The sequence below is a fragment of the Cryptomeria japonica genome, chromosome 10, assembly GCF_030272615.1.
Source record: "Cryptomeria japonica chromosome 10, Sugi_1.0, whole genome shotgun sequence".
NCBI classification, from domain to species: domain Eukaryota; kingdom Viridiplantae; phylum Streptophyta; class Pinopsida; order Cupressales; family Cupressaceae; genus Cryptomeria; species Cryptomeria japonica.
In genome coordinates this window covers 1,472,333-1,616,511 of record NC_081414.1, presented here as the reverse complement: position 1 = coordinate 1,616,511, position 144,179 = coordinate 1,472,333, and the positions used below count along the sequence as shown (strand labels likewise).

General features: G+C 38.9%; 2 protein-coding genes across 4 annotated transcripts; both read right to left on the bottom strand.

Moving 5' to 3' along the window:
- Window positions 1–10,882: 10,882 nt before the first annotated feature.
- Window positions 10,883–25,569, bottom strand: LOC131859662 (uncharacterized). The gene is made up of 2 exons (XM_059213690.1): window positions 25,332–25,569; window positions 10,883–11,313 (listed from the first exon to the last, which is right to left on the bottom strand). The coding sequence occupies exons 1-2, from the start codon at window positions 25,567–25,569 to the stop codon at window positions 10,883–10,885; spliced, it is 669 nt and encodes a 222-aa protein (XP_059069673.1).
- A 10,548-nt stretch (window positions 25,570–36,117) lies between these two features.
- On the bottom strand, window positions 36,118–108,764 carry LOC131069423 (histone-lysine N-methyltransferase, H3 lysine-9 specific SUVH6). Of its 3 annotated transcripts, none has more exons than XR_009112129.2 (3): window positions 105,364–108,764; window positions 36,730–36,811; window positions 36,118–36,428 (listed from the first exon to the last, which is right to left on the bottom strand). XR_009112129.2 is itself a non-coding variant. In XM_058004841.2 (3 exons), exons 1-2 carry the CDS (start codon window positions 108,590–108,592, stop codon window positions 105,413–105,415), a joined length of 3,087 nt encoding a protein of 1,028 aa, XP_057860824.1. In that variant the 5' UTR covers window positions 108,593–108,761; the 3' UTR covers window positions 36,118–36,428; window positions 105,364–105,412. The 3 variants fall into 3 exon arrangements, 2 of the variants coding, with proteins under 2 accessions (XP_057860824.1, XP_057860823.1); XM_058004841.2 differs by lacking the exon at window positions 36,730–36,811 and having other exon boundaries at window positions 105,364–108,435; window positions 108,529–108,761; XM_058004840.2 differs by lacking the exon at window positions 36,730–36,811 and having other exon boundaries at window positions 105,364–108,763.
- Between the last annotated feature and the right edge of the window lie 35,415 nt (window positions 108,765–144,179).

Genomic DNA, 144,179 nt, shown 5'->3' with positions numbered 1-144,179 from the left:
CATTGCTGCAAATTCCAGATAAACATAGTCGTTACGAGTTCCTAGTAGAGCAATTGGTTTCCCCAGCCTATGACAATTCCGCATCCCAAGTCATCTATGCCCTAACTGGTTCAGATTCACCTCTATATGGGACAATCTATGATTATCTTAAAAAAAATACTCTTCCACCCGACCTATCTCGCAACCAAAAATGCAGCTTCATTAGGCAAGTCGTCCGCTATACTTTAATTGCTGACACACTTTACCGTCAAGGTCTAGATGGTACTCTTCTTCGATGCCTCGATCATAACGAATCTGACTCAGCCTTGCACGAGCTTCACGGGGGTATCTGTGGTATGCATTCAAGTGGTCCTACTCTCGCCAAGAAACTTCTGAGAATGTGATATTACTGGTCGACAGTGGAGAAGGGGTCCAATCAATTCACAAAGAAATGTCCTAAATGCCAAATTCACGGCAATCTTATCCATGCACCAGCACAGGAGCTGCAGTCATTCACCACATTTTGGCCTTTCTGTCAATGGGGACTTGATTTAGTAGGGAAAATTCATCCTTCTTCAAATGCACATAAGTTCATTATCACTGCAACAGAGTATTTCACCAAGTGGATTGAAGCAATCTTGGTGACCACTCTAACTAGAAAATAGATCTCCTCATTCATTCTCAATTATCTCATTTACAGTTATGGCATTCCTAATTCTATCATCACAGACATTGGACGTCCTTTCAAGAATCAAGATGTGCGAGAGCTATGTGAATGATTCCAAATCCAACATCGCTTCTCCACATCATACTACCCACAGAGGAATGGTCAAGTGGAAGCATCGAATAAAACAATCCTGAAAAATCCTCAAGAAAGCAGTAAATGATGCAGGCAAAGATTGGCATGTGCAATTCAATCCGACACTTTAGGCATACAAGACTAGTATTTCGACACTTATAGGGGCTACACCATATTCATTGGTGTATGGTTCAGAAGCAATTCTACCTCTTGAGGTAGAAATCCCAACTCTTTGAGTATCTTTGAAGGGCCTCATACCAGATGAGGAATATCAAGTAAACAGGTTGCATGAACTAGAGCTTCTTGATGAAAAACCACAACATGCCTATGACCATCTCAAGGCATATCGGCAGCGAATGTGCAGAAGCTATAATTACAAAGTCATCCCAAGGGCTTTTAAATTCGGTGATCTCGTGCTAAAGGAAAATTTGAGAAATCAACAGAATCGAGAAAATAAGGGGAAGTTTGAACCTAACTAGTTGGGTCCTTTTGTCATCATCTCAGCCTACGAATAAGGCACATATTAGTTAACAACTTCAGAAAGGGATGTGCTCGAAGAACCAACCAACAGTATCCATCTAAAGAAATTATACACTTGAGTCATCCAATACACGGAAAAAGCAAAAAATACAAAAAAAATACAAAAAAATCAAGAACAATTCAAAAAAAGTGCAATAAAACAAGTAGTGAAAACCTGGCAATGGGCGCTATTTGTGAGAAAATGGCTCCTCTATCTATCAATACTCATATCTTTGATCCATCTAGTCTCAGCTAATAGCCATCGCCAGCACACTTGTTCATGCAGCATTATCCTAGGCATACTTAGCGTAGTCATTGTCCTTGATTATCTAAAAACAGTTATTCATTCATATCCCACCATGGCTTGGTGATCAACGTGTATATCCACATCAATACATCTATGACTAGGGGCAACATTCCTCTCACTTTCATCATTCCGACAACAAACAAGAATCACAGCATACTAGAGAATCAATGTCAAAAACTGCTCATCGGGCTAGAAAAACAAGACCATTATCCAACTACAACTTTGCACACATGATGGATGATTTTCTGAATTATGATTTGTTTACATATGGCATGAAGTTTTGACTATTTTTTATCTTAATTTTGAATCATTAGATCTTCTGAGCTACTCAAGGATGCATTGAGCTAGAGAAGCAACGAAGGAATCTGATTTTTTTGGTTTTTTGTCTGTGAGGCGATCATTCGTACGATGCAAATTTGTCTCAAGACATGATTGGAAACATATCATTGAAGAAATTTTCCACTTTGCACATACAAATGGTTAACTCTTGTTTTTTTTACGCAAGCCACACTCAGGTCGTCTTGGTTCAATTATACCTCGACGCTTGTGTCATCTTGCAATACCAAACATCCATGTAAGTCATACTCAGGTCGTTATGGTTCAATTATACCATGATGCTTGTATTAACTTCCAGCATATCAAAATCTCAATGATGACAAACAAAAAAAAGCACAAACAAGTGACTAAACAAGAATGACAATGACATACTTAAAGTGATCATTTAGTTACATATCATTTTAAATCTTGCATTTAGTTACATATCATTTTAAATATTGCATTTAGTTGCATATCATTTTTGCATTTAGTTGCATATCATTCTATAAACTTTCATTTAGTTGCATTTTCTTAAATCTTGCATTAGTCTCACATCATTATCATTATCATACATCTCATTTTCAAGATACCTCTCATACATCAAAGTAATCAATCTAATGCATCACCACATTCTCACTCATCTCATCATGAATCATACATTCACATCATCATCAAAATCAAGAGCATTATTATCTAAGTATCAATCTCATATCAAAAACATAATGCATATCATCAATCATCATCAATAACAAATCACATGTGGAGAGACAGGTCTCTCAAGTATGACTATCTCCTGAGGCTGACGGTCTAACAATAGATGTCCCATCGTCTGGATCTCCACCAGGTGGATCACGTCGGGCAGGCACACCTCTGCTCTCTATCCTCATATGACTATGGTCGGATAGACTGGATGCCACTGCGGTATAGCTAGGAGCTTTGTAACCTCGCGGGACCACCTCCTCGTATAGACGCCTATAATACTCAACCTCCTTGTCCGAGTACTGTATCTCTCTCAGCGTGTCCCGAACTGATAGTTCTGATACTTAATGTAAGTACAGATCCAATAGCCAACAAGATGAGAGGGGGCGTGAATCATACAAACTTAATCTTCCATAAAAACATCAGATTCAACCTCGGTAACATATACTTCAGTAATATAACCAAAACTGCTAAACATACAAACTAAAAAGCATATAAAAATCATAAACCTCATAACACCAGATTTAACATGAAAACCCAAATAGGGAAAAACCACTGTGGGATTTCGGACCAACTAAGAAATATACTCTTCTAGAGTATGCTCGGTTAAAAGCAAATCCTCTTAAAGATTACAAACACATTGCTAGATGTGACTCGGTTAAGGGATTTCCCTCAGATCTGTTAGGATCTTCACCTTGTTAGAAGTGACCTTGTTAAAGGATTTCAAACACTCAATCAGAATGTCACCTTGCCAGAGGGTTTTACAACTAAGACTGTTAATTCCACTCAGTTAAGAGATTTTCTGTCACTTTCACAAAATAACAGTAATAAAAATCTATCTGCAACTTCACATCTAAAATGCTGAAGCAGATTCTTATTTGCTCAATACAATCTAAACATAGAACTAATCTTGTCCATCTGCTTGGCTTCTATACTCTGGGATTCAAACAGGTCTTCAAGCTTCTGTGCTCAGTAATCACTATGTAGCATCCATGTGCATACACTTGCATGTATACATTGTTTATCAACAGTTCCCTATTTATAAACAATTAGCTAACCGCTTAATCTCCTTCATCACATTTCCCATGATCAATCATAGCCATCAGATCTTCAAACTTTGACCAGGTTCAATATATCCTTCGATCTGAAAAACGTTTTACCCCGCCTAGGAACTTTCATACATTTTTTGGAACTTGTGCTAGGGTATTGCGGTTCAATCTGAATTGTACATTTTCCTGTCGATCTTCCATTGCCATAGATTCATTAGCAAACTTTATTTATGGCATACCAATCATTTAATCAGTTCTAGCTCATCAGCTTCCTTCATTAAATAACGCATGTAACCATTTAATGTATTCTGTTATAGCTCGGTTACAACTCAGTAAATACTAAACTTCACTCGGTAGACATTCTGCCTTCATTAACCGATAGCGATAACCTTAGGGTTTACTGACTAGGTTCCTTAGGGTTTATCGACTAGGTTCTTTGCTCGATAACATAGTATAGTATTAACCTTACAATTTACAACATATGTATGATGTCAAAACAATCTAAACATCATGACCTCATCATTATCTGACTCGGTAATAGTTACCCATTGAATACCTTATCCGTCCTCTTATTCATCATATTCTTTCTGTCTTTTACCGACATCTTTATATTCTTCAAATCATACTTCTCAAGATATGGCAACATCATACTGAATTAGAAAATCAATTTCTTGACATCAATGACAAAATAATAATATCAAGACAGTAAACATCCTTAATCAGTTATATCCATAATCATCAACAACCTTCTCAATATCCTTATTGAAATGCCAACAATCTTCCATTGTTTGTTATAATTCCAAATGCTAACAATCTCCCCATTTGGCATTGATGGCAAAACCAATTGATTTGACCTTAAAAGATTTGGATTGCTGTGATTCTGAAATGCTGAAATGCTCTCTTGTTGTCATCAGACTTCTCCCCCATACATTAGACTTCTCCTCTTTTTTGCAGTCTTTTCAATCACTCTTCTCCCCCTTTGACAACAATGCCAAAAAGTAAAGAACTAAAACATAATTTCTTCATGTATGAAGTGAATTCCTGCTGTAATGTGTAAATTCAGTCTCGGTCAGAGCATTTTGTCTTCAATTCCTGTTCCCTGTATGGTATCTTGTATTGTTTCCTGTAATATTTCCTATACACCTTTAGAAAACATCCTAAAGTGTGTAAGTCAGCATCAACTCCTAAAAGATATTCGATAGAGTCATCGGATTGATGCTTTCACCAAACTCGGTCAATGAGTAGAAGATAGGGGTAGGACCCCTAACTTAGTTCTGAGATATTCAAAAGCGTCCCTTGGTAGTGGCTTGGTGAAGATATCTGTTATTTGTTCCTTTGTGCTAACATACTCCAACACCACTTTCTTCTCTTGAGCTTCTTCTCTAAGATAATGATATTTGATAGAGATGTGCTTTGTCTTAGAGTGCATAATAGGATTTTTTGAAATGTTAATGGCACTAGTATTGTCACAGAATATAGTTACTGGCTCGATAACTTTCTCATTTATACCTTCCAACAATTGTTTGATCCATGCAATATTGGTACAATTCAATGTTGCAGCAACGTATTCAGCTTCTGCTATTGACTGTGAAACACATCCTTGTTTCTTGCTAAGCCAACTCACTAGTCTTTCTCCTAAAAAGAAAGCTCCTCCACTTGTGCTTTTTATGTCATCAATGTTGCCTGCCCAATCAGCATCATTATAAACTTTTAAATCAAAATAATTTCCTTTCTAATATACTAAGCCATAATCCTTTGTGTCTTTCAAGTATCTAAAAATTCTATTGATTGATGTCATGTGTGTTTCCTTAGGATCTGCAGAGAATCTTGCAACTATACCTACTGCATGTACTATGTCTAGTCTGTTGTGAACAACATATTGTAGCTTTCCAATCATGGATCGGTAAAGTGTCTCATCAAGAGATGCAGATTCATCATTCTTTGATAATTTACAGTTGGTAGTCATAGGAGTAGTTACTGGTTTTGAATCCTCCATTCCAAATTTCTTCAAGATTTCCTTTATGTACTTGGATTGAGTAATGAAAATCTCATTTTTCATTTGCAGTATCTGTAAACCTATAAAATACTTTACCTCACTGATTAATGACATCTCAAATTCTTTGCTCATTTCATTTCCAAAGTTCTTACATAGAGAGTCATTTCCACAAAATATAATATCATCAACAAATATGGCTGAGATCAGTATTCCATTTTCATCATTCTTCATGTACATATTGATGTTCTCACTTGTCCTTATAAAACCAATCTTAATCAAATAAGAGTGCAATATTTCATACCATGCTCTAGGTGCTTGTTTCAAACCATATAAAGCTTTGTTCAATTTACATACTTGATCTTTATTCTTGTCTTCAACAAATCCTTCAGGTTGTTCGATAAAAACTTCTTCTTCTAATATTCCATTCAAAAATGTAGATTTGACATCCATTTGATATACCTTGAAGTTTTTGAAAGCAGCATATGCCAACAATGTTCTTACTCCTTCAAGTCTAGCAACAAGTGCAAAAGTTTCACCATAATCAATTCCTTCTTCTTGAGAATAACCTTTGCAAACTAGTCTTGCTTTCTTTCGAATGACCTCTCCTTTTTCATTTAGCTTGTTTCTGAAAATCCACTTTATACCGATTACATTTTTGTCCTTCGGTCTTGGGATTAGTGTCCATGTGTCATTCTTCTTGATTTGATCAATCTCCTCTATCATAGCATTTATCCAATCTTCACTATTAAATGCCTCTTTCACTATTCTCGGTTCAAATTCAGATATCAGACATGTGTTTTGTCTTAGTTTGTTCCTTGTCATCACTGGATCATCCTTATCTCCTATAATCTGACTTGGTGCATGATGTCTTCTGACATACTTGGCTAATACAGGCTCGGTAGGCTTTGTATGATCTTCTTCATCACTCGGTAACTGGATATTCTCTTCATCTTCTTCAACAGTCTTCTCGGTGCGACTTGTCGGTTGAACATAGACAAATTCATCAGTCTTCTGGTTCCTTGAAATTTCCTTCATCATTTCTTTCTGCACATTCATCAATTTTCACATTTGCACTTTCTACTATTTTGTTAGATGATTTGATCAGACATTTAAATGCTTTGCTTCTAGAAAAATAACCTAGAAATGTTCCTTCTTCACTCTTCTAATCAAACTTGTCATTTCTATCATCTTTGTGAACATAGCATCTACTTCCAAAGATTTTAAAATAACTTACATTAGGTTTCTTATCATAGCAGATTTCATATGGTGTCTTCAAAGTACTTTTCTTCAATTGTACTCGGTTCAGGGTGTAAATTGTTGTGCTTATTGCTTCTCTCTAAAATGTTTGTGGCACTTTCTTTTCAATCATCAGGGTTTTAGCACAATCCACAATAGATCTGTTTCTTCTCTCAGCTATTCCATTTTGTTGTGGAGTTCTCGGTGCAGAGTCTTGTCTTTTAATACCATGATCATTGCAGAATAAGTTGAATTCATTAGATGTGAACTCTCCTCCTCTATCTGATCTAAGTCATTTCAGTTGTCTTCCTATTTCATTTTCAACTCTTGCCTTGTACCATTTAAACATTTGAAAAGCTTCTGATTTATCTTTTAAAAACATTACCGACATCATCCTTGAATAGTCATCCACAAATAATATGAAATATTTATCACCATAATAACTTTGAACTTTCATAGGACCACAAAGATCAGTGTGCACAAGATCTAAAATTCCCTTACAAGTGTAAGACTTACTTGTAAAGCTTGATCTTGTCATTTTACCCATCTGGCATCCTCGGCACATAGCATTCTCGGGTTTTTCAAGACTTGGTAGACCTCTTACTCGGTGCTTCTTGCTTATTTTGATCAGATTATCAAAATTTACATGACAAAACATTTTATGCCATAACCAGGTATCATTTATCTTTGCATACAAACACTTGTTACGAGTTGAGTCAAGGTGAAATGTGTTACCTTCTCTTTGTGTCCCGATAGCAGCTAACTTTCCATTCTTGTCATGAACTTTGACAATTCCTTTCTGAAATTCTATTCGGTAACATATGTTGTTTAGTTGTGCTACACTCAACAAATTGTATTTCAAACCTTCAACCCAACAAACATCATTGCATCTTGCATTGTCAAGAAGTGTTATAGATCCTTTACCTTTCACCAAACATGGTGCATCATTACCAAATCTAACATAGCCTCAATCATAATCTTCTAATATAACAAACTTGTGTTTATCTCCTGTCATATGATGTGAGCATCCACTATCTATGATCCAAGAATCATTAGTATTTGTGTGAGATATTACGGCTTTTTCTTCATACCTTTCTTCATCTGATCTATCTTTGATAGCCACATAAACTACTTCCTCTGTATCACTTTCATCTAATTTATCATCGTTGGATTCCTCATCAACTATTAAGCATGTCTTTCTATCTCTTCTTCTAAAGTCTCGGTGTCCTTTGTAATGATTGTCTTTCTGTCTATCATCTCGGTAATCTCTCTTTTCAGTAGAATCTTTGTCAGGACAGGTAGAAGCCATATGTCCTATTTTATCACAATTGAAACATTTCAAAGGTAGTTTTCCTTTATACTTACCTTTGCCTCTCGGTAACTTTCTGGCTAATAGTGCTTCAAACTCTTCTTGCTTTCTGATTTCCTCATATAGTTTGTGTACTTCTTCCATGTTCTTACGAAATCTTTCACTTGCTCCACTGTGATCTCCTTCCGAGTATTTATACTTTCTTTCATTGTAATCATTAGATTCATCAAGATGAAAAGAACTAAATGCAAATTCAACTTTATTTACCGAACATCCACTGTTATCAAAGTTACTTAACTCAAATGCATGTAGCTTACCAATAGTAGAATCTAAAGAAACTAGCATATTAGGTACAGACCTCAATTCATTGATTGCAGAGACTCGGATTGCATAAGCCAGTAGAAGGGTTCTTAACAACTTACTTGTTATATCCTTTTCTTCAATAGTTCCACCTACTCCTTTGATTTGATTGACAATCTCCTTTAGTCTTGTACAGTACTGAGTTATGTTCTCACCTTCATTCATCCTCATAGATTCAAGTTGTCCTCTTAGACTATCTATTTTTGCTCTTTGAACATGTTCATCTCCTCCATATACTAATATGAGCTTATCCCACATTGCCTTTGCATCATTGCAGCCTTCTAGATCATTAAACTCTGAGTCAATCAATACAGATGTGATTCCAATCATTGCTTGGATATGTTCTTTCTTTGCCTTTATCTCTTCCATTGTCAATGGATAGGTGCTCGGTGTGATGAAATCATTCTCCAAATAATATACAGCATATTCTCCAACTCCTGATAGGTGCAGCTTCATCCTTTTCTGCCATGTAGAGAAACTTGACTTGTTCAGCTTCGATGCATCCCTCTTATACATCTTTGGATCTTTAACTCAAGTGCCTTTAAACTTTTCTTGCGGAGTCCAAAGCTCTGATACCAATTGATAGTTCTGATACTTAATGTAAGTACATATCCAATAGCCAACAAGATGAGAGGGGGGGTGAATCATACAAACTTAATCTTCCATAAAAACATCAGATTCAACCTCGATAACATATACTTTAGTAATATAACCAAAACTGCTAAACATACAAACTCAAAAGCATATAAACATCATAAACCTCATAACACCAGATTTAACGTGGAAACCCAAATAGGGAAAAACCACTGTGGGATTTCGGACCCACTAAGAAATATACTCTTCTAGAGTATGCTCAGTTAAAAGCAAATCCTGTGAAAGATTACAAACACATTGCTAGATGTGATCCGGTTAAGGGATTTCCCTCAGATCTATTAGGATCTTCACCTTGTTAGAAGTGACCTTGTTAAAGGATTTCAAACACTCAATCAGAATGTCACCTTGCTAGAGGGTTTTACAAATAAGACTGTTAAGTCCACTCGGTTAAGAGATTTTCTGTCACTTTCACAAAATAACAATAATAAAAATCTATCTGCAACTTTACATCTAAAATGCTGAAGCAGATTCTTATTTGATCAATACAATCTAGACATAGAACTAATCTTGTCCATCTGATTGGCTTCTATACTCTGTTATTCAAACAGGTCTTCAAGCTTCTGTGCTCGGTAATCACTATGTAGCATCCTTGTACATACACTTGCCCGCATATATTGTTTATCAACAATTCCCTATTTATAAAGAATTAGCTAACCGCTTAATCTACTTCATCACATTTCCCATGATCAATCATAGCCATCAGATCTTCAAACTTTGACCAGGTTCAATATATCCTTCGATCTAAAAAACGTTTTACCCTGCCTAGGAACTTGCATACATTTCTTGGAACTTGTGCTAGGGTATTGCGGTTCAATCCGAACTGTAGATTTTCCTGTCGATCTTCCATTGCTATAGATTCGTTAGCAAACTTTATTTACGACATACCAATCATTTAATCAGTTCTAGCTCATCAACTTCCTTCATTAAATAACGCATGTAACCATTTAATGTATTATGTTATAGCTCGGTTACAACTCGGTAAATACTAAACTTCACTCAGTAGACATTCTGCCTTCATTAACCGATAGCGATAACCTTAGGGTTTACCGACTAGGTTCCTTAGGGTTTACCGACTAGGTTCTTTGCTCGGTAACATAGTATAGTATTAACCTTACAATTTACAACATATGTATGATGTCAAAACAATCTAAACATCATGACCTCATCATTATCTGACTCGGTAATAGTTGCCCATTGAATACCTTATTCATCCTCTTATTCATCATATTATTTCTGTGTCTTTTACCGACATCTTTATATTCTTCAAATCATACTTCTCAAGATATGACAACATCATACTGAATTAAAAAATCAATTTCTTGACATCAATGACAAAATAATAATATCAAGACGGTAAATATCTTTAATCAGTTATATTCATAATCATCAACAACCTTCTCAATATCCTTATTGAAATGCCAACAATCTTCCATTGTTTGTTATAATGTCAAATGCTAACACGAACTGGGGTACCAGTCGTCGCTCTCTCCAACTTATCAGCAAGGTCCTTTGCCCAACCCTGATGCTCTCTCTTTGTATCTCGCACTGCAATGATCTGCGTAATCTAGTGTTGTTGCGCTAACACCTGTGCCTGTAGCTCCTGCACCGTGACCTGTAGCGCTCTAATCTATGAATCCTATCGATGGGTGGTTACCCTAATCTAAACGGGTACCTGTGTAGTGGTACCACCCACACCTGTCCCTATTTGAGGTGGTGGTGGAGGTAGAACATCATATCTCCTCCTCTGGGTAGGTCGTCTATCATCCTCTATACCATCCATCATCGCTAGCACCGCGCCTACCCTACCAACCCCACCAGCACCAAGAGCGATCCGTCCTCTATCTCCTCCATCTCCTCTTCCCCTATCTCCACCCCCTCGCCCTCTATCAAAACCACCTCTACCTCCTCCTCCACCACCTCCTCCATCATCTCTGCCACCCTCTCCTATCTCCTCTCCCTCCTCATCTCTCTGTCTGGCTCCCCCTCGCCTCTGTGGCTGATCATCCCCATCATCATCAAAAGCAGGCGGCATCTCTACTAGATCAGATATACGTGCCACTGTATGTGCCACGAAGTACGCTAAAAATTCCTCTGTCCTCCCAGCATCCACAACCCCAACCCCATAATCCCAGATCTATCCTGCTAGCGACATATACTCCTCAATTGCTGCTACGCTATCTAGAGTGGGTCCCCACTCCAGCACATCTTGTCATCGACGAGCATATAAATATGCTCCTTGTGGCATCCCTTGTTGTCTACCATACTGCTGCTCAGCACGGTTGTGCAAAAATCGCTCAATAATAAAGGGTGTCCGCCCAATTAAGAACCTCAACATATATACATAGGGCATCTCTAGCCCGTCCTTTGCCCATACCTCGCAATCCATATACGGTCTCCAAATGACCGTATTGATATTATACAGTGCCCTCCGCCAATGCTCTAGTTTTCCCAACTTACGCTAGACAACTACACCTGTATAGCCATAAGCATAAGCCCGACTGCCTGGCCTATCCCTGTCTGCAAGTGGTCTGGACACAAGAATATGCTCCCAGGACCATACCTGTAACAATGTCACCCCAGCTGATAAACTAGTGTATCCCAGATATACCACCTGGTGAAGCTCTTTGTGTAGATGGGCCAACATACAGGACCCCCATACAAACCTGTGTCACCATATCCTCCAGCACCAATCCCCATCCCACGGCTAGTCCCTTTGACCTATGATCGGGACACAGAAACCCACCAATGAAACCTGCTAATACAGATGGCAATAGAACGTAACCAAAATCCAAAAACTCCTGCCATGGGATCTCATACCCACTAATTTGATCAACCTGGAAGATGCGGCGACGAGCCTCTATCCCACCCTCCTCAGTGTGCTCATAAGGTAACAGCCCCAACTATAGGAATCCACAGAATCCGACAGCAGTCCTCTGGTGTGACTGTCATCTCACCCATAGCCAAGTGAAAGGTGTTTGTATCAATGTGCCACCTCTCTGCCAACGTTGTCAATAAACCTCGGTTAATGATATACCGAGGCATGTCCAATAAAGAGGACAACCCACATCTCTCAATCACATCTCTGTCATCTTGTGACAAACATGGAATGAATGTCCATGGCCTTGAAAATCGCTCTCAAGACTAGAGAACACCAAGATCTGCCTGCAAAATAACAAGTATCCATCATCAGTTCCCAAATCCATCTGATATATCAAATCAAAGCACAATCAACTTGAAACAACAAAGCATCTCAAGAACACATCATAAACATATTCACATAAACCTGTAAATCAATCAAGACCCATATCGAGAATCAAAGACCCATATCGAGAATCAATGAACCATATCGAAAAATCAATCAAAGACCCATATTGAGAAATCAAGCAAAGACCCATATCGAGAAATCAATCACAGATCCATATCGCAAGCAGAATCAAAGATCCATATCGCAAGTATCAAATCAGGACTCATATCGGAAATCAAATTAGGACTCATATCAAAAATCACATCTAGACTCATATCGGATATCAAATCAAGACTCATATTGGAAATCACATCAGGACTCATATCGGATATCAAATCAGACTCATCAAAAAATAACATCAAGATCCATATCAAACTCAAAATCAGGATCCACATCAAAAAATCAATCATCTTGGCACTCCATATCAAAAGAAACGCATATTGACAGCAGCAGACTCAGATCATCCTACAACAACATATCAGAATCAGATATCATCACAAAGCAGGACTCACATTGGATCAGGAACTATATCAACACAATCAGCAAACACGTATCAACATCTACAACATCTATCTAATCTATTCGACTCATGACGCATTCTTCACTTTCCCTTTTTCATCAACTTTGGACCCCTACGCACTAAACCAGGGCTCCTAAGTGCTACGTTGCCACCTATGTGATAGCCTTTTTCATCAATGCGCTAGAAATAAACCCCTACACGCTAAACATGTCCCACGCACTAACTGGAACCTCCTACGCCTTTACCCTGTAATGCCTATGTACTGAACTATCCTATGCACTACCCAACCTACCCATTGCGCTTTTATGCAAACCCTATGTGCTAGAACATTCTATGTGTTAGCCTATTCCCCGTCTGCACTACCATATGCTTCCCAAACGCTAAAACACCTAGGTTAGCCCAATGTGCTAACACTCCTATCGTATGTGCTAAGAAAATTAACCTATGCACTAACCCGGCAAAAATCGATTCAAATTTGAAAAACATGAACAAAATAAATAAAATCAATTAAAAACGCAAAGGGATTTCGACCACTTACTGGTGGGCCATAGGCGGCGTGCTCAAATCAATGTGAGGAATATGGAATCGGCATCATCATCAGAGCTCCAAATGTCACAATCGCAAAGAGACAAGTGTGCAAATGATTTTTCAAAGTCACTTTTTACCTTTTCATAGGGTAAAATCAAAAAGGTTAATAAGTGGGGCATGTATTTTTCTCACTTTTTCATTTTTTAACCTTATCAACATCATTTTCGGGAGATGAATCAATAATGTGCATTCAACGCAGTCAATATTTCCATATTGCAATTAATTTAAAAACGCTCATCAACTTGACAATTTTTCACTAAATCCTTGATTCATCTCCCGAGGGAGCATCATCAATATGGTTCATCAAATCTAGGGCATCATATCGACATTTCGACACACAACATCATATCGACAATTTTGACAACATATCCGGTAAATTTTCTTTGAATCAACATGTGCACACACGTCACTTCAAAGAGGGGTAAAATGTGGACGTATAAATCTGACCACTTTCCTAAATAAATATTTAATATTTATTTTAACCCCATTCTCCTTATTAATTAAATTATATTTAATTAATTTCTTCATATTCATCTATTTGATTAAATGAATTATTCAATTTATTTAATTAAGTTCACCTAAACCTTTTCTAGTCTTTAATTAAATAAACCACTTTATTTAATTAATTCCCCTTTCTCCCTTTTTAATTAAATTTAGATTTAATAAAATTGATGCTTGCAAATAAATAAATCTTATTTATTTATTTAAATCTCCCACTTGTATTTTTGCAAGTTGCATCTATTTGGTTTAAATTAATTAATTTTATTTTAATTAAAATCCTTTTTCCTCCACTTGCATTTTCCTACATCTCTCACTTGCCTCCTAAACCCCTTCTAGATTTTTCTAATCAATTCCAATTTAGCCTAATTCATCTCCTAATTATTGTCACATTCCTAAGCAAAGAGAAGTCACTTCTCAAAGCCTCCAAAGTCTTCAATAACCATTAAAGGCTTTATGTCCTCAACAACTTAAGCCTCCAAAGTCTTCCAAACCATTTAAGGCTCTTAAATAACCATTAATGGTTAACTCAACCTTCTTACATGGTTAGAGACTTTCTCTCTGACTTAACCCTCAACTAACCCAAGGTTCTCATCAAGCAGTCATGGTTTTAACCTTGGTTGTTCCTCTAACCCTTGCACAAGAGTTTACCCCTTGGGTAAAAGCTTTATCCAATGGATGACCCTAACTTAACCTTAACCCTTACCTCCTAGGGTAACCTCCATGTCTTCTCAAGCATTTAATGTTTCTTTCATCTCCTCTCAAGCAACCTCTTGTTGACAATTGTCACCATTTCATTGGTGAGAATTATGAACATGGATTGATTAACTTTCAATCCTGGACCTTGTTGAGATTATTCACTCTCAACCCTCCATTGCCCTATTTTCCCTATAAATAGAGCTCACATTCCTCATTTTCAGATATATCCAAGTCTTTGTGCATCAAACTTATAGTCTAATTACTAAGAATTTTAGCCTCTCTTTGTTAAATCATCATAATAACATTTAGAAGCATTTTAATATCATACAATATCCATGCTAGATTAGTATATCATGTTAGGATTAATTTACTAATCCTTTATCATAGTATTATCTTCATACTAGCTTAGTCATCATAGTTTCAATATCATACATGTTTTAGGAATGCATTCATGCTTATAAATCAAACATCACTCGTTCTTGGAGTTGTCATTCCTAAGTCACTTTGCTCAGTGATCTGAGAGAAAAATGTTGACTTTAGGGATCCTGTGAGATAGAGAACAATGGGACACCCCTTGGGAAGTTGAACTATTTCAAATAGTTCCTATAACTTGCACCAAGAGTCTCATTGGTGTGTGGGTCTTTTGAATTCAACTTTTACACTTTTGTCGCCATCATTCCCCGCTTACAAGGACAATCATTTTTCTTTGTCCTTTACTATAGCTTTATGTTCTTTTCCATGATAGTGGTCATGCAATATTAATATGACTATCTTATGTGATTCCTAAGTGACTACAACCTTACTGCATTTGCACCTTTGACTCTTTTCATTTTCCATCTTGTGACTGATATGACATTTTGAATGTCCAAAGACCTCTTTAACAGTTGAAGATAAACACAAGAACAATTACTAATGAGTAGTGACATGATTGTGCTCATTCTTTTGTTGTCTTCTTGGGTTAAGTATACATTGTGATAGCATCTATGACCTACAAATAGTTGTATTAAATCCCATAGCTATGAAAGTGATCCTCACACTTGTAATTTTGATCTTGATAAGTTGTTTTGATCTTTTACTATGGAAATGACCTTTGCACTTTTGATCTTTAAGAATTTGCTCACCTTTGTTATCTCGGCTTAGTAGTATTAAGAGACATTGGAAGAGTTTGTTGTACTTAGTTTGGGTAGCAACTTGATCTTTTTCTTCTCAAGCAAGCTATTGAGCCAAACAATTGTTTTGGAGATTTCAAGTGGCCATGCAAATTCCTATGTTGTCCTAATGATAGCAAATTCTAATGCAATGAATGCATGGGATAGATATCTTCAATTCATCTAGTATCATAGTAGTGAGATCTTTGGATATCTTAATAGTAGAAACAACACTATAAAACTTTGGAATTAAGCTTCTTAATATATTCTCTATTCATTCATGTTATCTATATATTCACTAGAAAGTTTCATTCGATTAACTATACCTTCCACATTTGTCAAAAAATGATGATTCATAAATTCACTATTAAATATTTTTATATGTTTTTTTTAACATTTGTAGTTTATAATGTCAGGTCTTCATTCTAGAAATATTATTTTTTGAAAAATTTATGAAAGTGAGACTTTTACATGAGAAGAGAAGTGCTTAAAGCTAAAGGGCACACTTAAATAGGTAAGCATCTCTATTCTTCTAAAATAAAGGCTACACTTCTCCATTAAAACAATCAAAATAAGTATATAAGAAAAGAAGCACTTAAAACTAAAATATATGCTTAAAATAAGTAAGCGGCTTTATTTTTTGAAACAAATACCACTTCTCCATTAAAACAATCAAAATAGTTACATAAAAAAAGCATTTAAAACTAAAAGACATACTTAAAATAAATAAGCAACCCTATTCTTCTAAAACAAAACTACACTTCTCCATTAAAACAATGGAATACCAAACTGCTCCTTGTTTGGTTTCAAAGCCTCTCTAAATATAGAAAGTTATTTGTTTTCAATACCCCCAACTACTATCTACTGACAAGTGACCATTAATTATAGATGGCCCAATTTCTTCGAAGTCGCTACCATCCTTGGAAACTCGCTCTCCCTTCTCTATAATGTCGACAGAGTCACCATTTTCTCCTTTGAGTTCTCACAAGGCACTGCATAGTGGTTCACTATAACTGTTCAGTTCAGTAAGTTTTTGTTAATAATATCTTTCACAAAAAACATTTAGTTGTTTGATAGGGGAGTACAACTTCTTAGGCTGAAATCTTTACGATTGAGAGTCAGAGACTGAAGGGTGTCCATTTCATCAAATTTGTTTAGAGTACAATTCCAATCTCATCTCTTATGCTATCAGATCTTGCACCCAATAAGATTTGATTCTTGACTAGTTCATTTAAAACCATTCAATTTCATCAGCAAACAAAAGACTATAACAACAAATTCTACCCCAAATGCAACTTGTTAGTCATGGAACAACAAATTGTGGCAGATTCTGTAAATCCATCTTGTTATATATGTGCTATTAATTTTTCCTCAATGTTTTGAGTTGTTGGATGGAACGACTTAAGTCACACACACTAAGCTTACTCTTCTAGGCTTAAAAGTGTTACACATTCAGAGTTCACTAACATTTTCTAGGATTAATATGTTGCTTAATGTGTATGGTCACTCTAAGAATACACTTCTAGATTTAAAAGTGTTAAACACTTAGAACTGACTAACATTCTCTAGATTTAATAGGTTACTTAGTGTGTGTGATTTAAGACTAACCATTGTAGATGGTGTCGACAGTACGGTAAGAAAACAAAGATATCATCTTGATTAATGAAAATTACTAAAACATGAATTTTTAAATTTGTTGTAGGTCCAAACAGGATATGAAGATTCATCCAAATACGTGGATATATATGACTTGTGGTCGTCACCATTAAATTGTTCAGATCTGTTATCAGATGACTCAATGCCACTAGATGAAATCATTTCGTCCACAGAACAATTCATGAATACAATCAATATCACCTCGTGGGTAAATGATAGTGGAAGGGCCTTTGTAGATTGGAAAATTTATAGGCCTCCTGTGGTCCCCTTGTAGGGCAGGCAATCGCAATCCTTACATAAGCGTTGCCTAAATTTGTTGTAGGTGTAGACAAGATATTAAGATTCATCCCTCAATACCACTTATTGTGTGCCTCCTCAAGAAGTGGATGTATATGACTTGTGGTCGTCACAATCTTGTTCAGATTTGTTAGCTGATAACCCAGTGCCACTAGATGAAATCATTCTATGCACTGAACAATCCCTATAAAATTCATGAAACTCGTGGAAATAATATTTCCAATACTAAGCTCGAAAGATTATTCCAACAAATGAATCCTAGCAGAGTTCGAGGAAACATTTGTGAAGCCCTACCACACCATTTATTTTCTAAATGAAACAAACCAAAACCAATATTCCTGCAACAGTTGCTTCAATCCGTTTACAATAAATGAAAAGTGGATCTAATTTATCGATTTATTGTTGTGTTCACATCATCGATTGAAGCATCATCATTGGGCAAGATTTGGTGTTTTTTATGATGTTTATCAGACAACAGATAACAAAATAGTAAATTGGTTGCAAAAAAATCTTACCTGAGGAGTGCGCGGTTGTGGAGAGATTGCTCCAGGGGGGGAGGGAGCCAAGGGAAGCTTCAACTTTGGCAGACGAAGCTCCCGACCTATGCTTGGTTTCTTTTAAAATGAACCTGTGTTTTGTTTTTTTTTTTTAATAATGATGCTCAAGTTCGTCGGAATTCCAACGGACAATTTCCGTTGGAATTTCGACGAACTCGGGCATTTTTTTTAAAAAATCAAATTTGATCACAATATGCCTTGTCCATCGGAAACCTTCGTCAAAATTTGAGGCCAAATGTATTAGTGTCCTCTCTCTCTCTCTCTCTCTCTCTCTCTCTCTCTCTCTCTCTCTCTCTCTCTCTCTCTCTCTCTCTCTCTCTCTCTCTCTCTCTCTCTCTCGTTCATAACCTTCTTCTATTTGTGTCTCAATTCCTCAATTTGTTGTCCCTAGTGTTGTCTACTTGAGGAGGATGCAAAGCGTTGAGATCTCTTTTGGTCTCTCCCATGTTTGAGTCAAAAGACACATGTGCCCTTCTTCCATAGTTATTCTACTTTCTTTAGGGGATGAGGACAATTCAATGCAAATATATACATGATATACATTATTTATCGACTAACTGACCCCAGAGTTAAGTAGAACCCCTTATGTGCTATGTGATCATTATCCTTTGATTTGTATCCTTCTTGAGGGCATGTAATTGTGATAATGTGCTTCTCTTTTGGATGAATGTATACTACCTTAAAGCAATTGCTCCCGATAAGGCGTGTGCAATTTCTTTAACATGGGGGCATACACTCTGCTCAATGTTTTTCTTTCTTTTGCACATCTCAATACTCAAGTTACTTTGCAAACTTTGTCTTTTGCTTTGTAATTTTGGTATTTTTCTTTTCATGACTCAAGGTAAGTGAACCTTACTGGGCTTGCAATCCTGGATCTCTTCCTATCTCTTTTTTCGTCTTATGATGTCCCTTTTATCTCGATCTTGAAGTTGTAAGATACCTAAAGTCCACTGGGGGCTTGGTGTGTCTTGTCTCCTTAGCATCTTGATGAAAGTGTTTCAATGTGAACCTTTGTACTTTACCGAGAGTATGCTTAACCTCATACCCCCGCTAAAGTGGAGGCTAAATGTAGCCTCCTAAATTGTACTCCCTACAATTTTAACCATATCTGGGTCCTCACCTTAGCGTTTGTGCCCATAGCCCTGGTGAGGACCTGATTTTGCTCATATCATGCAAATTTGACTTCATATTGACCTCATGCATCATTCAAAACCCTTTTCCTAGTCCCAAAATTGGGTAGGCCCAAGTCGTGGCACCTTGGTCCTCCCAATTAGAACCGAACTTTGGGCCCCTTGGCCATTTCAAAAACTAAGTGGGAAATCCAACCCCGTGTCGGCTCATGTCGAAAAATTAATATGTCTTTCAATTAGCAAGTATAAAAAGAGGCTTTCTCCTCCCATTTTATCATCCACATGCATGAAATTCAATTTGACATCAAGCAATCGAGCATTCAAATTCAAGTGAGCAAGCAATCAGTCTTCCTTCAAGCATTGAAGTAGCAATAAGGTCAAGAATCAATCATTGGAGTTGGGATTCATATTCCATGTTGTTGAAGACTTCATAAAACACTAATTCCATGTGGAGACAAACAAAACTTCACAAGGAGGTATATCATTTGCATTTTCAGTCATTATTCAGCATCTCTCTCGAAAGGAGAACATTTCCATAACTACAATTCAATTATCTTGCAATTCTATTGCATGCTTAATTCCAAAGCCGGGGTATTCCCAACCTATTTCCCCTTCTTATTGTGTGCAGGAAACAAGTATGGAGCAGTGATCTTAAGAATAAGCATTATTTATAGTGACGAATCGATCCCCCATTGGAGTGTGAAAAGTTTGGAGGACCAAGGCGACAGGCACCACGGTCTCAACATTTTAAGGTCTCTTTCTGGGAACAGGTCTGAATCTGCTTACATTGCTCAAATCCAAGTTCATCGCTCAATCTCACGACTGTAGCTTTTTGTTTATGCATTTCTACTTCAATTTCCAACAATTTTACCCTAATTTCAGCAATTCAACTTACAAAAGAGGGTTTATTAATTCACATCATCAAAAACCGCCAATCCAATCAGAATTCTTAGTCCTAATCTTTGATGGTTTGTAACTAGATCTATTGGATTGGAACCCTCTTTTGAATGTATATGGAAATTGTTGAGACATGGACCAGCTAGGACTCAAACCTAGGACCTTCCATACGCTGCTAGAGTGCTCTACCACTGAGCTACAGGATCCTCTTGGACCAGTCCATTGTCGGTCCAGGTGTGACTTATTTCCAACACCAACACCCCCCCTTAAGCCACACCTCTCATGTGCTTGGGGCTCCTCGCCTGGACCTAACTCTGATACCATGTTCAGACATGGACCAGCTAGGACTCGAACCTAGGACATTCCATACGCTGCCGAAGTGCTCTACCACCAAGCTACTAGCCCCTCTTGGACCAGTCCATCGTTGGTCCGGGTGTGGCTTATTTCCAACACCAACGGTTTTTAAGTCTTAAATTAGTGGTTTATTCCTTCTATGGTGGGAGGGCTAATTTTATTCACCCCTTTACAATAGGCTACTCACATTTAGCTAATAAGACTTGCCATTGCCTTTGCCATTGCCATTTCTAAATTTAGATAAGAGATGTAACAATTCGATAAGCTAAAATAATTGGGCATTTGCACATTTCCAATTCAATTTAAGACAGAGGACACTCTCTTATCGAAGGTTGGATATATCATCATTGCATTCCCTTAAGGATGAGGTAGTTGATTACACCTAGAGGAAATATTTGTAGGATCTTCATTCAAGTCAACAAACTAGCATTTCTACCTTGAAGCTCTTGATGATACTACAATACTAGATCTGGTTGCAGATAATGATTTTGGCCAATTTCATTCTAGAACTGATGCAAGAGGTTATAACACTTCAAGTTGACTTGGATCTTGTAGGGACATTATCAAAATTCATTTCCCACAATATTGACTTGTACTAAAGCATTTTGTTGGTGTATTTTAATGGGATAGGATAGATAGTGTGGCATGCTTTGATATAAGTATATGGTAGAGATAAGAGTGTGATTGAGATTGAATAAAGATAGATGAGTCATGTATGGAATATTCTATTCATGCATGTAATGATTTATATGTTTAATATATACCTACTTTAAAAACAATTAAATAGATTGTAGGTCCTCAACACAAATTATTGTTTTCTCTTGCACATGCGTTAATGCTAACTAGGGTCAATTTTGTTAAGGTGTTTTAGTTTATACACTACCTGATACAAACGAGTATACTTGGCAACCGAGCACCAACAAATATAGCTATACATGAACCAAAGTAACACCTACAAATATTTACAACGAAAGGAGTGATAGTTATAACCCTATACAAGATCAAATATCATTTGGAGGGAAAGCTAACCAACATCCATGAAGCTCTTATACAGATGGATGACAAAGCTTAATACCACTATATTAGTTCTTCCAAAAGAAATCATCATATTTGTCTTCTCATGTTTTATCTAAGTAGGGTGCATGTATTCTATGTGGGCACATGATATTATCGATGTGAATTGGGTTATGGTGTAGCCAATTTGTCTTATGCATTATTCATGGTAGTTAGTCGATAAGCTTTCCTTCTGAACTTTCAAGGCGAAGATTTCGTCAGCAAGTTGTCAAACATTGCCAATAATGCCTGATATCGATGGGGGGGTGGGGACGGTGTTGGAACTTTTCATCTTTGCCTCCCATTGTTTACTGTCATGAGGTTTTCTAGGATTTATTGTCTCTTGAAGTGTTTAAACCTTAAAGCCTAAACCCTACGAATGGTCACTTTGCTGTTATAATTTTGAGTTGACCTCCCACCAGCAAGTTCTCCATCATTTAAGTTGCAAACTGAGTCTATTATGTTATCATGTTGACTGGCCTTGCACGTTAGCTTCTTTGGTTTTCCTGAGCCCGTGCCCCTCTTCATGTTTTAAGACTTAACATATTTTTGTGTAGATCTTGTAGCATCAATAGCTCATATTCTTGCTTGATTGCGCAGATATCTTGAACTTATGTGTTGGCCTATCTCCACAAGGATGCAGTCAAAGAGTCGAAGTGATTTTCCCAACCGTGCTTCTTTATTCCCATCTATGGCTCAGATCATCGCGATGTTGTGCAATTAGACAAACTTCCGCACCCAGGCCAACCCCGCAACTTCGTGGTCAACTTGTCAACACGCTTGAACCTCCAAGCACCTTCATCTACATCAACGATCGAGATGAGCGCGCAACTACGAGATTAGACAGAGATGCACGATGGCCTTAACTCTAAAGCTCCACGGCCCTAACCTTGCAAGGTGGCCCACATCTTCGCCACCCCGTCCTAGCTGGACAAATGATGTCAAGACATGTGTTAGTGACTAAGGCGGTGAGCCTTAGACCCCACAAATGTCTTGTAAGTCATGCACTTAAATGAAGACCATATCCAAATAAATCAACGACACAAATTCATGACGCAGTTGCACAGCTAAATGAAATAGCTCGATGGAGCTAATTTCGCAAGGCTGGAAGCAAGAGAGCAGTGGGCCCTTAAGCGACACACACTTAACAAAGAATCAAAAGCTAGGATTGATACTATGTGATTAACCAGAGATACTTGGTAATGCTAAGCCCACTATAGCACAAACTTGGACCCACAGCTCACATGTTTTAACCTCATTTGTTGTCAACTATGATAGCTAGATAGTTGTTAGAAGTTCAACATTCCAATTCAAAATATAACGACTAGTTCCTACCACCTAACTAAATATGTCACCATTAATTCGTCTCCTTACACTATTATGAGTGTAATCAATGTTCAATTGATCCTACTTTAATCTTGGAATGTTTCCTATCTTGCCAAAAGTGCACTTTGTGAATGTTGTGATTTAAATTCTCAGATGTTAGGGTTTTAATCGAAAGCTTGTATAAACGTGTTTAAAGTAGCTATAGGACTTCAATTCTCACATTTTGATGCTTTAATTTGTTATTTCTTGGCCCTATGTGTTGCAATTAAGCTTGTTAAGCCATCTATAAAGTGGAATTGATATAGAATTGCTAAACCCTAGTGTGATAAGTTTTTCTTTGCTAAACCCTAACCTTAAGGTTTTAATATGGCTAAAGCTTCTGCTTCTTAATCCAAGAGGAAGTTCAATGATGAGATTATTGCTTAGCTTCTTGGGTCCACTGACATTCAGAAAAGAGCAAAGGTTGGCAGCGGAGCGAAGGATTTCCTAATTGATCACAATGCAAGATGCAGAGACCCCATTATTGAACCACGGGGGCTCAATCTATGGAGATGGTGTTATATCATAAAGGAGAGCATCCCAATTAGAAATATCTGGGATTTGAACCTAGAAAAGTTGGTCGTTCCCAATGTCTTTGTTGACATTGAACTTACGAGAGCTATAGCTAGAAGATATGAGGAGGGAACTAGAGAAATTCTAGCTCGTGATGGTGAAAGGCTAGCTATCATAAACAAGAAGACAATTGAAGAAGCTTTTGTGTTAGATGAGAGGAACAATTGAGCTTTGGACATTGATGAATTGGCCATGGAATTCAAATCTCATGATAGGCTCTATAGGAGCAAGATTCTGACCTTTAGGCCAAAACATCTTTCAAGAGATGAGAAGGTTTTGACTCCAAGGGACCAACCCCCTTATTTTGTGGACTTATTTGTCGGATACTTTGTCCCAAGTTTTTGCTCTAGATGCAAAACCATTCATCCCTAATTGGATGTTGGTCTTATGTATGGATATTCAGAGCCAAGACCACAATAGGCCTCTTGATTATGCAAGCTTAATTGGAGACAAGTTGCATAATGCAATCTATCAAATTCAAGGGAGCTCCCTCTGTGCATTTTAGATACTATTCAATCCTGATGCATATCTTGATGTTCAATGGTCTTAAGGTCTAGCATGAGGACCTTAGGGTTAGGCCCATGGTACAAGGGGAGTTTCTTCCTGTCTAGGAGTGGAAATATCTATGGGACATGCATTGTAGGCAGTCCAATTACATTGTATTTGAAAATCATTTTGTCAGAAGGATGATGGGTTTACTACAAGGGAGTGTGTTGTGGGGATTAAGTGAAAAGGCAAAGAAATTTCTTAGGCCAAAGGACCTTGACCTAGAGGAAGGAATAGATCATAATTGGGGGTTTTGGTTCTACTTGAAGGACCATACAATTATTAGGGTTTTTGGAAGCCCTGTTGTGTCAAGGCACCTTCCAATCATAGTGCCTGATAGGCTTGCTTTTTTGGAGATTATGCATCAGTTCTTTGAAGCAGAACAGTCTATTATTGGAGGAACTCACAAGAAGGGCTCATTCCTCCCATCACAAGTTCAGGCGGGGAGGATTTCACTTCACAAACAATTATTAGGGTTTTTGGAAGCCCTGTTGTGTCAATGCACCTTCCAATCATAGTGCCAAATAGGCTTGCTTTTTTGGAGATTATGCATCAATTCTTTGAAGCAAAAGAGTCTATTATTGGAGGAACTCACAAGAAGGGCTCATTCCTCCCATCACAAGTTCAAGCGGGGAGGGTTTCACTTCACAAACAAGAGAGCATATAAAATTTTGGACACTATGCTTGGTAAGTATGGTCTTCCTCTCGCAAAGCATAGGTATTATGATTTTGAATGGTTTGTAAGAGGGCTTACAAAAGGAAAATGCCCTAACCATGAGCGGAATGAGGACTTAATTAGAAATGCCTCAGATTATCAAGAGGTCTTCAAGCAAAAGAAAAGGTGGTATAAAATAATGTATAATGAAAATTTGAAAAAGAGAAGTGACGGCTCCTGTGTTCCTCATTCGGAGAAATTATTGATTCTTGAATCCAAAATGAGGGCAATTTTTTGTGCCTATAAGGAGGTGGATGAAATGCCTCTACCCCATGAGCGACCAAGAGTCCAAGCATAGTCTGCAGGGCCTAGTTCCCCCACAATTGAGGTTGGGTTTGAGTCACCATCTTCTATTGGCTCTCCAATTGGACCAGCCTCTTCATCACATAGTCCTGAGGAACTACCACCCCCACCTCCTTTCATTGCTCCCTCAGTTCCACAACCTCCCTCTGATGTTACCCTTTCCCCTCCAAGGTCATTCATTGCTTCATCCTCCAAGAAGCCCATGCAGCTCCTTCCTCCTCAGATTCACAACCTTTCTTGTCCCTAAGAGCCCAAGGGTTGTTATACCTTTGCATAGCATTTGAATCTTATGAGGGATTCAATATTCAAGTTGAACAACCAATGTCGCCTCACAAATTTGAGATAAGATCAAGAGTGCAGATTGAAGACCCTTCTCCATAAAGGGTTGTTAGTGCTTTTTGGTTGGGAGGAGATATCACAGAGGATGTAAACTCACTGCTTGTGAGGAATTCATGAATGATAAAAATTTCATCCAAACTAGAGAATTCAAGAAGTTTTTAGAAGGGAGGGGTACACAACTTGATGCCCTTGATGAAGGGGCAAAGTTGAGATTGGAAGATGGAATCCTAAAGTATACTAATGAACAGTTGGAGAATATGACTCCAGATATGGGAAGACAAATTGTTAAGAAGAGTGGAGCCTTACTTCTTGAGGGTTGGGATCTTTCCTCAGCCGTTGCATTTGATTGCCTAAGGAAAAGGCAAGATATTGATCTAGAAAATCTAGGTCCTGAGTAGGCCAGGAGTCTATTCTTCGGCTCCACCTTTGATGATAAATTGGACATACTAGCTATTTGGTGTTTATATCCGGCTATTCATAAGCCCTCAATGCTTCAACACCAGATGACTTGTATGGAAAATTGCTCTTAAAGAGAGTATCAGACACCTTGGCTACAAAGCCTACTAACATGATAGTTAATGTTGGAAGATTTGCACGTAAGGTGTCTAAGAGAATTGAAGAGGAGAACAAGATCCTTAAAGATAGGTTCAAACAAGTTGAAGAGCCATTTTATTCAAGGCCTTCTCAGTATATACCAGCTCTAGGACACTAGCCTTCTAAGGAGGCACTAGGTCTAAGGAATGACCTAGCAATAGCAAGAGTGAACTCTAGGATGAAACAAGAAATTGATCAACTCCATAAAGATGTAAGGAGAGCAAAAATGAAGTCAGTAACAGAATTGACTAAGACTCTTCTAGAGTCTAGATTCAATGCTATGCTTGACCATGTTGAAGTGGCATGGGATGAGCATAAGGAGCTCATGAATTTTCATCAATCCCATATAGGGTGCGAGAAGTATATCGCCTACTCCATCTCTTATCTGAAAAGGTTTATAGATGGTTTAGAGGTTTGCCTTGAGAGGCCTTTGCCTAAATAACATGAATTGATTGGTGACATGAGGACAAAGTTAAATGCTTTGATTCAAATATTCTTTACTCATAGGTTATATACTAAGATGATCATAACAAAGCTCTCCAAGTTTAGGAGCCTTATTACATGCCACATGCCTCCCCTTTTTTATAAGGAGAAGAAGGATAGTGAGGGGAAGAAGCAACTGAGATCAAAAGCAAAGTGGAAGGCAAAAATCAAAATAGTCCTAGATCCCATGATTGTGGATATACATGCAGATGAGACCTAAGACAACAAAGAAGTTGGATTCATACTTGGAAGCTTTGTCCATGTTTGAATCTGGATTGACAAAGATGGAGATAATAAGAAGCAGAATAGATATTGAAGACTATCATAGGCATCTTCAGAAGATTCAAAAGTTAAAAGAAGGCCAAGTTCTATGATCCATTGTTTCTCTGAGAAACAATTTTGTAATTTTGAAACATGAAGTAGCCGTTGTTAAAAGGAAGATTAGATCTTATTTTTAGGTCAATTGTAATTATGCTAGAAGAATTTTGTAGACTAGCTGTGAAGATTTGAGCATCAATTTCATATATATTAAAATTTGCAACAACCTACTCTCTGTCATGGTGGTCTTAATGTGTCTGCATGATTGTCGGATCTTTTTCAGCATGATAAGCAGACTTGTGAGGAGAAAAGTAGGCTTCAAGCTATCAACAATAACTACCACTTGAAAAAAATGAAGAAGAATGTTTGATCCTGTCAATAACTCAAAAAGTTTTTTGTCTTCTAGTGTATCAAGCGATTACCTATTGCCACTTATCTTTTGTAAAAGACTCAAAATGCTCCCTTGTCATATATAAGGGAATTCAAGGCCTTATTCAAATTTTCTAGTTCTTGATTCTTAGGTTTTTCCTCTTTTAAGTACTTTTAAGTCTTTTAGATAGAATACATAATTGTAAGTCTTTGAAGCAAGGAATATGAGAAGTACTTGTCTTAATCCTTTTGTCTTGTCCATAAATACAAATTGACATTGTGAAGCACTTGTATTATCAGAGCATCTTGAAATCGAAGTTCAATGATTTCGAAGCCATCTCCAATAACTGTATTCCAAAATCGAAGTTAATTAAATAATTTAAAGAAACCATTTATCCCCTTAGCCTACCCACCTCCTACCGCGATCCTATCCTTCACCCTCCTTCATTCCCACTTCATGCCTTCCTTCCAGTTCTTATATCTTCCATTTCTTACACCCTCCAACCCTCATCTCACATTCCTTACTAGCTTTACTCCCCTTAACCTACCCATACTCCCTTACCGTCCTTACCCATAGTTTGTGTGTGTTTGATTTCTACTTCTAAAGTGGAAGATTAAATGCTTAAATCAGATTCAGAGATTTTGTAGATTCTTTTATTGGATAATAAGTAGAGCTTGTAACTCATCTTCATAGTTTGATTAATACAAACAGAATATGAATGTCTCTAGTTAAAATGTTACAATTCTTTCAAGTGATTCCATTTTATTGATCACTCCATTAGCCCTAGGATAGGAACCGATCATGTTCTCTAGTTTTACAGCTTCGATACATCTTTAAAAAATCAAAAACAAATTTCTTTTCCAAGTTATTTTGTTTCAATTATGCTTTCAGTTTAAAGAATTAGAGTAGGAATTACCTGTTCTCAAGGATTTTAAGATTTATGAATCAAGGATAAAGCCAAATCTGCTTGATACCATATACCCACTTAATTCTCATACATTGAGAACATATCTGTCACAATACCCATTCAATAAAAATTAGGATTATAAAGGTATTGATATAGGTACACCCATCTTGGTTTGCCAGAACCTAAAGTGTAAAGGATTCTGACTGGTTCCTTATCCCTAATAAGAGATCATGTCAGTTGGCCACTGATCCAAATCCCTAATGATTGAGTTTGGCTACCTCATAGGGGCCACTTGGGAAATCAGCTGGAGAAAAGAAAAAAGAGAAAAAAAAAAAATTTAAAAACAAGAGGGAATAGTGCACATTAAGTTCAATGAATGGATCTCCCGCACACGATGTAAGATCCTTATAAATTAGTCTACAAACTAATCGTTCACCACTTATGTGTACTTGGACCGAAAACTCAGTTGCATTCGCTTGCATTTGGCGCATGATGCCTGAAATAAACTATTGGTTCCACAACCTCAACGCCCACATGTGCATTGCATTTGCTCATGATTTCAGCTTGCTTACAAAGGCTGATTTTTAAGATGGGGTAATGTAAAACTAAAATGAATAAATGAGAAATAATAATACTTAACAAATGCAATGAGAGGGACTCTAATTGAAAATGCTTGCCTACTGCAAGCAAGGAAAGATTGGAGTGATATACATTTTCTTTTTTTTCTTTTCATAGAAAAAAACAAGTTTAGACCAATAGAGATGGAGATGGAACATTTAGACCATCTCACGATAGGAAAGTAGGGAAAGTATTGTTCTTTGCACCATCTCCATCTCACTCCGGTTGTTTGCCCTCTCGGGTGAATAACTTAAAGCATACAGCACGTAATGCAGAATAATAACGCCATAGATATCAGACAAGTATAAGAGATGTTATTCCATTCATAATTGTTCCCTCACAAGTTACATTCGGAAGTATTTAAAGGTACCGAGGGGGTGCGAGCGCCAACCGTCGCACCACAACTACCACCCCATGGTTGCCAACTAACCAAGACAATTACAACTTAATTAACTAGTTTTATTTTCATGTACAATATTGCCGCCAACATCATCCCCCCCAAAAGAAAAGAAGTCGTCTCCGGACGACAATACAAAATAGAGATGACATTAAACAGAACTGTTGACGCCAGTCAAGCCCGGAACTTATACACCTGCTACGTCCTCGACTGAAAACCCTTTTCTGCTACCATCCGATGCTCAAGTGCGGATTTCACCATTAGTGCTTCCTTTGACATCACAATCCTCCTGTGCCTAAACCAAACTTGTCTGCAAAACATGCTTTTCAGTCTCAGCCTCCACCAATTGCTACTCAAATGATACTGTCTCCCTAGCCAATTTGTCCTCGATAGCCACCGGTGTTGCCCTCTCGACATCCAACTCCTGGGTACGCTAAGCTAAGTCTCACGCTAGTACTACCTCCAACCTGGTGGTCAGCTCCTCCCGAGCCCTCTCTGCATCCACCAAGGCAACCTCACATCCAGCTGAGACATACTCCAAGTTCTTTAAAGCGTACCATTTCTGCCTGGAGGTGGCCACAACCTGCTGGCACAAAGGCTAGGAGACACCTCAAATCCTCCATCACACTCCCCAAAGGCTAATAACTGAACTGAATAACTCCCTGGTGTCATACAACTGCGCGGACCTGCAATGCTTTCCCTCAAACTCTGTTTGTTCCCAACCTCCAAATCCGTCTCCCTCTACGGCTTATGGCTTCCCCACCAATGCTTAGCTGCAGGCTTCTTTCTCACAGCATGGACAACCACAACACTTACCATGACATCTCTAATGCCCTTCACCAAACTCCAACAAGTGTATTGTAGCTCAAAAATAAACTGGGGTCTAGGGGCAGTGCTCCCAGCGGGGTTTGGGGCAGTGCCCCAGCGGGGTCGAGGGGCAGCGCCCCTGCGGCCAACACCAATTTAAAACCCTTAGAACCATACGAAAGTCCATGGCGCACATCATTTCTATGATATTTTAAGATGCAAAAACCCTTCTCCACTCTAAATTTCCAATATCCTGGCTCCAAACTCCATCGAATGATTTTAAATCTGATCGTCTTTTTTTTTTTTCCACTGTAATGTCCCCAATGGCACCCCGACCCTACAACCTCTCCCTGTACAGTCAACAACAGCATTGACACCTCCAATCGTACGGCCACCTTCCCGTGCGGTCAACACCCCTCCACCATACGGATGTGTTTGTTTGTGCTTGTTTGTGCGGTGCTGTGTTTATGTCTCCGCGCTCCGTGCCTTTATTTCTTGCGGCAACGGTGGTTTCCACCGTCGGTGGTCCCATCGTCGGTGTTGCCACCGCATGGTGGTGCTAACGTATGGTGGTCCCACCGTCGGTGTTGCCACCGCACCGTGGTTCCACCGTGGCTTTCTTCTCTCTTTTTTTCTTTTTTTTTCAAGTCGTACGGTCCACTGTCGTACAGACCCGTACGGCAATAAAAAAAATTATTTTATTTTTTTAATTTCCTAATTTAGTTGTCTAGAGAGTCATCAACTCGGGTCCCCTGTCTCTGGGATCGCCCTTCATCCTTCTCGGTTTTCCTCGCCCAAGAGTCTCCCGCGTTGATCCCGTGCCTCTCAAGTCGCCTGCCCGGCCTCTCGAGTCCCCTTCCATCCTCTCGGGTCCCCGTCCGAACTCTCGGGTGTCCTTTCGGCCTCTCGGGTCCCCTGCACGCTTCTTGTGGTAGGGTTTCAATTTGGACCCGTTGGTGGCAAGTCTATTTTCAATGGTCATCCGAAGACCTGGAACCACAAATTCTACAGGGACCATGGTCTCCTTCTCGTACATAAGAAGAAGAATAAGAAGAAAGATTTTGAAAGTTGCGACCTTCCACACAGGGTTCCAATCGTTGCCGACACAATTGATCTTCGGATTATCTACGTCACCGAGGTTTGGGGCATCTCCCTTCCAATATTCTATGTATTCTGGCAAGTACACCTCCTCTGTTACTTGCTCTGGTTCCTCTACTTCGAGCCTATAGCTCTGGAACATTTTGTAATCCTCCATCTGTCAATGGAAGAGCTCGTTCAATGACCCTGTCTCATCCTCGGAGCACTCTCCTAGTTTGAGAATCCCTTCGTCGTTGGACTCCCTGCAGCCCCATCCTTCGTCCCTCGGGTCGCCTTTTCCTTCATCCTCCGATTCCGAAGATGATGCCAGTTCCTCGTCAACAACCTGGGTCCTCAGATCAATGATGTACTTCCGCCCCCCTTTCTCCATAGAAAGGGTGTTCTTTTTCCACTCGTGGTTCACCTTTGTTGTAACCAGCCACCCTCTGCCTAAGATGGCATCGTACCCCTTCTTCTTGAGTGGGATTACCACAAAATCTAGTATGGAAGGTTGCGTGCCGATGGTGATCGGCTGGGCCATCAGGGTGCCGAGTGGCTTGATGTCGTGTTGGTCTGCACCTACCAAGTTGAACGTGGGTGGCCATAGTGTTGGCTTCCCCAACTTCTTCCACGTATCCACTGGCAGTACATTCACCCCCGAACCTCCGTCCACGATGGTGTCTTTGAGGATAGCCCCGAGAATTCTCATCTCTACTACAGCAGGATGTCGACCACTATTTAAGGCCAACAACATTGGGTCAGCCGAGGGGCTGACCGGAACTTCCGCCTGTGTGGCACGCAAAGGTGCCTGCGCAGTGGTTTGTATGGAACTGAAAATGGCGGTTCTTAACTATGGCATTGTTTCTAGAAGGTCCTTTACCCTTATAGGTACTTCCATCTGCAGTACTTGCCCAATGATGTTATTTTCCGCTTCCGTACGGGATGATGTACTCGCCACCTCATTGTCTCGTCGTTCGACCATCATCTCACGTTCAATATTGGCCTTTGCCTCCCGTAATCTCTCCTCCGTACGGGGGTCAGGATAAGTGGCTTTTTTCGTCTGGGCGCGGGTGATCGCCAGTACTTCTTTCTCACCAGTCTTCTCAGCCTTCTCAATGTTGAGGAGATTAACCCCTGCCTGTCGGCAATTTGCGTCCTCATGGTCGCCTGGCCCACACCATCGACAGAGGTGCTCAGGGGTGGCTTCCTTCGTGCAATCACGGGCGAAGTGCCCCTACTGATTACAAGCCCTACATTGGATAATTGGTCGGCCCTTGGCATCATACTGGATACGACTTTCGTTATTGTTATTGTTGCTATTCCTTCCGCCGTCGCGTTTGTTGTCCCGGTAACCTCCAGATGATGTCGTTGTGTTGGTTTGTTGGGTCGTACCCGCTAGTGTGGGTGTTGTGGCCTGCTCCGTGAACAACACTTGGCTCATTTGCGTACTTCGGGTTTTCATGTTGTATGGGCATTCCTTGATGAAGTGTCCCATCACTTGGCAAATCTCGCAAAATGCTTTCTTCGGGCATGTACCCTTTGTATGCCCCTCCTCTTTGCACTCAGTGCACCATATGTCCCCTTCAGTTCAACCGGTGCTTCTCATAGTTTTGAACTCCCTCCTCATTCGCTCCATGTCTTTCTGGAGCGCGTGCACCTGTTTGCTAGCCTTGTTGTTGCTGTTACTTTCCTGTGACGAGTCATCCTCCTCGGACAAGCTATCCTTCTTCTTTTTCTTCAATGTCTTGGTCTCGCTCTCGAGATCCATCGCTCTATTGTATGCGTCTTCGTACGATGTAGGTGGAATGATTTTCATCTTCTTTCGAAGGGAATGCTTTAGTCCCTCCACAAACCATCGCTTTTTCAACCCATCTGCTAGTTGACTCTCTATTTTTCCCAATAGTTCCTTCAGCCGCCAACTATAGGCTCGAACAGTCTCGTTCTTGTTCTGCTTCGTTCCATAGATCTCGGCGACTATTTCGTTGTCATCTCTCAAGAGGCATAACTCTATCCCAAACTCCTCCTTCAGGTCGGGCCATGTGCCGACTTTGGCCTTATCCATGTCTGAGTACCAGTCTATGGCCACTCCCCTTAAAGTTGTTGGGAACTGTGTTACCCATTCGTCTTGGTCGGTAACACCGTTCGCTGACCATATGGTTTCACACGTTCAACAATGGCGGACGGGATCTTCCTTCCCGTCACCATTGAACTTCGGCAATTTCTGTTTACTCCCCATCGATGGGGGTCGTCTTCCTGGGGGTGGTTGTGGCTGTGTCTGTGCCCCTGCGTCGCTCCCTCCGATGTCGGTGGTGTGTCCTGCGTGGGTGACTGGAGGTACGGTGTTTTGCATGCCGAGTGTGGCACCTACCGTACGGTTATCCTCCCCTTCGTTGTCACCCGCGCCCACTCCTGGCTCCCTTTGGTGATCCTCACTTTGTGGTGTAAGGGATAAGTTTCTGAACCGATCCTGGGTCTCTTCGATTAGATCTCTCTGTAACCTTGTTTCCTCCAGAAACTCTTCGTGGCTTCTCACCCTACGGTGGTCTAGCGACGTGTAGAAATTCCCCTCGGCAGTGACACCTCCTTGGTTCCCTTCAGGCAACCCTTTGGCAGGTCGTCCTTCGGCAAGTTGCCTCAGCCTCCATCTACGTTCTACACGTCATTCCAGAATCAAGGCCCTCTGCGTGGCCTCCCACTCGTTCGTTTCTGCTTTTTTATTTCTATCTTTATTCAATAAGTTGGGCATAATCACTTCCGTACATAGCAAGCACACGCCATGTACACAAAAAAGAAAACTTTTTATTATTTTTCCTTTCGGCCACAATTTATCTCAACATTGTGTCGGGATTATTACAGGGTTCAATTTCCCCTTCGCCGATTGTTCCATGTGAGCGTCGTCGGCCTCTGGGTTCATCTCACCGACGGGAAGGCCCATCGCGTTCGTGCGCCATCCGCGTCTTCCGTTCCCGAGTACGTCTAGGCAACGGCGCCAAATGTTTGCCCTCTCAGGTGAATAACTTAAAGCATACAGCACGTAATGCAGAATAATAACGCCATAGATATCAAACAAGTATAAGAGATGTTATTCCATTCATAATTGATCCCTCACAAGTTACATTCGGAAGTATTTAAAGGTACCGAGGGGGTGCGAGCGCCAACCATCGCACCGCAACTACCACCCTGCAGTGGCCAACTAACCAAGACAATTACAACTTAATTAACTAATTTTATTTTCATGTACAATATTGCTGCCAACACTGGTTTTCTATTACTCCACTCAAAATTTTATCCACCACCATCTCAAATGCCCACTCAAGATGATAGAACTCATGGCCTTGCCCGATTGAATCAGAGACAATCAAATCCCTTTTCACAATAAACAACTCAAAAAGTACCAATCAAATCCCTTTTCACAATAACCAACTCAAAAAGTACCATTCTGAATATATACATGGCTGCCTCTGGTTTTCTATTACTCCACTCAAAATTTTATCCACCACCATCTCAAATGCCCACTCAAAATGATAGAACTCATGGCCTTGCCCGATTGAATCGGAGACAATCAAATCCCTTTTCACAATAACCAACTCAAAAAGTACCATTCTGAATATATACATGGCTGCCTTTGCCGTGATGGATACATTTCGGACCACTCAAGCTCTAGGTATCCGCATGCCCAGCCCTGATGCTAGACACATTCAGGCTACGCTCTTTTCTACCAATTTAGCCAGTTCCAAATCATAAACCTCAGAACATAAGTTCTCGTTGACCAAAATATGAACACATGCACCTCCTAACGATGTAAGTGCTAGTGGTATATTGTCATAGAGGTAACTTGTAACGTGGGCTGAGGATTCACCCTACACCAAGACTTTTAAATGTTGGATTATAAATGCAAGCTTCTATTGAAATGATCATAAAGAAATAATATTTAGTATGAGATACCACAATAGAGACACTCAAAAGAATAAATTGTAACAACCCTATATCTCGTGTGATTTTGGTTGCATTTCTAAGTCTTCTTTATTCTCAAAATTTTGGATCTTAAATGTAGAAATGTCTACCACCCTTAGCCTCTTTAGGCTGAATGCCTCTTTAGGCTGAATTGGAGAAAAACCCCTGGTTTCCAGCTCAGAATTGGTTCACTGATCTAGTGGGCAACCATTGATCTCTTCCATAAGTAGTTTTAAGCAACAACAAAAAAATTGGCTAGATATACTGGGCCTAGTTTTCAGAATAAATCTACAAGGTTGAAGTTTGCAGATAAAGCAACCCCATTAGATATTAACGGCAATAATTGAGATGAACAAATAGAGTGCAAAGATAAAGTCAAAAACAAGATGAACGGTTCTTTAACGGCTCTGCCCTTGCAGGATTGAGATCTGTCTGACATTTTGATGATGGTCAAATATTTTTATGTGACTTTCAATTGACACCATGCACAAATAAAGGAACTAATTACGAAGAGGTTAATTTCTATCAAAAGGGAAACTGAAGTAATACAAAAATAATGTGCAAGGAGGCTGCAAGTTATAGATATAATTTCATTATTGTACTACCATCAGAGTAGCAAAATGTGATGTTCAGTTTAAGTTTGTAGACAATGAGTTTCTCATATTTTATGCAATTGGTAAATTTTATTTAGTTGAAATCTTAATGTCATACGTACTCCATCAACACAACCAACATCTTAAAAAATTTACTCGGTTGAAATTTAAATGAACCAAGTCTGCTAAATTTAAATGAACCAAGTCTGCTGCCTAGGAGCTTTGGTTTTGATAGATTCCAACATTATTCAATGTCCGTGAATAAGCTACATACTGAAGTTCACGTATAACATAATTAAGAATCTAAGATCACTCTGAAGAAAGAAATTTATACATTTGAAAAGATGATATACAAATAATGGGGATGATACCAATTTGTTATCTTGCAGGGAAATTTGGGAATAGGGACAGTTCAATCATACACCCTACAAAAGAATCATATCACCATCTATGCATAAATTCAGACAATATGTGATCAAAATATCATCCACCAATCATATGAAACCTAAAACATTAGCTCAAGCCCTTGGTATAGGCCCTTGAAATAGGTTTCTTACATGTTTGTAAAGATATTTTATGTCTGCTGGGGAACTTGACTGTACTCACCTACAGACAAAAGAGTCGAATTAGTTACATTGGTTATATCTCAAAAAGAGAAATCCCTACTAAACAAAAATAATTTAATGTAAATGAAGGCGTTGCTTTGAAAGCTCATGGATTTTGAAAATTTCAAGTACAAATCTAGATTATGCTGAATGAAATGCTTAAGAGAATCTGCTATAGAAAGTGAATGGGATTTTAAAGGAGCCAAATTGTAAGGTTATTTACTAAATTTTCTTCATTGATAAAACATTTTAATGTCTAAGTGGCTATCACTAAAGAAAATGATTGATCAATGTGAATTTACCATACAACCTCCACATGAAGACAAAGTCTTCCTTGGACCACAACGGAATGCCATTGTGCTGAATCTCATGAATGAAAGGTTGCTATCAAAAAAAGAGCCTAATTAGTCTCAAAGAAGAACCTACTTTCAATACATTAATAAAAAGAGAAGAAGAGCTCTTTACAAGCCTAAAATGACAAGTTCTTGACTGCCCCACAGAACATATTGAAAAACCATAACCATCCCTATGGAATACAGATGGCATTTATTTTGGAATAAAGAGAAATTACAAAGATAAAGATAGAGAGACAAAGAAAGATTGCAACAAAAAAAACCATACTCAAGGCCTCTCCAAGAAGAGTAGCTATAATTTTGGCATATTTGCTTGTGCGTCTGTGCATTTGAGGAATGCATAACTTGACAGAGTAATTCTTTAAACCAAATAAAAAATAGTAATTTCTTCACAAAGAAGATGGGTGCATGTAATTTTGCAACTCCTGATTCACACACATTGCAAAATTATATGATTTAGGGAGATAGGAAGCAAATTCTGCAATATAGATTTTTTTTGTCAGTTGCAGGAAGCTTTTCAACATTGCTAGCTTACCCTTTCGAAAAAATTTAATAAAAAGCAGAGCTATAAGAAATTGGAGAATCAGAACTACTCCAACAGATGGTTTCTGTTAATGGTGGAACTCTTCAGGCCATGTGAAAGATCTTGCATACATGACAAGTCTCCTTAGACAAGCCATTGAGCAGGTTGGAACAATGTAGTGCAAACTATCGTCGATGATGCAGTAAATAACTATATAGCAAGTCATACAAAGAATTGGGTTCTAAAATCCTAGAAATTATCTTGCAAGTCCGTCCCACATTTGAAAGATTTATGTTGATCAGACTTGAAGATCAACACAACTCAAATTAGAGGTTTTCAAATAGGCACATGGAACCTTCCCAAATTCAATATTCCCACAAGGATCAACTCAACAACAAATCAGATTTGATTTATCGCATAAGATAGATATACATTTTGATTCTAGTAATAATTTGACAATCTCACCAACTACAGATCAATAATTTGCAAAACGAGACTTACAAGCACACGGGTATATGAAAGTACAAACTTAAATATCTATTATAAACACAACTCAATTTAGAGATTGTCAAATTGACACATGCAACTTCCTAGATTCAATCTTCCCAAAGGATCAACTCAACAAAAAAATCAGATTTGATTTATTGCATAAGATAGATATACATGCCTTTGATTCTAGTAACAATTTGATAATCTCTCCGACTTGAGATCAATAATTTGCAACATGAGACTCACAAGCACCCTCTCTACACATGAATCTCATATTTCCTTACATGGCCTATATAATGACATCCAAACCCTTTATCCAATTATGGGAAAATTTTCCCCTTGCAAATTCCCTAATCCCAACCTACAAAAATGTCATGCATAAGAACAACTCCTCAAATCCAACACCTACACACTAAGGGCTCAATCTCCATGCTTGAGCTTCCCATCAACTTACAACCAAAGAACACCACTCTCCTCGTCAATTGCCAATCTCCATACTAGAATATCTCTCTCTGCATCTCTCTTGTATGTTTCAAGATCAATTCCTCCTCAAATGAAGCATCATAATTTGACTCCAAATGGGATTCATTCTTTTCTTTTCCCTTCTAATTGGAATGCCAAAAAATCCAAAAATCAAGCCAGCTCAAAATGAAACACCCTCCTTAAGTGAAATTTATTGCTCGGGAGTTCACACAAATGCTAAAGGGGATGAGGGTGTCTCACACTTGAGAAGCTGTCATGCCTCCACCAATCTAACTGAAATTGCAGCCTTATAAATTATAGCTGCCTTAATAAATACAGATTGTGGACTGTAAACTTGGAAAATAGCTAGAGCTGATCAAGTCAAGAGAATACCCTAGCCATTCAAAACAAGGGCCGACTAGGGTAAGAAAAGATAAACTTAAGTCTCTACTCTATAATATCTGACAACATGACTTAAGTCCTTCAAAATTTTGCTACATAATCTTCTACTGTACCCTGCCGCCTTAGTCATTGCAACTCCTCAAAATTTATCTCCAGGTATATTCTATCAAATATGTCTATAAGCCTTTGCGTGAAGTCAGCATATGTCATGATTTGATAATGCCATTTTTTATTAAACCATGATGCCACCATTCATATGTTGTTCCCTCCAAGTGAAGGGAGGCAATCTTAATGGCTTCAGCTTTTGTCATGGGGCTAAGAGAATGATAGGTATCTAATTTTTGGACCCATGCTTTTACAGTGACCTTCCACAAACCATCAAAAGTCGAAAGGGTCACGGTTGATGTGTTTTTTATGACCTCATGCAACACAAAATAAAATACTAGGTATTCTATCCTCTCTTGATCAAAGACCTCTTGAATGCTAAACTTCAAGATCAAATGAGGTGACTCCAAGGTTCCTATAGTCAGGTCTTGACTTTATATTGTGGATAGACTCGGTGATATATGATGTGGATAGACTCAACTGGAACTTGAGATCTAATTGACTTGAAAAAAAGATAAAAGGATAAAGGGTTGAGAAAGACTACGCTACTCCTAAGATCAATGATGACGATGAATGTTATTTAGATAGACAAACTCCCTCAAACCAAAGTTTGCTTTGCCGTGATGACAACAACTACGCAAACTTGATGCAATTTTCTAAGGAAATGGAAGATTTTCATACTACGAATATATCACCCAAATACCCAATGCTAGCACAACTTGAACAAGTATCCACAATCAAACTTAGCATAATAATGAGGTTTAGGCTAACTTTGCACGGCGATTTACAATCAGCAAACCACAAAAAGTATGAACTGAGGAGTTCATCACAATATCTTCACAAGCATCCACGATGATCAATGAACTTTAATTAACTTTGAGAAGTAACAAGAAACCATACAAATGAAGAAACACAACACATACATTGACCATAACTTCAATGAAGTCAATTATTTATTTCTACAAGTCTTGGCAACAATTTCTTCTTTCCTCCTCCTACTCTACTCTACTTGCTATCGGACTGCTATCTAACTATTGAACAGCAACTATTGTCTATTGATCAACTATTCCCTTTTACAATGTGAGAGTTGAGCCTTATATAGAACTCTCTTTACAATTCAATGGCTCAGATTGACACTCAAACCAATGGCCAAGAATACAAAATGAAACCCTAATTAGGGTTTGTTACAACAAACTTCCTTCTAGCCAATGAAATAATTACATTATAATGGATACATATCCTTTGAATGTCGACCAACGAGTGATGAGGTTAGGTACATTGAACTTTGTAACTCCACATGTGGTAGTTATCCTTGTTGTTGGATGAGTCAAGTACATTGAATTTGTACGCTTTAACTTGGAGTGATGTGATTGGGTTGATAATGACTAGGCACCACCTCAGCTTACTCCTTGTAACTCATCACAAGTGTTTGTGTTTGAGCAACATCTCTTGATACTCAACACTTCAAATTGCTCCTTGATGAATGTGATGATGGTGAGAGATATCCCCAAATTGCATCATCTTATCTAATTTGATCACTTTCACTTATCCTTCGCCATACTCGGGAATTCTTCTCCTCTCTCCTTCATGATGTCGATGTAGACTTCACGATACCTATGATGAATCCTCCCTTTGTTTATGATGTGCTTGGATAGCTCGCCTTGATGTGGGGAATGTTGTGCCTTGCACACACTCCCCGTCGTCAACAGGGTCCCCCCCCCCCCCCCTCTTTTTTTTTGGCCTCTTCGAGGTTCCACGTGAGTTTTGGTTAAGTGTGCAAAGTTAGATATCGTATAGATCGATCTGGTCAGAGTATGCCATGGGATTTGGTGAGAAGCTCATGCATTTGGTCTCACAATGTCAAGCTTGATCCTAAAGGTGATGGCGATTTTAAAATGGAAATTGCATTCTTGCCTCTCAAAAGAAAAACTTCCCCTTGAAAGATAAAGTGGCAAAGTGAAATAAAAGGGAATTGTGTTAAAATATCAGGGGGTAAATGGCAAATGAGAAAAAATTGCTGACCTTTTGCATTTTACTTCTTAAAGCTTGAAGTCTCAAATTTCAAAGGGGCGTAAGTTTCAAATTTCAAAGGAGTGTTTTAAAAGGCAGATAAAAGACGTTTTTTTTTTTTTTCTCAAAATCGCACATTTCCCTTCTAAAGGCCGAAATCCTCCTTGCATCGGCATAATAAAAAAAAAAGGCTTTTTTTAAGAGAGCAAGAGTTCGCCTTTCACCTTATAAGGCTGAATTTTGCCCTTAAACTGCCAAATAACGAAGTGATGGGTAAAGTAAAAGGGCATTTTAAGAGAAATCACGCATTTCTCCTTTAAAACCCAAATTTCTCCCTCATTTTCTGAATTAAATGAAAAGATGAGATAAAAAGAGGGGCAAAAAGGAAAGTTCAGTGTTTTTAGAAATTTTGTGAGTTTCAAAGCAATGAGAGTATTCTTGCAATTCCCCTAAAAGGTCCAAGCTCGGTCCCTGGAAAAAGGCGAAGATAATAAGAAGAGATTGCAAAGGCATTTTAGGCCAAAAATCGCGCATTTCTCTTAAAAAGACCGAATTTCTCCCCTCCAGCGTCAACAATGAGTTAAGAGGAAGGTGAAACGAAAGCAAAGTTTAGCATTTTTTTTTAGCAAATTGGTAAGTGGCGTGATATAAATATTTTCGCGTTTTTTCTCTAAACGTCGAGTCTTCTCCTAGAATCGAGCCAGGGTAAGGGAGGAAAGGTTTGAAGATAGGTTATTTCACAATTTTTTGCAAAGTCCGGAGTTTCCCCAAGGTCACGCACGGTAGTAAGGAGGAATGAAAACGCGAGCCTAGCAATATCCTCCCATTTTCTCCCAAGAGGCCGAACTTCCTCCTCCAGTCGGTAAAATTGGATAGTAAAAGGGCACCAAACAACAAAGCAAACAGCGATCTGTTTCACATTCCCCATCATTCCACTTCAGCAAGAGAAAACGGAGTGGAAGTCATCTATTCTGGCAAGGATCGGTGATTCAAGATCAAAAGCAACAAAGCCTCCCATTCACCAAACCTTTGCAGCAATCAAGTTACCAATTTAACTGTTTCTAGGTATGCCCAATCACTCCAAAAGTTTTAAATTTGTCATTTATAAACCATATCTAGGGTATGTAGGCAGTATAAATGATGGAAGCTTCAAAATCTAACTTTGTAATCCATCATTTGCTATCAAAATTCGGCCCACAATCTGAAAGTTTTAAACTAAGGGAAATTTCGGGAATGTTAAATAAAATGGCAAACATCAAAACATCTTCCCAAATGCCCTTCAAAAATGCCTAAAATTCCTTTATTGGTTGGTAAAACAAGTTCACGATTGAAATGCATTAAGCCGAAACTAGAACTTAGTTGTAAGCAAACCAGCAGTTCCAAAAACATTGTTTAAAAACGCATCCAAATCAATAACCAATAGAATTTTAAACCAAAACACACCCAATCCCCATCCCCATCCCCAGCCGCACCTCGGAATTCAAATCATTCAAACAGCAAACTGTAGCAATACTTACAAATTTTGGTTACCGTGTTGTTTTACAATTATAATGTTGTTATCCCAATAATTTTGATGCTAACATTAAACAAAGAGAGAAAAACATCGCCTACATAGTAGGCCAATACGAGCACGTGAATGATGCATTGACCATGCGCATGGTCAAGATGATGCAGGAAGGATTGCATCAACGGCTATCTAAATAGGCCACCACACTAATATGGTAATATGGGGCATGGTATGTCCAATTCCCCCGTTTCTCCTACCTAAGGATCTTAGATTTTGAAGGTTCTCCCTTCAGACTCCCAAGCTGCCCTACAGACAAGATGATTCTCTTGGAAGTTGTCAAACAAGGACAGTCAGTCGGGCAAATCCTCAGGGACAAGAAGATATCAGGAGTCACGTTCCCAATGACCATAGGGGACAATGATGTGTATTTTACGAATTCTGCACATGCTGAGCAATCTTACGAGGAATTGGCATCCTATTGCCCACAAGAGCACCCCTTCAAGAGGAGCTTCGACCCCACAGGATTAGGGAAGAAAGCTTCTGGCGGGCATTATAGATATAAAATGACTATAGAAGATTATTGGGCCAGCTGCAAAGATGACTTTGAAGTCCGCCCGCAGGAATACTCAAGGCTTAATGTGCATCAAATCAGGAGTTTCGAGCATGCCCAAGTCCCAAATCAGCTAGTTGGCTATGGGGATTGCCTGCAATACCCATACTATGAAGCAGTAAAAGAACTCCCCCCATCAATCAACTGGTCCCAAGATCCAATCACTGATTTGGAGGCTATAATGGAAGGCCCGAGGAGATACACAGACACCCGGTTATATCAGCAGATTCGGAAGTTAACTCATGATGGGATTCAATTCACCTACAACCTAATGGGAGGCTTTGAATCTCACTCGTCAAAGGATGAAGAGGCATCAAGTGCTGCAATGGAAGAAGTTGAGAGGAGGCCCAAAAAGAAGAAAAAGAAGACGAAGGCCAGCAAGGGAATGTGAACATCAAAAAGGTCTAGGAAAGATCGAAGCCAGTCACGTAGGCCCTTGTGCAGGAAAACATACTAGTAAGAAGGCCAGCTGCTACCACATCATCAAAAGATCTTGACTCAACTAAGGATGTAGTTGAAATTGAGCGCCTACCTACTCCACCCTCATAGATTGATTTGGTTGTAACTGAGGCAATTGGTTCGCGGGAGCCTAATGTGCAAGAGGCAGAGATACAGACTACTGACCAGAATCAAATTGAGGAAGGGGAGATTGTGCCAAATGAAGAAGTAAGCAAACAAGAGGACGCACATGAGGAGGAAGAAGGTGATGCAATAAATGATGACGCAACTGAAAGGGATAAGGAAGAAAACAAAAATGAGGAGCACTGTGAAACAGGAGAGCAGCAGGTACTGAAAGTCACTCAACAGTTGCTCAGTGAAGTTGGTGAAAACTTAGTTGTGAGTAAAGATCAGATACAGCGCCAAATCAGCCTTTCTCCATGACTGACCTATTAGCACATATTTTTACAAAATATTTTGTGCTATATATGGATACCTTTTTTCCTATCATATGAGCATTTACTACTGGTGTCTTATATGTAGGAGCATAACTAAAGAAAATGGAGCTGTCCAAAAGATCAAATGCCTCATGAATGGCATTGCCAGTCCTCCGAGCCTACGCAGATGGAGCAGTAGACCAGACATTAGAAACTTCCAAGCAAACGCAGTTGCCAGGGGTCGCGTGGCTGCAGACTAGGCTCAGAAATTTTCAAGCAAAGGCTCAGGCATAGAACACATGCAATAGCAGGTGAGGCATAAAACCATTTATCCCACATTGGCTGTGCAAAGGGAGTTTTATTTACTTAAATATAAGGCTGCATGTATACTTAGTGTCAAGAGTTGGAAGACTTTTGGCAGGTGCTAGCTCAATGCTGGTGGGCCCCCCGGCGTGCGCGCGCATCTCAAAGTGCCCAAATTTTACAACAGATGGAGGTTAAAGATCGAGCAAGTTTGACTGATCGGACAATGATCGCAGAGGATTTGACGGTCGTCGCTATGTCACAAGATAGAGATGCACGTTGGTTTAAACCCGCGACTTGGCGACTAAGCATGTGCGAAAAAGGGGAGATTAACGAGCGCGCAAGTTCGGGATGGATCAACGGCTGTCGCTATACCGCAAGATGAAGTTGCACGACGTCTATCCCTTGCGACATAGCGACTGCCACAGTGGCAGATGAAGTGTCGTCCCGGTGGATCTGCAAGCGAATCACGATGTGCCATGTGGCGGAGTGCAGAAGAGGAACCCAGGTCCAGTGGCGGATGAAATGGTAAGACAGATCGGGTCCAATGGCAGTCAAGGTGGATTCGCAGGCGAACCAAAAAGTGACAAGCGGCACGGACTAACAATGAAAAGAGACAGTCGCTCGGGCAGGGTTAAAGGCCAAGCAGATAAGGACGATCAGACGGCCGGATGAATCGATCCAATGGTGGTTGCTATATCGCGATCAAAATGTGCTCAATGTGTATTCGTCGCGACTTGGCGACTAACCACTAGCAGCGGGCATTAGACTAAGGCGGTTAAGGCAAACAATTGAAGTGAAACAGTCCGGCGGTGCAGAGCTTATCGAACAAACTTAGGTTGCGGTGGATTTCAAAACGGACTCACCGAAAGCGGCAGTTTCATCGACACGAGGTTCATCGAAGAAATCAGCAGCGGTCCCATTGAAAACAAAAGGTATCGATGAAACTATGGAATCGATAAGACCTGTGAACAGATCGCCAATGAGGAAGTTTGGCCGAAAGATAAAGGGTGATCTGTCAGCGAACCAGAAGAAGATACGTGGCACGAATAGATGCACAGCAAAGGGAAAGATTAAAGTTAAATGTATAACTTGGACTAAAGGGGGAAATAAGGCCGAAATACCGATTCCTGAAAATAATAAAAGAGAAGTATATTACCTGCTTTACGTTATTAATTGAATACGCATTAAAGATAGAATTTATTTATATTTGAATGAATGCTTTGAATATACATCTTAGGGTAAAGTATTATTTTTAATAAATGGGTGTTATATTAGCAGAATTATTTTCTTAAAATATAAATACTTTGGTTTTATTGGACTATTTTAAACAAGTATTTATACAAAGATAATTGACTTTTCAAAATCTAAGGTGGAGTATATTTAATTTTCAAAATTAAGGAATTTGATTGGCTTATCTTGTGTGCAGGAAATGAGAGGATGATGAATATTTACTGAAGATTTTTATCGAGACGGAGAATAGAAGACACGTTATTAAAGCATCATTTAGTATTTTTAAAGGTTCCCATTTGTAGTTTTTTATTAAACCAAAGGGTGTGTCCTTTGAAGGGAAAGGGTGTGTCCTTTCATATATGCCTTTTGATTCAGATACTTATAGGGAGACATTTTTTATGTAAAAGGGGGGGGGGAGTCACAGGAACAAGGTACTGCTGGTAGGGATTGAATATCATTTTGTATCAGAGAAGTCTATAGGAAGAAGTATCATTTTGTGCAAGCAATCTGTAATGAAGTATTTACAAGTGCAGCTTATGTATGCAATCATTTCTTGAAGATTAATATACAAGGTTCACTGTTTCTTTTTCCAAATATTGTGTACACTTTTGTGTTGATGAGTTATCTTTGTCCTCTTGATAAATCTGTTAATAGACTTGCTATAATGTGAATCACATGCCGTTGCATTAAATGAAAGATTGAGTTCTTATTGTTTGTGTAACGCATACTGAACCTTCATAGTTGATGATAAATTGTCTCTCGAGTAGATAAGATATTTTGTCCACAAAGTGTCATATATATCCCTGGATAGAGGCACTGGTCTGTTATTGATCTTTTAAGGTTTTTGATTTGCATGCATTCAAGGTCCTTGATAAAGAAACATTCTTCCCAAATCCTATATGAACTGATCTATGCAGATTTTATTTAAATCCTAAAAGCAATCTCATTTTCAATATACATTCACAATTATTTTTTTTCAAAGCATTCAGTTAAAGCACATAATAAAGCATAGTTGCAAAACAATAATTTGCCAGTTGTGTAAACTTGTTAAAAGGTTTAAATCCACTATAAATAACCTCTTTTTGTGCTTGAGAGGAAGAGGCACACCCACCTAGGTTCAGTGGAGCCTAAAGTGCAGAGGGATTTGGTCTTTGACCATCCCTGTTCGTTGGCCAAGGCTGATTGGATTACTTGAGGATTTGGCAAGTCTTTTGGTTTTCTAATCTGTGGTTTTGGGCACCAACATGACCAACCACGAGTATATAGTGAATCTGTTGAGGCGTCAAGAGAGCAAAGTAGGGAATTACCAATCACTTTAGGGCAGACTATCCCTCATGAGTGGTTACAAGCCCGAGCCCAAAGGAAAGCTATTGTGAAGCCACCAATAAACTTGGAAGACCTATTCTCTCGAATAGGACAGTCTCAAGCTAAAGGAAAAAAGAAACCAAGAACGTATTCCAAGATTACCAAGGATGCTCAGAAAAACGGGACAATACATATTGCTGCTCCACCTGAAGGCAAACCAGCCGAGGAGGTTACACTGGCCAAGTATAGTGTTACGTTGATCCCATTGGGAAAGGCAACAAAAGGACAAGAAGTAGAAGAGTTCAAGGACTCCATGCAGAACATATTGGGCCAACTGGAAAGAATGACTATTGAACGAGAAATGTATAAAGCTCGTGCTAAGCAAGCCAAAGGCTATATAGATCATTTGCTCAAGCCACTGCAGCATGCTACCGAGACCTATGTTCCCCCCTTGGCATTAGCACAAAAAACCACTGCTGAATTTGAGTGTCTGAGACACTGCCAAGGCAACCAGTGAATGGATTGAGGATATAGTGCGGATGGGATATCTAGTACTAGAAGAGGCGACTAGCATGAGATCAAACGCAAAGCGCACCTACCAAAGATTGCATACCATCATAGACAGGGTTAGGGAACTTAAGAAGGTAGTTGATACCCCTCTCATCATCGTCAGGGCATTATTTTGGACCCGACACCGAATTTCCACACTACAACAGATTCTCAAACCTCATGATATCGACACCTTTGGAAATTGGTGTCAAATTTAAGATATGAAGAGCAACAATCCTAGAATACCCCAACAATACAACCTTTTGTAGGGATGCTCTAAAGGTTTTGATTAATGATTGGAAAGCTGATATGGAGTGCAGCGAGATGAAGATATGCTGGGGGGACCGGTTGAAGAATGATGGAACTCCATATTCCAAGGACCGATTGAAGAATGATGGAACTCCATATTCCAAGGAAGATATAGAGTTCGCCAGCAAGCTGCGCGTAGCTAGAAGGGATTTTGAGGCCAAAAAATTAGACCGGATTGAGCAGATTGGGAGGATAGAGAGTCACTGTGTGGACATTGAATTCCAAATTAATAATCCCCCTCTTCCTCCTTTTGATGAGATACACTCCATTTGTTTGAGGTTGCAAGAATATATTTGGGCAAAGCAGGCTGCAGACTAGGATATTTGGGAAGGGTAGTTGGAGGAGGAAAAGGACTTTTTGTTGTAAAAAGGGAAAATATCTACATTGGGATGGTAAAAAGTGCATTCCCAAGGTTAGTTATTTCTCCCCAACTACCAAGGTACTCTTTTCAGTTTTTGAGGTCCGTGCAATGCACTTTTTGGGGGACAACTTTATGGTTGGTAGTTGGTTAGTTAGTTGGAAAGTATCTCCCTTATTAACTAGGTATGGGCAGTCATGCTTTTTAGGATGAATCTGGGCCACTTGTATTGTTTAATCTGGGCCATTCATCCAATTTTGAAAATCTATTTAAAGGGACTGAGTTCCCTTATTTTGGTAAGAATTCCAGAATTGTTGCAAAAACTCTGCCGAAATACATACAGATTTAATGGAGTCAAAAGTTGTTCATATTTCCTGTGAGTGCATGGTTCTCTTCTTCACCATTTAATTCATGCTATGTATTTTTGCTTTCAACTAGTCTATTTGGGTTTGTATTTGATAGAGGTCTTAAGTTCATACCATTAAAGATTGACTGATTGTCAATCCCTCTATATGGTTAGTCTAAACATGTTCGTATATTTAGTTTGGCTATTAAATGCTAAATGGGTGAATGTTTAAATTCAGCATTTGTGTTTTTAAGTTTGAAAATCTAATTCTCCCTCTGAAGATTGCATCAAGTTTCATTTAGTTGTGTTTACAAAGGCTAGCGAAGTGAAACCTGGTTGTTATAAGATCTCCGTCTATTTACCCAAATGTGCTATTTTAGATAAATTAGTTAGTATCTCTCTCTTACTCTCTTTCTCTTTTTCATTTTTTTTTTTAAATCTGAAACTACAATCCGTAAAACAGCATCATGAACATCGATAATCTGATGAAAGTAAGACTTGTCGAGTCTTAGGGATATCATGTAAACCTTGATACTTATTCTATCCATTAACGTAAGTCCCTTTTGTGTCTACTAGCAAGACACATGAACCTCTGAGTCATCCCACAGTCAAGACTTGACAAAATGAACCTTGAGGTTGTTTTACAGTGATCGTGTCAATAGCACTAGAACTACCTTATGCAAGAGAGAATGGGATTGCTAATAGATTCTATTATGTGTTGACCGGAAGGAGTTGAAATCCGACTTTAGCCACGTCAACAAGGAAGTATCTCCATATGTTTGTGGTGTATTTGCATGTAGAGTCTCTCCTTGTGAAGCAATCCACATTAATCTCTCCTTACATTCATGATTGATCTTCCTTGCCTTCTTGAAGTGTTCCTTCTCTTTGCTTTGAGCATGCTGATGTTGAGTTCCTCCATTTAATTCCTTGGATAGCTTGATCTTGCATCGTTGGGGCTGAAGTCTTTCATCTTTGATTTGCTTCCTCAATGTCTTCTTTCTCATCATTCCTTGCACTCGCTCCTTACATTAGACCTGAAAAAGAAAATAATTTGAATTAAAACATCAAAATGAGCAATATTCCACAAGAATCACACTTACTAAAACCTTCCCCAAATCTGGAAATGCACATGGAAATTCTTGAAATTGCCTTAAATGATGGAATTTGCTGATAAAAATCCCCCCGAATCAGGGTATAGATCTCTTGATCCACTAGAAAATCTACTTCTTCCTTGATGAGGTTCACACTTCAACTCCCTATCTCTACTTGTCATGGATTCCTTGAGATCAAGGAATTTGAGCATAACACTTAACTTCCTCCCTCGCCTTCGTTGATCATTCCAGCTTTCTCTTATTTCCATCAAAGATATTTTGTTAGCGATTTTGAAAATCCTTAAGAAGAATTTGGATAATGCAACTTTTGCCTAACTTCACATTCAAGCCTCAAGTCGTGGATTCCTTGGGGTCAAGGAGTTTGAGCACTCAAGGAGATACCACACTCTACTCTTCAAGTCTTGGATTTTGAGGAATGATAGGTAGATCCTTGCATTTGATCATGAAATCATGGATAAATTCATTCATCAACTCTCATCTATCTTGATAGTGCAACTTCTACTTGGCGTAGCTCTTCAAGATTTCTAAGTCGTGGATTCCTTGAGGTCAAAGAATTTGAGAAGTCAAGTCAGGGATTCCTTGAGGTCAAGGAATTTGAGAAGTCAAATCAAGGATTCCTTGAGGTCAAGGAATTTGAGCACTCAAGGAATTTAACTTTCATCTACACTTGTAAATTTTTTGATATCCATTTTCCATCCAAGTCTTGATCAATTCCTCTCATCCTCATCCAATCCTTGAAGCGCTTCCATTTGCTTGAGATTTGTTCATCATTCACTAAACCTATTGTTACCCTCCATATTTTCGCTTGCACTATGTCTCTCGCGTCCTCAAATAAGGAGTGTTTATTCAGTCTTTGTTTTCCCCATAGGGTGTCAGGTTAAGACATTGCATAAATGACAGAAGTACACAAAATATAAGGAACTCACAAGTGTTCTATTGATTCATAATAAGCCAGTACATACAATGATAGCAATATGTTTGACTACAATAGCATGTCCAAAGACTGGAAACAGATACAATATAAAGGAGTCTGTTCAGTTACCCGGTGCCAACTGCCGACAACTGACAGGTTAACTACCGATGCTAACACAATTTACCTTAATGCTTAATTACCCGACAACATTATCCCCCCCAAAAAGAAATGTCGTCTCCAGACGACAGACAACCAAAATGGAAATGATGTACAAGCAAAACTGAAACCCAAAACAAGAAGGGGCCGCTGATGTCGAAGCCAACTGCGCCTGCAACCGCATCACCTGATCAATTCAATAAGCAAGGTCCCGCTCGGCCACCAATTGGTGCTCCCATGACCGCTTCACCCTGAATACAGCCTCCATGAGCTCCTTTTGCTTCGCCTCCAACTCTGGCGCAAGGCTGGTAACGCGGGTCTCTGTTGTGGTCCTCATCTCTGACTCAGCCGCCAGTGCTACTCTCACAGAGCTCAATTCTCTCTTCACCGTGTCCAGTTACTCCTCCGCACGGCCGGCTCAGGCCTGCTGCTAGGCCAACTCCGTCTCCAACGACGGGATGCGAGCGACCAGCTTCGCAGCTCTATCTACCTGGATCTGAGCCTCCCGGAGTCGGTAATAGCCATCCCGCACAGCCTGCTCAATTTGTCTCACCAAAGTCTGCACTCGACTCTCTCTGGCCACCTCCTAACACTGCTACTCTGCTCTCATCTCAGGTAGGTCTATGGTCGGCCATCCCCGTGCCTCAAAGCACCTTTGGAATGCCTCTCCTACCCCCGTAGTAGCAAACTTACATAGGCTCTCCGAGGCTGGCTGAACAATGGATTCCTAAACTGTGGAGGCTACCAACCGTTGAACTGCCCCCTCCATCTCAGCAAAAAATTGTGCTACGACAGTAGGCTAGGTCCTCCCTACACCTCCGTCCTAAAGGCCCATCTGTGAAGGTATCTCCTCCTTGCCACTAGTAGGCAAAACCAACTCTGCAGGATGCTCCACCAACTCGACTACCTCTACCTGTGTAGGATGCTCCCCCAAATCAACTACCTTAGCCTGTGTAGGATGGCGAGGTGTAGCAGGTGGTGGCCCTACCGGAACTATGGGTGGGGCAGCATACCGGTCCAACCATGTGTCTGTGTCCTCCACTGCTTCCCCACTATCCTTTGCCTGCCCCATGCCTTTCATCTCTATTTCCTGTTCCGTGACAGGTGAGCGCACTGGAATACAAGGAGTGGTGGTCATTGCAAGTGTCTGCATTATAGGACAAGGATGCATCTGCCCGAATGCTGGAATGGCCACCCCAGACGAGGAAAGTGGTGTCAATTCCCCGTCCACGTGCAAGAATGCTGGTGTGAATAACAACTGCCCTGCCCAAACCCCCTCTCTTGGAGGTCGTGCCACACCCCCTGTTGGTAGCCCACAGGTTCCACCTGGTACCTCGCCAAAAGACACTGCACAGCCGCCCTCTTCCGTACCAAGGGTCCCTGTCTCCACATCTACTTCGGCCATCTCCGAGAGTAGGAAAGTAGTGTCCCCTCCAAAACACCTCGATGTCTCCTCAGACTCCACACTCTCGTCTGCACTACTCTTTGCCTATCCTGAATCAATGTCACTGGTCAACACCAGCACCGGGACCTGCCTTCTTCTCTTCCTGTTGGTCTGACCCTCTCCACCAACCGTGAGTGCGTCCAACTCTATCCAATAGAAAATAGCTGGTTGTAAGGAATCACTGCAATCTCGTGGTCGCCACCCTCTCAGTTTGGCTGGTACTTGTACTCGTACAAAGTCCAAAAACAACCCGATGGCATGGTATGGCATGTAAAAAACTTTGTGCTTCAGCATCAGGAAATAGTGGGCTCTATCTAATAACAAACTCGCCCAATCATATACCTGTTGACGTGTATTTTGTACAATATCAAACACAGAATAAAATACCCAAGGGTACCTTATCCTCTCTTGAGTAAAGCCTCTGATTGCTGCAGATATCGCGGAAAAGGATCAATCAGGATGACTCCAAGGTTCTTCGTTGTAGGATCTCTACGTGTGGATAAGCTCTCTGTGGTATGATGTGATTTGCTGGAATCACAAGGGGACTTACACTCAATGACCGAACTTCTGATTTGCTTTGAATATTGCTGGAACACAGGATTTTACTAGCTTTGATTTGGAAAAAAAAAAAGGAAAAAAGATGAGGGCGAGGAAAGGATCTAATCCTAACACTAAGAATGTAAGAGCAATGAATGATCTTTGATGGAATTCTAACTAAGTCTTGTTTTGACATCACAGGAACATCTCCACAAGGTTAGTGCGATCTTCGAAGGAAAGCTTTATGATGTTCAAATCATCACTGCAGGCATAGACACCATCAGGTTGATGCATATCAATGAAGAAGCGACAATTGAAGTTAAGCTTAAGCTGAATGATTCCAGTTGACTACACAAGGCAAGTCTGCAATCAACAAACTGCTAGTAGTATGGATATACGAATTCCACCATCAATCAAGCACATTTCTTCCACTCATCTAATAACACGAAATCAAATATGAGAAGTATAAAGACCATGCAAATTGTCGAATCGACCCATAAATTTCACCATTTCTTCAATGAAGTTACAAGTCTTTTACAACAACATCTTGGCAACAATCTTTGCCTTCTCTCTCTACTCTACTCTAATTGCTATTCTAATCACCTTCTAACTATTCTCTATTCACTAACTTCTCTCTTCTATTCTAACTCTCTAACTTACTGCCTTTACAAATGAAGAGTCGGGGCTTATATAGTGCCCTCAATACAATTTGATGGTTTAGATCAATTCGAGATCAATGGCCAAGATTCAATAATGAAAACCCTAATTAGGGTTTGTTACAACCATTACATAACATTTAATGCTTGACCAATGATAAAATTGTATTGCTTGGACACATGTCCTCTCTGGAAAATTCAACCAATAGATAGCCGAGGTAGGTACATCGGAGTTTGTGCCACCTTCCATGAGTTAGGTACATTGAATCTGGACATGCTGAGGTGGACCACACTGACTGGAGGAGCGATGACTAGGATGCCACCTCGTCTGACACTTGTATCTTGGTAGATATTCAACTTGATGTTGTTGAGAAGCTAGCTTTAATTAACTCTTCTGGAACTATCTGCTTCTTCAACGAACCCTTTGCTCTGACTTCTTTTGTCTCTGATGATGATGTACCTCGCCTTGGAACGCTAGATTGGAAGAGGTCGCCCTTATCCTGATGATGCTTGACTGAAGAAGGTCGTCCTTGTCAATGCTAGACTGAAGGAGGTCGCCCTTGTCCTTGCTTGATCGTCCTTGATGAGAACCTGCCGACTTGTAGATCCTCCGAGCTTTGGAGTCGCCATCTTGATACCTACACAACATTTCAAAATTAGTAATATATCTTGAAATCTAAAAATTAAACTTTAAAAGGAAGATTCAAGATTTTAATTAGGAAACTTCATGATAAATCTTGAGTTATCATTTCCTAATTAACCATGCAATACTTAGACTTTTCTAAAAAACGTCTAAAAAAATCAAACCTTGAATAAGGGTGTCAAGATGATTTTGCCATACCTCCTCTTGAGAATTAACTCTAAGAAATGATGTAAAAATAGATGAATTTTGCTAGGCAAAGTGTAGATCAAAGCTCTCCTTTGGATAAAATGCACCTCCTTTAGCTTGGAAAAGAACTCCACCTTCCTCTTCAAAAATCTGGAAATTCGCCTTCAAATACCTTCAAAACATCTGGAATTTATCCTCCAATCTAGCAAGAAATTCTCCTCCAATAGCTTTCAAGATGAATTTCGCCCTCCACTAGCTTCTCCACACTTAGTAGAAATTCGCTCCACTCCTCTGGATTTCGCTCCTCAAATTGCTCTCCAATTTCGCACTTGAAAGGATGATTGAATGATTTGAATTGTGAAACAACACCTCCAATATATAGAGCGCTCACCTTCCACTTACCCATGAGGCCGACCTTGCAAATAAAAGGTGAAATAATAAATAAAACCTCAAAAGGAGTAGGCCGACTTGTCAAATAAAGGCAAAATAATGCCTTGTGCGCTCAACTTTTAATTTTAATTTCACAAAAATTAATTTTAAATGCCTTTATAATAGAAATTCGATTTTTTGAGGCCCAAAATTAATTTATTAAATGCCAATTTAATTAATTTTTTCAAATATTCCAAAGTTAGCAATTTGGCATCTAATGCGATTTGGAGGATATTAACGCCCAAATATGGTAAAAAATAAAGAATGCTAATGACTTCGCTTTGGTCCCTTTCCAAGGGACGGGAGCACTTTTTCATTTTTAGGCTAGGATTCTCAATTTTTTGAAGTCAAACCTTTGTTCACCATGCTTTAGAGGATCCTTACCATCTCACACAACTTTGCCTTGGCATAATCTCGGAGGGAATTTGTTGTTTTCAAAAAAAGTGCTCTGGTCCTTCAGTGAGGGAAGGGAGCACTTTTGAGTCCTCATGCAAATTCTTGATCACATTAATCTTCAATTTACCCTCAAGGCGTAGAATATCACATTTCACTCCATCTTGAGCCTTGGTAATAAAAATATCCTTTCAAAATGCAAGGTAAATGGTCATATTTGGAAAAAGCGCTCTGGTCCCTTGGTAAGGGACGGGAGCACTTTTGCAATTTGTCGTCAAAATTTGCAACTCTCGCATCTCAATTCCATTTCAAGGCATTTTAAACACTTTGTCAAACTTGCGCCTTGGTCTCAATTTGTCCAAAATTGGTGAGAAAGGCTAGATAACATGTTAAGTGCTCTGGTCCTTCAGTGAGGGACGGGAGCACTTCGCCTTGGTCCCTTGGTGAGGGACGGGAGCACTTTTTGTCGTTTGGGTTGATTTACTCCTTTGTGATCCGCTTAAATTATATTCAATGGACAAAACATGCTTCCCTTAACCTCTTCAAATCATAAAATCACTTTAATCTTGCAAAGGCAGTGCAAATTTGAAATTCAAGCTTCGGTCCTTCAGTGAGGGACGGGAGCACTTTTTGCCCTCTAAGCCAAATTGTCTCACTTTTCACCTCGAAATTCCTTTGCTAGGGAAGATTTCATCTTACTTCATGCTATGAATAGAAGTTAATGTCCAAAAAAGGTCTAAAATTGTGCATATAAAGAAAAGTGCTCGGGTCCTTCAGTGAGGGACGAGAGCACTTTTTACCTTCTAGGCAAAAACTTCATCATTTCATTGTTTTCAATCAAGTCTGGATGCTTTATCATGTTCATTTCGTCCTTCACTATGCCTTTGATGTTTCAATTTGACCAAACAAGGCCAGGAATGGCTCAAATAAGCTTTTTCGCCCTGGACCCTTGGTGAGGGACAGGAGCGCTTCGCCTTGGTCCCTTGGAGAGGGACAGGAGCAAAATGCGCTCTGGATCCTCAGTGAAGGACAGGAGCGCTTTTTGACTTTTTGAACTCTCCGACAAGATAATTTTTATGGAATATAACATTTAAGTATAAGTGATATATACTTTCAGGATGTTTGAGAGTGGTTTCAGACCTCCAGGAGTTATATTGCAAAATCTATTTTTTTGAGGTTTTTCAGTTTCCAGACTTAGTCAAATTTTAGGATCAGGACTTTCAGACTTAGCCAAATTTCAGGATCAGGACTTTCCAGACTTAGCCAAATTTCAGGATCAAGACTTTCAGACTTAGCCAAATTTCAAGATCAGGACTTTCTAGACTTAGCCAAATTTCAGGATCAGGACATCACTCAAGCCGGACTTGCTATCCATGTGATCCCCTTGGTGACACTCAAAATGCAAAGGCCAACGGACAAAACCCTAAAAGACCTAGAAAACAAACCCTAAAAAGCAAAAAACATGGGTCCCCATTTGCAATGGGGCAATGAATGAAAACGTCACAACAATACCGTACCTTTCTTCAGGCCCTGCATCAGTGCAATCATAGGTACCGCTGCATCCGACGCCCTACTTGCGCCAGTTAATCGACTCTGCATCAAATCGAGCAAGCACTGCCAGATGCCAGGTTTCAGCAATGTTTTCTTTAACCCTCTACCCTGCCGTGCTAGAATCCTTGCCCAGCCGACTGTCGTCAAATCATCCTAGCACATTTATTTTAACAGTTGCGTTTTCCATTCTTGGGACATCGTCGTTGCATTTTTGTCAATCTTTCTCCCTTTATTCGGGATGCCAAAAACCCTCTAGAAATCATCCAGATTGAAAGAGACTATGATATCTGTATGTTGAAACTTAAATGACGACGTACGCAACTCTGGATCATAGGTTTTGATTAGAGTGCGCAAGCATGGTTCAAATTCCTTAATAGAAAAGATGGGCATTTGTACTGTGTCATGGACGCGTGCTTTGGCAAGGGCTACTTTGACCTCAATATCGGCTAGGGTTAGGGTCGTTTCCCACCATTGTCTGCACGTACTGCAGTTAGTCCCTCAAACGTCACAATGGCTGGTGTGACTTTGTGCGTGCGTGCATCCTGCACCACAGCCCTCCCCCGGCTCGCATCCTGCTGGTCACCCATTGAATCCTTTCCGTGTTGTCCTCTCTGGGATTCCTGTAGCCTCCTTTGCCAATCTAATTTCTTCAACCTTCTAGTTGCCTGCTCCATCGACTGAATTTTGTTTCCTGAGGTTCAAATGCTAGCCGTTCCCAGTGTCCTAACTGTCTTTTTCGCCAAATCAGGTATGGTTGTATGGCTGCCTTAGTGTGTACAGCGTGGCAAATTTTGCTCTTGTACGGTTGCAGGATGTTTCGACTTCTTTCCCTAATTATGCTCACGTACTATGATATCGGGTAATTACATGATGTTGTCGGGTAATTAAGCATTAAGGTAAATTGTGTTAGCATCGGCATTTAACCCGTTGGTTGTCAGTAGTTGGCACCGAGTAACTGACCAGACTCCTTTATATTGTTTCTGTTTCCAGTCTTTGGACGTGCTATTGTAGTCAAAAACATATTGCTATCATTGTATGTACTGGCTTATTATGAATCAATAGAACACTTGTGAGTTCCATATATTCTGTGTACTTCTGTCATTTATGCAATGTCTTAACCTGACACCCTACGGGGAAAACATTTGGCGTCATTGCCTAAGTAAAAACCTGGGAGCAACGGGGAAAAGGACGTACTACATGGCACACAGATAATGGGACAACCATTACCAGAAGGAACGAGTGACCCTGACAGAGAACCCGAAGAATTGTTCAAGGGGGAAAAGACACTCACGAAGGATTTCTCCTGCATCCTACAGGGGGCAATTGAAACACACGTACGGAGGGAAGCCACCGCCGAAGATGTCTCAAAAGATGTTGTCTGGAGTTCGCTCAGAGTAAGCCTCATTGTGAATTGGTTGATGAGCGAACTGCCTAACCTTTTGGCACAAGGATTTTTGGCTCTCTGGAACCGAAGGGAAGACATCTACCGAGAGAACCGGCGGCAGCAAATTCTACGAGAATTCAAGGAGCGCCAAGAAGATGAGCGCAATACATGAACTCTGACGGTCAGAGAGAATAAATAAGAACACCCCCATTGTAATGAGTATGTTAGTGACATACATTATGTACGAGGGAAAATAATAAGTTTTTTTTGTACATGGTGTGTGCTTGCTATGTACGGAAATGATTTATGCCCAATATACTAAATAAGGACAAAAATAAAAAGATACAAAGTGACGAATGGGAAGTGGCACAAAGGGCGTTGAATATCAGACAGCAGATAGAACGAAGGCGTAGGCTAAGGCAGCTTGCCAAGGGACGACTGGCTGAGGGTTGCTCGCAGAGAACCCAAAAGGTGTCACGGAAGTTGCGGAGGCAGAGATAGACAGAGAGAATTATACTCTCTACACTGTCGTAGGGTTGCCCGAAGGGAACCTAGGAGTCACGGAGGGTGCCGAAGGAGAACTCTACAATTCGCCAGAATACCACCGTAGGGTAAAAAGTCATGAAGAGTTGGTGGAACAAACAAGGCAAAGTCTAAACCTGATCCACGCTACCAAAGACCTACTAAAGAACTTGTCCATTTCGGAGGACAACCGGAGGGAGACGACCGAAGGTAACGGTACGGCTGAAGGTGCCGGGGGAGCACAAGGGTATTGTACGGGAGGCAATTTGTTTGGTTCGGGGTCAGCAACCTTCTCTGGAGGACCCACGAGTGGAGGATCAGGTGTTGGAGGCGGAGGCGGAGGCACCAAGTACAAGCACACAAGGCATCGGAGGAGCGAGACCCAACGATGGGATGGCAAGTAAATAGAAATTGCCAAAGTTCACAGGGGACGGCAAAGAAGACCCCATATGGCACTGTTGTACATGTGAAACTATTTGGTCCGCCAACGGAGTGACGGACCACAATAACTGGGTACAGCAATTCTCAGCCACGTCACGCGGAGTTGCCATAGATTGGTACTCTGATGTTGACAAGCAAAAAGTGGCCACATGGACCAATCTACAGAAGGAATTCGAGGAGTTTCGGTTGCTCCGTGATGACAATGAAATCGTAGCCGAGATATACAATACCAAACAAGGTACCAAGGAGACAGTACGGGCATACAGTCGGAGGCTGAAAGAATTGCTGGGTAAAATGGAAAGCCAGTACATACAATGATAGCAATATGTTTGACTACAATAGCATGTCCAAAGACTGGAAACAAATACAATATAAAGGAGTCTGGTCAGTTGCCCGGTGCCAACTTCCGACAACCGACGGGTTAACTGCCAATGCTAACACAATTTACCTTAATGCTTAATTACCCGACAACAGTCTTACCTCGTATAATTCTTGGTTTTTGTCTTGTTGAAGTTTTTCTTGAACTTGAACCTGTCGGTTGAACCTCTGCAAAGTTCAAAGTTCGAGTTCAACTGGACGGGGATGTATCGCAGCTTTAGTTTTATGAGTGTAAGATCTTTGTAATTTTTGGTCATTAAACTTGAACTTTGAACCTTTTTTGGTTCAAGGTTCAAGGTTCAACGCGCAACTAAATGTGAAGAAAAAGTGATTAATGAAGCATATTGTGGGCAAAGTTTGTAATTTTGAACCTTCTGATTGAACCCCGCGGGTTCAAGGTTCAAGGTTCAAGTTCGAGCTCAAAGTTCAGGTTCAAGTTCATGTTTGGGTTCAAGTTCAAAGTTCGGGCTCAAAGTTCAAGTTCAAGTTCATGTTCGGGTTCAAAGTTCAATGAGTTCGCAGGTTCAATTTCAGAGTTTCAAATTTAGAGTTCAGAGATTCATTAGATTAAACAGATGCAGGTTCAGAGTGTGTGAGTTAAAAATTTAGTGAGTTTAATAATCCAATAACGTTGGCATGAGTTGTTCAATGTTTTAAAGAAATAGTATAGCATGTTGGTTTACCAAACAAGCTGATAATGATGATTTGTCTAAGGCTCAATGTCAAGCTTCAATGCAACCTGTAACCACGGATTTTCTGAGTTTTTTTGTTTTTAGACAGAAAAATCAGTCTCTGTGTGGGGGGCATAACTCTCAATTCAACCATTGGATCTCGAAGAATATTTGATATGTTTTAAAAAACCTAATTTTCTAAATCCTCACCGAAGCGATTTCCAAAAGTATGTATGGTTCATAAGATATGAATAACAGAGCACAGCACTGTCAAAACTGTCAATGACAGTCACATTAATTGGGAGATACTTGGGTTCTTACTCATATAAACTCAAACACTAAGGAAAGTGGGCAAGTATTTTCACCTATAAGTGAAAAAGTATTCACCGAGGCTAGCAAGGGAAATTATGTATTAAAATATTTGAGCTTTATTTCCCTAAGGTGAGAATTGTATTCAAGGGAATTTTTTTTTTCTTTTTTTTAGCAAGTGCTATCTAGATGGGGATAGCGCCCTATATTAATCCAAAAGAGTCTTACATAACGAGATTTTCTGAACAGCCACAGCAAACTTCAAAGAAAATTACAAATTACATATAGCTTATTACATAAGCCTAAGAATGGTGGCCACACGCATGCCTATGGTCGCCACCTTGTCGACATTCCCTTCCGACAGCCATCCGTCTTGCTTCATCATCATCCTTCTAAAAGGCCCCATATCTATGTTCTTGACTCCCACTCTGAAAACCTCCCATGCCTCCACCATAAATTCCTCCTTCCTCATTCTGAGTGCTTCGGCAGCAAGCCAGATTTCGTCCTCGAGGTCCGAACACTCCGCATCAGAAAGAAATGCCAGGGGATTGAAATACGGGCCAAGTATGCTAGCCCATTCCTCTTCCACTTCCAACACCACTCCTCCTACGGATTCAATATCTTCTTCCCTTATGAAGCCCACCAATTTCTCCACGCAGGCTTCCTTTGACGGTAAAACGTCCACCAATAGACACAAGATGATCTCGTATATAAAGTCGTCGCACCAGTGCCGCTCCTCACTGAATGCATCATCGAGCAATCCCTGTATAGCGTTCTGGCCTTCGATGTATATATCAAATAGACGTTCGCATTGGGCTTTCAGCGTCTCCTCGCGGCAGAGGCAGCTCAAACCGAACCTATGAACCATCTTGCTTACTCTGAATGCACCCCTCTGATCTGGCTTCTCTTAGCTATAAAAAGATCAACTGTTTCTAGAACCCTCTAGGTCCTTTCAGTCCCCTTCTTCTCTCTCTCACGGGCTATCAAAGGTGGGATGGGTTGCCGAGGATTCATCTGCCAGCCCGCATGAACAGCCGAATAAGAGCGTACCTTCTCTTATCCTTGGAACAAAAACGACCAACCGATCATCCAATTCTCGACTTTGGGATGTGAGCGTTGTCCTCTAATAATCTTTGTTGAAGATCTCTGTTAACTGCATTCGCAGGCGACAAGATAGCTGGCAGAGATTTAGCAATCCCGTGATTAGCAAGAAAGTCCGCAACTTGGTTGCCTTCACGGAAGATGTGTGTATTCACGGGAATGTTAAGTGATAAGGAAATAAATAATCTTTTCAAGAATCAGTTATTGATAACTGCAAGTCTCTTAAAAAAAAGAGGCTATATATATGTAATGAAAGGAAAAAGATGGGATTCTTTTTCTTTTTTGTTGTTAAAAAGAGAGGGCAGCGTATTTTTCTAGACGACACTATTTTATTTTTCAGAAGTGTTGAGTCTGTGAGCACACATTTTGGCATTGACGAAATAAAAAAGATTTGTTGATCTACATATCTGTCAATATTTTCTTTTGGTTACTATGAGCTTTGTTTCTCTTGTAATTACCTTTCATTGCCTTTTCTGTTACATCAAACTGTGTATATGCATTTAATTCTGAAACTTTGATTTCAGAAATAATTTGTATGTTGGAAAGAAATTTGTTGTTAGCTCTTTGCCTGGGTTTTCTAATCCCCCTTGTCCTTTGAGGCATGAGAGAGACTCAATCAGAGTCCAAGGCATTTTGATTCTATTGGAAAGGGTATTTTCGTGGGTGTGGGTAATTAAACTGTGTTTTACTTATCTTCATTCACTTCATTATAAATCTGCTATTTGCATCTGTGTCATGGCTATGAGCAGATGTTAGTTGCCTTTATTGCTTTCTGATTAAAAGCATATTCAGAAAATATACATTTTTATCTAACGAAGGGAGTTGTACCTTCATATCAAAATTCAGAGAGCACTTGCACTCACCATTGCAAGTGACTCAACTGTTGGTTCTTGTTTTTGTCTTTCAATTTGGGCATTTGGGAGTCATTTTTAAAAGGTGCTTAAGAAGGACAAATCTGTTAACCAACACCTATCCCATGACTTAACCTATGGGTTGCATTGTGAATCCTTGCTCAATGAAGTTTTGAATCCTATCCAATACTTAAGCATTTTTGACAAAAAGAAGTTGAAGGTTGTTTGCCCATCCTAGTCCAAGACATGGACATGCTGACTTGATCACATCCTGATAATCAAAGCACTGCATCTTCTCACAAGCAAAAGGTTAATGACTAAAGAAACTACTGCCAAGCTAAGAAAACTAAGCAAAAGAACTAACCTATGAGCAAAAAAGGGGGGTCCCCATTTGCAATGGGGCGATGTGTAAAAACGTCACAACAATCACCTTACTTAACCTTTGTTGAAGATCTTTGTTGGGTTGTCTTTTTTCCCCTCTTGAAATATTTCTTGATCTTGCATTATGAAATTGTATAAATGGAATCTGTTTTCTAAGATCTGACTCAAGTCTTGAATATGCATCTATACACTAAACGAAGCCATGTGCTGTCAGGATTTGCTCTTCTTCCCGTGAGTCATCTCTAGCAAAGAATGTGGGTTGTGTTATTCTAAGTGGTGATCCAATGGAGTTCTATTGTTATTTTTTAGATAAACTGAATTACTACCATCTCCTCCATTAGTTTGTGCAGGCCTAAAGGAACTGATTGTATTATTCCTATTCCGAACTGTTTGAAGGAGTAACTGTGTTGTTTGCCCTTGTCTCATTTTACCTCTCGATTGCTCATCTTATTCTTTCCTCTAGCACTAATTTGGGGGGTAGCCTGCTGTAATGTTGCCTCTAGATTTCTCTTTTCTCTCTCCAAAGCCATTTGGTCTCTTTGGCTACACTGCATAAACTGAATCTAGATCTGCAGGCTGGCAGAAGTTCTGCTTTGATACCAATTGTAATGTCCCTTTCTAAATATTCCTTATTTTTGCCTTAAATAAATAGTCCACACTCATAATAATACTTGCATAATTAATTATAAATATTAATTAACTTTAAACATACAATTTTGATAATTTTAAACTTTGTATTTTAAGATTTAGCACAAATTTGAAAAATTAAACTTATATTCTAGTGTAATCTTTCTTCAATTTTGCAGCTTCCTCTCTTGTATAAACATCTTGAAATGTTTTCTAAATTTCTATCTGAAGTTAGGGGTTTTTGTCCACTAACTTGGTAAGAGAAATTAAGGATTTCCATCCTTAAATATCCAATCTTTGAGTGGTTTCGTCCTCGGTGGTTGAATAATTCACAAGTAAAAATATATAATATTTCTTCATATATTGATGACTTTTTCCCTTTGATTTATCCTCTTTATATACCACTTATATCTCCAATCGTTAAGACCCTTCAGAAACCTTGTGACTTTTAGTTAATTATCACTTAGTCTTTGTTTGAGGGAAATCACAGGTGTTAAGAATAAATGTGCCACATTATTAGAGGATTGGCTGCTTTAGTGGTTCAGCTATCCTGTTTAAAAGGTCTGCCTGCCACCGCCTAACATCTTCCATTTTATGATCAGCAATGAACAGTTTTTCCAGGCTAGCAGAAAATTGATGGATGCAATTTTTTATTTTGAAATACCTTAGGCAGGCACTACAGAGGATTGCAAATCAGCTCCCAACAGAAGAGAGCTTCCCAAAGGAAGAAGTAGAGCATCACAACCTCATGAAACTTGCATAAACCAGCCAGCTCAAGGCAGCCCATGGAGGAAATAAAAGAGTTCAAATAGGCATTCAACAAGGTAAGCAAGAGACAAGTCTTGTTTGCCTCATTTGTTAAAAAAGACACCATGCAGCTCAAGAATGTTGGTTTGCATATCATTGATTTTTTAAGTAAATGAGCAGTTTTTTTTATTAATATTAAACAAAATATACAGTGATTATACAGAATGCAAAGGTTCAACCAGCCCATACCCAGATCCAAAATAACAAGTCAGACCATCCCTGAAAAGGCCTATCTAAACCAAGTTTACAGCAAAACATGTGAAACCCTAATGGGCAGCAGCTTCACCAATTTGATTAATCACGGCAGATGGATTGGCACCCCCATAGAATTGTAGGACATCTTATTGTACATAGGCTTCAAGACACTACCCCTGTTGAAGCTGCTCAATTGGCCACTCATGCAGCAATGTTCTCAGAGGCAGCAAGAAGGAAAATGTATGCAGAAATCAGAAATATCAACAGTGATTCCCTTATAATAATAGGGGCAAAATGAATAGATAAACATTCTACAGGGTACATATCCCCCACTACCAACTCAACCTGCAGAAGAGACGCTCCAAAAGAAACTTGACAAGGAAACAATAGAAAAATAAAAGTGGCAAAAGGAAGCCCTAGCCCATCCATTCTTTCTTTTAGAATCTACAATAGATCAGAGCTAACCCATTACAGCTCGCAACAAACGAACCCATCAGAGCCAAGCCCCTGATTAATTGTTATTCTAGCAAGCTGATTAATTGGATGGTTATTCTAGCAAGTATAATTGGTGGGGGGCTAGCAGGCTTATTAATTCACTGATTAATTAGCGCAGGTCGATTAAGTACTCTAGCAGGTTAATTAAGTAGGCAGAGGACCCCTAAAATGTGGCCAATCCTATTACCCCCCACCTGTCTTGAACCAGTGCTACCAACAAAATGCAATTTGCAATGTCAAGATGTAAAATGAGCAAGAAGCAACGACACAGCCAAAACTAACTTAGCCATTACATATTATCATTTGTTTGAAACAAAATATCTTAAACTTAACAGAAACTAAAGAGACTACATAGGTAACACAGGAGAATTCTCTGAAAAGAAACACCTAGGGCTCGTTAGCTTCACCAGCTTCCTCCTCAAGTTCAAGTTGACGCTCCTTCATCAACTTCTTGGTGAAGTCCTTCATGCAATCTATATCAGGGGCAGGTTCTAGGTCGAAGAAACATTTGAGGAACTGAAATCCCTCAGCCGCATGACGACAATGCTCCAGAACTGAAGTTGTCTTAAAATTACCCAAGAACAAGAACCAAATCACCAGAGCTCTCTTATTGAGAAAGTGAGGAACGTCACTAGGGCTAGGGATTCCAACCCCAAGCCAAACCGCATCCAGATTAGCCATAAATTCTGAATGCACCACCTACTCGACCAGCTACTGCACCCAACTCTTCAGCTCTCCCAAATCTAGGAGAGATGCAACAAATTTGGACGGTATATCCATATTGACCCTATGGCGGTCATCAACAGTCCAAAACTCTTCCCCCAGGACCATCTTAACAGCTTCCATCAGCAACCCATTAGGCACTAAAAAGATCACCTTTAGACGATGGTCTATAATAAAACGGAAAACCATAGAAGGCCATTTGCCTTCAAGGACTGAGCAGAACAATAGGAGTATCCATCTTAGATCCTAAGCTCAACTTATCAGTTGTAAGAAGACAAATGCCCATAAACTGATTCCTCCGACCCTTTATAATACACTCTGAATGGGAGTCACACGAACCAGATAGAACTGCATTCTCCATAGCAAAAGATAATAATGGTCGTCATAGATGATAAGCCCATAAGAAGTAATTACCAACACTTAATGTTTGAAGATTATAATCTTTTAAATGCAAGATGAAAGCACGGATACAATAGTGAAAAGACACAAGTTGAACTGTAGGCCGGCGCAAGGACCACATGTCCACAAGTGGCTATGTAAGCTTGACGCCTGTTAAAATTGGTTACTGTGGAAAAGACCTTTCCCAACATTAAGGTAAATAATCGGCTGACATCGCCCTCGAGGTTCTGAAAGCCAAATGAAGATAGGAGTCGGATCCGCCATCACAGCTCATCTTTTAACCTAAGGTAGATGTGTAGGTAGCAGTCCCGTCAACAGCTAGGTTGGACAAGCAACCAGCCTCTCCATTATCTTCACAATAAATATGGTTGAAGAGCACATTAGGGATATGGCGAACATAGGTCAGGGCCTTTTCTAATAAAGCTTGTAATTTCCAACTTGGTGTGCTTTGCCTCCTTAGGCCATTGATCACAACCAATGAATCCCCTTCAATTTCCAAATGTGAAATCTGATGCAAAACACAAATCTCCAATCCATGAGTAAGTGTCCGATATTCTGCTTCATCATTGGTTCTCAAAATCAATGGGCGAGAGGATGTGAAGAGAGTTTGCCCTTGAGGGTTATGAACAATGCATCCAGTCCCAAAGGGTCCCGGGTTTCTCCTAGAAGCCTCGTCAAAATTTAGTTTGACCCATCTGATATCTAGAGGATTCCATGATGCCTTAGCTCTTAGTAAAAAAGAATCAACTCCAGAAACCCCATTAATGGGGGTTTTGCATACCAATGTTCATTTTCTGCTTTGAATAACCAATGTTTAGCTACATGTTGGAAGAACTATGCCAATGTAGAGCCTAAAACCTTCAAGAGGAAGGATAATTTTGCCAAGGCATGGACAAGAATTTTTTCATTCATAGTAAGAGGCACTGGCATGCAAAATGTTCATGCATCCAAAATTCTATCCAAAGAATTGCAAAGGGCATTCCAAGAGGGAAGAGGCACCAACAAGACAGGAAAAGAAATTTGTTCAAGCACCTACTATGAAAAGTGTAGGAAAAGAAGAAGCAAAGCCATTGAACTAAGAAGCCATCAAGATGGAGCAACCTAGAAAGGATTCCTCATCCCCGATTCAAGAGGTATTGGTTAAAAAGAAGGCTCTGTTTGGATATAGCTGCAAAGTTAGTTAGCATTCATAGTCATCAAATTTATTGCACATAATCCACTTGTTGAACATAAAGGGAACTAGCTCCATTTGTAAGAGAAGGCATGGAGAATGGAGAAACCATGGGGTCAATTGGGGAGTCAATATATGAGCAGCCACATAAATTAAAGTGGTGACAACACATTTGTTTTCACATTTTCCATGCAAATTGTCACTAAAATATACAAATAGTAGCATCTTCTTTGTGGTATCATGAAAGTATTCACCTCATTCAGTAACCTCAGAGACTGTAGCATGCATAGGATTACTATTGTATGCACATCACAGCTGTGGCAAGCTGAACCATGCATGTTTTCGTTATCGCATGCCCTCAAGTAGAAGTTACGGCAGATTTTTCCAAACTAGGTTTTTTATGACAGGAGGAAAAAAGGAGTCTTGTTCCAAAGGTTCTGCTATGCTGGGGAGCAAGTTGCAAAGCAATTGTGTTATTGAAGGAGGTAAGAAGAGCACTCATGGTGAGCAGAACTACACATGAATGCTGTTGGTATATGCATTTTGAGTAGCCTACATGTTGGGTAACTTTTGTTGCTGGTATCAAAAAAACTCCCTTTACATTAATGTTGAGTTCAATGTTTGCTTTCACATTAATGTTGCAAGCTTGGAATTGTAAGTCCCCAAGTTAAGAGGGCAATATTTGTAAGACCCCAAGTTACGAGGGCAATGTTGTAAGCCCCATGAACGACAATGTTTATAATTGGTAGTCATTCCCATTTGCTGGTGCTGCTAAGCTTTTGAGGGCCAAAAGCGTCTGTACTAGGGAGGTGTGCTCCAAAATACAGAATCAGAGAGTTCAATGTTGGAGAGGGTTCAAGATGTAATCAGACGTCATAAAATAGACTTTGGCAAAGAGAAATTTTAATTCATTGATTGATTTCAACCACAGTTGAAATCATAGATGCCATTGTGCTGTAGGGATTAAAATAGTACTTTGGTGGCATCAAAACTTGAATATTATTACATATTCAAATTCCTCTCAACAATTTATGCACTTTCAAAAAATCGACTTCATTTCAAGTCTGTATGTAAACAGTCTTTCAAAAAATGGAGGTCAAATTTAGCAACGATGTGACGGTTTCCTAACCACCCTTGTTAAAAGTTTTAGTTTCCTAACTATTGAAGCAGTCTCATTAAAAAGGGGGTGGTTTTCTAGCCACACCTAATGAAAAAATAGGTTTTGTAACAGTTGGTCGACAAAAAGCAGAAAAGTCATCCAGTTTGAATATGCAAGAGGAAGTGTCAAGAAAGCATTATTTTGTCCATTTATAGACCTTTAGGTTTCTGGTTCAAACTAAAAACATCTTTAATTCTCCATGTTCCTTCCCAATGAGATTGAAGGAGATTGGGAGAAATTTTTGAGCCTTCACGATTCTGTCACTTAGGTGATGGACCCAAGATGAGCAATTTCTGAAAGGTTGGACCAGCTGGTTGGGTGCTCATAGAGCCAATTGATTTCTGGTGTTGTAATGAACAATTTTCCAGAGAGTTTTGGTATTGTTGTTGAGATTAAGGTGTTGTATTAGCATGCATCCATAAAGACTTGTGAAGGAAATCAATTTTGACATTTGCATGCATAAGTAGAATTGAGTAAACTGGTCTTCCCATAGCTACAGTATTTTTTCCCTGTTCAGATTTCTCAGAGTAAATCTTGTCCCTCGGGACCATGTAGAGATAGGCTAACGCACATACACTTGGTCAACTGCTAAAGTGGGGACATTACATTCAATTTATTAGTTATTAACAAGTGCTTAATTATTTTCCTCATTAGATGATTAATTTCATTATTCATAGTTCTTAATATAGATATCAGACCTTGCTACTACTTCAGTTTTAAGGGAGAAGGGTCTATGTATGTTACCTAAGTGCTTAGAGACCAAATACAACAGGTTCCCTCAAAGTTTACAAATCCAAGCCCTTACCTATCTCGGGTCTATACCCTCAAGGCTTTTGGGTCGTTGATCCTCACCCTATCTTGGGACTTAACCTATTGCTTGGATTTAGACTACCCCTCTTTGGAACATATCATTCCCATCTTCTTAAATATTGACAGTGATAACATGATTTAGACTAAGTATACTAATTTCTTATGTATTATGAATATATATGAAATTAAGTATGATTGTCATACATATTGCAATCCATATTAATATTACTATTAATTTTGTATAAGAACATTATCGGGCTTCATATATCAAACATACTTATTAAACACGTTCACATGCACATCACCAAGAAAAAATATGTTACTGCTTGTAACTTAATAACAGTTTTGATCTGATCCAATCCATGGTGATGTTACTGGATGCTTTTGATTCCTTTCCTTCATATCTCTCAATGTGAGGGAGAGGGAGAGGTCACACCTCTTCATCATGTATGCCCTTTGGAAAGAGACACACCCTTTCACCATTAGCACCCTTTGAAAGAATGCAACTCTTCATTATTTTTGCCCTTTGAAAGGGACACAACCTTTCACAATCAGATCCGCACTTCTTATTTAAATCAAATCTGCACTTCTGATTTCCAAATTATCCCCCTCAAATGAAGTTCTCTTCTCCCTTTTATATCTCATTGTTGAGGGAGTCACAAATTTTCCTTCCATGTCTTTTGACCATTCATTAGCTTAATTAAATTTTAATTAATTATATTCTTTATATTATAATTTTATTTTTTATATTTTAATTTTATTATTATTATTTATTATTAAATTCTATTTCAAAGTGGGGACATTACATGAATTTCCCCAATAAAGTAGATTATTAGAGATATCTTATGATTCAGTTTATGTTCCTAACCCTAGTAGGAAAGTTTCTTGGAATTGTGATTTTAAGGCAAAAACTAGGGCATTTACAAAAAGGGGCATTACAACTATTGTCATTCAATTGTTGCGTCCAAAATTATTGAGCGTGTTGATTCGTATTTAGTGTAGCTACATTGAGTAGTTTGTAATCAAGCCCCTAATCTAGGTCTGCATCATTGAGCTAGCAAGTTCACCTATAGTTTTATTTGTGATCTTGTAATTTCTACTCTTTTAATTTTGAAAGACCAATTACTCTCCCAACAAATGAGATATCCTTTGTGCTCACTTTGTCATGTCTTCCTTTTAAAGTGCTCATCAAAAGATCTATGTTATTTCAACTTGCTTGTTTTTGAGTATCTACCTTTTCCAATCAATGTTATCCAGTGGTTGTACTTCTACATCAATTGACTCATCTTGCCTAAGAAAAGAATAAAACTAGATGCATCAAATATTAGGGAGATATCCAATCCTTTTAGTAACTCAATTTATATGCATCATTCAAAAAGATTGTGAAAAACATTGCACAAGCCAATCTCCTTGGGTTTCAACTTGTTAGTCTTCCCATGACTAGTTCTCCCCCTAAGTAAGTCTTCTCCCTTTGACACACATTTGCATGTGCCTTGTATTTGGCACTATTTGCCCCCAATCTGACTAGTACAAATTTTCTAGACAGGAGCACTGCATGCAAACGTTTGTGTGACATGCCAGCATCACATGAAATTTTGCAGTTCCAATGGCCATTGAAGCATTACCTTCCCAAGGATATTCCAGAAGTAACACTCCTGCATGCAATCACATTGGACAAAATCAACTCAACTTGCCAAGAAGGAAGTTGATTTTTTACACTCTCTCACATATTCAGCTCTAAAAAATTTTAAGAAGCTCTCTCTCATTTTGCATGACATTTTCTTGAGATGGGATACATTACAAAAGCAACAATACTTCCCTTAAGAGGTTTTTCACAGCTTCCAGGTGATCTCGTTTAATTTTTTTGTCTCCTTCCTACTTTGTTTACCACTCTATGCTAGCATTTAAAGATTCTTGGTGTTAGCATAGTGCAATCAGATCATTTTATTAGCTATCATACATTCAATCATATTTGAATTTCTTTATACACATCTTTCAAAAATCTTGGCTGCCATAGAGGTAGAAACAGCAAAATAGAGATTTGACTAAGGCAGACCCCTTCAAACAACCAAACAAAAACATTATTCTTTTTATCCTTGTGTGCAAGTTCTCTATTGGAAGCCAGTAACAATATTTAGCGATGCCTTCCCTCTCCTTTCCCTCTCCTTTCAGTGTTTTCTTCAATTTTTATAGCTTTTGGATATTATAGTTAGTTTCCTATCTTTTTGCCATTTTAAGTGCAATGTGCTCGCTATATTCATTATGTGCGTGCAGGAACAAGTTGTAGACATTTTGTACATTCTTTTTTGGATCTATATTGGACAACAGCTCAACGCAAGGACATTCGCGACACACACTGGTGTTCATGGCTGAGGCTTCCACAAAGTTCCAGAATATTCTCTAAGATTAGTACATTTTATTTTTGTATAAATTAATTTGTAATTTTTATGTGCAAAGATATAATTTCACCAATTTGTTATAATTTCAAGTTGTAATTGAATATTTTATATTTCCAATTATAGATGGTTGTAAAAGGATAAATCTAAACAGTTTATGGAACTACTGATCCATCCTAGTGTAGAGTATAAGATTGGTTCTCAACAAAGATATGCATTCCTTTGCATGAACTAACTTTCTTACACTGCATTTGTTGGTGTTGGAAATAAGCCACACCCGGACCGACGATGGACTGGTCCAAGAGGAGCCAGTAGCTCAGTGGTAGAGCACTCCAACAGCGTATGGAAGGTCCTAAGTTCGAGTCCTAGCTGGTCCATGTCTCAACATGGTATCAGAGCCAGGTCCACGCTAGAAGCCCCAAGCACACGAGAGCTGTGGCTTGAGAGGGGGTGTTGGTGTTGGAAATAAGCCACACCCGGACTGACGATGGACTGGTCCAAGAGGGGCCAGTAGCTCAGTGATAGAGCACTCCAGCAGCGTATGGAAGGTCCTAGGTTTGAGTCCTAGCTGGTCCATGTCTCAACAGCATTTTGGTGAACCCAATATTCTTCAACATAAACCTTTCCATTTTAAACAAAAACTTGAAAACGTCCAAAAGAGTCTTTTTCTCCCATTATCTGAACAACATATAGATTGTGTGTTGTAAATTATCTTATGAGCTTTATGACCCAATCTCTTCATTCAGGTGAAGTAGTTAGAAGAAGCCTCCAAACATATAATATCACATTCTAGACCCTTCACAACACCTATCCGAACTGCTTCAGATTTCTCAAAAGAACAATTTACTACAAGAACACCCCTATCCCCTCCTCCTATTACCATTGATCCTACTTCCCAATCTCACACATCTCCTGTGAATGACAGATTTGATCAGGAGCCTGCTTTAAAAATTCCTCTCACAAATTGAATCATTAGATAAAATTTACATCATTTTCAAACTTTTCTAGCCAACAACATTCTTACATAAGCAATGCCCATCATTGACACTATTCATAAAATGGTAATATCTGAAAAAGTGTACAATGGGATCCTAGGCTAACATGTGCATCAACCTAGAATCAATCTACTTTTCACTATCATTTCACTAGAATAGCTGTGAATGGGTTTGACTTCAATCCACAATGGAGAGTCAAATAGGCCTGGATACACACCTAATCTATTTTATGGGGGAATCTGTTTTATGGGGGCTTGAGATTAGGGATTGATATGTAATAAACTAGTGTAAAGAAGGCAAATATGAACTAATCCTAAAAGTGAGTACTTTATTAGGATATTAAAAATTGTGAGACTAATACAATTGTTAAGATATTTAACTTTGAATTCTGTTGAATAAAACTATATTATAGAATTAAACTGTAATTTTCTTTAATAAAAATCAAAATTGTTTTGAGGGAGATTGTTTTAAATTTTATCTGATATTATAAACTAACAAAAAACATGAAATAGAAGACAAAAATGTAGAACAGAAGTACAGATCTGGAAAAGAGACACAGAGGGGCACCTGTGACCTAAGTCACCGCATTCGCCGAATTTCATACATGAAATTAGAAATTTGGCGAATTTCAATAAAACATTAAAAATTCGTTCAAATTCGACCCATAATTCGTACCAAAACTAGGGCTTTTAAAACTGAAATAAATTCTGCCGTCAGATACACATTCACATTCAGGAGGAATAGGCACGAATCTCAGGCAGAATGAACAAGTGTATTCTCCTTCAGCTACGTTGGAACCATCGATTTGATTAATATTGCTCTCATGCCATCAATCCGCTGCGGAAAAAGACTTTCGAAGAGGAGTTTATCGGAATTTACTATACATATTAAATATAATGATAATGTATAGTAATAATGATTAAAGGCCCGATATACAATAGTCGTGGTGAGCCCCCCATTCAGCCACTTTGACCATTTAATGTATAAAGAATGTATTAAAATTATAATAATTAAATAATGTATTTTTAATTTAGTAATATATAAAGATAATGTTTTATAAATTATGAAATATGAAGAGGAGTTTTTAAAATATATTATAATGTATTATAAATTTATAATATAGATTTATTTTTAATACTTTAATTAACATTAAAATATTTATATTAATTTTAAATTTAATATAATATTATGTAATTTTAATACATAATAAATTTGATGATTTCATTTCAAATTTACTTTATTTTAATATAGTATTTCGAATCTATTTAAAAATTTCAGTTATTGATAATTTAAGGAATTTATTTTTTATATATTTAAAAAAAAAAAACTTATATAGGCGAATTTAATGATGAATTTTTTTCCAAATTTTTTGCCCTTGCCGAACTTCATCCGAATTTTATGATTGCCGAACTTGAATTCAAATTCGAATGCGGTGACTTAGCCTGTGACAGAAAGTAGAGGCAAACTAGGCAGGGCAAGGGTGCTCGGCGCCTGAGTCCCGAAGTACTCTAATGCACAAGGCAGTGATAAGTATTCTGATGTAGAAGGCAGTGATAGGATTGATCTCAAGAGATTTCTGGGCTGCCACCATGCAAATCTTAGTCAAAAATGGCAAGATAGGTGCATTGGGCATCCAAGTCCTGTGGTTTTGCCTCGAACTTCAAATGACGAACACTGTCTTATTAGTTTATACAAGCTATCTATATCTTCTGATCTTGGTTAATCCTCAGATTTGAACCTGCACACACGAAAAGAGGAGAAAAATGGTTGTGTTGTATAGGGGCTTGCCCACGTCCAACCCAACGTTACCCAGGGATGCGTCCCTAGGCTAAAATCCCCCGTCCCCATGACGTTTCACCACCACCCCCCCACCACCTCACCCACCACCCCATCCCCACAATTGCAAAATCTGTGGGAAACGTCCCGGAAACTTGGGGACGGTAGTGATTCTCAAAGGGGTCGTCCCCCCGTCCCCTAGACGATTGGTGACACCCTTGATGTCCCCTAACCGTCCCAAGGATGGCCAACCGTCCCCCTTTTCCCAACACATTTAAAAATAAAAAAAGACTCAAATGCTTAAAAAAAATACTTTTTTCTCTTTTTGTCTTTTTTTATTTTTTGTGGTCCCCACACCTCAACAATAGTACATTTCCGGGATGGGAGATTTTACTGTATTTTTGATAGTGAAATATTGATGGTTGCCATTTTTGTTCAGTTTGTTTCAATAAATAAGTTATTACATATTCCAATCTATTGGTTGCCCAGATTTTGGAAGGCATGTTGCATTATATAATATATTTACAAATCAGACATTTAATAAATTTTTGGGAGGTAATTTTGATCAGGTAATTTTGCTATATTGCTTCTTCAGCAATAAATATTGTTGATACAGGAAACGCTTACAGTCAAAGGTGTTTATTCAGATTTAAAGTTGAAGTACTTCAACCTATAATCTCTACGAATACTAATATTCTGCACTCCTTTACAACACTTACATCCTAAATGTTAAAGTGGAAACTTCATGGCAGCCTTGCAAGGCCATGATTTTGGAGACTGATTTTGCTGAAATCCTTGCATTTGCCATGATTTCAAAATCTTATGTTTATACTTTGTTTTTTCATATTTTGAAAATGAAACTATATGGCAAGGCCATGATTTTGGAGACTGATTTTGCTGAAATCCTTGCATTTGCCATGATTTCAAAATCTTATGTTTATACTTTGTTTTTTCATATTTTGAAAATGAAACTATATGGCAAGGCCATGATTTTGGAGACTGATTTTGCTGAAATCCTTGCATTTGCCATGATTTCAAAATCTTATGTTTATACTTTGTTTTTTCATATTTTGAAAATGAAACTATATGGCAGCAGTGTAGCCTTTGGGCATTTTGTATATTAGTTTTTTAATATCACATGCATATTGAGAATGAATTCTAATTTATGAATAATGAATGCATATTGTATTATTGTGTATCGACAATGAATTTTGAACACAAATGTTGTATGTTAAAACTTAAGGTTCTATAATGTTTTCATATGCATGCTATATCCATGTTTTCATATCAACATTTAAAATTTCCCTATATATTTTGAATTTTTCCTATATTTTATATAGCCGTCCCCTTGCCGTCCCCAAAATTGACAAAAAAAGAATGTCCTCTTGAAACCTCATCCCCCCATCGTGTTGCCAACTCCACAACAGCAATAATGATTGATAAAGAGTGCATGCCTACATGGGCGCAAAGCCAAATAACTGAAACAAAATGACAATGATTACCTCATACACAAAACCCTAGCTTGGATCTTATGATGAAGGTGATGTAGATTTTGCAAGTCTTTAAAGCAACATGATGTCCACACAAGAATGTTGTTTGAATATGCTTGATGTTGATCTTCAGATTTTTTGTTTTGATATGTCTATAACCCTTCAATCAAGCCAAATTAGGCTACACAAAGGTCGAGGCACAAGCTCAGGTGATCCACATTGCAATTTTGGCCCCAATGCAAGCACAATCAGACAAATTCAATCACAACAGTGGAGACAAGTGCTAAACCTAGCATGAAATTGTCAAGGATATACAATTCTGATGCTACAATATCAAATTGTAATGTCCCCTTCATCCCAAGTCGTCTATAATGGGCCATTAGTCTTTTAATTCCCAAAGCTAAATAAAATAAAGGGAATTAATAATTAGTATTACTCCAGGAATGCAAATAATATGAGTAATATTAATTAATTAAAAAGTGAAGTGGGCCAATTTGAATAAAGTAACCTTATTAATTTGTATTCCTCAAATCAAATTTAAAATTAAAAGAGGTAATTCAAGAGACAAGGAAACAGAAGGTCAAAGATTGACTCCAGTGGCTATAAAAGAAGGATTTAAGCCTCTTTTGTAATAGGCTTGGTTACGTATTTCTCTTGGTGAGCTTGAGAGCATCTGGCTTTCTGTTCAGAAACCTAAGGACAAAAAACCTTAGGATTTCTTTGGAATTGGACAAATACCCAATTCAGGTTTGAGATATCATCCAAGCATCTCACTCTGCAGTTACAGAGTATTTCAAATTTGAAAGTCTCCAGTGGGGACAAATTTGCAGAAGTTTGGGGTTTGATTCGGAAATAAAGAAATGGATATTTGAAATGATTTATAATTATTTCCAGAGCTGAAGATTAAATAATAGATTAATGTGAATTACATGGGCGTGGTGTTTGGTATTTACTTAGCCACTTCATTAATTCTTTTATTGCTGTGGTTATATCTTGTCTTGGCATGAAATAAGATAATTGTTTTGATGTTAAGATTGGATGATTTATTTTGGAGCTGGAGGTTTAATTAAATCGTGGAATTGAAGGCCATCGGTGATAAAATATTATTTCATTCTATTTCCTATTGGTGTGATGACTCTAAAGTTGATTTTTGAAGCTGTCTATAGTCTAATGAGTATTGTGCTAAATAAATATTTATTGCTAAGCAAAAGGTTGGAACGATTGGAGGATCTCTTGCCATATGGGCTCTTCTGCCATTTGCTGAAGCTTAATAGCAGGAATTTGGAGGTCGTGGGAAATATTGCTGGTCACAAAAGGAAAGGTTGGAGCTGCATCGGAAACTTTTGGTGGAGCCAATTCACCTCTCCTTTGCCCTCCGTGGACTTAACACCTGCTGGGCGTGAATTATTGGTATGAACTGGTCATGGCCCATGTCACAGGGAGAATTTCGGCCCATGACATGATCTCTGGCATGAATATTTCCTTGGCACGAGTGGACATTACTGTGGGGTCAAGTCTTGGCAAGAAGAAATAGCAGGGTCTCGTGGGAGCACAGAGATTCTTGTCCTGTCATTTCTTGGTTGCGTGAGCTCCTGTCCTTGGGTCGTGACCCTTCTGGTACCAACACGGCCCTAAGAGGGACACCTTGGTTGCTGTAGCTGATAATGTTTCAAGCCTAAAGCCCAGACATGAGTCTTGATAATCTCAGATTGCTGCTCTGTGCTCAGTTTGACATATATGTACATTATACCTCAGATGCACTATGAATTGTTGGCCACTTTATCTAGTATATGTTTTACATGGAGAGTTTGTTCTGAGGAATAGATAAGAAAGTGAAGCTTCACAGCAGTAAAGAAGTTTCCCTCTGTTCCATTTGGCCTATGTGGGGGAAGTTATTTGCAGGAAATATATTCGAATCTGCAGTTCATTGAAGGACTAGGATGGATATCCAATTTTGGTACTACAGCTTGGTGAAAGGACTCAGTTTATACTACTCTTATTGGAGGCATCAAACAAAGGAAATATCAAGGTTATTCCTATGCAATTCTGAGAGCTACAACAGTTAATTGCAGACTGATATTTGTGGACTTCCTGCCAAGGGACTGCTGTTGTACTGTACACTCTCATTCCAGAACGCTGGAGGGTGTTGTATTGTTCAAGTGTAACACGGTTCATGGTTATTGCTGCATTATGTATGAAGAAGCAACTATCTTATGCTAATATGTATTTCTGAGTGCTACCATAGCATTATTTGGAGTATGAAAGAGATTTAGGTTCTGCGGTTATCAAGCCGCTTGGGCCCTGCAATTCTGAGCACAGCACTGACATTACTGATTCACATTTATGAAGCATAATAGCTGATCAATACTCTCAAATATTGTAAATTCTTCAGCAGCTGAACAGAATTCTATAGAGTGTCAGCAATACTTGAAAATTTCTGAAATCTGTGTTTGAATGTTTAATCATTGTAACTGCCGCAATACACATGGGACTGAGTTATATTTGAGTGATGCAAGAGCTGTTTGTTCTCTATCATTAAATTATACAATATCTTTCATAAAAGCCTGTTAAAACTTGAATCCATCAATCTGCTATAAACTATCCATATTTGCAATACAGATACATGACTAAAAAGACAATTTGAATAAGTTGATAGCAAAGCCAAACCAATACTTACAAATTTACACAAAACCTTTACCATTGCATTCAACTAATTTAATTTGGTTGATAATTCTACTTCTGACTATAAATCTCCTATTCCATTCAATGATATGATAAACATGGTGGATGCTCGCCCTCAATCATCTCAGGTGCACAACATTACCACACCTATGATATTGCTCTCTCCTAATGATCTAACCATTGGTATAGAGAATGGCCCTCTCTATATACCTACTTGTTTCAACAAGAAAAACATTAATAGTGTCCTCATTTACCCCACTAGTAGGGTTAATGTCATAACAGACGAAATCATCTTTATCAATGGTTTTCATAAAGATAAGTACTATGACTCGTAGATAACCATTCATACACATGATGGTCTACCTCTTCCAACTATGGGTCCCACCATTTTGACAATCCAGGTTAGACCCAAGTGTGTAGAAACCATATTTTTTGTCATTTCTGAATCTAACTTGTTTAAAGCAAATTTAGGCATTCCATGGCTAACTTCCATGAACGCAATTGCTTTAATGGTTCGTCAGTGTTTAAAGTTTCCCCACGAAGGCATGTTGCACACCATCTAACACACTGTATATAAACTACTCGTCTCTCATGAGGGCTTCTCTTTAGACTACTTTGGGCTCACGCTTCTTAGACCCTTGCAAAGATTTACTATTTAAATCCATTCTAAATTCAATGCAAGTCGTTCAAGGTCTTCCTCAGCTCCTTCATCTTCTTCCCTTGTGGTCAGTTCCCCTTTGCCTAACTAATACCAACAGCATCCCTCTATCCCCATACCTACCCCCTTGGTGGCTAAGGATAAGAATGCTTAGACCTCTCATTCCCCCTAAGGTCTACTGACCTTCAGTGGTGTCGTTTGTTCCTCATGTCAACACAATAGACAAAGGAAAGGCACCCATGCTATTGAGATCTTCTCCACAGGTTTTCTAGCCTCCAAAGGCCCTTGTTGTTCCTAGACCTACCCCTTCAGTAGGAAAAGGAAAGCAATCCACTAAACAAAAATTCTCTCATGCACCTAAACCTTTTCTTCTAGTGGTACCTCCAATACCTCCAACTACCCCTGTGACAGAAAGAGGAAAGGCACCCATGATGAAGGTTAAATTACATGAACACCAAGTTCCTCAACCTTTGCCTATGGAGATTGTTCTTCCTTCAATTTCAGAAGTGAAGATAGCCCTACAAGCAGAATAGAGTGATCATGCTCCCCCTTATACAACTGTGCTTGGACCCCATCATCGATAGAACCAGCTTGCACATGAACGCAAGCATTGTCGATGTGCATTGCCCGAATAACAAGTTACTATGGACATGCCCACCACTACGCATCCTCCTCTAACACGACCACCTCCAGATCTTGTCATGTCACCTCCTTCTCCATATCCACCGCTTAATATTGCTCCTATAGCACCTTTCATTCTACATTAGAATCCTAATGAACCTCACCTCAAAAGGGTGCAAGCATTACGAGCTCCTTCAATGGAACCTCTCCTCATTTTAGATCTTCCTGATACTTGTCCCTTCTCTAAACCATTGAATATGCCCAACATAGAGGTTGTATCTAGTGTTGCTCTTGCTGCACTTCCTACATTTCAGTGCACTCACCACTAACTCTTTCCAAACGTTCTTTGTCCTACCACCATCAATATTGTTCGTTGACAAATTTTACTACCTAACTCTATATTTTAACGCCCACACAAGTAACAATTTGAACAGACGGTTGAGATAGGTATGATAACCTTGTGTATCTACTCTTTGCTTATTTTACAAGGTGCAGCTATCTTCTATTGATAGACAATGAATTAAATCCAAGTGTCATTTTAACCAGAAAGCAGTTGAAAGGTGTAACTTTTAACCAGAAAGTTTTAAAGGATCACTAATGCTTCAAAATTTCAAAATAATAATAAAGAAAACTAAATCTTCCAATCAATTCTCACTCTCATCTCAAAGGATGATGGGGATTAGAAGAGCAAATCTAACATCTTCATAATTAAAACAACCACTGCTATCAACATCTATACAAAGCTAGATATTTCACAACAATGGGCTAACGAATAGATTTCAATCACTTAGATACACAACAGCAAAAATACCAAAATAGCTATGCATTCAACATAAGAAGAATGACATCCATACACCATAGCACAAAGTCTTTGATCTTAGGAAACCATTTGAATAGTTTTCATTGAAGCATATCCAAGTAACTGAAAAAAACAAAACAAAATATCTACTTCTAACAACACAAAGTTTGCCAAAAGATCCTATACACATGTTGGCTTCTAACATTTATAGCCAAATTTAGCATAATCGTTTAAAACCATAACAAACTCAACAAAACAGCCGATTTAAAAACCAAGTCTTTAAAACAAGATTTAAAATAAACGGCTCCCCAAAGCCAATAGTTTGAGATGCATAACTTATTAAAGCATAAAGGAAATTAAACTAAGAGAGTAACGCCAACTTCTTCCACCTTGTCTCTTGTTGATGACCCCTCTTCTCTCTCCACATCTGCTAGCAACTCTTGAGCTTCTTGTGCCACTTGATCTGCCTGTGTCGCTTGATTCTTCACCTTCTTTTTGTTGGCCCTAAATCATAGGATGATTGGGGATAACGTGTCCACATTTGGAGTACCAATAATGTCGACTCTGACTCTTCGCCTGTTGATATCTTGATCTGCTTCCACTATTTTCCCTAGTATATCCTTGGCACTATCTCTGACGATATTGAGAAAAAGCATTGCATCCTTTAACCATTCCAAGGCCACATCCTACATTCACCACTAAAAACTCTTCATCAATTCTTTTTCAGAAATCCCTCTTCACAGTGTTAATTTCCAGTAATTCCTCCCCGTCCTCTCTGAAAATGTTTACCCCTAATGTGAAGAAATCACTCCTCAAATCTTTAAGCTACTTTGAATGTTGGGTGATAGCTTTAATAATTTTTCCTTCCAAATCTTCGAGCACATTCAGCTTCCAATCCAACATTTCCTTCCAGTTTGCAGAATTGTTTTCCGCAAGATTACTGATAATTTGCTCGGTTATCAAAAGTGATAGGCATCTTTGCGATTTCTTCTAACTCTTTAAAAATTGTTGCCTAGCTTCCTCTTTCCCTTTTCACACTCTTCAAATCAACACAGAGGGTGTTCAGCTTTTCTATGAGCAAGGTGCAAGCCCATAAACCATTTTCAATAAAAACCATGCCATTCTGAACAACTTTGCTCAGCCATGCATCAATTGCCCCTATATTAGATGAAGCTTTTATGATCTAGGAACCCTGAGAAGAGCTCCTTTCTGCACTAGATGTGCCTTTTTGTGAGGAAGAGCCAGCATGGATTCTCATTTTTGTTTCCAACCACTTCCTTGTTCTTTCTAGCACATCTAAGGACCTAAACTTAGTGTATGTCCTCTCCTCTTCATCTAACCATTGGATTTGGGGAAGTGGGGCAACAGCGGCATCTTGATATGATTCATCAATCAAGTCTAAACCATCATCAGTCATGCTTTCTAGGACTGGCAAAGGCAACCCCAAGGCTACAACCTAATCTATGGTCAACCTCATCAAATTTCTCCTTCAGACTTCTCTCTCGTCCAAACAATCTTCCCAAAAATCTTCCAATTGTGGCACATGAAGATATTGTTTCTCTCCATAGAGATTGTATCTAACAAAACCCTTGCTATCAAAATTGGGTCTCAGAGGCAAGTAATGAAAACCAAACTCGGCCAACAATTTATCAGTACTCTTGGCAGACTCATTGTTTTAACAAGAATAATTAGACAAGGCTAGGGGAAAAGAATACCCCTTCTTTTTCACATTCACATATTTGATATTAACAAAGGCCATCTGGCCACAAAGTTCTAAGAAAACAAGATAATCTAACGCATACCTTGGCAATTTTAACAGGGCCTTTTCATAACCCCTATTTAGTCCTTAATGTAAGGTTGGTTACACTCACAGATAACACAGTGTTCTCCACACGTACCAGTTATTCACGTAACAGAACATTCACATATCACGGCATTAGTAATGATAACCAACTAGACCGGAAGGGTTATATCTTTATTAAATTATCCAGCATATATCCATACATAATCTCCTCTGCCGAGGTTCCATCCAAACAATATATAGACCCGACGGTTGGCCAAGTTGCCAACCGTCACCAACTCCCAGCTACCCGACGGGAACCTCTGGCGACGCAACATAACCATAAACACAATTATAACTATCATTCCTACTAACATATGTTGTTTACCCCTAACATTAGCCCCCCCCTAACATATGTTGTTTACCCCTAACATTAGCCCCCCCAAAAAAAGTAGTCATCTTCCAGACGACTAAGACAATAGTAGCTGAACTAAAAAACATAAACTAGGACCGAAAAGAGGGAGGAGGCGTCCCTGTAGTGGTCGGAGAAGAAGGTTGTTGTCCGATGTGAAGTCTTAGGTTCTTTTCTGCCAGCAGCTGCTGTTCTCGTGCCTTCTTTACCATGTGGGCAGCTTCCAACAATTTCTTATCTTTTTGCTCCATCTGTGAGGTGAGCTCCACCACTTTGGCTGCTAGTACTTGTACCTCCTTCTGCATGTTGCAACGGGCCTCATAGGTAGTCATCTTCATTTCTAACTCATTCCGCAGGTTCCTTTCTACTGCAGCTAACTGTGCATGCTTATCCCCTTCCTTCTCCAGTTTTGTTATATACAGCCGCTGGGCCTCCTGCTCTATCTAGTGCCACCGCAACCGCAAGTACACATCCCGGAAGGCCCCCTCCATGTTGCGGAAGGTGGTGCCCAAAGTACCCCTGCCTCCCACCAGGTGCATGTGAGTCCATTCCTGGACCATCTCTAGCGTACTACGGTCCGCCCACCCTTGCTGCTCGAAGTGGCGTGCAAACTCATCTACACACCCCGTAGTCATGAAGTAACACAGTTGCGTAGCGTCGACGAAGTTGCCAGCCTCCATCTGCCCAGTCAACTATGCCATTCCCTGTGCAACATCGGAGAGCCCTTGTAGCTCTCCAAGGAATCGCTGGAGTGAGCCTACTGGGTCACTCAGATCTGGTGGAGTGAGGTGGAGCCCTGCCAGTGATCCTTCTGACCCGCTTTCCCCATCATAGCTGCTCTTTTGGTCATGCCCGCCACTTCCTGGGGCCTGATGCTCTCGGTCAATAGACATCCCCACGTCCTGGTCTGTGATAGTAATAGTTATGTCCGGTGTCAGGTGCGCCCCAATGGCCATGTTGTGCGGTGCGAGGGAGGGGGGAAGGTGAGGAGTGAGTGCGAACTGCCCCAGCCATCCATCTAGTGAGGCATCTATATCTTCATCCGTGAGTGTATCCAGTGCTGCCAATGCCTCCAGGCCATCCCCGGCCATCGATATATTCCCTGCCTCCTTCCCTGCTAGAACCGTACCAGCACTTTGTTGGAGCCATACCAATACCTGTTGGAGCCGTACCAATACCTGTTGGAACTGTACCAGTACATGTTGGTACTGTACTAGTACTTACTAGAACCGTACCAGTACCTGTTGGTACCGTACCAATGTCTGTCGTACCAGAACCTGGATCTGACGTACCAATTCCCTACCCGGTCGTTGTGTCTTTTCCTGGTACGGCCTCCCCTACCACTGTCTGGTCTACCGTACTAGTACCCTTTGTGGCTTCTGCCGCAAGTACAGCCAAGCTGATTTGTGGCAATGATACCTGTCGATGTGCTGGTGGTTCCCCTTCGTTGATTTTTCGGAACAGCACCCCTACTGGTCGTACGTCCCCCACAGGGCTGGCCACCGTAAGCGCTTCCTGCAGTACCAAGTGTGTCGAAGCTAATTTTGGAGGTGTGAACTTTACCCTCGTACTCTTCCATTGTGCCCATAACCCTCCGTGGTGATCCTCCTCTTCCTCCTCTTCATGTTGCTGCTACTCTGCTTCCCCTTCCTTCAACCCCCTACTAGTGCAATAAACACACGCTTCACCCCCCTGTCGTCATACCAGGCACTCTTCCACTGTTCCTCTGTGAGGTCGTCCCTGCATACCAAATCCATCAACCATTTCTTTTTTTCCTTGGTGAGCTTTTTGGTTGGTTTGGCCGCAAATGCCCCCTTCTCGGGTATACCAAATACCCTCCTGAAATCCTTTGGTTTAAAAGAAACTCGCACCGTGCATCCCTGAAACTGAATGATGCAGGCTCGTTCCTGTGGGTTATATTCGGACACCATAGTCCGCAGTACTGGCTCGAAATCCTTGATGCTGAACGTGGGCATTTGGATGGCATGATCTACCTGAGCCTTCCTGAGGGAGTCCTTTATCACATGGTCCGGAGGAGTTTCTTCCCACCAGGTACGGCATTCGCTGTCGATCACACTCTCAAATGCTACATTCTCCGTCGTGATTCCCTCTGAATCCTTCTATACCTTAAGCCTGTTCCTGGCTTTCTTGTTGTTGGCTGGCTCTGTGGCAGTCCTGGCTGAACTGTAACCACCTTGTTCTGTTCTCCTTCCTTTGTCTCGTCCTTGGTCGTTATTATAACCATCTGAAAGTGTGCTTCACCAATTTGTATGGCCCATTGCACTATCCACTGCCTTCTCACCGTACAGATTTCGTAGTTTGATTTGCCAAACGACCCTCTTACTTCTTATACATGCTTGTTGCTTGCGTGTACAGACTATTGCATGCTGGTCTTCGTACGGTACCGTACGGTATTTGTTTCCATGCCCGTACGGCTTCCTCCTTACCTGCATCGACGGTCTTACACTGTCGTACCAGCTTCTTAGCTTATCGTACGGTCTACACTGAACTTCGCTTTCTCTTTGTTGGTCGGGTACTATATTTCTTCTTCGCTCTTCCCTTGTCACATGTCCTGTCTTCCTTCCATTTTTTGTTTGGTCCCTCGTCGGCGTCCTCATCCCCACTGTTGTTCCTCTTCATTCCTGAGGGATCGTTCTGAGTCTTCATTTTTATCTCAGAATCGTGCAACCACATACAAACGTGCGGCAACCTCCTATAACATTCTTGTGCACAACATGTCCCTACATACTCCAGGTCCCATATCTTGTCAACTAACGGAGTGGGTCCCACCCCCTTATATCGGTCGTCAATGTAGCGACCCCTGTACTGTTGGTACCATTTTACTTTCTCTTCGTCAACCTTCGATGGTCCCACGGGGTTAGGGATCACCCAGTACAATGAATTGGGTCCGGCTTCTGCTTCGCCTGGCTGGGAGGCGATGACGAATAGATCTTCTGTTTTCAGCACCATTTTTAAACAAGGACCTAGGGTTGCCCCATATACCTCTAAGTCAAGCTCCTCCTCCAGGTCTACCGATTCCTCCTTTTTATTTGGGTTCTCCGCTCTCCTTCGGGCTTCCGCTTCTTCATCAATATCATATGCTACATACCCTTCCTGAAGTCCTTCGTATGGGGCCCTCTTCTTCCAATGTCCTAAAACCCGCACCCACACAGCTGGGTCCCCAAAATACGCATTTGTGAGGTGCTTGTGGATCCTGGGAACCGCCACACCTTCCACCCATTTCGGTACAAGCCGTTCTTCCATGGCTACAAAAGGCTTCACCCAGTCTTCATCTCTCCAGTAGGTTTCTTTTACCATTGGGTCTTCTTCGACTTCCTTGCTCTGGCCAATAGTCCAGTACCCTTTGGTGGCGTATCCCAGCATGTTAATCTCAATTACAGGTTTGTTTCGTTCTTTGTAGATTTTCAGCTTGGAACCATTCACTGGGTCCCTAATTGGATTGTTGTCTAGAGTTGAGAGTTGAGAGCTTCACTGCCCCATTTTCCCTGACCTCTCTGATCTTATAGGGTCCGAGCTATTGAACTTTAAATTTCCCTGATGGAAGTCCTCTAGCCGTTATACTTCAAAACTAACTGCCCCGGCCGAAAGTTGACCCGTCGTAGGTGTTGGTCATGCCAACACTTATGTCGGCGTTGCACCACCTTTATTGCCCATTGTGCCATTATTCTTTGTTCGTCCAGTTTTATCAAGCTACCAAGCCTTGCACTCAAGTTCTCTTCATCGCCGAGTCTATTATCCACCGCCACCCGTAGGCTAGGTACGGTATGCTCAGCTGGTACTACTGCCTCATGCCCATACATGAGCTAGAACGGGGTATGCCCCATAGTGACTTTGTACGTTGTGCGGTAAGCCCATAGTACAGCAAGTAGCCTTTCCGACCAGTCTTCCTGCTCCACCCTGCATGATTTGTAAATTATTGACGCCAACACCTTGTTGGTTGCTTTTGCCTGCCCATTAGCTCGGTGGTAGTACGGACTAGAGAGATTGTGAAAGATCTTGAATTCTACGGTCATGGTACGAATTACTTGGTTGACAAAGTGCACTCCCCTGTCACTCGTGATTTGAAGGGGTATCCCGTACCTCGTGACGATTTGTTCATACAAGAACCATGTCGTACTCAAAGCCGTGTTATCCAGCAAGGCCCTTGCTTCTGCTCACTTGGTGAGGTATTCTGTAGCTACTACAATATATTTGCACCTATGCATGCTACTCAGCTTCAAAGGTCCCACAAAGTCCAAACCCCAACGTTCGAATAACTCCTACGGCTGCGAAGGAAAGAGGGGCATGAAATCCCTTTTTCAGTGGTTTTCCCGCACGCTGGCAAGTATCACACCCGATCACCCACTCTCGAGCATCGGTGTGTAGACTTGGCCACCATAGGCCAGCCAAAAGTACTTTCCTAGCAGTCGCATCTAGTCCCATATGTCCGCCTGCTAACCCGTCGTGTGCTTCCTTCAACACACCAGGAATTTCCTCCTCCATAACACATCTCCTCAAGATTTGGTCGGGACCCATTTTGTATAGCAGCCCATTGATTAGTTGGAAGGTCTTACTCTTCAGTGCCAGCTTCCCTCGTTATCCTGGCGGCATCTCCCTTGGAAATGTGGAGGTAGAGAGATACCGGCCAATCTTTTCGTACCAGGATGGTAGTATTGCAATCTGGAATAAGTGTGCATCTGGAAAGTCCTCGTTCACCCCTTCAGTTGGTTCCCCTGATCTGATCCTTGATAGTTGGTTGGCTATTACATGGGACTTTCCTAGTCGTACAATAATGGTAAAGGTAAACTCCTGCAGGAGCAGTAGCCATCTACTTACCCTACCTTGGATGATTGGTTTATTTACCAGGTACATTAGTGCCTAATGGTCCACATAAAATGTGAACGGCGTAGCCAACAGGTAGTGCCGAAACTTTTGTATGACGTACACCATCCCTAGTGCCTCTCGCTCTGTTGTGTTGTAGTTCCGTTCAGCCCTTGACAAGAGTCGGCTGGCGAAGAAAACGGAATGTCAGCCCTTGTGTCCCTACCTGCGCGAGGGTAGCACCAATTGCAAAGTTGGAGGCATCGACGTGTACATGAAACTCCTTATTCCAATCCAGGTATACCAGTATTGGTGCACTCACTAGCCGATCTTTCAATTCCTTGAAGGCTTCTTCCTACTTTGTACCCCATACAAACGGCTCTCCTTTCCTTGTCAACTTATCTAGGGGCCAAGAGACTTGTGCAAAGCCTTTGATGAATCTCCGGTAGTAGCCGACGTGGCCCAAGAATGATTTCACCCCTGTCACATTCGTTGGGCTCTCCATGTTGACAATCACTCCTATCTTATCCGGGTCTGTCTTCAAACCTTCCTTACAAACAATGTGGCCTAGAAGCTTCCCTTGCGATACCATAAACCTGCATTTCCTTGGGTTCAGAGCCAGTCTAGCTTTTCGACACTTCTCCATACATTCTCCGAGAGCCTTCAAATGGGTGTCCTGGTCGCTAAAATCGACCAATCATCCAGGAATGCCCTGAAGTTTCCTACGGACATTTTGTCAAAGATGTGTAGAATTATTCTCTGGAACGTTGCAGGTGTGTTACATAGTCCAAAGGGCATGCGATTATAGGCGTACACCCCTTCCTCTACCACGAATGTGGTCTTCAGCTTGTCTTCTTCCGCAATACTTATCTAGTTGTATCCCAAGAACCCATCTAGGAATGTGTATATCTCGTGCCCAGTTACTTCCTCCAAGATGTTGTCAATGAATGGAATCGGGAATGGATCTTTGATGGTTACTGCGTTTGGATACCTGAAGTCTACGCATATCCTTATCTGATTAGCTTCCTTCTTAAGCGAGATAACTATTGGAGAAACCCAGTCACTAGTTTCCACTTTGAATATGATCCATGCTTCCAACATTTTGTTGATTTCCTCGTTTACTTTGGCTACGTAGTTCTTGTTCATCCTGTACGGTCTCCTCCGTACCGGTTGGGCTCCTGGTAGCAGGGTTATGCGATGTACGCACAGCTCCGATGGTACCCCCTTCAAGTCCTTGTATGTCCAGGCAAAGACGTCCTTGTATTTCAGAAATATCCTGAAAGCCACCGCCTTCAGTACGGGGTTCCAGTTGTCTCCTATGAGTATTACCTGTCCTCATCCTTGCCTAGATTGACTTTTCTCACCCCCCCTTTCCTCGTACTTGATGGGTTTGTCTCGTTCAAACTGGTGGGCTGGCGTGTCATCCACTCGTGCCATTCCCTACTGGTACCTGTCGTACTCCGGTGGAAATGACTGTTCGTCCATACTGCCACTCGATTCCCCAATCTCGCATACTTGCACACGTGGCACTCCAAGTGGAAGGCCTCATAGTCCTCCATTTGCCAATGGAAGAGTCCGGCCAACAAACTAGTTCCATCTTCAGAACATCCGTCCAGTTCCAACACTCCTTCCTTGTTGGGTTCCTTCCCTCCTCTGTCTCCTTCGGAACCCCACTCCCATCTATTTGAATCCTCTGAATCGGAGTCGGATGACGCGAGCTCTTCACTGATGGACTGATTCCTTAGGTCGATTGCATACTTATGACCGTCACTCTCAATTGAGAGTGTATTCTTCTTCCAGTTATGATTGGCTCTAGCCATGATCAGCCATCCCCTTCCCAGGAGGGCGTCGTACGCTTTTCTTTCCAATGGGATGACTACGAAGTCCAGAAGGAATCGTTGTGTCCCGATCACTACCTTTTGTGCCATGAGAGTACCGAGAGGTTTGATACCGTGTTTCCTACGCAAAGTGATCCCATTCGTTGCACTTCCTACATTGAATCAAGGGTCGTCCCTTCGCGTCGTATTGAATTCTACTCCTTGGCATGTTATTATTGGACCTATTCTTACCCCACCGATTGTTTCTGTACCCTCCAGGAGAGGCGTCAGAGTTTGTTGCCAGCTTCGGAGGTGTCGCCGACAGTGTGACCTGGTCGGGTTGGGCGTAGAGCACTTGTGTGCTCCGTGCTTTCAAGTTGTATGGGCATTCCTTAATGGAATGTCCCATTACTTGGCAGATGTCACAAAAGGCTTTGCGGTGACAACTCCCCTTAGTGTGTCCTTTCGTTGTCATGTCCCCTCCATGATCATTATGTATATCCTAAATAAATCAATTATTATTATTATTAATTAATATAATAATCACCAATGAATGATTATTTGAAATTTATTCACTTATTAAATATTACTATTTAATTAATATTTATTACTAATAATATTTTTGAAATTACCAAATAAAATAAAATAAATATTATATTACATATTCTCAAACACAATTTATATATTTAAAATAATAAAGATATAATATAAATATATAAATAACATTGAACAAGCTGGTAAATAAGGAATAGCAATGAAAGAGATATCAAATAGAAATTGTACTGGTGAATGCCTTGACTGCTACCGCTCATCAAATGAATTATGTAAAAAGGGTGCGATTACTATAATGCCTTATTATCTCTTTTAAGGTCTGAGGGTTGTTATGATTAAGCAAATCTCTCACCGTTCCCAAAAGTCACGATTATGGTGATGGTGCACTCTTAATTGACTGAAGAGTCACAACTCTTAACAGGAGGCATATGGAAGTTATATAAGGTCCAGGGGATAGAAAAGAAAGGGAAATAGGTACGATCTGAATAGAAGGAAGAAAACTCATAAGCATCGAACTAATTCATCAGCAATTCCCATTGAATCGATCTATATCAGTCAGACATTGGACACGTTCTTGTGAGCATTAAACAAGAACCCGACATCACAACACACTACGGGTAATATCTATTTCACCATACTAACTTCATAGCCATATAATCTTTGATTTGAAGTAATTATTCTATTTGTGACTACCACGAATCAGGTCAGGACATAACCAATATCAAGTTACACGCAGTAACATTCTTGTTCTTGGTGGTATGCATAGGAATGTCTTTACTATGAATGCTTACTTTATGAAGCTGGAATAATGTTAATGAAGAATTAAATAGTAATATTAATTTAGCTTGCAATAAGTATGACAGTCATGTTTAATATATAGTGGCAGATCAGATCTGACCTATGTCAGATCTGTTTGCCTTTACAACCACCAATATACTAAGTAGTAACAACTTATGTTTTTAGGTAGTGGTGGTATTAGTTGATTATACCAAAGGTAATTAACCATATTAATAATTGGTAATTTGTAAATACGTAACTTGTTGAAGTTATTAATTCCTCCTTTAGTCACTCGATCCTTCTAGTATAATCAATTTGCTTATATATAAATTGCTGGGTGAAGATGCACAGCAAATGATCTTTATAAATTACACAGCAATTGTAATATCCTGACTTCACACGTATATTTTCTGCAGCCCACGAACAGATATATATGTGTTAGAAGAGAACAGCATAACCCTCTATATCGTAAACACTAAATTTACATCAGCCTCTCCTATGACGTATATGTCCGATCAGTATTGGTCTCTCACTACCACACACCTAGCAATTGCCCCCAATAGAAGATAAATACTCGTTCAATTTCGGTGAGGGGTTGTGACCTCAATCGGGGTGGCATACCAAATGAGGGGGTGCGATGTGTAATCACCGATAGGCAAACAAGACATAATACGTGCTAACTAAACATAAATAATTAATGAAAGCAATGTGCATATTGGTGATTAGAATGATATATATTATTAAATGTTGAAGGCCTTAAGGCCAATTTAATATTTAATTTTATCCGACTGAAGCTATAAATCATCAACATAACTAATAAATATATAAACAATTTATAATATAAAATAATGTATTTATTTGTTTTTATCAGAATAAAGACTATATATATATATATATAATGTCTTAATCAGACAAATAAAAATATTAGATTATAAATCAGAAAGATCTCACAAGATAATAAACAATACGAAGAATATGTTTGGATATAATCCTCACTACTACTATCAATATCCAAGAAGTTGGGAATTAAGATGTTCCAAAGAGGGGCAGCCTAAATCAAATTAATAGGATGAGCCCCAGGACAGTGTATAAAATATATAGTATAATATTATCTGAACATAAATTAATTATAATTTGAATAAACAATAAATCTGAGATTATAAATCAAATTAAATTATTAATTCAGTATCACGAAGAAGATTATGTAATCAATGATTGATTGGTTTCATGTTAAGATGGTTTGTCTGCTAATCAATGTAGTTTAAGTCATAAGTATGTTGAGATAGATTAATTATGGTTAAACAGTCCTAAACCTAGTAGGGGACATTACATTCGTCTTGTAGTCAGTGCACCATAGCTCCTTTCCTTCCCTGCCACCTTCCTTGTCAGCCTTTAGTTCTTTCATCATCCTCATCATATCCCTTCGGAGTGCTTGCACGGTTTTGGACTCCCCATCACTGTCTTCAGCCGTACTGTCACCACACCCGGCACTTCCCTCGGGATGTCTTATTTTCACTTTCAATATCCATCACACGGTTGTAAGCTTCATCATACGAGGGCGGGGGGACCACCTTCATCTTCCGTCTAAGGGATGGTACCAATCCTTCAACAAACCATCTCTTCTTGAGGCCATCAACCGGTTGGTTCTCCATTTTGTTGAGCAGTTCCCTCAGCCTTCTACAATATGCCCGCACGCTTTCACTTTTTCCCTGCTTGGTATTGTAAATCTCCACCACAATTTCATTGTCCTCCCGTAGGAGTTTGAACTCCTCTTCGAAAGCCTTCTTCAGACTATTCCATGACATTTTATACTGGGCATCCAAGTCCGTATACCAGTCAATGGCTATTCCTCGCAGAGTGGCTGGAAATGCCTTCAACCAGTAATCCCGGTCATCTTGGCCATTTGCCTCCCAAATGGTCATGCATGTCTTAGAATGTCGTATGGGGTCCTCCGACCCGTTGCCCATGAATTTTGGAAGCTTTTGTTTGTCCGGGGTGTGTGCCATTGTTCTTGCCTGGAGGGTTTTAAGGAGCGCTTGGAAGTGACTATATGCCGGAAAGGTATTATGCATCCGGGAGGTACCGTACACTCTTGGTCTAGTTGGACCCCTGTCCGCAGGGCTTTGGTCACCCTCGCTCCTATAGTCCCCCCTTCCCGGGGTTTCTAGATCTGACCCTCCTATTTTGATGCCCTCTAACAAGGACAAATTCCTGATGTCAGATAATGTTGCTTCAAAAATTGTGGCGATCTCTTCGTGCAGGTCCCCTACCGTCTCCTCTCCTTGTTCAGAATATTCTAACGTTTTGCTCTGCGACTCGGCTCCGCTTCACTTGACATCGAGTGTGGGGCTTGATCGGCAAGATCTTCCTCCGCTACATCTGGAAGTGGTAGGTTCCTAGTGACCTCGGCCAACTCCTTTCACGTACACGGACTTTGTCTCTCCCGACTACGACTCCGACTCACACTCCGACTTCTGTTGCATTTCTCTGAGCTCTTCGAGTCAGCAACCTCCCTTAGCTGTCGTCTTCGTTCGGCTTGTTCTTTTATGCGGAGAGATCTCTGTACAGTTCTCTCATCCACTCCTTCGCTAGCAGTAGTACGTTTGTCCTTGTTTGGCCGTAGGGGCATCAAGTGTCAGAGGTACGGCGTCGACTTTCCTGCCTCTCCACTTCCTCCCTACGGCCCCGCTCCTCGTACCTTCGGAGTACTTGTTGCCAACGAAGTTCTCGTGCAGTTTCCTCCCTTTGGTCTTGAAGTGCAATCAGATTTCTGGCGAGTAACCTCGGAATACTTCCGAGCAAGTCAAAGACGGGAGTGCTGACGGTGAGTTCACCACGTACCGTGCCTTCCGAGACGACAATCTCTCGAGCCTCTCTCTGCACGTACTGCGTGACCGACACATCCCACAACTCTACCAAGTCTGTCATCAACTGATCCTCTCGTGCCTCTTCCGCGGTACTCTCTTCGTGCATGTCGCTGTCCACGACAATTAATTGCTAGTTGAATGGTTGGCCCATTAATTCCTTCCACCTGCCGCCATGGTTATCTCCAGGTTCGTTCAGGCAACGGCGCCAATTAGTCCTTAATGTAAGGTTGGTAACACTCACAGATAACACATTGTTCTCCACACGTACCAGTTATTCACGTAACAGAACATTCACACATCTCAGCATAAGTAGTAATGATAACAAACTAGATCGGAAGGGTTATATCTTTATTGAATTATCCAGAATATATCCATACATAATCTCCCCTACCGAGGTTCCATCCAAACAATATATAGACCCGACGGTTGGCAAAGTTGCCAACCGTCACCAACTCCCAACTACCCGAAGGGAACCTCTCGGCGACGCAACATAACCATAAACACAACATAAACACAATTATAACTATCATTCCTACTAACATATGTTATTTACCCCTAACAACCCCTGATTCTCAGATAAGAGAATGTATTGAACTGGATGTAATAACTCCCAAATTGCATAACCAAGGTCGCAGCTTCTACAGAAATTCTTCTTTCAAGTGACCCTCTAATCCTTTTCACCAGGGTCATAGAGAATGCATCATGGACAGGTGAAAAGTTCCTCATGCCCACATCCTTTCACAGTTGAGGAAAACAATCATATACATGCGAGCCCGTCGCAAGAGAACCTTTAACTTTCAAGCCTAGCCAAAACGGCTCGCTACCAGCAAGTACATAGAACAATGGGGAACACAGATATAATCGTGGAATCTTCTAATAACCCACCAATTGCTCATGTAGGTGTTCACTTATCAATCTAACCCAATCCACATGTTTTCATCACAAATGGTCAACACAAACTGGCACAAATCAAACTCAACAACAACCCCAATTTCTGACACCCTTAATCAACAAAACAAAATAGAGAAACCTTCATATACTTACATGACAACATCTGAACAACTCACCTATCACCAACTATAGTTTGCACAAACTAGACCACATCCGGACCAAAAAGTTTGACATCAATGACAACATAACTCAAATTTCCAACACCCTTATGACCAAGATTGGCAAACCAATGATATGTTTGAAGATGATCTTTAGAGCAGTACCTTCTTATCCATTGAATTTATAAGTTTGCATGATTGTTTTGTGTTCCCCAGTGCTTTCTAGTTCATGTTTGTTAATCTACCTCAGAGGACCCATGATACCCTTGTAAGGACATGGATACCGAGAACATGAAATGTTGTCAATTCTTCTTGTTTGCATCATCGTTCTTTAATTTGTCGTATTTTGCATTTGCGATTTTTGGGGACGATGCAAAGAATTGAGGCATTCAAGTCTTTTCCATGTTGACCTAAAAGTTTTATTTCTTCTCATGAGACTTTCTTCCTTTATGCTCTTAGTTCCACTACACTTAGAGAATAATGACTTTACAAATCCTTCCTCTTACATACATGATTATTATACATTCATACAGACCCCAAGTCTATGGATCCTATAGTTTTCATTTGTGCAAGTGATATTTTAGTTCTTTATGTGACATCCCTATATTGTCTAATGTTATTCCATGAACACAATGTTTTGTGTTTCATGATGTAACATACTTGTTGATGCTTACATGTTGAGCATCTCGTCTTTTTCTCTCTCCTTAAAATAACTTGCATTTTCGACATCATGAGATTATTTTAGAGAGGGGCTCTCACAATGCACACACCATATTTTGTTAATGTCAATCAGCTTTATGCTCTCTTTGTAGCTTGGTAGCATACAAACTACCTAGCATAACACAAGTTGCTAGACTATATGCCCTCATATCTCCTACCCTTTTCATGGTTATCCTACAATGCAACTTGTAATAACCATGATTGATCAAAAGCATTGTATGGAATTTAGCATAATGTAGTTTGCTAACCATACCTATTAAATCATTTATTACATGCTCTTTTTGTCATCTCTCCTCTTTCTCTATCTTGTTAAGTGTTGTTTATGTGTACTTGTTTACATGAGTGTCTTTTTTGTGCTTAGTGTATTTTTCAGTTAACAAGTTATATAAAAGTTTTTGCATAATATCCATGTTTTGTGTAAGATACCTTAGTTGTTTTTGTAGGTCCTCTTTCAAGCGGCATATCCACTTGATTTGAAGATTTTGCTTCCTCTACAGTATCCTTAGGTAACAAGTGTCATTTTCATTTCCTACTTTAGAATGCATTTAATTCATATGAATGCCAAATTGGCGGCAAAATGTATTGTCGTAAACTACATACCCTTGCAATTTCACACTACATAATGTCCTCTCTTTAGCCTTTGATATAAAGTGTTCTAATTACAAAATGTTAACACCAAAATCTTATTTTTCTAGCAATTTTATGTTGTTCTTGTCTTTCTGAGTGTGCTATGCGCAAACATCCGTGTGGCAGGCTAGTGTCCCACAAACATTCGCGATTCCAATGGTCATTGAAGCATTACCTTTCCATGGATATTCTGGAAGTAATGCTCCTGCATGCAATCACATAGGACAAAATCAACTCAACTTGCCATTTTCAAAGAACAAAGTTGATTTTTGATGCTCTCTCATGCATTCATCTTTGCAATTTTTGAAAAAGCTCTATCTCATTCTGTATACACGGCAAGCTTTCTCTCATTTTGCATGATGTTTTCTTGAAGTGAGATTCTGAAGAACAACATTACAAAAGCAACAGTACTTCCCTTCGAGGTTTTTCACAGCTTCCACGTGATCTTGTTTTATTTTGTTGTCTCCTCCCTCCTCCTTACTCAGTTTAGCACTCTATGCTAGCATTTAAAGAGTCTTGGTGTTAGCAGAGTGCAATCAGATCATTTTATATCACAGCAAACATACTTTAATTTTGAAGCAATCACATTTGCATTTTTTTATATACATCTTTCAAAAATCTTGGCTATCGTCGAAGTAGAAATACCGAAATGGGTGTTGCATTGTGAAGAACAGCATTACAGAAGCAACAAAACTTCCCTTGGAGGATTTTCACATCTTCCAGGTGATCTTGTTTTATTCTGTAGTCTCCTCCTCACTCTGTTTACCACTCTATGCTAGCATTTAAAGAGTATTGGTGTTAGCATAGTGCAATCAGATCATTCTATATCACAGATACAATAATTTCATTTTGAAGCAATCACATTTGCATTTTTTATATACATCTTTCAAAAATCCTGCCTACCGTAAAGGTAGAAATGCCCAAATGGGGGTTTGATAGAAGCAAAACCATCAAACAGCCAAAACAGAAATATTTTTATTTTTCTCCTTGTGTGCAAATTCTATATTGGAAGTGAGTAACAATCTTTGGTGATATCCTCAGTCTCCTTCCAGTTTTTTCTTCAATTTTCTGGCTTTTGGATATTATAGTTAGTTTCCTATCATTTTTTCCATTTCAAATATTTTTTGTGCACTGTGAGCTCACTAAATTCATTCTGTGTGCAGGACATTCTATACTTTTTGTTTTGCATCTATATCAGATCACAGCACAACAAGAGGACATCCACACTATGCGCTAGTGTCTGTAGCTGAGGTTTCAAAAAGTACCAAAATATTCTCTACAATCAGTACTTGTTATTTCTTTATAAATCAGATTGTAATTTTTATTGTGCAGAGATATAATTTCACCAGTTTGTTATAATTGGATATTTCAAGTTGTAATTAAATATTTTATATTTCCATTTGTAATTTCCATGTGATGTCCCCATCGATTTAATACCATTTGATGGTATTAATTGTGAATAAAATGAACTTTCCTTATTTTATATTAGTTCAAATGATGACTAATATATTATAATAAGAGTTCAATATTTGAATTTTCAATAAAGATTAAAAGTTAAATATTAGTTTTGCTTAATTATTTTGCCTAGCTATTATTTGATTATTTAATCCTTGCGGGAGTTGGTTTTTCTACGGGAATTTTACCCGCTATTTGTCTTTTAAATAAGGATTTGGCAAACAAGGAGAGTATCGGATTTTATACAAAACAATGCCTGGAGAAAAGAATTACATTCCTGTGTGACGGGATACAAACTGGATTCAGCCTCCTCTCGTCAGTGAGAACTGGCCTATTGGTGGAGCCGTGGTAGCGTAAGGAGTGGGGTGGCGACGTGAGACTGGAAAGGGAGTCGTGCTGGTATATGCCGTGGAGTGCCGTAATGGCGTGAGACCCAGAGCGTATATGCATATCCCTTATGCTCGTGACGGGGTGTGAACTCCAGACGCAGAGACAAGACGATACAATCAACTTGTATCTCGTGGCAAGAAGAGCCGGTATCGGGATATATTTCCTATCGCGTGGGTATCGCAGACAACACGCAGTGGCTGTGACGGGGGGTGCAGACCGGTGTCTTTATTGTCTATTCCGTACAAGATAAGTGGGATTGAAGTTCGGGATGGAGCAGTGAAACGTCGGCATTCCCAGGTGTCTCTTCACGTTGCCTACCAATGAGCATACGAAGATTCTTCCGGAGGACCACCGCGACGATTTTGGCACTGCCATCACCGCGAACTAACAGGTGCACCATGAAATATTTAACTATACGATATTGAATGTTGTATAATGTCTGTTCAATCAATGCTATGATGATCAATAAGCATGAAAGTTAATTTTGGACTGCACGGGTTATATTGTTGAATGAAATTCATAGGCAATTCAATAAACAACCGGCTAAGTCAAATAATACATCTCTGTATAATCTGGTCATATACATTTAATTGCAGTCAGTTCCTAGTAAGGAATTTTACATTCCAGTTATAGATATTTGTAAAAGGGTAAATCTAAACAGTTTGTGGAACCACTGATTCATACCACTGTAGTAAATAAGATTGGTTTTCAAGAAAGATATGCATTCCTTTGCAAGGACTGATTTTTTTACACTACAACCACCTTATCAATCAATGATAAATCCCTCACTTCATGGTTAAAATTTAGCAATAATTATAAATCTTGCCGATTCTAAAGCTACCGGTGGCAAGGAAGAGCTGTAGTTGCTGGGTATGAAGCTTTTGGGTTGCTATGTAACAACTCTAGAGTTGCTATACACTAGTTTTTTGTTACTGCATAATGAAACTTCAAATGTTGCACAACAGTCCTTAGTTGTTGCTTAGCAAGATTCTATTGCTACGCAACAGTCTTTAGTTGCTGCAAAACAAGTTTCAATTGCTATGCAACAATCTTCAAATGCTACATAAGTTTTCAGTTGTTATGCAACAAGTTTCAGCTGCTTCACAACAAGTCAATCACAACCATACCTGAGTCCTCAATGTGTAAAAGCAGTTTTTAGGGATTTCAACAATGATGGTCTCTAGCTGAAGTTGTTTTTTGTAATTTTCAGAGCAAACCTTTTCAAAGATTGACGCTTCCGCTGCTGCTAATATATATATATAGGACCCCCACTCCAAAATTAACATATCAAAAAAAAAAAAATAGCTGATCATTTTCAAAGTACTCCTTTTTCCAAGGATTGATGTTCACACTGCTGTTTAAAAAAAAACAATTACATAAAGGGTGCAAACCCCAATTATATAAAGGGAGTGGACCCCCCAGTCCATTATTAACATATCAAAAAAAAATCTAGTCTATGATGTGTATTTACTATTGAACTCTTGTTTTGATCTATATATTAAGGAAATTAATATTATCTGAATGTTTTTGAAGAATATTTTAACAAATTATGTGTTTTCTAATGTTAGGAAAATTTGCCAAGTTATCGTCGAGACCTGAGTCATTGAAAAATTTGGGTCAGACAAATTATTGTTGAGTTCCAACAATGTTACCGAATACACCCTTAAGGCCTCCTGCACAAATTCCGAGTACGTATGGGTATGGGTTTGCTCGGAGGACCGAATACACCCTTAAGGCCTCCTGCACAAATTCCGAGTATGTATGGGTATGGGTTTGCTCGGAGGTACATCCGATATGCCTAGGGTACGTACCCGAGCATTTGGGTACACCCAAGCTACATACCAAACATACTTAGGCAATACCCAAAGGCGTTGAGCACCAAAAAGTAACAAAATCAAGACCTCTTTTGACTCTTTTTTTTGCATCCAAATGCCCCTAAAAGCATCAATTCGCCCAATACAAAGATCATTTTGCTCTTTTCACTCTCTTTTCTCATTTTCTCTAAAAACAATTTGGGTGCATAGCCCCGAACCCCCATTTCCAAGTTCCCCTGCACCCCCTCTATCGTTGGATTTTTCTCACATCTAACACCTTGTGCAGCTTAGCGTTGCTGCCCCTCAAACCCATGAGGGTCTCCAATCCAAACCCCCACTAGTTATTGTGATCTCCTATTTGAAATAACAATTGATTGTTCTATTAACAACGGAGAGGAATGCTCCTTATATAAGCAATTACAAAAGATCTTTCCATAACAGAAATGATCAAGAACTAAAGAAAAAATAGAAAGAATCTAAATACAAACTTATAGAATAGAAAGTTACTAAAAACTAACTAAACAACTTAAATGGCCATCATAAGCTAAATATTACAATATTACTTTAATACTCTTCCTTAATGGTCATTCTACTAAGTACTAACTACCATGTGTTGTCAACCTTGTCAAGGTGGTTGATGTTGCTGAAGGTTGTCAAATTGCAAATTAGAGGGCATTAGGGGTTTGAGATGGCATGAACTAGGGTTTTGATGTGAAACTTGACAAAGCCATGAGTTTACTCAAAAGATCAATGTTAGCTTAACAATTTCAAATTTGCATTGCAAAGCTATCTAATTTGGCTGATCAAGTCTCAAACTGCAAAGCAAGTCAATTTCACCACTCAAGCTTTGCACTACAAAGGTCTTCACTGAAAAGGTCTTCAACTAGAATGCTCCCTCTAAAATCCACGTTGCCGCCAAGGAAAGAGTTGCAATGATCATTTAAATTTGCACCAAGAAAGCAATGATGCAAAGCTCATTCAAAAGTCCGACCAAATATTGAAGATGCAAAGGTGCTGATAAATATTTACTAAGATCAAATGGTGCAATGGTCATTGAGAATTTCGACTTGATGGTAAACTTGCAATGATCCCCCTAGTTTCCGAATTGATCTTTGCATGCAATGACCCCCCTTATTTCCGAATTGATCTTTGCTTGCAATGACCCCTCTAATTTTCAAATTGATCTTTGCATGCAATGACCCCCCTAATTTCCGAATTGATCTTTGCATGCAATGACCCACTCAATTTCTGATTTGCTTGCAATGACCCCCCTAAAATCCGATTCGATGAAGAGTTGCAATGACCTCTCTAAAATCCGCCAAAGTTGAAAGAATTAATAATGGTGCAAAGTCGGTCTCCAAAAGTGCAATTAAAAGTTTTGTTTTTTTGACAATGAAAGTCGACCTAGGAAACTTTGAAATGAAAAGACACACCCTTCAACCTCCAGCGCCTATATAAGGAAGTTTAGAACAATCATCTAACCATCAAATCAAAGCAAATTCATCAGCAATCAAAGCGAATTCATCAGCAATCAAAGCGAATTTCAATCAGCACTAAGACAAACTCAGTCACAATAGGTGCAGGTTCAACAATCAAGAAGGGCGAATTTGTCTACATAAGCATAGCAAATTTGATCATTGCACATTTGTAAGAAGGGTGAAAATCAATTCAATATTCATATCTGCATCTTTGAAAATCACGATTTTCTTTCTACATAAGCGATTTTGATTGAAGAGTTGATCATTACCTTGAGCAAACATTCATCGAATTCACCTACAGCAGTGATTGTGAGTGATCATTTCATTGATCACACACTTATTTGCAAGAAAGAAGAAATCGATTTCAAGAGAAACATTCAGATCTTTATCCCTGAGATCACTATTTTGAAAGACAGGTTCATCCACAATCTGCGATTTTGATAGCAAGTTTGAGGAGCGAAGTTATCTATATTGGCAATTTTGGACAAAGGTTTGATCATTTCATTGATCAAACACACAGTGACAAGGAGAATGGAATCAATTTGAAGATCATTATTCTGATTTTAAAGGCATTTTCAGATCAGAATCTCTGTGTAATCAACCCTACATTTGCATATAAAAGGTGGAATGATATCTCCAAAGCTGTGACTCAGACCTTGGAGCACTTCCAAATCAGATATGGGAATGAAAGATAGAATCACCATCTCATCATCGTTTTAAGGGTATACCAAATTGTAGGTTTGTGAAACCTATCCATGTGTGTTTAATACTATCTTTGTTTATTTTGCAGGTAACAAAGGATGAAGATACGAACTGCAAACAACATCAAGATCAAGCTCGAGTCATGAAATCAAGGTCAAGGCATTAGTCAGAAGGGAAGATAACTTACATGATTGGAAGAATGTTTTACAATCTTGAATTCCCTTCGAGAATTCAAGAATCAAAGCCAGTACATTGAGGAGTATAATCCCACCAAGTGTATCATGAGCAAGGAAGATCAATCAAAGTCATCACACAACCTACATCAAACATGATCGAGGAAGCAGATAGTTTCAGAAGAGTTAATCAAAGTTCGCTTCTCATCATCATCACATTGAACAAACAAGATAATGTTGAGTATCAAGAAATGTTATTCAATACTCATTCATGATGATCTACCAAGTCTACAAGTGCAAGATGAGATGGCGTCCTAGTCATCGTCCCAGTCACTACTCCACCAATCAAAGGAGGTCCTGCATCAGCATATCCAGATTCAATGAATCGGGCTCATTCATGGGGGCACAAACTTCAATGTACCTACCCCAACTATCTATTGGTCAACTATTCTAAAGAGGACATGTGTCCAAATGCTGTAATTATTTCATTGGCTAAGAAGAGTTTGTTGTAACAAACCCTAATTAGGTATTTCCTTGTAAAATCTCGGCCATTGATGGAGATTCAATCCTGGCCACTCATTGTAATGAGCTCTCTATATAAAGCTCAAGCTCTTCATTTGTAAAGGCTAATAGTAATAGTAAATAGCAAAATAGTGAATAGTTGATTAGCGTCTAGAATAGATTAGGAGAGAAAGAAATTGTTGTTAAAGACTTGTAAAAGAGATACTCTTTTCATTGAAGTTATGGTGAAATGTATTATTTCAACAAGTCTCAGGGTTTCTACTTCTCATTTGCTTTCATGTTGATTAGATTGAATGGAGGAATTTGTTGAATGCATTTGTATGGAATCCATTTAGTCCATACCACTAGCCTCTTGTTGATTGTAAGTGTGCCTCGCGTGGTCAACTAGAATTATATGAGTTTAACTTCAATTGTTATGCATCCATTGTTTATGCATTGACTTGAATGGTAATCAATGTTTGATGGCAATGCTTTGAACATCTTTGAATTGCACCTTAGAAGATTGCACTGAGCTTGTGTCAAATCGTTCAATTTGATGGTGAGACCTTTCCCAATAGGATTCCATCTAATCATTCATCCATCTTCTTGCGTTCTAGGCTTTAGGATAAATTCTTCAACCGTTTCCCTTTTGCTTGTTTTTTTAACTCAAGCTAGTTTAGGATAAAAAGCATCACAAGATTGTAACATCAAATGATCAAATTCCGGCAATTCAAGCATTCAACAATTCAACGTAAAGGCCCCTTGTGATTCCAACATAATCACATCAACCAACAGAACTTATCCACACGTAGTGACCCGACATATCAAAACCTTGGAGTTATCTCAAGTGATCCTTAAGCCAATCTTCAGCATTTGAGTAACTTTGATCAAGAGAGGATAAGATACTTTCAAGTATTTTATTTTGTGTTCGCATGTGCATGAAAAACACATCAACACCATGCAGAAGACTTGTCATGATCTGCTAGTCTTTTGGCCATGAATGCATAGAAGGCTGACCCCTTCTCCTTCGAATGCTCTCCAACATGAGCCTGCTACTAAGATCCTCCCTAGTTGGATTTTTTATCAGCCAACTGCTTTCTGTAGAACTTCTTCACATGACCAAGTTTACCACAATAGTGACATGTGATAGACTTTGGATTCTTTGAAGAATCATCCAGTTCGCCTTGTCCTTTCTGCTAGCCTTGTCCTTGGCAGTAAAAGCCTATTCTACACTGGTTGTCTTGCTGCTGCTACCAAACTTCTTCTTCCACTTGTGCTGATAAAAGAGCGTGTTGCACAGGTCATCAAACTCCAAATCAACATGGGTGGATGTAATGTTGAGAGTTTCGATTGAGTACTCATAGGATTGTGGTAAGCTTTTCAGCGTGATAACCACCATATCCTCTTCTTCCATCTTGTGACCAATGGCCTCCAGTTGATCACAAATGTCTTTGATCTTCATTAAATGATCCTGCAAAGACATATTGTCATCCATCATAATTGAGAACAAATATTTTTAAGGAAGAAAGCTCTGCCTTTATCTGACGTCTTGTGCAGATCCTTCAAGTGAGTCCAAATTTGTGCAGCAGTCCTGCCAAATGGCAATTATGGAAGCATCTCATCGATGATAAATTGAGCAGCATAGCCGCTTCACGATTACACTCATCAAACTTGTGGGATAAGCACAATTACCCAAAACAATCCAATCTAGGCACCAATACTCAAAAATGGTGAGCATCCTCAGTTTCCAGGTATTGTAATTCTTGTCGTTAAACCTCTGAGTGCCTTCCAACATGACGTTGGGTAACGAAGCGACAAAACGAGATAAAATGCAGCTTCTCAAAAAAACACTGATTTTTATTGATAAAAAATCAGCAAAAAACTGAAGCCCACAATTTGTTTCTTTTTAAATCGTGCAAAAATTCTAAATACCCACGATTTTCTGGAAAATCACACTAAACCTTCACAATTCTGAAAATCCACAATGTTGCCAAAAATCGTCAAAAAAAATCTCCACTACTTTAGAAAAACAGCAACACCCACGATTTTGTAAAAAAATGTCAAAAAATTTTGTCAAAGACGAAAAGCCACGATTTTGTGGAAAAATCATCAAACTCTAGATGAGGAAGACAACCCACGATTTTATTTATTTTTTTAAATCGTCAAAAAACTTACAACTGAAAACCCTAGCCGAGCAACTAATACCCCACAATTTTTGTTTAAAAAAAACTAATCAAAAAACTTCTAAAAAATTTCTAGGTAAATGGACCACAATTTTTTTATTAAAAAAATCAACCAAAAAAGAACCTATGCTCTGATACCATGAAATAATAATTGATTGTTCGATTAACAAACGGCGAGAATACTCCTTATATAAGCAATTACAAACGATCTTTCCATAATGGAAACAATCAAGAACTAAAGACAAAATGGAAAGATTCTAAATACTAACTAATTGACTTACAGAATAGAAAGTTACTAAAAATTAACTAAACGACTTAAATGACCATTACAAGCTAAATATTACAATATTACTTTAATATTGTCATATAAGAAATTTGATTACAATGAACGGGTCGGGAAGTGGAGACTAGAATCAAGAACTTAGGCAACTAAAATTATCACTAATAAATGGCAATTGATAAAGATAAATATTAAATATTTAACTACCAATTGGCATTTAATAATTATCTTTATCACTACCATTTTGGCATTGATCAATGATGAAGTATCTTACTATCAAGTGTATTTAGTTTTACAATTCTGTATATTTCTTTAAACATATATATATATATATACCCAAGGGCAAAAAAAATTGCCCATACTAGCATACCCAGTTCTTGTACTCATACCCATACTGGCAACTTAGTTTTTCAACTATCATTGAACTATTGTATCTAAAGATAAACTGATTACAATTTAAGTTGGTAAATTTACACATGAATAAAGCAAATTGAATAGTATCTTGAAGGATAAGAGGTAACTAAAAGGAACCCATACTCCATAACATACATGTTTATTAATAAGAGAGCTCGTAATAGGATAAATACCATTTAATTCAAATCAAAACATAAAAATAAAATACTGTGGATAATCTCGTAAGAATAACATAAAAAGTACAAAATGAGAAAAGTAATAAAAGAAAAGAAAATGGAGAGTCAACAATAATAGGACAATAGGTTTATTAATTATTTTAGTTCAAAGCCAAAACATGTGCCAATTTGGTATGTGAAATAGATTCTTTCTATTTAGGAAAACAATCAAAGAAGAATATATGTAGTAAATGAAAATTTTAACAATCAAGTGAATCTACATTCTATAGAGAGGAGAGGTTTTGATAAACCAAATTGTCATTCAGTCAGAACGAGTAACAATTGAAAGGTGGCATATAAGAATGATACCTTCGAAAAATGGCAAGAGTATATGGTACCAGAGCAGTTTCACATGTGTTCAGTATAATCTTCCAGTGCACTCATCGGAGCCACAATAACAGCTTTTCTTCTTTATGTTTCCATCAGAATCTCGAACACTGTCAGGGTTATAGTTATAGTGATAACAAAGCTCTTGCAGGGGAGGAATATTCTCAGCAGCAAAAAGCATAATGTGTGGGATATTCTTATCATCATGATCAAAAAGAACATTTTGTGCATATAGATTTGGAGAACAACTATGATTAATAAATCGTCCAACACTTCCATACTTGGCTGCATCAATGGTATAACCTACATCCTCCACAGTTTCACTTATAGAATGAGATGGGAGCTCATTGACTAAACCAGAGAGACCATCCCAGAGAGATTGATCATTACTTCTTCCAATATCAAATAGGTACTCATCATTTCCAGTCCTCTGTTCAGCTTCCATGTCAGAAAGAAGTTCACCAGTGTATTCACATATGAAACTGCCCGAAGTTATTGAAGACAGTGACCGTACTCCCCAACCTCTCTTATCAGTTTTAAATATCTCAAGATTATTTCTTACACCATGTTGGCTTACTCTGTTGTGACAAGTTGGTGGACATTTACAAGATGGACCACACTCGTAAACTAAGGGCTTTGCTTCAACAATAGAACCAGTGTAGTTGTAAGGCAGTTCACCTCCATTCTTGACAGCACAGAGACACTTTTCAGAGTCGGAGCATTCATCAACACAAGCACAGCCTCTTGGAGGAGGAGGATTAAACCCTGATGGATATATAATTTTAGCAGTATATTCAAAAGGTGCTGGCCCAGCTTCATCATCTACTGTATTAACAACACAAATTGGCCTTGTTTCTTTGCCTTGGGATATATCTTGAAGGCAAAGGCCTTCACGAGGTGCCCCCTTTTTTGCTCGTCCAACAGATTTAACAATGTTCCAGGCTAGCTCAGGTTGGCCTGGCATTCTTCTCAACTGAAATTTGAACACTGAAAAACCACTGGTTCCCGTTTCCTGCCAATATCTCTCTACAAGATAAAGGCCATCGTACGTGTATGTGGTGCCTGTCTTGCTCAGAGTGGCATCCTGGCTACCTCGACCTCCACCAGAATTCCTTGAGTCCTTAAATCCTCGTATTACTCTAACAGGTGAGCCTGCATCTATGCAGTTCTTGAGTGCCAAGTTCCCACGCTCAAGTTTCTGGTCCTCCATCTGCTTCCCCTTCTTATCTCTGTTCCCACCTTGTCCGGAGTAGATCAACACTTCGCCTTCATCATTATCTGCATAACCACCTGATGCCACAATACTAGTAGCAAGAATAGATTTACCTTTCTTTAAGTTCAAATAATCAATCCCACCCTGCGACTGTCCATGAAGACCAACAATCATAAGCTCAATCCTATAGTGAAATTCATCTCCAACTTCAACACCAGGAACATTACCCACAATCTTCTCCCCAGTGTTAAGATATTTATTTTTTTCCTTGAGAACATTAGCAGCCATTATATCTGGCCTTCTGTGGCCTTGTCTGGACTCCTTACTACGGTTTTCTTCCTCCTGCAAGAATTTCCTATAAAGCACTTGAAAAAGCCGCATGGTCTCTCTGACTTTGGCACGTGTAACTGTTCCATCACCATCAGATTTAGCTTGCCCATCAGCACTATCAAAGGGTGTAAGAGCGAAGCTCACACTTTGAACCTTAGGCTTCAAATTGAGTTGAGATTTCTTCTTGGATGTATTTGTAGAGCTTCCACCATCGGCGGCCTTTACTTTTCCTTTGGATTTCTGTACACGTTTTGGCTTTGTTTGAGAGTGCAGGGGTATAGGTGATGCTTCTAACAAACCTTGCCCATATGGCAGGCCTTCCTCTACTTTGAGGCCAGAAACTCCATACTTAGGAGTTTCTTTACTATCTTCGGAGGTATTTGGATCAGATAGCTGGGATTCAGTCGAACTAGATATCATCAAGGCTTGCCCATCTGGTAGATTATTTTTCCTCCGGGGCTGTATCGATGAGCTAGAAGCTCTGTTCCTCAAAACAATCCCACTATAGGCGATTTCACCATTTGCCTTAGATTTTTGTGACATTTCAGAATTATGATTAGTTGATACCATCAAGGCTTGTCTGTTCGAAAGGTTCTTTTCCTCATCTGAGCTATGGGCAAGCTCCTCATATGGAGCAGTTGGAGTTGCTTCACTATCTATAAATGTAGGGACTGGCATTGCTTCATTATCTTTAGGAATTAAATCCAGCTGATTCACCACAGTTTTTGAGTCCAAGTCAGAATTTGCTTCTGCTTGCTCCAAAGTTGCAGGGAATGGGATAAGCTGCATGGTGGGATCCTTGGAGGCTTTGTGGGCTGCAATAGCTCGGAGGCACTCTTCTCTTGTGGTTGGGGGTGCGTTTCTCCCACATCCAAAGGGAAAATCTCGATTTGCAGAGACAAAGCGCTTAGGGAACCTAATGGGGGCTGTAGAAGGAGAAAAGGGCTGAGTCAGAAGCGGACACATGAGCATCTCAGGGCAAGTAGAGCACACGGAGAAGTCACGAACTGCAGAGACAGATAATGGTGAGAGATTAACAGGGGCTGCTGTAGGAGAATCAGGCGAACACATGAGCATCCCGGCTGTAGCTGGAGAGATAGCCTCGAGAGAATCCAGAATCCCACCTTCAGCCTCCGTAGCAATTGGTATTTGTTGTCTTTCCAAATGGCCAGTGGATGGTAGATTTTCAGGATCTTTAACTATTGTTGAGTGATGTTGCTCTTCATGGTCCGGGAGAGGAGGACGTGAAGGGGAAGATGTTTCAATATGCAATGAATTTTTCTGATGTTGAAGATGATCGGAGACAGAGTACAGAGGAGAATGAGGAGAAAGAGAAGGCATTTCGGGCTGTTTGGGCGTCGATATTTCTTGTTTTCCTTCTTTATGAGCAGCAGAAAAAGAAGGAGAAGGATTAAGATTTCGAATTATGGGTTCAGCAAAACGCCCACAACCGGGAGGAAAATCCCTAAATGCAGAGGGCTTCTTTTTCTTCTTTTTAAGCGATTTAGTTGCTGCACCATTTTGTGTAGAATTATTTAGTGACGTTTTCATATTTTCCTTCTTAGAATCTATAACTTGAATATTGTTGTTTAGCTTGCTCTTACCTGTAGAGGAAGGCTCGCATTGTACAGCAGCTGGGACGGATGCTGGATTGGCAACTTCACCCATGGTTTGCTCTGCTCGCCAACCATAACCAGATTCAAATAATCTTCGAAACGATTTGATCAACCTGAGAAAAAAGATTTAATTTCTCTACAGTTGAAAATCTTAAGCTTCCCTGGGAGGAAAAAGGGCATGAGAAGAGAGCGCATACATTAAATAACAGTAAATAAATTAATAATAAATATTAGCTTAACGGGTAGTTTGTAATGGCGCCTTCCTGCGGTTACTCATGGAATCCACGTGTTATTCATCGAGTTAAAAAAGCTGAAAATATATACTGCCGGTATGTGTCTTCGGCGGATCGACTAAATTTTGGCAATTACAAACAATAAATGTGATTACCAAATAAACTTCAGAAATTAGCTTACCTAGTTGTTTTCAGTTAGGAAGTTGATGTTGCCACCGTTTTTATAAGGGTGAAGAAGAAATTATTTTAACGTGAACAAGGTTCAAAATAATTTATGGGATCAGTCACAAGATCAAATCGATTTTTGCAGTTTTAGGGGAAAGGATTCAATAGTTGAGCATGCACCAATTGTTGTGACGGTTGTTGATATCTTTTGTTTCAAAAATTGAACAAATAAAACCTATTGTTTGAAACAAAAAATATCAATTTTTGTTAGGAAATGTACCAACATTTCTTAGGAAATGTATTAATATTGTAAAAAGTAACCAATCAGGTGATGCCATATCAGCTGCACAACTATTGGGGGCTCTTTTGCACGCCTATTGGTCTCACTTTTTGGGGGGGCTATTTTGGACACCTTGGTAAAAAGCATGCTGATGTGGCATCATATTTGATGATGTGGTCCTGAAACCTTAGTTATAAGCAGGGGACTTGCCAAGTAAGCTCCTGTAAAAAAATCGGAGTGATTTGAAATTTCCAAGTAGGATTTTGAGAAGCGCGAAGTTAGGGTGCACAACTACTAGGTCCTTTCTCCTATCTTCTTTTTATGCAAATGATGATAACTGAAAGATAAATAAATTAATATTTTTTTTAATATTATTAATTATTTTTTTTATTGTCTTATGTTGGTGTTTGAAATAATGTTAAAGTTAAGTTTAAAGATTATAATAAACCTAATTTTTATATGTACATGTCTAAATTTTTGAACTTTAAAAAATTAACTTTAATAAATTATTGAAAATAATTTAAAGAATTTAAAGAATCATTTAAATTAATTTTTTAGTTTATTTAAATAATATAAATTTAATAACTTTAATGGAATATTATATAAATTTAATAATATAACTTTAATAAATTTGATTTATTTAATAATTTCATTTTAAGAAATCTAACATTAATAAATATATCTTTCACTTTCATTTTACTATCTTTACAGTTTAAAAAATTGACATTATTTTTTTTAATCTTAATTAAGTTTATGGTTGGAGGTTTATTTGGTTAGAGGTTTAATTAGTTTTAGGGCTAGGGTTTAATTTGGTTTATGATTAGGATCCAATTTGATTTACTATTAGGGTTAGGTTTCAATTTATTTTAGAACTAGGATTAAGTTTTGGTTTAAGAATAAGATTAATTTTAATTTATTTTAAGATTAGGGTGAACAATTAGTTTTAGGGTTAAGGTTCAATTTTAGGTCAAGGTTAAGGGGTAGGGTTCATTTTGGTTTAGAGTTAGGATTACAATTCAATTTGGTTTAGTTTAAGTTCAAGATTAGATATTGAAATTGAAATAGTAACCCTAATTTAATAAGGATTAGCATTCAATTTGGTTTAGTGTTCAATTAGGTTTAAGGTTAGGGTTCAATTTGATTTAATGTTAAGGTGAAAGTTCAATTTGGTTTAGTGTTAGGATTTAGTGTAGTTTAATGTTCAATTAAGTTTGATGTTCAAATAAGTTTAATGTTAGATTTCAATTTGGCTTAGTGTTTAGGTTCATTCAATTTGGTTTAGCACTTAATTAGATTTAGGCTTAAGGTTCAACTAGGTTTATAGTTAGTGTTGACTTTGGTTTAAGTTTAGGGTTTGTTTTGGTTTAGTGTTAGAGTTGGAGTCCAATTTAGTTTAATGTTCAATTTGTTTTAGGGTTACAATTTAATTTGGGTTAGAGTTAGGGTTAGGGATTGATTTTGTTAAAGGCTAGGGTTAAAATGTGTATAGAGGATTAGGGTACAATTTGGTTTAGGGTTATCAATAGGGTTTGAATTGATTTAATATTCAGTTAAGTTTAGATTTAGGGTTCAATTTTATTTAAGATTATGATTAGGGTTCAATTCGGCTTAGTGTTATGATTAGATATAGAATTATAGGAAGGGTTGGGATTAAAACATTAACACAAATTTAATAAGGGTTGTGATTAAACTTAGTTTAGTGTTAAATTAGGTATAAGGTTAGTGTTGGAATCCAAGAACACTGAGAGGGGGGGTGAATCAGTGTTCTACCAGTAATTAAGAATTTAATTCCTTTAGATGTTTTTCCAATTAATAACCGGTAACCATATATACAAGATATAATGAAGAACAAAGCAACCACAAAGATCAACACCATAACACCACCCACATATTTATACATGGAAAACCTCAAAGAGGAAAAACCACGGTGGGATTTGTGACCCACAATATCTATCCACTGGCCAGTTGAATAAATATTACATAAAAAGGGGGCTTGCACATGCAAAAAGGCACACTACCTAGAGCGCAATACTCATCACAAAGGAGCTTCACTTACTACAGATATAAAATGTTGAATTACAAACAAAATCCTGAACTCTGAGTGTACATCTGATGTGTTGGATGAGTTCCGGTTTAAGTACTAACTATATTGGTTAACAATGTCTCCTTCCTTATCAGTAACCTAATCCGCTTTCCAATCCTCTTCACAAATAACCAAGACTAATTACAGGTCATTACATTTGCATTCTGTCGATCAAGATCTCACTCACACAATTGCATAAATCCTATCATGTCTATATCCCAAAATGACCTAACCAAACTGACTTATATACCCTTACATACATGAACATGAATGCCTTATGTCGGCTTACAATCATATTACAAAAGATAAATACATGTCGACCCAAAATAAAATATAAACATTAATCTTTATGACTGTTGCCGCTTTAACCTTTGTCGGATCAATCTCCTATGTCGGCCTCCAAATACTGGTTCCTGGTTTATTGATTTCCTTTGCTTTTCACAATGTCGGTTTCCTTAAATGTCGGATGTCAATCCTAGAATACTAGTGAGTACCGAATAAGTATCCAACCCAAAATGATGTGTGTTGCCATCAATGACAACACCATGAGCCCAGATGAGTGTCAATTGCCAACAATCTCTCTCTTTGGCATTGATGGCAACACTCATGTGAAAAATGGATCATTGAAGTTCTGTTCTGGTTCCTGTCCAAAAACTTCCCAAAAACTAATCTTAGAAAGTTGCTCCCCCTGAGCTATACATTACTTCTTATGTCCCTTAATATTTTTCACATCCAACCTCTCCCCCTTTGACAACAATGCCAAAGCCGGGGCAAATGATAAGAAATGAATGAAATCAAAATTAGTGTTTACCAGATCTAGATGTACTTGAATATATCAGGGTAAGCGCTCTTCAAAAATCCCAAGTAAGTGTCCCAGTCGGTTTTCAATGTTCCCAAAATTGATACAAACCCATTAAGAATGTAGGCATGTAATTCTTTTTTTGTTAATGAGTCTGGTGTGGGCTTATTCATCTGTTCTATACATTCACTTTTGTGAAGCAATAAAGTGTTTAGTCGGGGACTAACCAAACCTCTCAATTCTTTGGCCCGCCGAATTAACATGTCCATATTCTTCCCCAAAGCAGAAATCTTTGATTCTGAAAGCAAATTTTGACCATCAACGGTGTTGATCAATAACTAAGTACCATCAAAATTATTTACAATATGCTCTAATCAGACCTTAGTCACTTTTATTTTAACTTACAAGTCTACTGTTAATTTAGTTGTGTTGGTGCAAGACTTGTAAATATTGTTGCATTGATGAAGGGCTTCATTAATTCTTGTGAATTCTTCTGTCAGCTTTGTCTTATCATATGTGATCATGTTATAACAAGTGACCTTCCTAGCTACATTATACATCTCCACCAAATGTCGGTTTGACACTTGTTGTAGAGTTTTGTACTCCTTGGCAATGTGTTATGTCAAACCCTTTAGCTTTCCAGAGGGGCTAGCTACCTGACTGATCTTGTATTCTGAGGCAAGTTGTTGCAGGATTGGAATGGCTTGTTTTATAACTTTCTTGTCCTTTGATCCTTCCTTCATAAGCTTTTGTGCTACAACAAACATTAACTCATAACTGCTCAACTGCTCAATATTCTCCTTCTCAATCCCTTAAAACCTGATTTTTCTTAATCAAAAATATTCTCCTTCTCAAAATGACTAAAATCTACTTGACCGGATGTGTCAAGTGCCAACAATGAGGGACAAAGAAACCGGTGATGGTTTCGGTACCCTAACTTCAATTTGTCCTTGTTCTTTCTCCTTTTCCTCTACCTTCTGTCCTTTTTCTTCTTGTTCCTTCTCCTTGGCATTGGTGGCTTCGCCACTTGGTGTAGTTATTTCTTCTGCCACTACATCATGAATCTCAATTGTATCTACATCAATAACCAGAGAAGAATTGTCCTCAATATTATCTGCTGGTTTATTTTCCTCTATATCCTCAATTACTTTCTTTTCCAAAACCGGTGGGTCTTCACCTAATATGCCTTTCCCCCTAGCATCAACCGAGATGTCAGGAATGTCAGACTTAGGAGGAACTTTCGGTGATGTGAAGAATCCTGGATTATCAACAAAGAAATTGCCCATGCCTCATGAGTCTCTTTGACTATTTCATTCACTCTTCCCGCCATTAAGCTAACATGCTTGTGCCTACTCCAGAAAATTGTTTTATTTGCAAATTCAATGCACTTTTGCATCTTCTCTTCAGTTATTGAACCACAAACAGTTAACAGTTCTTGAATCTTTATATGCCTATTTTCCTCAAGTGCAAATAGTCTTCTACCGTCTAATTTATTATATAACTCTATTGGTATTTTCTTTTTTATCTCAATTAAGGCTTTCTTATATATATCTAAGTATGACAAAACTACTTCCTCGGTTTCCTTTTGCTCAACATCATCCATATGCACATAATAATATTGTATATTACTCAAAATTTCATCCTTGGTGATTTGATCAATCAATTCACCTACAGATAAAAGAGGGATAATTTTTATACTTTTACCGGATTCAAGAGCCTTATAAATTCAGATTTCTTCTCTTTCCCGAATGAGGGAGTTGTATCTCTGTCTGATTTCCTCTCTTTGTAGACTTCCTTTCCTTCACAAGTTGCTTATGGGCTACCGGAGGGGTGACCTTGGTTTTTTGTTGCTTTCCTTCCTCAAGATTCTTCCTCTGAATTCTCATGTAAATTTTGGGAATCTTAGAGGGTTCTTCTTTAGTTTTAGATCCAGAACCAACGGGGGCAATAAAGGTTTCTGGTTTCTACCTTTTCATCACACCTTTGTCGGTTGCTACTACCGATGAGGCCTAAATTGTTGTCGAAGAAGATGACTCTACTAGTCCAATAATCTGCTTGATTTCACTGGACATTTTCTCGACAACCTATCTTACCTTCTTTATTTGACCTTCCCTCTTCTTGTTATTGAACCCTATTTGAACTTCAAGTTCCTTTTGCTTAGCAGTGCCAAAAGACTTTTCCTTTTCATCTACAAGGGCATCTATAAGAATCTTAGCATATAAGTCCAATACACGTACATCAACTTCATAACCCATCTCAGTTACCCATATTGTTCTAGGTTTAACAGCTTCCATGAGAGTTCCATCCTTCTTAACTAATGAGTTGAGACATTAGCATATTTTTATCCTTACAACTCTTAAGCTTTTGTCATATTTTGATTTACATAATAGTAATGATGTATCAAAAGTTTACTATATGTATTTCAGATGTTAGCCTAAACCTATTAAATCATGTTTTGTCTTTGCCAGTTTATTCTTGCAGCCATGTTATTCATTCATGTTGTCATGCAAATTGTTTAGGCAATATCATGTGTGAAATTAATATATGTTTTGATTAATTAAAATAGATGTGTATGTTCTTTCTTTTTGAGATTGCAGGAATAAATTGGTGTTGTTAGGAAGGCTCTCTTGTCGTGCCAGTTGCAGTAGGAGACATTCAAGGAGGGAGTGAAAGATCAAATCAACAGAAATATTGATGAGCGTAAGGAATGGCAGAGGAAAAGTAATTGCACAAAGTTTACTGATGTCTTACTCAAAGTAGACATTAGTGTTGAAAACACCGCCATGATGTGTTATGACTGTGGTTCGGTTTAGATCCACATTATCAGCGACTTAACTCCGTCTATTTCCTTTCTTGATTAGTTATCTGCCTCTTCTAATTGGTGTGGTCTGTGTAATAGGAAGTAGTTGTTTTCTTTTAAATAAAGGTCTTTATCTCTTTTATGAGGTTAGATAGAAAAGAGAGAAAGTAGAGTAGAGGATTTTGGAAATAAAGTTATAGTGTTTTGAGTTTCTTTTTATGTTGAATCATGTAATGACTTCCGAAGAACAATGAATAAAAATATGTTATTCTGAGCACCTAGAGTTGTTTTTGAGAAGCCTGGAATCACTCATCCAAGGGGCCCCACTTGGTGAGTTTTCCTGTGCCTTTATTAAGATTAGTTTTCTTCTTTAGCTATAGTAGAAGTTCTGGCATTGACTGTTCCTACAGCCATTGGAAACATATCCACTGACTGTTCCTGCAGCCAAACCAAAACAGAGTAATTTTTGTTTATCAGCATTGAACTTAGCCAGTATTGCTTGAATAAATCTATGATAATGTGGAAGTTTTCATGTAGCCTTTCAATAGTTTCAATTCTTTCTTATCTTTTCTGCATAATGTTAGTTGTTGCAATAATGCATAGTAGCTATTGCAGGAACTTAATGCATATATAGTGTAGACCCATTTCAAGTACTACGTCCCTGGGTTGACAATCAAATGAACACTAGCTATGAAAATAGTGACTTTACCAAGTGAATGCCCAAACTTCAGGTTGAGACTTCAACTAGAGTTATTATTCTTATTGCTGGGTTGAACATTTTTGGCGCCGTTATCGGGGATGGTGTCAAACTAAGAACCTGTTATGGTTATTGTCTTTTCAGTTTTCAGTTAATTGTTTTTCTGGCATACCTGATTGTTCGAAAGAAAAAAATTATGAACCTGCATACATAGGTGAAGAAGAGATGTTCTAGGTAGATTTCTACCCAGTCATCCTAATCATGCAGAAATTAATTCCCCAGATATAAATCCTTTTGCTAAAATTTATCAAACCCTGGAGAATTTGAACCACCTTGAATCTGAATTTCTAAAAGGTAGTCTTCAATTCCTTTTTGGAATACCAGAAGAAGAATTTCATTTGGTAACTCCCCCCACTAGTCCAATGCAAGGAAATCCACCTCCAAGTGGGAATAATCCACCTCCTGGTGGGAATAATCCACCTTTGGACCCAATATTTGAGTTCCCCATATCTGATCAGCATGATAATGCTAATCTCAAGAATATTCCAGCTTCTTCCCTTCCTAAATTATATGGATTGGTGACAGAGGATCCAGACACATTTCTGTTTTAATTTGATGTTCTCTGTAGGAGTTTTGATTATACTACAGATGCCCATTGACTCAAAATATTTCCTACCACTTTGAAAGAATCATCTTTAAGATGGTTTATGAGTTTGGGTAGTAGCACAATCAATACATGGGATGAGATGAAATGATTATTTCTTGCAAAGTATAAAGACTATTGTAGAGGTATTGGTCGCCATGGGGATGATATTTTTAGAATGACATAGAAAGAAGATGAGAGTCTTGAAGATTACCTGGAAAGGTTTATGTTTGGTGTCAAAAAGTCCAAGCATAGTACTCTAAATGAAGATTCCCTCAAGATGATATTTTTAAGAGGAATCAATGATGAATGCACTGATGCTTTGGATCTTATGGGAGGAGGTGACATTACACAATCTACATGGAATGAGATAGGACAAATTTGTAAGAAGTATTCTAGATCAGCCTCTAAAAGAAACAGGCATTTCAAGCCAGGAGTTCCTTCATCAGCATCTAGTACTAGAGTTTCTAGAATGGAACTTAGCCATTTGTTGAAGGACTTTAAGGAGGACATCATAAACAATATGGCTACTCAGTCGGATACACTCTCAACTAAGAAGAAGCGTGAAGAAGTTGATGCATTTCTTGCAGAATTTTGCCCTTATTGTAGATAGAGAAAAAAGGACTGCAGATGTAAAATGGTTGCAAATCTTGAGGTTACTGACTTCAAGCCAATACAAGGTGAGGATGAACAAGTTTTCTATTTTGCTCAAAGAAGGCCAAATTTCCAAAGACAAGGTATGCCTCTGGATCCACTTTCTTTTTCTGGTTATAGTGGAAATTCTTATGTACCAAATAATCAATGGTAATCACCATATGCTCAAAATGTTGGTAATTATCCAAACTTGTATGGTCCTTAAGGCCAAGGGCAAATTTTTTCTAATCAAATGCCACAGTGGCAGCAGCCACAGGGAAATCGGTATCCACCTCGGGGCCAAGGGAGCCAGTTTCAAGGGAATTGGCAACCTACTCCTCAATGGAGGGGGAGTCAACCATGCACTACCCAATCTTCTGGATATCAACAGCCTATTCAGCAGCCGCAACCACCTGCGATAATGCCTCCCCCTGCAGCCATTGTTGTTCCACCTAAACCAACGCAGTTTCCCACCCAGCCAATGCAAATCCTAATATTAAATCTCAACAACAACAAGCTTATTCAGCTGACCCTAATCAATACCCAACCTATTCTCTATCTATAAGTGATATTCACCTCAGATCCGGGATAACTTTGCCTAATCCATCTCTTCCAATTATCATTGAGGTGCAAGAAGAACAAGAAATCTCTAATCCAACAGCCACAATACCTCAGAAGGAGATAGTACCACCATTTCCCCAAAGATTGCAAGAAAAGGAAGTTCTTACAAAACAAGAGCAAGGTTTTGATATCATAGATCAACTGAAACATGTATGTATTAAAATCCCATTGTTGCAAGCAATAAAAGATGTTCATGTATATAGTAAGGCACTTAGGGAGGCATGTCTAAAAAAACCTGGTAGGAAGAAGAAGGATCCACAAATAGTGCATGTGATGGGTCAACTGGCAAATATTATGCTAGGAAAGGTTTCAATTCCTAAATATTATGATCCTGGTAGTCTTGTTGTGAATATAGTCATTAATGGCACCCAAATAAGGAATGCTTTAGTTGATTTAGGGGCAGTCATTAATGTGATGACAAGAGAAGTAATGGAGCAACTTGAAATCAATAGTCTCAGGCCTACACCTACAGTCCTACAGCTTGCTGACATCTCTACAGTGCGACCTGATGGTATGATTGAAGATGTGGTTGTTACTTTGGATTCCTGGGAATATCCTGTAGACTTTATGATTTTGTCTCCAAAGGCAACATTGGGAGGATATCCGGTGATTTTGGGAAGACCTTGGCTTACCACGACTGATGCATATACTGGATGTAAATCAGGGGATATGACAATTTCATATGGGAACTCTACAAAAACATTAGCTTTGTATTCTCCTGCTCAGCCCTAGTTTGATCAACAACAAGCCATTTGGCCTACTTTGGGAGAAGAATCTGAGGGAGTTGACTCTATTAATCACCTCATGATGATTAAGCGAGGGCCATTCATGCAATCACATGATGAAGACTCGATTCTTTATAAAATTTTGACAAATGGGTTAAAACAAGAAAACAACAATTGCAGGAGTTGGTACCAAATATTGCAGATTTAGACTTTCTTGCAGCCACTAATATATTGCATACTCTGTTGCCACAGGAAGTCTGTACTTCTCATTTTTTTGATATATCCTAGATTGATCTTACTATCAAAATAGAAGTTGATTTGAATATCAATAGTGATCTTGCAGATACTCAAAAAGTAGCACTCATGGACTTGCTTAAATGTCATAAACATGTCTTTGCATGGGATTACAAGGACATGCATGGAATAGATCAAATAGTTTGTACCCACTGTATCTATATAAAAGAATAATGTTACCCACTCAGACAGCCAAAAAGAAGAATCAATCCTGCATTAAAAGAAATAGTTAAAGAGGAATTGTAGAAGTTGTTAAAGGCTAGGTTTATCTATCCTAACTCTGATAGCCAACGGGTATCACCTTTGGTAATAGTTCCTAAGAAAGGAGGAAAATGGAGGGTATGTGTTGATTATAGAGCTTTGAACTTTGCAACAAGAAAATATCATTTTCCATTACCATTTGTGGATCAACTATTAGACTCTTTGGCTGGGAAGAGATACTTTTCATTTCTTGATGGATTCAGTGGTTACAATCAGATTCAGATAGCCCCAGAGGACCAAGAGAAGACTACATTTACTTGTTCTTGGGGAACATATGCATATTTTGTTCTTACTTTTGGATTGTGTAATGCTCCAACTACTTTTCAAAGAGCAGTGATCAATATATTTTCAGATATTTCTCAAGACATCATGGAAATTTATATGGATGACTTTACAACTTATGGCTCTGAATTTGAAGAAGCATTAGGGAACCTAAAGAAAGTTTTGCAACTGTGTGAAGACTATAGTTTGTCATTAAACAGTGAGAAGTGCTTCATAATGATGCAGGAAGGAATAGTCCTTGGTCATCATATCTCTATAAAAGGCATACAGGTTGACCCAACAAAAATTGAAGTCATTCAGAATATCAATGCACCGGTAAAGCAAAAAGATGTTAGAAGTTTCCTTGGTCATGCTGGATATTATAGAAGGTTTATCAAATATTTCAGCAAAATTGCAAGTCCCTTATATTCTCTACTTACCAAGGATATGGAATTTAAATGGACTTCTTTATGCAATGAAGCTTTCTTGAAGCTTAAGCACGCTTTGACCCAAGCACCAGTTCTTAAAGGTTTGAATTGGTCTTTACCATTTCAAATTCATACAGATGCATCTGATTATGCAATAGGAGCAATCTTAGGACAGAAGATTGATAACTTGGAAAGTGCAATATATTATATCAGCAAGAACTTGCAGGGGCTTAAGTTAAATTACACAGTCACTGAAAAGGAAATGTTAGCAGTTATATATGTACTCAACAAATTTAGACACTATATAACAGGGTATCCCATATTTGTGCATGTTGATCATACTGCAATCAAATATCTCATGAATAAGCCTTCAATTACCGGTAGGTTAGCTTGCTGGTTATTGTTGATGCAGGAATTTGATATCATAGTTATTGATAAACTAGGAAAGTCCAATATGGTTGCAGATTGTCTTTCAATACTTCAATTACAGGAAGATCCTACAACCATAGATGATGTTTTTCTGGATGAACATCTATTCCTTATACAAGCCCACACTCCCTGGTATGCTGATATTGCCAACTATTTAGTTGCTGCTAAAATGCCACTTCATTTCTCTCCTAAGGAAAGAAGGTTTTTAGTGGAGAAAAGCTTTAACTTCTCATGGATTGTTGATTGTTTGTTTGACACTGGACCAGACCAATTCATGAGAAGATGTGTAAGAGAGGATGAAACATATGATATCCTACATGCATGTCATGATGAGATGTGTGGAGGATATTTTGTTGCTAAAAGAACAACACTCAAAATACTGAATACAAGATACTATTGGCCCACATTATATAAGGATGCATCACAATATACAAGAAAATGTGACAGATGCCAGCGCATGGGGAGACCTACTAAATCTGATGAGATGCCATTGTATCCACAAATATTGGTTGCACTGTTTGATAAATGGGGATTAGATTTTGTTGGCCCAATTGATCCCCCTTCTAATGACAAATCCTACATTTTAGTATGTACAGATTATGTAACCAAATGGGTGGAGGCTCGCGCCATGACACATGTAAGAGACAATAAGGTAGTTGAGTTCCTTTATGAGGAGATATTTACAAGATATGGAGTACCAAGGGAAATTGTATCGGACCAAGTCCCACAATTTACTTCAACATTGATTGTAGCCTTGGTCAATGAATACAATATAAGGCACAAAAAATCTACCCTATATCATCCACAAGCTAATGGACAAGTAGAGGTTACAAATAGGGAGCTTGAGGCTATTCTTACTAAGACAGTAGTTGTTCATAAAAAAGACTGGTCTCATAGACTTTCAGAAGCAATTTGGGCATACAGAACAACTTGGAAGACACCAATTGGTTTTACACCTTTTGAGATGGTGTATGGAAAAGCAGTAATGATGCCTATTGAGTTTGAGCATAAAACTCTGAGGATAGATTTGAAATTAAATATGATACTTTCTGAAGCACAAAAGGAACATATTTAGCAATTGAATGCTTTGGATGAATGGAGAAAAATGGTTGTCTAGCGGACAGAACTGATACAAAATCAGAGAGCAAGGTGGCATGATAAATACATCAAAGAGAAAAAGTTCAAAACAGGTGACTAGGCAATATTGTATGACTCCAGATATAAACATACTATGGGAAAGCTGCAAACCAGATGGTTAGGTCCATATGAGATAGAGGAAGTTTTCAACAATGGAGCTATTCGTTTGACCACAATTGACCCGATTCGGTTCAAGCTTTTGGTAAATAGTCACAAATTGCATCTTTATCATAAGTCAGCTAGCAAAGAGGAGTTCCTACAGCAATTTGCTAAAAAGGATCAAACACAAGTTCTTGCAGAAACTGATCAAGTTCCTGCAGCCACTGATCAAGTTCCTTCTGCAATTGAGCAAAGTATTGGAGGTAAGGTTCCTGTAGCTAGTGCAATGAACATGCTTGCCACTTCATAATTCTCCTCATGTCATTTCACAAAAATATTTCCATGTCTTATGGAAATATTGTTCTCCATAAATAAAATTTTCCATCCACGTCATCCCATCTCATTTCCTTATCTGTCATTTCATTTCATTTCGCCATTCTTTTCACGCAACTGCAGGTATGTACATATTTTATTTTATTTTAATTAGGCATTTATGATTTCATTATGATTATTGCCTTTGCTAAATCCATGTACACTTCCCTAAATCCTTTCAGCCTGTGTGGACACGTGCCAAAGTAAGTTGGGGGGGGTGTTTTATGGTTCGGTTTCCAAAATTAGTAATTACTCGTCCCTTTCGGTACCTTGATTTGATTGCTTGCCATCATTTCTTTAATAAGATATTCTTTGGCATAAGAAAGTAATGAACTCTGCTGCCAAATTTGGAAATAGGTAAGGAAGTTTCAATTTTCAGTCTGTATAATATTTTGGTTCTTTGTGTCTTAGCTGCAGAGTTTGCTACATTAACAGATTAAGAAATGGGTGGAGATCCAATCCGCCATGCACCAACAGTCCACGATGCGTTACTACAAGATGCTCTTTGTGAGCATTATTTCAGGCAGCATGGTTGGATTGTCTACTTTTTGAAAATAAGGGATTATAATGAAGAAATTGCTTCAGAGTTTATGAATTCATTCAATGAAGGAGAGGCTACTGTTAAAAGATTAAGGGTCATTGCTACAGAGCAACAGATAGCTGAAGTTATAGGGTTGCCGCAAGAAGGAGAATTGTTTCCAGAATCAAAAGACGCCAGAAGTGCTAGAGCAGAATTTACACTCCCCACAGATGGACCTCTAACAATGGACAAGCAAGGAACCTGTTGGGTCTCAAATCAACAGATTGGATGGGTTCTAAGGCAATGCCAACTCCTATGATCAAACCCTCCAATTGACTTGGCCAACTTATAGAGTGAACCTATTAGTTACTAACTCTCTCTCTTTAGGCTCTGCAGGACCTAGGCGGGTATACCTATTCACTGAATGTCTCCAATAAACAGTGCTTTTTATAGCAGATATGTTATCCTATTCTGATATCTCCTGATCTTGAAATGGCATGAGTTCCTTGAATGGAGATATTGCAGACGAGTTCAAGATTGTTATTTCGCTTTGTGTTTCTTAATTACTCCTGTAGCTATAAAAATAACTAATTGTGAAAATAAACGATGAGTATAACTTGAGATTTAAGCCAGTGCCTTCTTTATTGCATGGGTTACAGAGTCATTACAATTTTCTTCAGGACTTATAGTGCGAATCTGTGAGACAGTTTTTTAACTCATCCCTTATGAACCTGTCAGTTACTATTTCTTTCAAAACCAAATGAATGCTTATATTATGTGCTGATTGAGTGAATTTAACCCTACCCTTAAGGGACCAGTCAATTAAGCTTTGCAGGGAACAATTACAATCCGCAAGCAAAACTTTTGTTACAACATTATAACATAAAGCATAGATTTGATCTTAAGAATATGAATAACCCTATCTTTATCAGATAATATCACAGACGATTGCCAAAAGAAAATGAAATAATCCACAACACATATGCAGGGAAACAATTGATCAAGATTTGTATTCCATTGAAGTTCGTACACAAAGACTTACAGGCTGTCGTTCTTTTGCTCATAATCCTATCTAATATTATCTCCTTTACATTACAAAAAACATTCTCATATATATATGAGGACGCAAGCTTTTCATGAAGAGACACGACTTTTCAAAATATTAGTCGTCAACTCGAGTGTTTCTAAACTTAAGCAAAAAGAGATTCAAAAGTCCCAAATGATGAATGTAATCATCGTCTTTGAATGTTCTGATTCAAGGCGTTTGCTTTTTTAATTCATCCCCTAGCGTCAGGTACTTGAATATCATCTGGTTGACAGTAGGGGCCATATCCTTACTCCGATCAATTTCTGACAAGGCCCAATCCTTGACGCTGACAAGCTCCTTTCGCAAATCCTCCAAGGTTATTACCTCTCCTTCCTTGTAGACGGAAGGCATTCCAACGGGTCTTTCATCATCTAATTCTTTTAGATCTCTTCTTAGCATATCTTCGAGTTTGACATGATTATCCATATACGCGTTACCCTCAGCCTTTTCTTCTGGCGTCATGGAATCGTCATTGCTTAGCACCCCCTGCAATCGTGCTCTTAACCGCTCATGCTCTGTTAGCGCTTTTATGGTTCCATTGTAAACTATCCAATATGGTTCGACCTGTAAGAGCATGGTGTTAAACCGATGTCCTATGATGTCATTGACCAATTTGTCCATTTTTTGCTGGATATTGTCTGCGCGTTTATTGCCCTTCTCTGCCTGATATTTCCAGTACAGGGCATCAGAGACGTCATCCAAGCTGCGTCCTGCACGGTATAAGGTGTATTCGCTGATAGGAGTCCCCGTTTCTAATTGCAATACCTTTGCTTGCAGCTTCTGGTTTTCCTCCTTGGATTTTTCATATAATCCCTTGTATGTAATGTTTTCTCTGACCAGAAACTCTGTCTGGTCCAAGTTCAATCTTGCAACATCCAGGTTGAGCTTCGCAGTGACCCTAGGATCAGTCTTTCCAACCTGATGAACCATGAGGTGCCCAAAGGTTTCTTCTATATCCACAATGATTGGCCTCTTCCCTTTTGGATATAGTGCCCACTGTAGGAGAGCCTTTTTGTCTGGATCATATCCAGACCCTAGGAACAGTTTATCTACCTCCTGGGGCAATACCTGCTGATTCAAATCTTGTTTCTTCAAAAAGCCATCAAATAAGAGTGCTGAGTTGATATCCCAACCAGAGAAGATGATCACACCGGCCTCTTTTAATAATTTCCTCCCTTTTTCAGGAGTCATATCTTTCATGAGGACATCAATTTCATCCTGTAATCTCTTCATCTGTTCTTCCTCTGGTTTTCTAGCCATGCTTCGTTTGACATGAGCCCCTTTGTATTGATATAGAAATGAGAGGAATTCCCTAGAGGAGGCGAATCCATCATCAGCAATGAAGTCCTCATGCTCAGTCATTCTTATGTCAACAACATCTTTGATGTTGATTTCTCCTGTGTCCATGTTCATTTCTGTTTCGAAACCAGGAGGATAATCCTCTCGAGGAGAATCAGGTGGGATAGTACTGGCGGTTGATTTTGGTGACATGTGAGCTAGGGCCTGACTATCTCTTTCAGTATTAATGAAGCGAAGGAATTGTGAAGGAACTCTGTGCATAATTTCAGCTTCATGTTGAAGCAGCCTTTTAGCTACCTCCAGAGGATCTTGGAGATTTCCAATTAGGTCTCCATCTATCATTCCCCTTGCCCTCTTCCATTTGTAGGCCTCCCAGACTAACTCACTCTTTCCTTTCAAAACTTTGGCCTCCTCTCGCTCAAGGTTCTTAATTAGGTCGTTTGGCATTTTGGCCATATGTATCCCAGCTTTGAGTTTCTGTGAGGCTCTGGCAGCTTTTATATATCCTTCGGGATCAAAATTCTCCCTAGGCTCACCCAGAGTCATGCCATAGTAATTTAATTTATTCTGTAATAAATGATAACTCTTTGAACTTTTGACAATGAAATCAGAGAAAACTAATAGACCTGGAACAATAGATTGTTTACCAAAATCAGTTAAATGTTTAGCACTGGCAATAGACAATTGCCTTATAATCTCCAAGCTAGCCACTCTGTCTGGCACCGTAATTGGAAGCATGTGTGGTTGCCCTTCATATCCAAATACCCTTATCTCCATGTGATTATCATGGCAATACCAATCACCCCAATTGTGTTCAATCTGTGATTCTAGAGAGAAATCCTTTGGCCTGAGGAACCTCTTAATTTCAGGGGACAAAGTATAATCCCTGCGTTGTCCAAAAGCTGCACTGAGAGGTTTCACAAAGTATTCTTGAAAATGCCAATATTGGTTGTTCATAAACCTCTGGTCCCATGCTGATACCCACAACTAAACCGGCTTCTTCAGACCATTCTTATCATAGGACCTGATGCTGAACTCATCTGGCCAGAAGTTAATTTCTTGTCCACAATAAAGAAGAATATGCATTAACATGGAGTATAATGAAAAGTGAACATTCACAAGGTCTCCTTTCATTTTTTCCAGCCCATGATTCAAGGTATCTGCAACATAAGTAGCAAAATCAAATGACCTAGGGTCTTTTGATTGAATATCAGCACACAAAACCATAATCCCAACATCCATGAGTGGATGAGCCTCTATGCCTAGTACTTGGGCTGCAGTATAATACGTATATTTGAAATATGGATGGAAGTGGTTGACATCAAATGGCACCTTGTCACTTTTGCCAAACTGAACAAATGACCCACCCACTTTTGGCCTGTGAACAGGTAGCCTCCAAGTCCTGTAGATATTTTCCAAACTAAAGAATTCCTGTGAGAGTTTCTTCATATCGATGCTTTCCTCGACTTCCCAGTCTAGATCAAAAACCATATCAATAGTCTACTTGTTGATTACTACTAATGTATTCCCTCTGTAATCACATATGGTTTTAGTTCTCGGGTTGTAGCAATTTACCAGAGCTTTCATTAATTCTACGTCTACAAATACATTTGGAACTACTAACTTGCCTAAGTTCCTCTTCCACAGATTACTAATGGGTTCGGGTGCATCCCTTCTTTTGTAACCAAACAAAAATAACTCATGCCCTCTTATCTCAGTCCAAATGTCTCCTAGATTTTCAAATTTGTCCTCTAATCCTTCTTCTTCACTTTTAATCTTCTTGGACCTTACACTAGACGATGGACACTGGTCTAATAAGTCCTGAGTCAAAGCTCTCCCTTCTTTCTTCTGTCTCTTGGGCTTCTCTTCAGGGTTTAACTCTTTTCCTTTCCTACTCTTTTTAGAAGAAGAAGACGAAGGTTCCATAGTTACAGTAAATAAGAGAGACAATACTTACTTGGTAAAATGCTCAACTCTTCTGGTTATCGTTTGCAAATCTCTGCAAGTTCTTCACAGCTTTCAATCTCTTAGCATCGATCTGATTCTTACGAAAATTCACTCAGCTTAACTGTAATTGAATGGGCAACTTGTGTATAGTTAATGTTCTGCATCTGTAACGGCTACTCAAGTGTTTTAAATTTAATTGCAGATGTGACACTTTTCAACTGGGCCTTTAATTCCTTCGCGGGAAGTACAGTCCGCTCAAAGTGCGCGCGTTTCAAATTATCGATGAAACCCTTGCCTTCGGCCGAGTGTTTGAATCTTCCATCGAAAGCTCATTTTCTTCGATAATACTGTTTCGGTGAAAAACTTACGTCGAGAAGCCGCTTTTAAGACTCATCGAAATTACTTTTTCATCGATAGTCTCCCTTTTCGACAAGTTGCTCGCGAGTTTCATCGATGCCATACTTTCGATGAGTTTCTTTCTTCGATGAAGGCTTATGAGTGTTCATCGATATCCCCTTTTTCATTGATATCCTTTTTATCGATGAAACAGCTTTTCTTTTGTTCGACACCACGTTCATCGATGAAACTTGCATTTCGATGAATGTCTCTTGAGTTTCCTCGGTAACGATATTTCTTCGAAATCACCTTTTGCCTTTTCGCCTTTTGCTTTTACCTTTTCGATGAAACATGGGGTATCGATGAGCGGTTTCTTGCGTTCATCGAAGGTAACTTCTTGCCGAAACACCTTTGCTTAGCGCTTTATATGCCCTGTGTCGATGAAAACGCTCTTTCGATGAAACTTCTCCTGCAGTGCTCGACATAGCTTACTGGCCGAAATATCCATTAGTCTTCATGCTTATGGAAACATATATTATTATTTTTTTTATTTTTATTATATTTTTTCTTTAAAAAATAGTACTCAATAGAACCAAGAGGGTTTCCCTTCCAGTAGAGTGGCCTCAAGTGAATTTATATGTAATGAAGTACATTACTTGTGAAGGGAGGTATTCAAATTTACATTCACCCCATTTCAAATTGCTTAGACATTTACGATATGGCTGAAGAGTGAATGTTCCTAATTTTTTATATCACCTCATTTCCACAAGTGCCAAAGAAACACGGAAGAATGGAAATCGTTCTATCAGCCATCATGGTTTGATAAAATTGCTGGTAGAATGTTCTCTTAGGGATGTTTCATAAATGGAATGGGGGGTATTTGAAGACATGTCGCAGTTTAGGGTTGAAGATGCTCCTGTTGTAGATGAGATAGAAGTTGAAAAGGAGGAAATGGAAGAACCCTCTTCTCCCATAATTTTTGCAGAGAATGAATTGTTCATCGCTGAAGGAGCTGTGACTATTACGAAGGAAGAGATGGTTGAGACAAATGTGGAGCATCCCTCCACTTCTTTTTAAAGGGAATCAACATCTTCTAAAAGAAAAGGGAAGGAATTCGAAGGAATCAATGCAGAAGATGAACCTATGGTTCAGCCACAGGAAATTCAAGTTTCTTTTAGCTAAGAGGCGTAGACCGAAGAGAAAAACTCTTGTAGCAAAGCCGCATGTAGAAACCGTTCGTGCAACCACTCCAAAGGTTTATGTAAGAAGAACTAGGAGTACTACCCAAAAAGTTTGTCCAGTAAGTGATGCAACAAAGATTATTTCAGTAGAAGCATCAGAAGAAGAGAGTCCAACAGAGGTTGAAATTCAAAAGGAGGATGATGTTGACAGACTCTCAAGTCTAGCATATGTGGCAAGACAACTTGAGGAACCTGTTGAAGAAATTCCACGTCCAAAGGTAACAACTATTAGACCTTCATCATCTCTCAGCAGTTTATCTATTGCATTAACATTTTATAGGCAGTGGGAGATAGAAAGGGCTAGATTACAAGGGATTATTGACAAACAACAAAAGAAAATTAAAAAAAAGAGATAATAAAATTGAAGAATTAGAAGTCAAAGTTGATACAATCACTGATATGGTCCCGAAGTTAATGCAATGTAGGGCATCGCCAAGAGTTTATGCTTTGCATTTGAAAGAGTGGTATTTAAATTTTAAATTAAACCGCATTGTCAGGGACCTTAGCCCTTCTTTCTAAACCCCTGAGGAATTTGATGATGCCTATCAGACTTCCCCAACAGCTATAAAAAAAATTATTGTGTGAGCTTTACTTGCATAACTATGTTGTAACTTTCGATAGTGAGTGGAATCCCTTGTTATACATTGGGGATATCCATATAAAAGCCTTAATGTCATGGATTCAAAACGAGATCAGCATGGGAGCACAAGCCAGAACACATAGGGATGTTGAATTTGATTGTCCATTACCATTCAGGAAAGAAGAAAAAGAACCAAGAGTTCTCTATTATGAATGGCATAAGCTATTGGTAAGGTAAGATGTGAGGAATCAAGTGTTGCCAATGAGGAAAGAAATATTCCAAGCATATGAGGATTTAGTTCAAAATGAAAGTGCAACTACAATTGAAGGCCTAACTCAATGCTGGAATAATTTGCCAGAAGAATTGAAACAAGGAGAACCTCATTCACTGCCAAATTTTCATGTAGCTATACAAAGAGCCCCTAAATATATCCAACTGGGCAGGATGAAAACCAATAATTGGTTACCTTTGATCTTTCAACCCCCTATACTTATGTGGCCATTGTTGGGATGTAAAGTTACAGATCCCCCTTATGACACAGCTACAGAGGAGGCCAAATGGTCTAGATTAGAAAAGATGAAGAGGTTTTATTGGAATCTGCCTTCAGGAGGAACATGTCAAGGAACCGTTGGTGACTTAAGAGTTAGTGCCAAAATTAGGAATTTTCCTCTTGTTGAAGGATCAACAAGACCTTAAAGTTGGGGGGCATGATGAGTTGAGACATTAGCATATTTTTATCCTTACAACTCTTAAGATTTTGTCATATTTTGATTTACATAATAGTAATGATGTATCGAAATTTTACTATATGTATTTTAGATGTTAGCCTAAACCTATTAAATCATGTTTTGTCTTTGTCAGTTTATTCCTTCAGCCATGTTATTCATTCTTGTTGCCATGCAGATTGTTTAGGCAATATCATGTGTAAAATTAATAGATATTTTGATTAATTAAAATAGATGTATATGTTCTTGTATGTTCTTTCTTTTTGAGATTGCAGGAATAAATTGATGTTATTAGGAAGGCTCTCTTGTCATGCTAGTTGCAGTAGGAGACATTCCAGGAGGGACTGAAAGATCAAATCAACAGAAATGCTGATGAGCGTAAGGAACGACAGAGGAAAAGTAATTGCACAAAGTTTATTGATGTCTTACTCAAAGTAGACATTAGTGTTGAAAACACTGCCATGATGTGTTATGACTGTGGTACAGTTTAGATCAACATTATCAGCGACTTAACTCCGTCTGTTTCCTTTCTTGATTAGTTATCCGCTTCTTTTAATTGGTGTGATCTGTGTAATAGGAAGTAGTTATTTTCTTTTAAATAAAGGTCTTTATCTCTTTTTTGAGGTTGGATAGAAAAGAGAGAAAGTAGAGTAGAGGATTTTGGAAATAAAGTTATAGTGTTTTGAGTTTCTTTTTATGTTGAATCATGTAATGACTTCCGAAGAACAATGAATAAAAATATATTATTTTGAGCACTTAAAGTTGTTTTTGGGAAGCCTCGAATCACTCATCCAAGGGGGCCCACTTGGTGAGTGTTCTGGTGCCTTTTTTAAGATTAGTTTTCTTCTTTAGTTGTAGTAGACGTTCTTGCATTGACTGTTCCTGCAACCATTGGAAATAGATCCACTGACTGTTCCTGCAATCAAACCAAAATAGAGTAATTTCTATTTATCAGCATTGAACTTAGCCAGTATTGCTTGAATGAATTTATGTTAATGCAAAAGTTTTACTGTAGCCTTTCAATAGTTTCAATTCTTGCTTATCTTTTCTGCATAATGTTAGTTGTTGTAGTAATGCAGAGTAGCTATTGCAGGAACTTAGTGCATATATAGTGCAAACCCATTTCAAGTACTACGTCCTTGGGTTAACAATCAAATGAACGCTAGCTATGAAAATAGTGACTTTACCAAGTGAATGCCCAAACTTCAGGTTGAGACTTCAACTAGAGTTATTATTCTTATTGTTGGGTTGGACATTAACCATAAAACAAATTTAAGTAGAATACTTATCTATAATGTGTTTTGGTACCCTTTACCTTTGTTTCATTTCCTTCTGAAAAGCCTTGAAATATCCCCATAAGGTGGATTCTTTGTCTTGTCCTAGGTTTCTTAAGGCATCCTTGATTTGTTTCCCTACTGGAATGTTAAAGGCCCATTGCCTTTTTCTGGATCTCGGGGTCTCATTGATAAAGAATAACATCAGACAAACAACAAAATTTCTATACCAAAATACATCCTTCTTCTCACCCTTGATTTTTCCAAGATTCAAAAATAATTTATCACACATCCACTGGAAAAGATCATATTTTTCATAAATTCCTTGATCATCTTATGAGCACAGTATATACAAGAACTAGAAACAGAGTTCAACTGATTAGATTGAGTTACCTTATACCCAATAACCATGCCGACAACTTGCATGTCCTTATCTCTGGTTGTGCTAATCCTCATAGACCGATTGTCAAATGTAGCACTGGTTAGCTTGGTGACTTCATTGTTAGAGATTTTCTTCTTATCTGGTCTCTGACCAACCTAGGGCAAATTGATAATTGCCCAAATGGCATCCTTAGTGATTTTATGAGGCCAGTCTAGCCACATAAACTCACCATGAACATGACTCAACACATACCGGATGATTTTATCATCAAATTCAAACATCTCCAAAATGTCTATAAACCCTTGATCATTCAAACCTTGATCCTTCAAGTGTTTGAATTCCGGTTTGATTACACCATTCTTATCCAACAATGTTGTCATATGCATAGTCTTTATCTTAGATGAACCCAAATCCTCCAAAGTGCAGTGATTGTATGCTCTGACATCCTCAACATAAAGAACGTCATCAGAAACTTTAGAAAATGCGTCAACTAAATCACAACCTTCATAATCTGAGGGTATTTCTTAAATATTGGGCATGAATGATCCTTGATATCAACCACAATAGAAACAACAACATCTGCCGGAGCAGGAGAAGATCCAGAAGCCATTGCAATTTTGAAAAAGGTAGCTTGAAAACTGAGAAATACCTTAGAATCTTCGTCGATGGAAAGCTCTTGAAAATTCACTCTGAATGTACTGGAATTCACCTGGAAATGCTCAGGATCACTTTGAATTGCCTTCAAAAAAATGAATCACTTTTGCCTTTAAACCCGTGAAACCCTAATTCCTCATTAACATAAATGCTTGTTGACATATCATACCGGATCCAAGAGCCATCATATCTACGTTAGTGAATCTTTAGATTGAAACTCTAATGTCTGAAACATGCTTTCAGACCACTACCAGGGGTAATGCAAGATTTGTCATCAATTTGCCTCCCCTAAGGCTAATGCCTTAGTTACCAGATGAGTTTCCTGTCGGTGCAGGAACATTCTGCTCTGTTGGTTGAGTAAAAAGGGTATATGCTTCAGCCTGTTGATCCATAGACTTTCTAATCCACTTCTTCTCACTCTCCTTCTAGATATCATCAACCTTTTGTTTTCCCTTCTCATTGGATTTGTCATTTCCTGCCGGTAGGTTCTTGCTTCTGCAAAATTTAGCAATGTCCTACTTTGTTGCATGCATAACATGTGACATTGTTCTTCAGAATTGCCTTGTTGTAGCCTTGATCATTTCTTGACCTATATTGATTAGCCACATGTCCAAACATTCCACATGCATGACATTTTATGTTCATTCTACAATCTGTTGTTCTATGACCATACTTTTTGTAACTGAAACACTGACGGGTACTTGAATTATTATTCTGATTGACTCTATTTATGCATTGACTTGCCATATGATCAAAATTAATGCAAATAAAGCATCTACCATTAAATTTATGTGCATTGGGTTGTCTTACTAGTGACCTGTAATTTTGATTGTCTAGTAGATTCTCCTAGTTTGCAGTACTGGAGCTTTCTCCATGCTCAAATCCAAGACCTCTAGTGTCTCCAGTGTCCCTTTGATTCTTCAATAACTCATCAAGCTTTGCAGAATTGGCTTTGAACTTGTCTTTGTACTCATTTGCAGCATCCAGATCACTTCTTAGAACTATCATCATTCTTTCCAACTCTTGCTCATTGTTTTGAGATTGTACTAATTCAGTTCTCAAAATATCATTCTCATGTGCCAACCTAATGTATTCTTTAGATCTATCTTTCAAAGATTTGACAAGATTTTCTTCATTCTTCTTCTGGTCTTCAATCTCCTTGGACATCATCATGGTTAGGGCTTTCATTTCATTCTTCATGACACCATTTTCCTAACTTAGCTTCTGACATAGTTTCTTTAAAGCATTCTTCTCTTCATCATCCTAATTTTATAATTGATCACAAAGTTCTTTCCTTTTGTCTTGTGCAGATGACAAGCTCTCTTGCAGAGTAAGGATGAATTCCTTTGCAGATCTCATCTCATCTTCCAACTTCACGTTCTTCAATCTTTTAGAATCATAGTTTTCAAGTGCTACTTCAAGTTCTTTTCCTCAAACTCATCTCCATGGATTCCGAATTTGGGATCTTCCTTAAGCCGTTAGACTTATTTTGAGGCACCAAGCTCTGATACCAATTGTTGGAATCCAAGAACACCGAGAGGGGGGTGAATCAGTGTTCTACTAGTAATTAAGAATTTAATTCCCTTAGATACTTTTCCAATTAACAATGAGTAAGCATATAAACAAGATATAATGAAGAACAAAGCAACCACAAAGATCAACACCATAACAACACAAATTTATACGTGGAAAACCTCAAAGAGGAAAAACCATGGTGGGATTTGTGACCCACAATATCTATCCACTGGCCAGTTGAATAAATATTACATAAAAAGGGGGCATACACATGCAGGAAGGCACACTGCCTAGAGCACACTACTTGTCACGAAGGAGCCTCACTGACTATAGATATAAAATACTCAATTACAAACAAAATTCTGAACTCTGAGAGTGCATCTGATATGTTGGATGAGTTCCGGTTTAAGTTTTGACTTTATCGGTTAACACTGTCTCCTTTCTTACTGGTAACCTAATTTGCTTTCCAATCCTCTTCACAAATAACCAAGACCGATTACATATCATTACATTTGCATTTTGTCAATCAAAATCTCGCTCACACAATTGCATAAATCATATCGCATCTATATCCCAAAATGACCTAACCGAATTGACTTATATACCCTTACATACATGAACATGAATGCCTTATGTCGGCTTACAATCATATTACAAAAGATAAATACATGTCGACCCAAAATAAAATATAAACATTAAATATAAGAAGTTGAGAAAATACAACTTTTGAGATCCCAAGAGCACCTGCAAGCAAAATACCTGTCACAAGAGAAGCTTGGAGACATAAACACAATAATGGCTCTGAAGAAAAAGATTATCATTCAAAGAGGGAATAGAATAGAAATTTATAATACAATCCTTATGAAAGGAGAATAAGAAACCCTAAAGATGTGCAACCCTAAAGAAACCCTAAAGGGATAATGTGTATTTAATAATTATTAAATACCTACAATATTATTAAATGCCTAAGTTTAGCTTAAGCGTAGAGTATAATAGACTAATAATTAAATAAATAATAATTAGATAATACAAGATAACTCTAACAACCATGAAGAAGTTGAGAAAATACAACTTTTGAGATCCCAAGAGCACCTGCAAGCAAAATACCTGTCACAAGAGAAAATTGGAAACAAAAACACAATAATGGCTCTAAAGAAAAATATTATCATTCAAAGAGAGAATGGAATATAAAATTACAATAGAATTCTTATGAAAGGAGAATAAGAAACCCTAAAGAAACCCTAAAGGTATAATGTGTATTTAATAATTAGAATAATTATTAAATACCTACAATATTATTAAATGCCTAAGTTTATCTTAAGTGTAGAGTATAATAGACTAATAATTAAATAAATAATTATTATCTAATACAAGATAACTCTAACACCCCCCCTTAAGATGAACTTAGGGAGTAGCTAAAAACCTAAATGCAGGAAAGAAAAATGCAACCACATGAAGAAGACAAATTCGGGTCCCGACAACAAGGCCTAATGAGGTACCCAATCACAACCAAATCTCTATGAACTGGAGAAATAGAGAAAACCACATGGGAAAAAACTCCACTCCAAAAAGAGATGGGAAAAGCATGCTAAAAAAACACGAAGGAAGGCCTCAATGAGACCCCCCAAGGAAAACTTCCTTCACCCTAAGCATAGAGCGCAATTGAAGGTAGCGCGAAGATGCAAAAGGTTTAGTGAAGATGTTAGCAACCTTCTCCTCTATAAGAATGTACTCCAAGATGAGAAATCCATCCTAAATCAACTATCTGATGAAGTGCATGTGAAGCTCAATGTGTTTATTCCTCTGGTGCTCTACTAGGTTGTGGGAAATGTCAATGGCACTCTGATTGTCACACCAAAGAATAGTGGGACTATCAGGAGGGAACCCAAACTCAGTCATCAATTGTCGAAGCCATAAAACCTCCTGACTAGCTAATATCGTTGCTTGGTACTCAGCCTTTGTAGATGATAATGCAATAGTAGACTTCTTCTTGCAAGACCGTGTGATAGGATCAGAACCAAGGCAAAAAACAAAGCCAAAAGTAGACTTCCGATCATGAGCATCACCAGCCCAATCTAAGTCAGTGAAGCCAACAATGTGAGGGGATCCTGAAGTATAGTGAATGTCAAACTGTGTAGTGCCCCGAATGTACCTCAAAATAAGTTTGGTTGCTTGCCAATGGCTCTCATGAGGATCATGGGAGAAATGAGAGACAAGACCAACAACAAAAGAAAGATTCAGGTGCGTATGTGTCAGGTACAACAAACTGCCAACCAACTACTTGTATAAGGTAGGATCCACGAAAGGTGTATAAATAGTGGCAGACAAAACAACACCTAACTGAAATGGTGTGGGAGTAGGCTTGCAAGTAAGCATGTCAAATTTGTGAAGCATATGAAGATCATACTTCTACTGAAGTATGAAAATCCCATTGGAAGACTTAATAACCTGGAGGCCCAAAAAATAGTGCCAAAGGCCAAGATCTGTCATCTCAAACTGCTCCATCAAGGCTCTCTGAATATCCTGAATCAAGGAGGATGAGCTATCGTTAATGATAAGATCATCAACATAGAGCACAAGGATAACTATATCATCTCCCTAACGTTGAATATATACTGTGGGATCAGAATGACAACTTGTAAAGAGGGCGGAGAGCAAGAAAGAATCTGTCTTCTCATACCAGGTCCGAGGACCCCGTTTGAGACCATATAATGAACGTCGAGGTCTGCAAACCAAAGAGGAATCCTGCAAAAATCCCTGAGGCTTCTCCATATAAATCTCCTCATGAAGGTCTCCATGCAAGAAAGCACTCTTCACATCCATTCCTATGAATCTGCTAGAGAAAGTACACAGCGAATAGAATTCATCTTGGAAACAGGAGAAAAGGTCTCAGAGTAATCAATACCCTCCACCTGAGAAAATCCCTTCGCAACAAGATGAGCCTTATATTAATAAAACCATTTGCAACATACTTGGTATGGTACACCCACTTGCACCGAACCAAGTTTCTTCCTTTCGAAAGAGTACAAAGATCCCAAGTATGATTCTTCATCAAAGAAGAATACTCCTCATCCATGGCCTATCCCACTCTGGGTGACCTATTGCCTCTGAAAATTTCTGAGGATCATCCGAAATGGCATGACTTAGAAGTGTTGGCATATGATGAAGCGATGACAAAGTATGTTGTCATTGATGTCAATATGTGTTCAAGAAGGTACATCGGTATGCACTGGTATGAAGCTTGGAAGCAGTACAAGTCAACCGGTATGAAGAGATGTAGTGAACCGGTGTCAGGGTTTCACTAAGTGTAACTACTGGTTGGTAGTCTCAGCTTTAGGGTTTCCAGTTTGGCAATCTATCTTGTGCGATGCAACCGATGATATTCTGTGATGAGTTAGCTAAGAAATAAGGATGAGATCGAGATGCCATGTTAGTTTTGTGCACGTGAAGGATTTCCTTGAGGATCTTGCATGTGAAGATCGATTGCATTAAATGTCTACCTCGGGAATGAACATTCTTCTTAGCGATATGAGAAGAAAGCGTGATGGGTTACTGATTTCTATGTGTGGTGAAGAATGGATGATGTGGAATGACTTGTTATCTGTTTGAGATTGTTTCATTCTATGAAAAATGTTTGGACGATCAGGATTGGACTGCTTGTAATTATAAACCTAAGATGCTTAGGGTTTAGGGTTTGTGTTACTAACCTAATTCCTGTCTATAAGGTCAATGAGTTTTGATATTGTTGTTGTTGGCAAAAGTTGTGTATGTATCCGAGTGATGAGATACTTGCTAGACCAGTGAGTGAAAATTGCAGAGTGTGATTGCAAAGTAGAGGAACTCAAAAGGATCTGCCTTAGCATATAGTGTTGTTATCGGATCAGAGTTTTACCTGTTGTCTTCTAACCATTTCAACAAAAGGAAAATCCCTTTGTTGGGTAGCTTTAACAAGCTTACTATAAATCCTCTAATGATGGGATGGGGTTTGGGATTGTAGACACCCAAAATTGTCATGATTAATTAAATAAATATTTTATTTATTTAATTATCTAAGCCTAATTCTTCTATTAATTAAATAAATTTTTATTTATTTAATTAATTCATTTATCCTCTTCTAGCCTTATTTCTCATTTAAATAAATACATTTATTTATTTAAATTACCCTTTCCTAAATTAAATAAATATTTTATTTATTTAATTGTCCTATTTCTTCTATTAATTAAATAAATCTTTATTTATTTAATTAATTCATTATCTTTTTCTACACATAACACATGTCATTCATCTCTTAATTCATACACTACCTACCTCTTTCATTATTTTGGTATTTCTTATACCTACCCTCTAATCCTAGCCGACCTCTCTTTTTACACCTCTCAATCTTAACCCTCCATTTCATATTGTGTCTTCTATTTAAGGAGATACTTTCTTCTTTGTCAAACCCTAATCACTCATGCTAATGATCACTTGGCTACACTACGATCCTACTTGCAACCACATTCCGTTCTTTGTTGAGCTCTCGTGCATACAAAAATCTGAGAGCAAATATATATCAAGCAAGATCAATGGAGATAGGAAGAATGGAGATAAAAACCCTATTGGACATGTGATTGGTATAATCTTTGTGATTTTGAATTATTTGCATTGTTTTAGGTAATCTTCATATGTTATGGTGGATCTTTGTTCATTGTTAGGCTAGGGTTTTGTGGTTGGATTCATTTAGCCTTTCAATATTGCTGTTATTGTTATCCATTTTCACCATACACATTTTGGCATGCCTGGTGGGACTCTTGTCCCTTTGCATTTAACCTTTTTGTTGCAGATTTTGCATTTTTGAAGTTGCAGATCGGACATTTTTCGACGACATTTTAGGTTTTTCCGCGTCTGCAAATGTTCGGATCACGTCTCTGATTTTCAGAAGCGTCTACGTTGTCGGGAATCCCACCTGTGTTTTTGCCAAATTTTTATTTTTGCAGGTTTCCGGAACCGCGTCTGTGTATCCGAAACGCGTCTGTGTTGCATCTGATCGCGTCTACGTCCTGGAAGAGCGTCTGTGTCTGGTATAACAGCGTCTGTGTTTTACTGTTTCGGAATTTTAAATTTTTCTTTGGTTCCATTTTCGGATTTCGTACTTAGGGTTTCAGATCTGGTTTATTTTTGGACTAACCCTTGCAGATCTAGCTAACCAAGTTGTGCAGCTTGCTTTGGGGAGCAAAAAACGTTTTTTGTTGAAGGCCCCTTTTCACAAAGTCTTTTGGGTTTTTCTAAAATTTACCTAACTTGTGTGCTTGCAGGAAGGGGTTATCATTTGAAACAACCCAAACTACTAACAATTTTGTTGCAGGGCCTTGGCTAGGGTTTTTGTAATTTTGTTGTGTGCCTTGTTTTCATAGATTAGCAAACACTTCCATTGGTGCACTAAAATTGAATCATTGTCTTTTGTGTCTTGAGCAATAGGCTCTTTTTCTTTAATCTTTAGAGGGCCTGTCTTCCCGTGTGGTCATTAGGACTACTAGTGAGAAGAGAACGACCCAAGTGGTAGCAAAAGAAAAGCCATCTTCTTCCAAGCCACTATAATCAAATGTATTCATGGTGAAAACTATGAATAACGTGTGCTGATTAGTTCATACCGACACTATGTCTCCCCATAAACCCGTTTGATCAAGTTTATTTGATCATTTGTAGGGCGTAACCCCTACCGGCTGGGAGCCTTCTGTATTTATAGAGCTGAAAGTGCCGCATGTATGGCCACACGAGCGGATGCCCTTACTAGCACCATTTTGTTTTAGAGGCCCAAATCCTTCTAGTTGTTGGGGCAGGAGGTCGGACCTCTGGTAGCGGCCCACACACATACGGTTCTTAGTAGAGATACAAAGTTCGCCATGGGGAGTTTTCATGGGGACTGATGCTTGGCTGACCCGAGAAGTGAGTGTCGAGGGTGGAGCCAGTGAGGTCAAGCATCTAAGTATCCGCTCTGAATAGCGTAGCCTCGGGGGTAAAACCCCATGTGGGATCAACAACTATTGTCTTGGCCAGCCATAAGAATTGTGCTTGACTTATGTTAAACATTCAAAACATTCAAGACCAAACAACAAAACATTGTGTCTTTTGTGTCTTCAAGTGTATGCAAAACAATTTTACATCAAACAACACACTTTTCTTGGAATCATTTTTGGAATCTAAACACTAGCAAACATTGAGTCCTCATCAACATTGTGTCCTCTTGTCACGAAAAACAGTCAGACAGTCGGATTTGGTCACAACAAAACAATTTCACAGATTGGAAAAAATTGCACGAAGTTTACAGAAACGCGTCTGTGTCTGTTTTAACCGCGTTTGTGTTGTCTAAGCGCGTCTGTGAAGGGAAGAATAGCGTCTATGTTTTTAGAAGCGTCTGTGTCGAACAAAGACACGTCTGTGTCTGGGAATCGCGTCTGTGAAGTATACAGTCGCGTCTGTGTCCAGAATTGCAAAAATCTTTACAGTCCAGCAAACATAAACAGGAAAATCTCAGAATTGCGTCTGTGTTTAACAGAGTAGCGTCTGTGTCAGGAAACCGTGTCTGTGAAGGATACAGTCGCATCTGTGTTCAAAATTGCAAGAAAAAAAAAATTTCAGAGTCCAACAAACAAGAGAAATCAGTTTCAGAATACTTGAGCTTCCTAGGTTGTTTCTTCAGGTTTCATCTAGCATTCAACCTGTCTCTGGGTCTCATGCAGTCCATCATTGCTTCACATCTCATTTTACATTCATAATCGTCTAAACTTGAGTCAAAAGGTCACTTGCTTGTCCTCATCATACTTTGTCAACATACTACATACAACTACACTTTTCTAAGTGGTCCCTCATCAAGGTTTCTTACCTTTGGGTCTCATTTGGTCTTACTTAGGGTCAAGGTCAGCTTACCTCATCAAGAGAAACTATCCTCTCTTTGGAAGTCACACCTACTCTACTACTTACATACTTGGTCTTACACTTTGGACATTGCAAGTACACCTCAAGATTCATTTACACTCTATACAACTCTTGGTCTTCCATACTCTTTCCATTTTTTTATCTAGTCTCTCACATCTTGGTCAAACACCTAGTTCATGGTTGAAACCCGTCTTCAAAAATCTAGGAGAAAAGCTAAAGAAGCTCAAGAATCCGCAAACATGAGTTCTTATGAATATGACAATGATTTATTTTATAATCCTGAGCACACTACATTACCAGACATGGATGTTTATAGAAACAATCCAAATGTGGAAAACACAGACACTACAAACAACAATGCTACACGCGATGACAATGCGGACAGCCTTTCAATACTATCAGCAGACATAGAAGAATCCATAATGAATCCTCATTTCAATAGATTGGTTGAAGAGATAATGAAGAGGGATAGACAATACTTCTTACACATGATGGCACAAAGTGGAGCTAAAATACCTCATGACTTTGACATGTCTCAACTTATGGAAAATCGACCCTCGCAACAAACTCAATCCAACATGGATCAAAGGAGACCCAATAGTGGGGGAAATAGAGGACTGAATATGATGCCTGAGTCACCATCAGTTTTGCTTCAAAAACCAGAAATCCCACATACACAAGCTCAAACATATGATAATTACCTTCGAAGACCATTATGGAAGCCTTATGCAGATAGATATGCTCAATCACATGCTCCAGTTATGGATCAATCAAAACAAGTGGACACTCAAAGGCATGCTCAAAATTTTGACACAAGGAGACCTCATGTCAAAATTGGAGGCAACACAATGGAAAATGAAATGCCTATTGAATATGGCATATATGCACAAAATAGATATGGGGTTCCTCAACATGAAGTCATGCCAAGTGCTCCATATATGTCGCAGCAATATAGACCTCCATATGGACATGTCTACGATCAGTATCATCCATACATGCAACAAGCTCCTCCTCAAATGGGTGTTTCAAATACGGGGTATGCTACAAGAAATCAATCTCCTCCCAAAAATAATTTGGAACAACAAATAAGAGATCTACAAAAGAAAATGGAGGACATGAGCACATCAAAACCAACATACACTATGAGAGATATATGTCCTTATCCCTTTGATAAGAGCATTCCAATGCCTCCGTTTCCTGCACATTTTGTGACGCCAAAATTTGACAAGTACAGAGGGAAAGGAGACCCCAAGGCACACATAAGATAACTTTTCACAGCCTGCATAGAGGTATCAGCAGAAGAAACATACTTGATGAGGTTGTTCCCGCAGAGCTTAGGAGATCAGGCTATGGAATGGTTTTCTCAACTACCTCCTGGTATTAAGTCATGGGGTGACTTAGCAGAGGCATTCATTCAGCATTTCTCTTACAATATAGAAACAGATGTCTCAGTTACTACCTTGTGCAATACGAAACAAAAGGAAGGAGAATCTTTCGCAACATTTTTACAAAGATGGAGAAATCTAGCTAGCAGATGTTCTTGCGAAATCCCACAGAAACAAATGGTGGAAATGTTCACTCAAAACATTAACAAGGACATTGGATATGATCTCAGGAAAGCTTGTTTATCTACATTCAAGGATGTTATTGAAAAGGGACTAGCAACAGAAAAGGTCTTAATTGAACAAGGAGTCATCAAGATATTCAAAGAAAACAAAGATGACTTTAAAGGAAAGGACAAGCCAAGATTTTGGAATAAGAACAAGAATACAGTTAATGATGGTGTTGTTGATGCCAACACAGTGCGACCCAAATTCATCTTTTCAGGATCAAGTTCTACAAACAATCAAGTGAATACTCAAACAACTTCTAGACCACAAAGGAAGTACACTCCATTGGGAGAACCACTTGAATCAGTATTCAAAAAGCTTGTGGCAAACAAAGTGATCACAGTTCCAGATTTTCCTCCATATGAACCAAAGGTCAAACCAAATTGGTGGAATGATGATGAGTATTGTGAGTTTCATAAGAGCAAGGGTCACAAGACAGGTAATTGCCATTGACTGAAGAACATTGTGCAAGACCTCATTGATAGAGGTGACATTGAGATTGAGGGACATTCATCTAATCAAGAACAGGAGATGTTTAAGGAACCATTCCCAAAGCATGACAAGGAAAAAGGTAAAGTCACAGATGATCAGGCCAACTATACTAGAGCACCTTACAACTATGACTCAACTATCAACCACATCTCGATGGATAATCATATCTCTACTATTACCATCAAGAACAAAAATCCTGAGAATCCTCCTCAGAGACCCAAGCTTGTTCTAAGAGGTGTGGGATCTTCGTCCGAGTCTACCTCTGAATGTCATGTAACAACTCGTTGAGGTAAAATTACTTTGCCAGGTGCCTCCACTAAAAATGCCTCTTCTTCATCTACTAAACCTGAGTATGACCTTGTAGAACAGTTAGGGAAGACACCCGCGCTCATTTCCATCCTTGAGCTCTTACGCATATCCCCTGCTCATAAGGCTATTCTTGACAAAATTTTGAGAGACACTGCCGTCCCTACTGATCTGAACGTGGACCAGTTTCAAGCCATGGTGGGATACCTTTCCATTCCACATTCCCTTACGTTCACAGAAGCCGATGATGCCTCCGTAAGTCAGCCACATAATGCACCATTACATATTGAAGCCTTCATACACAAACATCGAATAAAGCGAGTCCTGATAGATGGAGGAGCTGGTCTAAATATTTGTACATTGAGCACCATTAAACAATTGGGATATTCCGATAAAGCTGTGAATTCAAAGAACCAAATTACCATCAAGGCATATGATGATGAAGAACGCTCATCCAAGGGCACGGTCACCTTACCTCTAAGAATTGGGCCAGTTACAAAGGATGTGGTTTGTCAGGTCCTGGATTTAGATCTCACTTATAATATATTGCTAGGACGTCCTTGGATTCATGAAATGAGGGCAGTCCCATCGACATATCACCAATGCATTAAGTTTCCTCATAATGGAGTCGAGGTAACAGTTAATGGTGATCCTAATCCGTTCATATATTGCAATAACCTGAGATCACATACGGAGACCATCATTCCCAGTAATCGTGAAGCTGTTCCTTCTTCGGCATACATCGACCCTGAGTCATTAAAACCTTCGACATCAAAACAAGGCGAACTTAAAGGCAGATTTCAGGACAAAGACATGGGAGAATACACTTTAAATCAGACCATGTATTTACGACAAGTCATGAGCTCTCCAAAAGAATTTGGAAGGCCACATCCTAACAAGCAAACATTCATCATGACGCTCAAATGGGATCCTACTACCTTTCAAAGATGGGGCGAACTAGAAGAGGAAGATTTATACAAAATTCTCTATAAAGACATTGAAGATGACACACATGATCAGATCAATATACCTTGTGAGAACTATGGCAAAGGCTTCAAGATTCTACAAAAATTTGGATATGATGGAAAAAGCCCTCTTGGGTTACGCAAAGAAGGCGTCATGGAACCCCTACAACCTGAATTGACCATAAGAAGAGAACGCTCAAAGGGACTTGGTTTTCTGACTTCTAAGATCCACACTAAAAGGACAGAAAAGGCATCACGAATCAAAATTGCCAAAATTCAACAAGAAGATTGCTATTCCACAGACTCCAACAAATGGGAATGGGGTTCAGACAAATCCTCCAGTGACTACGAGCTCACCGAGACATTCAGAGAGCCAGATGAACCCACAGAAGAAGAGGAATTTTATAACAAATTCAGAGTTGGTCAAGAAACAACCCATGAGGAGTCTACACAGTCCTTGTCTCGAGGTTCTAGGTTGAAATCACATAGGATGAGAACACCTGTTCCAGAATGCGCTACTAGTAATGATAATTTGGATTCGCTTGCGATCGAAACTGACGAGGAGAGTGCCATCGATGACCTCGACGATTGCCTCGATATACCCGAATATAACCATATCTTCACTCTTAGCCCTGCAAACTCTGAAAACATTAAAGGCCTTCCCCTTGTTCATCCCCAACTCATTGACTAAGATTATGAAGGACCAGCACAATTTGACACATTTTAGAATGACGAGGCTATTATTGACTATCTTGGCATACGAGATGATCTTCCCCTTGGGGACCACAAAGCAGGATACACCATAGAACTCAACAACATGGCATATTTTGG

Coding starts and splice junctions, on each gene's coding strand:
- LOC131859662 (XM_059213690.1), bottom strand. CDS start 25,569: ATGGGCTTCTTGGAGGATGAAGCAATGAATGACCTTGGAGGGGAAAGG. Junction 11,314..25,331: donor GACTCTTGGTCGCTCATGGG/GTAGAGGCATTT, acceptor CTGGGAGGACAG/AGGAATTTTTAGCGTACTTC.
- LOC131069423 (XM_058004840.2), bottom strand. CDS start 108,592: ATGGGTGAAGTTGCCAATCCAGCATCCGTCCCAGCTGCTGTACAATGC.